The sequence below is a fragment of the Pongo abelii genome, chromosome 11 (assembly GCF_028885655.2).
Source record: "Pongo abelii isolate AG06213 chromosome 11, NHGRI_mPonAbe1-v2.0_pri, whole genome shotgun sequence".
Lineage (NCBI taxonomy): Eukaryota > Metazoa > Chordata > Mammalia > Primates > Hominidae > Pongo > Pongo abelii.
The window spans coordinates 30,138,544-30,259,394 of record NC_071996.2 but is presented as its reverse complement, the minus strand read 5'-3'; the positions used below and the strand labels follow the sequence as shown (position 1 = coordinate 30,259,394).

Sequence of the window (120,851 nt, the reverse complement as noted above, 5' to 3'; positions counted from 1 at the left end):
GGTCATTTGAGCCAGATCAATTGTGTTGTAAAATGAGTTACAAACACTTGTTTTCTCAACTCTTTGTATTTTTGCAATTGTGGATCGTGGACCAGTATAACCACAAGCCATATACAGTTCAGCCCTGATAGGTGCCAACCATGCTAAATGGAGGAATTCTGAAGAGAGTCTGGCAAGAATACATGGTCCAACCATTCCACTGCTGCTAGAGATTGGACATCATGAAGGTAATTAGTATGGTACCCTGGACAGCCTTCTTGGAGTTGCGTTTTGGAACTCTGTTCTTTTTCATTGGAAGACACAGGAAACATTCTTTTTTATATTTATATATATATATATATATATACTTTAAGTTCTAGGGTACATGTGTACAACGTGCAGGTTTGTTACATATGTATACATGTGCCATGTTGGTGTGCTGCACCCATTAACTGTCATTTACATTGGGCATATCTCCTAATGCTTTCCCTTCCCCCTCCCCCCACCCCACAAAAGGCCCCAGTGTGTGATGTTCCCCTTCCTGTGTCCAAGTGTTCTCATTGTTCAATTCCCACCTATGAGTGAGAACATGAGGTGTTTGGTTTTTTATCCTTGCGATAGTTTGCTGAGAATGATGGTTTCCACCTTCATCCATGCCCCTACAAAGGAAATGAACTCATCCTTTTTTATGGCTGCATAGTATTCCATGGTGTATATGTGTCACATTTTCTTAATCCAGTCTATCATTGTTGGACATTTGGCTTGGTTCCAAGTCTTTGCTATTGTGAATAGTGCTGCAATAAACATATGTGTGCATGTGTCGTTATAGCACCATGATTTATAATCCTTTGGGTATATACCCAGTAAAGGGATGGCTGGATCAAATGGTATTTCTAGTTCTAGATCCTTGAGGAATCGCCACACTGTCTTCCACAATGGTTGAACTAGTTTACAGTCCCACCAACAGTGTAAAAGTGTTCCTATTTCTCCACATCCTCTCCAGCACCTGCTGTTTCCTGACATTTTAATGATCACCATTCTAACTAGTGTGAGATGGGATCTCATTGTGGTTTTGCATTTCTCTGATGGCCAGTGATGATGAGCATTTTTTCATGTGTTTGTTGGCTGCATAAATGTCTTCTTTTGAGAAGTGTCTGTTCATATCCTTTGCTCACTTTTTGATGGGGTTGCTTTTTTCTTGTAAATTTGTTTGAGTTCTTTGTAGATTCTGGATATTAGCCCTTTGTCAGATGAGTAGATTGCAAAAATTTTCTCCTATTCTGTAGGTTGCCTGTTCACTCTGATGGTAGTTTCTTTTGCTGTGCAGAAGCTCTTTAGTTTAATGAGATCCCATTTGTCAATTCTGGCTTTTGTTGCCATTGTTTTTGGTGTTTTAGACATGAAGTCCTTGCCCATGCCTATGTCCTGAATGGTATTACCTAGGTTTTCTTCTAGGGATTTTATGGTTTTAGGTCTAACATTTAAGTCTTTAATCCACTTCAATTAATATATATATATTTTTTGAGATGGAGTCTCGCTCTGTCACCCAGGCTGGAGTGCAGTGACACAATATCGGCTCACTGCAAGCTCCACCTTCCGGGTTCAAACCATTCTCCTGCCTAAGCCTCCTGAGCAGCTGGGACTACAGGTACCCACCACCACATCCAGTTAATTTTTTGTATTTTTAGTAGAGACAGGTTTTCACTGTGTTAGCCAGGATGGTCTCGATTTCCTGACCTTGTGATCCGCTTGCCTCAGCCTCCCAAAGTGCTGGGATTACAGGCGTGAACCACTGAGCCTGGCCCTGAATTAATTTTTGTATAAGGTGTAAGGAAGGGATCCAGTTTCAGCTTTCTACATATGGCTAGCCAGTTTTCCCAGCGCCATTTATTAAATAGGGAATCATTTCCCCATTTCTTGTTTTTGTCAGGTTTGTCAAAGATCAGATGGTTGTAGATGTGTGGTATTATTTCTGAGGGCTTTGTTCTGTTCCGTTGGTCTATATCTCTGTTTTGGTACCAGTACCATGCTGTTTTGGTTACTGTAGCCTTGTAGTACAGTTTGAAGTCAGGTAGCATGATGCCTCCAGCTTCGTTCTTTTGGCTTAGGATTGTCTTGGCAATGTGAGCTCTTTTTTGGTTCCATATGAACTTTAAAGTAGTTTTATCCAATTCTGTGAAGAAAGGCATTGGTAGCTTGATGGGGATGGCATTGAATCTATAAATTACTTTGGGCAGTATGGCCATTTTCACGATATTGATTCTTTCTATCCATGAGCATGGAATGTTCTTCCATTTGTTTGTATCCTCTTTTATTTCATTGAGCAGTGGTTTGTAGTTCTTCTTGAAGAGGGCCTTCACATCCCTTGCAAGTTGGATTCCTAGATATTTTATTCTCTTTGAAGCAATTGTGAATGGGAGTTCACTCATGATTTGGCTCTCTGTTTGTCTGTTATTGGTGTATAAGAATGCTTGTGATTTTTGCACATTGATTTTGTATCCTGAGACTTTGCTGAAGTTGCTTATCAGCTTAAGGAGATTTTGGGCAGAGACAATGGGGTTTTCTAAATATACAATCATGTCATCTGCAAACAGGGACAATTTGACTTTCTCTTTTCCTAATTGAATACCCTTTATTTCTTTCTCCTGCCTGATTGCCCTGGCCAGAACTTCCAACACTATGTTGAATAGGAGTGGTGAGAGATGGCATCCCTGTCTTGTGCCAGTTTTCAAAGTGAATGCTTCCAGTTTTTGACCATTTAGTATGATATTGGCTGTGGGTTTGTCATAAATAGCTCTTATTATTTTATGATACGTCCCATCAATACCTAATTTATTGAGCGTTTTTAGCATGAAGGGCTGTTGAATTTTGTCAAAGGCCTTTTCTGCATCTATTGAAATAATCATGTGGTTTTTGTCATTGGTTCTGTTTATATGCTGGATTATATTGATTTGCGTATGTTGAACCAGCCTTGCATCCCAGGGATGAAGTGCACTTGATCATGCTGGATAAGCTTATTGATGTGCTGCTGGATTTGGTTTGCCAGCATTTTATTGAGGATTTTTTGCATCGATGTTCATCAGGGATATTGGTCTAAAATTCTCTTTTTTTGTTGTGTCTCTGCCAGGCTTTGGTATCAGGATGATGCTGGCCTCATAAAATGAGTTAGGGAGGATTCCCTCTTTTTCTATCTATTGGAATAGTTCTTATAAACCTCGTCAGTGCATTTCATATAAGGATGTAGTTAATCATCCTATTACATTCTTTGTGAAGACATGTTTTCTTTTCATGATAATGAGGATTATTAATTGACTGTGTTTACATTTTCATTTTGATGAAGAAGAAGCACAGAACCAAATCGTTGGCTTAACTCTGGAATTTATATAAAACCCAGTAGTTTGCTTATTTGTGTATAATGTTTCCAGGCAGTCTATAATTCCAATTTTAGATTTCCCTATCCTAGTGTTTTATGTTCAGTTTATAGTTTACTGTTATTCTGCTTGTGAATTAAGGCAGGGAAGAAAGTAATAAGCAGTTAAGTGACAACCTGGAGGAGGTGGAACAGGTAAGGTATGTAGTTACCAGTCAAATTATATATTCAGTCATCCATCATTATTGTCTTTTAAGGGTCAGAGCTCAATCTTGGGTCTACTGAGGATTTTCCCTCATTGACTGAAAGATAATAGGGGGTATTAATAATCTCCCCACCTCTCCCTTCATAAAATGCACATTCAGGAAGAAATTTTAAAAGTACTGTTTATTGAGCCCCCATCATGCACAGCTGTTGTACTGGGTTTTATATACAAATGATCACTTACTCCTGCATTCACTCTATAAGGTAAATATAGTCCTCACTTAACTATATTCTAAGAGGGTGAGTAGGTTACCCATGGTCACATAGTGAGTACACAGCAGACAGGTATTTGTACTCAAGTCTGCCTGTTTCCAAACATGAGAAAGATGAAAGGAACCTAATAGAAACCTGACTAGACTCCATGTTTCAACTTCGGCTTGCATTTTGCAGCATGAGATCTGCATGAACCTTTGCAGACTACACCTGATATAGTGAATTCTCTTGCGTTATTCTAGTTGGATTCCAGGAAGAAGGTTTCAAGAAGAGTCTGGGTATTGTTGGGTAGGCACCTATAGAAATTTTTGGTTTACTCTTGTGCTTTTAATGTTTATTTGGCAGGAGCTTTGACTTAACGTACTCTCATTATGGAAGCATCTCAGGCAGAGGGAATCACATTTATGTTTAGATTTCCTTAAAAGAAAACTATTTGCTTGCTAATTTGGTGGCAACTTCTGCTGGACATTTTAGGCTTCAAACTTTTCTTCAGTTAGTAAAGCCTTCTTCAACTGCTCACAATAATTATAAAATGTTGAATTCCTGAAACGGATCAGTTGATGATTGACTTTATGCAAGGATGCACTTATGATTCCTTTTAATTCAGAGTATTCGGAATGGAATTCTATTGACAAAAACACATATGATTTCCAATTAATATTCTAGGAACATCCTTGGTAAGTGTAATGTCTCTGTCCTGTCTCTATCTCCTTTGCCTATAGAACATGACTAAGATGGAGTTGGGAGGCTGTTAGAGGAATTCATCTCTTCCCTGTGTGGATTTATTTTCTAAGGTATCAATAGGTATCACAATTTAATTTCACAAAGTTCCAGGTCTGTAGGATGGATGTGGCTAATGGAAGAGTTTTATTAATTTGGTCATGTATAATGTATAAAGTATGCTACTTTTCTCCCTTTGAATATGGCCTCCATGTTTCTTTAGGCATGTCTGAGGGAATTTTTTAATTTTTAAAACATTTTTTGTATAGAGACAGGATCTTCCTATGTTGCCCAGGCTGGTCTTGAACTCCTGGCCTCAAGCAATCCTCCCACTTTAGCTTCCCAAAGTGCTAGGATTATAGGCATGAGCTACCATGCCTGGCCTTGTCTGAGGGAATTTGGATTCTTATCATGATGGCTGTGCTCTGTGAGTGTCTATTCCACATATAGGTCCCATCCCCAGAGGCTGCTCTTCTGGCCTCTCAGCTGAGTGGTGTTGAGAGGTATCTTTTCAACTCCAGGTCACAACCTATCATGAAACCAATTTGGTAGTTAGCTCAATCAGCGACATTCTCAATAGTCATGTGCAATTACTATGAAGTCTTGGTGATATATAGCAAGTCTATTTCTTGCTTATATGCCTGAGTTGGCTGGGATTTCACTGATCTAGGCAGGGCTCATCTAGGCTTGGCTTCAAGCTGCAGGTTGCGTCTAGGCCTGCTCTGTTTGTCCTTCATTCTGTCCTTGGGCCAACAGGGTACGTTCTTCTCAAGAGAGAAGGGCAAGAAGGTAAACCCAACCGTGCAAGCATACTTTCAAAACTTGTGTCAAGTAAGCTAACCCATAGGACAAGCAAAAGCCCAAAGTCAAGGGGAAGTACATTCCACCTGCCATGAAAAGGCATCTGCTATGATGGGATGATGGAAAGCCGCACTTCAATGCTCAGCATTTTCAAAACAGGAAAAAAAATCAGAGTGTAGTATTAAAAGGGTAAGTATTGTCTTATAAAACTTTCCTTTCAGTTATATTTAAATCTGGACTATTTCAGGGGTCTCTTAACTGGGCTCCCTGCTTCTGCCCTCCCTATAGTCAACACAGCCTCCAGAGGGATCCTTATTTTTTATTTATTTTTATTTTTTGAGACAGTCTCACTCTGTCACCCAGGCTGGAGTGTGGTGGTGTGAACATGGCTCCCTGCAGCCTTGACTTCCCAGGCTCAACCCATCCTCCCACCTCTGCCTCCCGAGTAGCTGGGACTACAGGTGTGCTCCACCATGCCTGGCTAACTTTTTGTATTTTTAGTAAAGACAGGGTTTCTCCATATTGTCCAGGCTGGTCTTGAACTCCTGGGCTCAAGTGATCTCCCCTCCTCAGCCTCCCAAAGTGCTGGGATTACAGGAATGAGCCACTGCACCAGTGTAGGGATGCCTATTAAAATGAAGCCAGATTGGCCGGGTATGGTGGCTCACGCATATAATCCCAGCACTTTGGGAGGCTGAGGCAGGTGGATCAGCTGAGCTCAGGAGTTTGAGACCAGCCTGACCAATGTGGAGAAACCCCATCTCTACTAAAAATATAAAATTAGCCAGGTGTGGTGGCACATGCCTGTAATCCCAGTTACTCGGGAGGCTGAGGCAGGAGAATCACTTGAACCCGGGAGATGGAGGTTGCAGTGAGCCGAGATTGTGCCACTGCACTCCAGCCTGGGCAACAAGAGCGAAACACCATCTCAAAACAAACAAACAAAATGAACCCAGATCACACTGCTTTCCTTCTAAAAAACCCTCCAGTGGCTCCCCACACATGTCCCCTTCATGTTCCTCAAACTCACCTGCTGGGTATGCTCCTACCTTAGGGCCTTTACACTTGCTATCCCCTGTGCCTGGAATGTTCTTTACATAGGTATCTATATACTCATTCCCTCACTAGTCAGTGAGTGAGGCCTTCCTTCACTTCTCAATATAAAATTGCAGCCGCCACCAAACCAGACACTCCTGATACCTTCCGTGCTTTAATCAGCATGTTGAAGCACCACATGACAATATTTACATATTTATCTTGTTTGTTTTTTCCCACTGGAGAGTAGCTCCAGGAAGGCAGGTTCTCTTGTCTGCTTTTTTTACTGCTATATTCTCAGGGCCTGACACATAGAAGAAACTCAAGTATTTGTTGGTTGAATGCACAAGCTAACAGAGGTTCATTTTTCTCATGGAACAAGAATATGGAAGCAGGTGGGCCTCAGTGTGGTTGAGAGGCTCATCATGCCTTCAGAGAGCCGGGCTCTTTCCACCTTTTCCCTCTGCCAACCTCAGTGTGTTGGGATGTCTCTTTTCATGGTCTCAAGATGGCTGAAGTTGCTCAAACCCTGTCCCTCCTCCACAACTTATCACAGGAAGAAAGGGTGAACCTCTCCTAGTGCATCTCTCACTGATCAGCAGGAAAGTCTTTCCCAGAAGTTCATAACTGGGTTAGACATCCATCCGCAAACCAGTAGTTGGCCAACAAAAGTGAGATTCCCCTGACTGAACAGCTGTCACGTTCCTCTCCTCGTGCTGACACACGGCCACCTCGGAGCTGGACAAAATCAGAGTTGTGTTGGTTTTTAAAAGAAGGCAGGGGTGGGGAAGGCTCACCCACAGCAGGTTTCCACACAAGATGGGCGTGGCTTCTGGAGGATGTTAACAGCCCCCCTTGAATCATGACTCAGAGGTATGCCTATCTTTTGTACCCCAAAAGTCAGAGGACCCAGGGTTACATTGTGATTTTTGTAAGATGGAGGGAACCCTGCAGCAGCCCATCTGTCCCAGTGATTAGTCACATCATCATCCATTTCCCCATCCCCATCCCTCCCTCTGCCAGCCCAACATGCTCCCAGAGTGTGAGCAGAGCCAGCCTCTGCTTCACTGCTGCATTCTGTTCCACCAGAAAAGGACACCTCCCTTTGCATGGCCCATTGCCTCAAGACCCAAGAAAGAGTCTCACTACTTTTGAATCAAAGGCTTTATCTATCTTTAAGAAAGCAAATTTAGTGAATCAGAATTTTCTTCCATTTTGGTTCTATTGTTTTAAGAAAAGTATACCAAATTAAAAATTAAGAACTATTTTTTAATAGATAATACATGTACATGGTACAAAATTCAAAAGGTACAAAAGGTGTACATTGAAAAGTCATTCCCACCCCTCCTCCCAGAGGCAATTCAGGCTGCCAGGCTGCTAGGTATCCTCCCAGAGACATCCTAGGCATATGCAGGTGGACATATGATATACAAGTGTATATGTCTGTGTGAAAACATATGCACACACATACATCTACACACTTTCTCCATCCCAAACATTAGGATACCATGGGCTTCTTTTTTCCTCACTTAATCATGCATCTTGGGGACCATTCTATGATAGTACACACACAGGATCCATTGTTTTAAATTTCTGCAAACTATTCCATTGTTTAAGCTGGCCATAATGTATTTAACCATTCCCCTATATTGGTGGCACTCTCCAACTTTTTGCTATTACAATGTTTCAACAAAAACTCTTGTACACAGGTACCTTGTACACAGGTACAATTCTTAGGAGTAGCACTGCTAGTTCAAAAAGCTTACGCATTCGCACTTTTGATAGACACCGTCCGGCTGTCCCCCATGGAGTGCCTACCTGTCACACTCCTGCCACCACCATATCTAGTGCTGCCACCCACAGCCTTGAACTGTGGTCCCACTTCTTGGTTCACATGGCTGAGACATTTCTACCCATCAAGTTACCTTTAGATTCATGACACATTTTGAGCCAAAACATACCTTATCTCTAACATTAGTGTAGTTCTTCCCTCTTTTTTCCCTTCTCAAGGAATAAAAAAAAAAAAAAAAAAAAATCTGTAAAAGGCAATTCCTTTGAAAGATTCAAAACCTCTGACACCTTGTTTCATTTCAAACTTCAAGGTTACAGTATAACACACTCTAAGAGAGACCCTCTAAAGTTGTGAAAACTGTTCTCAAACTAAGCATCAAGTAGAGGAAAGGCTCAATCTAAATTTTTCTAATAGAGATGCAAAGTTGCAATGTGGAAAAGCCATTTTATCCAACCGGAATTTCCCAGTCAGTCATCTACCTTGAGCTAGATGCTGGGGAGAGTGTGGTAAGACAGGCCCTTACTTTTGTTGCCCAGGGCCACTGGCCATGGGCAGGCATATTTTGGGGACGGATGTAAGGCTGGCATGGAACATCCACAGTATTCCCTGTATTGTCAAGTATGCTGCAGATCGGGCACCAAATCCTCCAGGAGTTTTGCACATTTATTGTGAGAAGAGAATACTATTATAGCATTACCTTTTACAATGCATCTTCAGCCTGTCATAGAAGGAATGCTCTGGACTCCATGAAAAGGATCAAGAGAGGGCGTGGGGGATTCTGAAGATGCACGGAACAAGGCACTTTCCTTGGCAATCCCAACCATGGGGACAGATGATGGCACCCATCCTATGGGGCTCTTTATTGTACTGTTCTGCATTAAGATGTTCTTTTACTTTGAGGCCAACACCAGCCATGAGTAAATCATAAAGTGCTTCCTTAAAGTGTTCTTCCTCAATGCATGTTTCAACCCAACATCTGCACTTCAGGACAAGGGGTCAGGCTCAAAGTAACTGTGCTACTGCTAGATGCCTACCTCCCTTTTAGGGTGATCATCAGTCACCTACAGAGTGGGCAAACAAGACCATCTGAGGCAGCAGAAATATGAGGGCACAGGTTATAGCCAGGGCTCACTGTCCGGAGTGCCCTTTAAGGCAGGTCTGCTTCGGTCACTAGAGATGTGACTGGCGCCTGACAACATCAACAACGTCACAACCCTGAGGTCTGAGGTCCCGGGCATGGCACTTTGTGAGGTAGTAAAAGGACTGTCTGAAGGTCTTCTCCAGCCTCTGCTCAAGGTTTCAGGAGGTCCCGAGGGCTCGGTGTTGTCAGAGAATGCTTCCCATGCATGGACCTTCTGGTTGTGCTGACGGACTCAGTGGACACTGGCAGGACCCAGCTATCCTGAAAATATGTAAGGGCTACGAGCTAGAACCATTAAAACCATGAACTTCAGACTCTAACAGAGATATGCTTGACAAACTGGGAATTTGCCCTCTGTTAAAACACCCCTCAGTGTGACTCTGACGACTGTTTAACATTCTGTACCTCCCTCTAGTGGTGTTAGCTAACCCGTCATCCAACAGAGACGGAGCACAGGTCAAAGACATCAACAAATGTCTTAGCATCTCCCCACGCACCTCGTGATCACCCAATCTTGTCCTGCTCACAACAGCTCTGATTGCAGCTTAAAGCAGAGCAGTCCCATGTACTCCATAAGAAGCAAGAAGTGGGAGGAAGCCCCCATCCCAGAGGCTGGCGGAGATTCCACAGCACTGGGCAGCCTGCCTGCTAGCAACTCCCTGTGCTGATTGAGCAGAGTCTGTCTCTCCTGGGGAAACCTGGTTCCTCCTGAAGCGCACATTTTGAAAAACTTAAGGATGTTCTTGCTTCCTTTTAACTCTGGAGAACCCTGTGGGCTTAGAGTACAATGCCACACTATATCTAGGCACACAGAGAGCCGTAGCCCTGGGAAGACGACCCCTTCTGATCAGGGGCCTTGGGGCATCTCCTTAGCCTATACGGCTTCACTATAAAGTCATATAACATCCTAATTACTCAGAAAGGCACTGTCCACACTGAGGGTTGTCTGCAGCAAGTGTGAAATTTGAGCTCAAACTGGCTTCTGTAGTCTAATTCAAAGTGTATTCAGGCAACAGAAACTGATTTATCCGTAGTAGGCCTTGTGGATTAAAAAAAAAAAAAAGGGAAGAGAGATCTATGGACACCTCTCTATACCAAAACCAAACCAAATGAAACTCCTGTGAAATACAGCTCAAAATAAATGCCTGCACTTTCAAAAAGAATTACTGGTTGCTTTGGATTCATCATGCCATACTTTCCCCATCAGCACAGAGGTGGACTCCAGTAACCCCAGAATGTCATCTGCCTCCCTACCACCTGTGAACAAATATTCAAATAACTGCCCCAACTGTTCACAAAGTTCAGTTAGCCAGGGGTGGACCTACAAGCTGCTTAACAAGACAACGCAGATGTTTCCCTGACTGAAATAATTTCAAACGCAGTCAAAACTTCTGTCTCCTTCCCCTGCCCTCAGAGTGCCACCTGTTCTTTTGCAATTACTTGCTTCAACTTCACCAAGCCCTTCAAAACCCCCACATGAGCGCAGCTCAGGGACCAGCTGAGGTGGAGCTGCACATGGCCCAAGAAGCGCCCACAGGTGGCAGTTTCTATTTGCAAGCTGCTGCTTCCGCCTGGCTCAGACAGGCCTTGCTGGCCCTGGCACTGAAACCAGGGGCAGTTTTTAATCCAGCACGTGTGTGTTTTTAAATCTGTACACATCAGCCTTGCTTAATCACATCCATTAGGGAACTAAAAATGAACACATTTCTGTGGCTGCTGAATGCCCCACTTGCTTGACATGTTTAAGCTTTTGTTACTGTCCAAACCTGCCACCTGGTATGTTTGCAAGATTCATGCAAAATGGAGCAGAAACCTACTGAACATGACTGAATTACCAGACTCCTGAAGACCTGGGCAGCAGGAGCTCCATGTTTGATTTGCACTGGTCACTTCCAAGGATTAAAATCAACCCTCAGCTGCCCTTCAAGGCCCTCCAAAGCCTAGTCTCAGCCCTACTTCCCAGACGGGTCTCTGAAGCCTCCTGCAGAGACTAGCTTATCCCCTGCTTTCCCAACATGCATGCCGTGTACTCCTCTGCACCCTCTTGGGTTTTTAATCATAGTGTATTTTCATTTACAACAGTCTTCCTATCAACATCCGATTCTCCCTTTAGATAGGGCTCAACTGCTGCCTCCTCCAGGAAGTTTCCCTGGATCTCTGCAAACCCCACTGCTCTTCCTCCTGGCACCCTACTTGCCTTGAGTGCAGGGAACAGTGTCTATCTCTCTCCTGGCTCAGATCATGACCCAGCTGCAGTGTAGCCTCATCAAATGTGCCTTCAATGAGGGATGCACAGCCCCTCTGCATGCTGTGGCTCACAGGAACATTGGGGCAGGGGAAGGTATAATTTTTATTGAAGTGTCCTCAGCACAAGGTCTGTTTTCAATTTTCTGAGAAATAAACTTGAGTAATGTATAAAAATTAAAGCGACACTAAACTTTCATTCCAGTTGCTGTCACCACCAAGCCTGCTGGCTGGCACCTGGAAGAGCTGGGAACAAAAGGTACCATGGCAGGTGAAAGGCCCAAGTGACCAACACTACCTGGGCTGATCATTTCAGCTAAATGCCTCCTGTTTACTGGAAAACATCTTGGATAGCCCAGTTCTGTGGGCAAGTGTGCTGTATCTGCCTCCCTGGGCCACCTGCTAGGTACCTGTGCAGTAGGAACTGTGTTTTACACGTCTCTGAATCTTCCTCAGTGGTTGCTGAATTAATACTTGCTAAACAAATGAATTCTTCTTTATTCAGAGTCCATACAAATACAGGTACCTTCGTAAGCGCAATGTTACTGGAGACATAAAAGTTGAATCAACAGAGAACAAGTACTCCCCACATTCTTCATAGGATGATGGGTGTTATCCAAGCCACGTGTTTACTGTCTGATTCCATCAACAGCAGCCAACAGAAATGAAGCAAAGAGGAGAAAGAAAACATCCAGGTTGTTGAAATCATTACACCTGCATCTCTCTACTGTTGCTTTCAGAACCATTTCATGATCTTGTAGTTGATATACGGTGCTTAAAAGTAAAATCAATGACATACAACCACAGCTAGGGATGTTCAGGAGGCCTTCGCTTTCACCTTGGACAGCAGCATCTCATTCTTGCGGCCCTCCTGGAGGGGAAGCAGAGAGTACAGAGAGAGTGGTGACTACATTAGCACCCATGTGAGGCCAAGTTGGTCTCAGAGCCCTTCCCATATGCCTATGGGAGACATCTCCTGGCCAACCCTGTCTCTTGGCATGCTGCCGCCAACATGGTGAAGCTTCCTGATGACCTACTGACATCAACACCAATATAACTATAATGATGCTCCATTTCTGGGCTGTCAGACTGAAAATAGGATGAGAGGATAGGCACTGTCATTCCAAAAGACTTCATGAAGTCTATGAAACCTCAAGGGGACGGAAGCAGAAAGCACACTTATCTGCCAGTCTTGGCCTACTATGGTAAGGGAGCGAGGAAAGGCTTTGGAGACAGCAGCCTAAAAAGAGATAAAAGGGAGCCCTAGTTTACATAGCAGGCAAAACACATAGAGTTCTAACAGTGAAGGTTAAGAATATTCTTGTCTTTAAGAAAGAAACTCAGAAAATAGGATAAGAGATATTCATCAAGAGATAACGGGGCCGGGCGCAGTGGCTCACGCCTGTAATCCCAGCACTTTGGGAGGCCGAGGCAGGCGGATCACGAGGTCAGGAGATCGAGACCATCCTGGCTACTACTAAACCCCATCTCTACTAAAAATATAAAATATTAGCCAGGCGTGGTGGCGGGCGCCTGTAGTCCTAGCTACTTGGGAGGCGGAGCTTGCAGTGAGCCGAGATTGTGCCACTGCACTCCAGCCTGGGTGACAGAGCAAGGCTCTGTCTTGAAAAAAAAATAAAATAAAATAACCTGCCCTTCCTTAAAACCAAGCTGTATGAAATCAATGGCACGTGCTACGGGTTATCACTGAGGGAGGTCACTGCCCCATCCTCTGCCTATAGAATCTGACATCCAGTGGCACAAGTCACCTCTGCATCATTTCATGTTCCCTCTGGGGTCATCTTCAAAAGCTTCTAACTGCGCCTCCTGCCCTTGTTCCACTGGCCTTAGTAGCTCAGGATATCTCCATCTGCTAGCAAACCTCCAATAACTCCAATCCCATTCTCTGGGCAGGGTCACAAGGAGTCCTGCTTTTAAATTGGGAGATAAAAGTGGTAGCAGAAAGGGCCTGGAGAGGTAGAGCTCACAGGCTTGGCAGTGGTCAGGCCTCCAGGGGCTGTGTTTTCCTGGGGGTGCATTTATTGCGGGAGAAAAACTTTTACCCTTGAACCTTCTGCACTCAAAACCCCCACGGTCAATTTTTCCACCTCCCTGGGCCAGGGTCAGGTGCTCCCAGCTCTCTGGAGGCCCTGATCTTTTGGCAGTGTGATGGCAGCATGACCATAACGACCTTGGTTTTGCTAAGACTAGTGCTGGCTCATCTACAGGATTCAGATGTGTCTTTCACTCAAGCAGCAAGGAAACAGGTGGGTGCTTGCCTTGGTGGTAAGGCTGAATACTTTGAGACTATCAGCAGCAAGGTGCTCTGACACTTTTGAACACCTTTTTGGGGAGAGAGGGGCAGTTCATGGGCAGGGCGGTGGGGGGACAGAAATAAGGTGATGCTGGGTTCCTTTCAAAAATGGCCTGAGATGTACTTGGGGGAAAAAAGACTCCAGCTTAAAACAAATGGAGGGGAAGAGATGGAACAAGAACAGAGAGCTACACTATTATATTGTTATACTACACTCTCTACTTGTGTATTTTTTAAGATTTCCATAACAAAAATATAAAACAGTAAATAAGTTTAAACTGTCACCCACCTCACCATTTAAATGAGGCAAAAACAGCATCAGAACTCTACCGTGGGGAACTGTGTGTCACAGCACCCTAGGCGATGCTTGTACTTTTCGGTAGAGACAGCCTGCAATGTCACCTAGTATGTGAGCCTACAGAATCATATTCTCCGTCTCTTCAAAGCAAATACAAAAGAGGCGCTTTGGGTGTTTGTTTCTAGAAGGAAAGGGAAAATGTCTCATCACCTCAGTCTCTTTCCTGCTGAAAACTCTATCCAGGCCCACTAGGTGCCAGACAGAGAGCTGAGTTCACTCAAGGTTATGTACCCAAAGCCAGCTTCACAAAAATGTAGGGTTTGAATTCATCAGTGCTATTGAATTTAAATCTTAGTATCATGACCTGATGGCGCCCACGGCGCATAACTGTTGCCCATTTAACGTGGGGTAAACCAAACCCAACAAAGGCAACCGCTAAGGTGGCAAAAAACCATATTGTAGACAACAATGTTGTGTTTTCATTAAGAATAATTATTGCACACTACAAGTGCTTGGGCCCAGGATGCAGTGAGAATTCAGAACGCAGAAGTAGAGGGCCAGTGAGGGGATGGGGAGAAGGCAAAATAGAGGGTGCTGGGAGAAGGCTCCACCCTGGAAAGTCCAAATTAAACTGTAATATATAAAACAGAAAAGCAACAGAACTAGTCTGGCTGAAGATATGGGGTAGAGGCTGTGGAGTAGCAAGCAAGTCCCTATCGTCACCTCCTCCTCAACACCTGTGGTGGCCCCAAATTACCTCGCAAGAGCTTGTGGGAGAAAGTTTAAGATGCTGGAACACTGACATGTGGGTGCCAGTTTTAAATTTTTGCCAAGTAAAATGTTCAAAAAAAAAAAAAAGGACTACCCACCATCACAATTATTTTCTAAGACAATTTTAACACCAAAAAATAAAAGGACATGCTAAATGTGAGGTGAAATATATTTAAATGAAATATGCAAGATTTTCAGGGAGTGGAGCCAAGATGGCCAAATAGGAACAGCTCCAGTCTACAGCTCCCAGTGTGAGCAACGCAGAAGACGGGTGATTTCTGCATTTCCAACTGAGGTACCGGGTTCATCTCATTGGGGAGTGTCAGAAAGTGGGTGCAGCACACCGAGTGTGAGCCGAAGCAGGGCGAGGCATCGCCTCACCCAGGAAGCACAAGGGGTCAGGGAATTCCCTTTCCTAGTCAAAGAAAGGGGTGACAGATGGCACCTGGAAAATCGGGTCATTCCCACCCTAATACTGTGCTTTTCCAACGGTCTTAGCAAACAGCACACCAGGAGATTATATCCCGCGCCTAGCTCAGAGCGTCCTACACCCACGGAGCCTCGCTCATTGCTACCACAGCAGTCTGAGATCAAACTACAAGGCAGTGAGGCTGAGGGAGGGGCACCTGCCATTGCTGAGGCTTGAGTAGGTAAACAAAGTGGCCAAGAAGCTCGAACTGGGTGGAGCCCACCACAGCTCAAGGAGGCCTGCCTGCCTCTGTAGACTCCACCTCTGGGGGCAGGGCATAACCAAACAAAAGGCAGCAGAATCCTCTGCAGACTTAAAAGTCCCTGTCTGACAGCTTTGAAGAGAACAGTGGTTCTCCCAGCAATGGAGATCTGAGAACAGACACACTGCTTCCTCAAGTGGGTCCCTGACCCCCGAGTAGCCTAACTGGGAGGCACCCCCCAGTAGGGGCACACTGACACCTCACACGGCTGGGTTCTCCTCTGAGACAAAACTTCCAGAGGAATGATCAGGCAACAACATTTGCTGCTCACCAATATCCGCTGTTCTGCAGCCTCCACTGCTGATACCCAGGCAAACAAGGTCTGGAGTGGACCTCCAGCAAACTCCAACAGACCTGCAGCTGAGGGTCCTGACTGTTACAAGGAAAACTAACAAACAGAAAGGACATCCATACCAAAACCCCATCTGTACGTCACCATCATCAAAGACCAAAGGTAGATAAAACCACAAAGATGGGGAAAAAACAGAGTAGAAAAACTGGAAACTCTAAAAATCAGAGTGCCTCTCCTCCTCCAAAGGAACGCAGCTCCTCACCAGCAGCGGAACAAAGCTGGATGGAGAATGATTTTGATGAGTTGAGAGAAGAAGGCTTCAGACAATCAAACTACTCCAAGCTAAAGGAGGAAGTTTGAACCCATGGCAAAGAAGTTAAAAACCTTAAAAAAAAATTAGACAAATGGCTAACTAGAATAACCAATGCAGAGAAGTCCTTAAAGGACCTGATAGAGCTGAAAACCACGGCACGAGAACTACGTGACGAATGCACAAGCCTCAGTAGCCGATTCAATCAACTGGAAGAAAGGGTATCAGTGATGGAAGAGCAAATTAATGAAATGAAGCGAGAAGAGAAGTTTAGAGAAAAAAGAATAAAAAGAAATGACCAAAGCCTCCAAGAAATATGGGACTATGTGAAAAGACCAAATCTACATCTGATTGGTGTACCTGAAAGTGACGAGGAGAATGGAACCAAGTTGGAAAACAGTCTGCAGGATACTATCCAGGAGAACTTCCTCAATCTAGCAAGGCAGGCCAACATTCAAATTTAGGAAATACAGAGAATGCCACAAAGATACTCCTCAAGAAGAGCAACTCCAAGACACATAATTGTCAGATTCACCAAAGTTGAAATGAAGGAAAAAATGTTAAGGGCAGCCAGAGAGAAAGGTCGGGTTACCCACAAAGGGAAGCCCATCAGACTAACAGCTGATCTCTCAGCAGAAACTCTACAAGCCAGAGGAGAGGGGGGGCCAATATTCAACATTCTTAAAGAAAAGAATTTTCAACCCAGAATTTCATATCCAGCCAAACTAAGCTTCATAAGTGAAGGAGAAATAAAATACAGACAAGCAAATGCTGAGAGATTTTGTCACCACCAGGCCTGCCCTAAAAGAGCTCCTGAAGGAAGCACTAAACATGGAAAGGAACAACCAGTACCAGCCACTGCTAAAACATGCCAAATTGTAAAGACCATCGAGGCTAGGAAGAAACTGCATCAACTAATGAGCAAAATCACCAGCTAACAACATAATGACAGGATCAAATTCACACATAACAATCTTAACCTTAAATGTAAATGGGCTAAATGCTCCAATTAAAAGACACAGACCGGCAAATTGGATAAAGAGTCAAGACCCACCAGTGTGCTGTATTCAGGAAACTCATCTCACATGCAGAGACACACATAGGCTCAAAATAAAGGGATGGAGGAAGATCTACCAAGCAAATGGAAAACAAAAAAAGGCAGGGGTTGCAATCCTAGTCTCTGATAAAACAGACTTTAAACCAATAAAGATCAAAAGAGACAAAGAAGGCTATTACATAATGGTAAATGGATCAATTCAACAAGAAGAGCTAACTATCCTGAATATATATGCACCCAATACAGGAGCACCCAGATTCATAAAGCAAGTCCTTAGAGACCTACAAAGAGACTTAGACTCCCACACAATAATAATGGGAGACTTTGGTACCCCACTGTCAACATTAGATCAACGAGACAGAAAGTAAACAAGGATATCCAGGAATTGAACTCAGCTCTGCACCAACCTGACCTAGTAGACATCTACAGACCTCTCCACCCCAAATCAACAGAATATACATTCTTTTCAGCACCACATGACACCTGTTCCAAAATTGACCACATAGTTGGAAGGAAAGCTCTCCTCAGCAAATGTAAAAGAACAGAAATTGTAACAAACTGTCTCTCACACCACAGTGCAATCAAACTAGAACTCAGGATTAAGAACCTCACTCAAAACCGCTCAACTACATGGAAACTGAACAACCTGCTCCTAAATGACTACTGGGTACATAACAACATGAAGGCAGAGATAAAAATGTTCTTTGAAACCAACGAGAACAAAGACACAACATACCAGAATCTCTGGGACACATCCAAGCAGTGTGTAGAGGGAAATTTATAGCACTAAATGCCCACAAGAGAAAGCAGGAAAGATCTAAAATTGACACCCTAACATCACAATTAAAAGAACTAGAGAAGCAAGAGCAAACACATTCAAAAGCTAGCAGAAGGCAAGAAATAACTAAGATCACAGCAGAACTGAAGGAAATAGAGACACAAAAAACCCTTCAAAAAATCAATGAATCCAGGAGCTGGTTTTTTGAAAAGATCAACAAAATTGATAGACCACTAGCAAGACTAATAAGAAAAGAGAGAAGAATCAAATAGATGCAATAAAAAATGATAAAGGGGATATCACCACTGATCCCACAGAAATACAAACTACCATCAGAGAATACTACAAACAACTCTATGCAAATAAACTAGAAAATCTAGAAGAAATGGATAAATTCCTTGACACATACACCCTCCCAAGACTAAACCAGGAAGAAGTTGAATTTCTGAATACACCAATAACAGGCTCTGAAATTGAGGCAATAATTAATAGCTTACCAACCAAAAAAAGTCCAGGACCAGACGGATTCCCAGGCAAATTCTACCAGAGGTACAAGGAGGAACTGGTACCATTCCTTCTGAAACTATTCCAATCAACAGAAAAAGAGGGAATCCTCCCTAACTCATTTTATGAGGCCAGCATCATCCTGATACCAAAGCCGGGCAGAGACACAACAAAAAAAAGAGAATTTTAGACCAATATCCCTGATGAACGTTGATGCAAAAATCCTCAATAAAATACCGGCAAACCAAATCCAGCAGCACATCAAAAAGCTTATCCACCATGATCAAGTGGGCTTCATCCCTGGGATGCAAGGCTGGTTCAACATATGCAAATCAATAAATGTAATCCAGCATATAAACAGAACCAAAGACAAAAACCATATGATTATCTCAATAGATGCAGAAAAGGCCTTTGACAAAATTCAACAACACTTCATGCTAAAACTCTCAATAAACTAGGTATTGATGGGACGTATCTCAAAATAATAAGAGCTATCTATGACAAACCCACAGTCAATATCATACTGAATGGGCAAAAACTGGAAGCATTCCCTTTGAAAACTGGCACAAGACGGGGATGCCCTCTCTCATCACTCCTATTCAACATAGTGTTGGAAGTTCTGGTCAGGGCAATCAGGCAGGAGAAGGAAATAAAGTGTATTCAATTAGGAAAAGAAGAAGTCAAATTGTCCCTGTTTGCAGATGACATGATTGTGTATTTAGAAAACCCCCTTGTCTCAGCCCAAAATCTCCTTAAGCTGATAGATTCAGCAAAGTCTCAGGATACAAAATCAATGTGCAAAAATCACAAGCATTCTTATACACTAATAACAGACAAACAGAGAGCCAAATCATGAGTGAACTCCCATTCACAATTGCTTCAAAGAGAATAAAATATCTAGGAATCCAACTTACAAGGGACATGAAGGACCTCTTCAAGGAGAACTACAAACCACTGCTCAAGGAAATAAAAGAGGATACAAAGAAATGGAAGAACATTCCATGCTTATGGGTAGGAAGAAGAATCAATATCATGAAAATTGCCATGCTGCCCAAGGTAATTTATAGATTCAATGCCATCCCCATCAAGCTACCAATGACTTTCTTCACAGAATTGGATAAAACTACTTTAAAGTTCATATGGAACCAAAAAAGAGCCCACATTGCCAAGTCAAACCTAAGCCAAAAGAACAAAGCTGGAGGCATCATGCTACCTGACTTCAAACTATACTACAAGGCTACAGTAACCAAAACAGCATGGTACTGGTACCAAAACAGAGATATAGATCAATGGAACAGAACAGAGCCCTCAGAAATAATGCCGCATATCTACAACCATCTGATCTTTGACAAACCTGAAAAAAACAAGAAATGGGGAAATGATTCCCTATTTAATAAATGGTGCTGGGAAAACTGGCTAGCCATATGTAGAAAGCTGAAACTGGATCCCTTCCTTATACCTTATACAAAAATTAATTTGAGATGGATTAAAGATGTAAATGTTAGACCTAAAACCATAAAATCCCTAGAAGAAAACCTAGGCAATATCATTCAGGACACAGGCATGGGCAAGGACTTCATGTCTAACACACCAAAAGCAATGGGAACAAAAGCCAAAATTGACAAATGGGATCTCATTAAACTAAAGAGCTTCTGCATAGCAAAAGAAACTACCATCAGAGTGAGCAGGCAACCTGCAGAATGGGAGAGAATTTTTGCAATCTACTCATCTGACAAAGGGCTAATATCTAGAATTTACAATGAACTCAAACAAATTCACAAGAAAAAAACAACCCCATCAAAAAGTGGGCAAAGGATATGAACAGACACTTCTCAAAAGAAGACATTTATGCAGCCAAAAGACATATGAAAAAATCCTCATCATCACTGGCCATCAGAGAAATGCAAATCAAAACCACAATGAGATCCCATCTCACACCAGTTAGAATGGCAATCATTCAAAAGTCAGGAAACAACAGGTGCTGGAGAGGATGTGGAGAAATAGGAACACTTTTACACTGTTGGTGGGACTGTAAACTAGTTCAACCATTGTGGAAGTCAGCGTGGCCATTCCTCAGGGATCTAGAACTAGAAATACCATTTGACCCAACCATCCCATTACTGGGTACATACCCCAAAGGATGATAAATCATGCTGCTATAAAGACACATGCACACGTATGTTTATTGCAGCACTATTCACAATAGCAAAAACTTGGAACCAAGCCAAATGTCCAACAATGATAGACTGGATTAAGAAAATGTGGCACATATACACCATGGAATACTATGCAGCCATAAAAAATGATGAGTTCATGTCCTTTGTAGGGACATGGATGAAGCTGGAAACCATCATTCTCAGTAAACTATCACAAGAACAGTAAACCAAACACTGCATGTTCTCACTCATAGGTGGGAACTGAACAATGAGAACACATGGACACAGGAAGGGGAACATCACACACTGGGACCTGTTGTGCGGTGGTGGGGAGGGGGGAGGAATAGCATTAGGAGATATACCTAATGGTAAATGACGAGTTAACGGGTGCAGCACACCAACATGGCACATGTATATATATTTAACTAACCTGCACGTTGTGCACATGTACCCTAAAACTTAAAATATAATTAAAAAAATATGCAAGAACGTATTTCATCCCCTCCCTCTTCTGACTTGCTTTGGACCGAAGGAAAGAGGCGTGGCAAAAATCTGGTCTAGGTGTCTTAGCTGGCTCTGAAGGAACCACCCTCTGTGTGTGGTGTGACAATGACTGCCAGCACTGGTGGGAACCCAGACCCAAGCCACTTAACACCTCTGAAGGAACTGGTGCCTTGGAGGTCATCCTAAGCTCTTGCCTGAGAGCCTGCAGGGCGAGAATGAGCTTTTCCATTTCATTTTCAATTGCTTTGACAGCTTATACTTATCCTCCTCAACTTACTTGCTTTTTGTTTCTACACTGTCAAAAGGGTGTCTCCAAGCAACATTTGAGATGCAGTTCTTCACCTTTTGTGAGTTTTGATTAAAGGGAAGGAGGAGCTCTTAGTAGGGCAGCAAATTCCTAATTGTTCCCTGCCAGTTCACTCACTGGCCCTTCTGGGACCTCAGCTTCAGCCTGTGCTAGCCTCAAAGGAGTCCCACACTGAGCCGCAGACCCTCCGCTCCCCATTCCTGCACTGCTGTGGCTGAAGAACTCTTTCTTCCCATGGCTAGGTCCTGCTCACCCTAGAGGGCCCTCCCGGACCACACTACCTAAACCAGTCTCCTCACATGGCAAAGTTTGGAATTGTTACTACTTATTTGTTGTGACTTGTTGCTAGCTTGCCATCCGTCTCTCCCACCACAGCGTATGCTCCTTAAGGAGGGGGAGGTCTGCGTTACAACCTGGCATCTGCCCAGGGGTACAGTAGGAGCTGGAACACTGGAAAAGATGAGATTTTGAAATGCCTATGGGTTGTGGCTTCTAGAAGTTAAATCACAAAAAAGGAAAGATGTAGAAGACAAGGGAAAGATGAGGAAGGAAGAAAGAAAAGTCTTAAAATAAGAACAAAATTATGAGCAATGAAAGACTACATTTTTTATTCTGCAGACCAAACACCAGGATACAACCTACCTTTAACTCTGCTGTATTTTCAGCAGTCTCTAAACTCACTGAAACCACATGGATTTAGGTTAGGGAGAAGGAATTCCTTAAAATAAAGCTGCTGAGACCCTAGCAAGGGACCAAATGAAGTCTTTTTGGAAAATCTCTTAAGGGCAGGCACTTTTCTTTCTGGAACAATGAAGAGTAACTGCCCAAATGCAGGAAGGAGAAACAGGGAAAACCGAAATTCAGTTGAGTGTTGGGTGTTAGGAGGTGCCAGACCTGGTGCTGGATGTTTCAAATTTCTCATCTGACGCAATGGAACCCACCAATGAGGAAACTGAGGCTGGGAGGGATTAGGTCATTGCCGAAGTACACAGCTGGTAAGTGGTAAATATAGGATTCGAATCCAAGCCTGTGACACTTCAAAGTTCTCTCTTCCCACACGGCTTCTTGAGGTCCCTCCCCACCCTAAGACTGGCAGGAGAGAAGATTCTATATCTGAATCCACAACAAATGCTGTTTCCAAGTGGCCCTTGATATGGACTGATGGAGTCATTTTGTGAGTTTAATGTGCTAAGTGTTAGGAAAACTAAAATGATATGATGTCTTAAAACATTTAATTAGACCTCAAGATGGGCCACAGAAAAACGCAATCTTCAGCTACCTAGACGCCACACTTCACTGCCAGATCACACTCTGTCTTGTTATTTCCCTTCACAGACCAGAGGAAAACCAAAAAACTGCTGTTTTTTGGTGGCTACTTTTGAGGTGAACATATATCTCACGTTAGCCTTAACATGCTGCCCAGCCTTCCTCTTACCTCCTTGAACTCTTTCACAGTCTTAAAGTATAGCCTCTGCTTTTCTAACAGCTCCAAGTACTGGTCGTTCAACTGGTCTCTTCTCATTTTGTTCTCTTGCTTTTTCTTTTCCATCTGTTGAAACATGGTGGGAAATGGTGATGAAAAGACATGTTCTGCCCAAGGGCTACTGGCAACGTCCAAAAGACAACAGTTGTTAACAGTTTCATGATTTCCTTCCAGTAAAGGAAGCTTCAATATATAATTTTTGAGGTTGGTTAATTTATTTGCATGATATTACATGGAGGCTCTACAATTTATTCAGCAATTTTTCTATCACTGAGTATTAACTGTTTCCATTTTTTTTTCTCACTACAATTTCACAAGGGACAGGTTGGTGATTCTCAACTGGGAGCTATTTTGCCCCCCCATTCCCCACTCGGCAGTGTCTGGAGACAGTTTTGATTGTCACAACTGTGAGAAGTGGGTGCTATTGGTATCACTGGGTAGAGGCCAGCAATGCTGCTAAACATCCTACATTGCACAGGACACCCCCACAGCAAAGAATTATCTGGCCCGAAATGTTAACTGTGCTGAGGTTGAGAAACCCTGATTTAAAAAACTGTGCTCATATAATAAAACTGTGTATCCTCTTTTGATTTAATGTAAGTATTTCCATGTCATTATAAATTTTCTACAAATTATCATTTTAAAAACAATACAATATTCCTGCTGATTGCTAACTTACCCATCTTTCTGCTGGTAGACAATTTAGGATATTTTCAGGATTTTGATCTCATAAATAGACGCTAGGCTTTGATTTAAAGAGACTTTTCTAAGGTATCCAAAAGCTTATTCATTCAAAAATATTGACTTAGAACCTACTGAGTAGCTACATGTAGTGGTGAACATGGCAAAGTCACTGCTCCCACAGAGCATACATTCTAGAGATTCACATTAAGCAAGCACCCTGACAAACAGACACACAAAATATTCGCAACACTGATCAGTCCTGTGAGGAAAATGACACGGGGGGAGGTGATGGAGAGGAGGGTGGGTGCATGGCCTCCTCAGCCTGGAAGCTCAGAGAGGCTCTCTGAGGACACTACAGCAGGGCTGGCAATGCTATGTGCTATATGTCTGGAAGGTAAACCCAGAGCATCAGCCAGGAAATGAGGGCAGAAAGAGTTACAGTACAGACCGGGTGCCTGACTCATGGCCGGTGCTCAAAAGCTTGTTGAATCAAATTCTGAGAGATGCTTTGCTGTGGCTTTGCTGATGCCTGCCCATGATTTCTGTGTTACACTTTGGAAGGGATCTGGTAAACAAGCTACAGGTAAATTGGCTGCATTTTATTCAGTAGTTCCCTCCACACTATAGGCCTCTGTTGACTACACAGGACAAATGCAACTTGGTGTCCCCAAGGCCTACCCCAATGCTGTTCAGAGAAAGACCCATCACATATGGGCACTGATTTGCCTAGTCAAATCCTGACCTTGCATTCAGTTCCTGAGTCCCAAGACCCTGTGCCCTGCTCTTTCCACAGGTCTGCATACGGATGCCTGGTGCACACCCATGCTAGGTCTCCAGTTTGGTGCCCTCCCTTGTGCCTAGGTCTCCCAGAGTGGGCAGTCCCCTCTGGAGTCCTTGGCTGGTGTCCTACCACACTTGGAGCCCTGGTTCAGCAGCAAGTCCTGATCCCTGTCGATGGAACCCCTAATGCTGCCTGCATGGGTCTCTGACACCCACTCATGATCCTGTCACAGTGACACACCAGCCCACCACAGCTCCCACTACTGTTCCTTCGTGGGCGCCAACTCTCAAAGCAGCAGACACCTTTTCTGCTGCACTGGCTAGGACCTCACAGCTAAGTCCCTCTCTCTTATTAGGACAGCCAGCAGCTCTATCTCAGGCCTTTCCTCTCTGCTCTGTACTTTAGCAAAACACTTCACCGTGACTGATTATGTCCTAGTAAGGTAGCAATGCACTTGAATTATGAATTTATCCAGGATCCACTGTGGGAGTTAGTGTGGCAACCTAGAAATAGTATGAGCTTGAGGCCAGAAAGGCTGGGTTCAAATCCTAGTTCTGCCACTCACTGTGTATCCTCGGACAGCTAATTTAACTTTTTTGAATGCTACGTCCTTTAGCTAAAATAAGAATATCACCTAGATCACCAGTTTTGTTACAAGAAGCTTGTGACATGAAATGTTAAGTGAATGATCCATCATCTGGTCCATAGTAACTGCTCAATAAAGACCATTTTTCTTCTCAACATTTCACATCCTAGAATGCCAACTCACTCTGAGAAGCAGGAGTTGACTCTTTGATCTAAGATTCATTTTCACACTCTTCTCAGTGTCCCCTTACCCAAACGTACCATTGTTATTCCCTACTTATCACCTCTTCACACCCTAGGTCTGTGAAGTGTTTGTGCCAAGCACTTGCTCACAGTATTCCCGAGATCCAGAGACCTTACCTCCTCTCAGTGAGGTCAAAATGCTGACTGATATGTGACCTCTTCTTTACTCAGAAACCCTTAGACAGGGCATAAACACCTATTCAGTCATTGTTACCTAATGCTGGTCTACTATGTAACACTCTGAACCTGCTGGTTCTGAGAAACCTGTGCTTGAGAGAATGCAGACTCCTCTGCCACATCTATGAGAGCAGGACCCATTAAGGCACTGTTACAGGGAAAGCTACTTTTTTTTTTTAAACAAACACAATAAAACACATCCATCCGAGTGACTGCTGTTCCATTCAGAGTGTCAATCAACATTCAACATTCAAAGCGTATCTGGAACCCTTTTTGAGAACTGCTCTTTGACTCCGTTGAAAGAATTCACTCATTCAACAAATAGTCCTTGAGGGCCTAACCATGGGTTAGCTGCTACATCAGCCACCGGGGATGCAGACCAGAGAAAGAGAGCCCACTCTGCCCTGGGTGCCATTGACCCATTTGGCACCCACCATGGAGGGGAGAGACAGATACAGCAGCGCCTCTCCACACTGGTCAGCACTGAGGGGCCAAGAGCATGAAGCCTTGGGGAGAGTGAAGAGAGTGGAGGGGTGAGGCCCATTTCTTCCCCTGCTCTGGCTCATAGTCAGCAACAGGAATTCATGGGGTTTTTTCCTTTGGCCTCCGCTTCCTGTTTACACTGCTCTCTGTAAACAGGAAGCAGAAGTCAAAGGAAAAAAACCCATGAATTCCTGTTGTTCTTGACTATGAACCAGAGCAGCTTCCTGCGGAGCAATGGCAGGGTGGAAGCATCTAACACACTGACACCTGGGTTGTCACAGGCTTTTGGTCAGCCAGGTTCTCTGCCCTCCACCTACTCACACCCCAGGTCACTAAGAGGGGACTGCATTCTCTCTGCAAGACAGCCTATCCTGGCTTGGGTGAGTGTGCATATATAGGCAAGCACTGACTTACGTCGTTCTCATTTTTATGGCTGAATAGTCTGAGAAATTGTGCTTGTTACTAGTGATACTTTTTTTCTCCTCCTTTGACATCGTTTTATTGAAGTCATTCACAGAGAGATTAATGATATTTTTCTACAGGGAAAGGGATATGGAGCACTTCTGCCCTTAGCTCATCTCTTGTGAGATGAGATTACAAACAACTTGAATGTTTGTCTTCTGTAACAGGGTTTTTTATGATGACAGGACCTATGGACAATTCTTTCTTTCTCATGTGTTTACATTCTGGCATCACTCACTGGGGCCCTTTGCCCCAAGATCATAAGAGGAGAAACCCAACGTCCCCAGAAGATTTGACTGCCATGTCGGAGAACCACTCTGGTGTGATATATTTTTGAAACAGGACCATAAGCAAGAGATATTTGGAAGTACTAGTTAGGATTCATCTGAGAATGGTGGTAGGAAACTACAGCTGTCTCTGTAGGAAAATCACATGCTGCACCCTGACTGAGTGGGGCCTCTCTGTTCTCTTCAGACTTCTGAGACTCAATTTCCTCTCAATTTGGCAGAACTCAGTTCAGCAATGATTTCTCTTTTTTAGAGGGGGTTCCTGAAAACTAAAATGCTCTCAAGATCCTAAGATTCCTAAGGAATGAATCTCTTGTGGCAGAATGTCAGGTACCACAGATCCACCAAGGAAGTGAATCTAGTCAAGAGTGGAAGCCTGCTGGTGAAAGGTGGTCTCCTCATCTGTAAAATGGGTGTGATACTGTTCACTTCAGAGGTCTTTTAGGAATGTCAGCACAATGCTTGGTACACAATAGGTGTTCAATACCTGGGAGCTACTGCTAACAGCAACTTTTGAACCCCTGGGTGTAGGCAGCTCATGAGACAGGCCCTGCCCACTACAGAATAAGAAGCATGGTGGGAATACCTCTGTAGAAGTGTGTCTTTTCAGGATTGAGGGTACACTCCTCAACTGCCAGAAGAGGCCTGTTCTTCCCAGGACCTTCCCTGTCACCACTATAAAACCTGCGCTGCATTACAGAAAAGAAGCCATCTGACCTTCATTCTACTTTGCTTAATTCCTTCCACGATCTGTTCCATCTGACGTAAAAACTGGTCCCGGGCAGCAGGGGAGGCCATGGCTCTGAAAGAAAAACCAGCAGAGTTATGACCGGCACACAGGACTCTGAGGCAGGGGGAAATGCCAAGCAGTCAGCTCTGTATCCAGATTATGCCTCTCGGGAGAGGCAATCAGGTCTTTGTAACGCACAGTGGAGCCACGGGGGCCCCTGGGATCCCAGGCAATTAAGGATGCTAAACCTCTGAGAAGGCATGGAAATTAGCCTGGTCTTATAATTGCATATTAAGCTTTTTTGTCATACTTTCCCTGTAACTTTCATAACTAATATGTATTTTCTTAAAGTAAAATGTGACTAAAATTAACAAAAACATTATTTATTTGAAATACGGCATGTACTGCTTAAGTAATGAATTTCATTTGGTTTACAAAATTTGAGGATTGGCAGATACTTGAAATTGGTAGACATATTCTGAGATTTCCTAAAACCAGGGGAAGCTGCGGGCTTTTTTTTTTTTTTTTTTTTTAAGAAAAGAAGCTTAAAATCTAGAACCTGTAACTCAATAAGATGTCAGTCTCAATGTGTCCCCTGTCACCTGCCAGAGGACAGCAGAGATTTGGGCCAGAGAGAAGGGAAGCATGCTCTCCAAGGAGCAAGTCCGGGGGCTGCTGGATGGTGGGTGGGCAAATGGACATGCTTGAGGGCTGCTTGATTTGGGAACAGGTGGGCCCTGACATCTAGTTTTTAGAGAACCATGTACACGTTAACCAAAAAAAACTACCATGAGATTTAAAAAAATCTAAAAAATTACATCAATTCCATTATGTAAATTTTAAAGCATCTCTATGTGTTCATTAACAAATATTAATTTGATAATATACAGAGAGATTTTAGTAGGTAGGCACAGTCAAATTATTTGAAAGTTAACTTTTTTCATCAGCTCTTCCTTCACTCTACTATCATTATAGTTTTGCAGGTACTCAAGGAGAGTGTAAACAAGATACTTAGCAGAAGGGCTAAAAGAGTAAGAATCACATACCCAGCGTTAAGTCTTGTATGTGCCTTTGTCAAGCATGTTATAGCAATATGAGGTGGGCTGAATTCAAAGTGCAGGCTAGCAGGGTATTAGTGGGAAGGAGGACTGACAGTACTTACTGTGAGAAGTTCTCATGAATTGAGTTCAGCAGACTAATCTGGGGAAGTAAAAAAACAAACGAAATTATAAGACAGGCAAAAAGATTTCCATACTACTGCAACTGCTGCAAGCTTACCTGTCTCCACATACTGCTTCTGCAAGGAACACATGCCTTGTTTATGAAGATTAAAGTAACATATGAAAAAAAAAAAATGAGCCACGTTCTGTCTCACAGTTTTCCTCAGGGAATCCACCTTTTCTCACAGAAAATTCCCTCTTCCTACAGGGCATTCCCACAGGAATGTAGGGAGAGGGTGCTTTGAAGGGAACTGGATCCCAGCTGAGAGGACACTAAGCTAACACTAGGGCTCTCTAGAGAAGCTGCCACCACAGCCCTTTCTATCTTGCCAAACACTGCACCTTATTTTCAAGGATAACAGCTTATGGGAGTCAGACAGTGTGGAGAGTGAGAGTCGTTTACACCCTATTCCTTCCCACAGAATCTTCTCGCCAATGCAGTAAGCTAAGCGCTGGGTGGCTGAGCGCCTCCAAGGGATGCACTGTTCAAGGCCCCGTGGACACTGCCTTAGCCCCGCAGCAAATCCTCTTATCTGCCCCAATGATACAGTCCTGGGAAGGGCTCTGAGACAGGAGTAAGGAAACCCGGGTCATCTTTCTGGCCATAAAACTACTCAACTTGGGGGCTCAGAACTAAGTAATTACCACATGTGAACTTTAGGTTCACAGTCTGCAATGTAGAATATTTCTTGTCCTTACTACTCCACAGGAAGGTTTTAAACTATCACAGGCATAAATCCATTTAAAATAAAATACCAAATTCATTCAAATGTAACATTCTAACTGGTAACATGGCTTGGAATTAGAAAGCCCAGCTCCCCTACTCTGCCTGGCAATATTCCTAGTTTTTAAACAGTGGAACAACTTTAAACACTGCTGATGAAGGAAGGTCAATCGGGTTTAAGGCCTTTGGGAAGGGGCTGGCCTATCCCTAAGTCAGGGTTGGCAAATCTTTCCTTTGCCAGGTAGGAGGGCCCCAAGGCCAGGATGTGGGACAGAGCTATTCCTCAGGTCTGATGCAAATCCCATGAAATGCATTAATCTATTCAAACATTTATCAAATGTCTGTTATATGCCTACCACTGTGTAAGGCCCCGGATACAGAAAAAAATAAAACAGCTTCCAAAGGAGCGCCCTCTAGGATGACAGAGATCTACCTGGTTTGTCTGACAGCAGGCAGTAAAGGTGACAGTAATTACAGATGCCTCAATTTGGGTTCAGGTAAAAGATACATTTGTAATATTATCCTTATTAAAGTGGTAATTAGTGTAGGCTACAAGGTGATAAAATGAAAACACATTCTATCAACCTCAAGGTGAGGGGGAGGTAGGAACAAGTATGTACTGAGAATCCACCATGTGTAACGAACTTTACATTTTCTCATTCTGTCCTCATTATAATCATCATCAGTGCAATTAGGTGTTATCCCCATTTTACAGGTGAGAAAAAAGAGGCCACACTAAAACCCAAATAAACCCAAATCTGACTGATGCCAAAGCCCGTGTTCTCTTCAGGACACTATGCTGCCATGGTGAAGACCAGGAATGTTCTCTTTTTTAAATTAAGACATATCTGCATACTGTGCTCCAACCATTTGTCATCAACTTGGGAAAGCCCTGAGCCATTAATTTAACCTGAGTTTTTAAGTGTTAGAAAGACGAAGGGAGTGACAGTGACCCTTTCACCCCTGCTTTGAATTTTACAAACCTTTTAGTTCACGTCTTTGTTGGCCACTGATGATTAAACAGGTATTTTCTCCCTGTAAACTATAACAAGCCCACCACCCCCATTTCATTCAGCTGGTTCCTCCCTTCCTTTAAAACTCAAACTAGTCTCACCAACTCCAGAGCTTCCATTGTGTTCCTTTTAACAATGGCATTTCCCCCACAGCACTCTAGAATGGCTGTCCACCAGTCTCACTTCACAGCAGACAGTCTGGGTTCCCAAGGAATCTTGCACTTTCTGACTGGGTATGCCAGCACTTAACATATAAAATAGGCACTCTTTCTGCTAATGCTGAACATACCTGTCCCAAACATCAAGTTCATTTGACTTCCGGGAGTCAACTGCACTGTTAGCTGCTTAGCCATTTTCTTTTTATAAATGTTCTTACCTCTTTTTCCAAATAAACCTTTTTATCATCCAGGGTATTATATAAAGTGAAGAACTGCTTGGTTTCTTTGTGCACTGCTGAAACTGTAAAGGTAAAGAAATCAGCACACGAATAAGAACAGGTATCAGAACACCCCACCCTACCTGCCCCTCTCCTCCATGAATGCACTGCCAGGACAGCTTTGTCAGGCCTGGGAGCTCACTCTGCAGAAACCCCACAGCATGCAAACTGAATCGCCTGGGAAGCTTTTAACAAGTCTCAGGACCAATGAAAGGAGAATGTTGAAGGTGGGACCCGGGTGGTGACAGTGAGTACCCAAAGTTGAGAATTACTCCCATAAATGAACCAGCCACCCTTACCTCATCCAGCCAAAGAACTGGGTGGGGGTTGTAGATATTTGATAATAATACATTGATACACGTATTTTGATGTAACTGCTTGAAAATGTCCTTAGTGTAAACATGTCTTTATCAGATGATTTTAACCTGTGTGAAATTTGTTCTGTGAAATAAATAGATGCAGGTATTATTATTGCTAGAAGCTTTGAAACAAGCAGGAATAGAAAAGTAAAGGGAAAGATTTAACTTAAAGCAGAAACTACTTTCTGCTGAAAACTGTCACTGCTGATCCCTGCCTCTGATCATTTGAGTCCAGTGTGAGGACTGGATGAAATCCCAGCCTAGTGGGGCCGGGCACGTGAAGGAAGCGTGATCTGAACTCCTCCAATAGAGCCAGTGCTCTACCAGGAAGGATGCTGGAGAGGCCAAGGCCTCAACGCAAAATCTTAGGTGGATTTTGAAATACCAAGTGGGAATTGTAGGATAATGGCACTCTGGACTCAGGTACCAGCTCACAGGCCAAGACGCAGATGTGCAAGAGGGGTGAAGCTGGGTGAAGTGGGCCAAGACAATGCAGGACTTAGTATAGTGTATTTAGGATTCTAAAGATTACCCAAGAAGTTGCAGGGAGCCTAAGTATTACAGCTTTTAGAGTAAAATGATCAAATATATATTGAAAAAGATCTGATTAGACTCTGGGCAGCAAAGGAAGGTGGCTACAGCAGCAGTCCAGAAGAAATAGACTTGAAAATTACTAAGACACAGAATTGGCGAGCAGCTTGAGTCAGAGAAGAAAGAGGGGTCCAGTTTGCCTAAGAGGAATATGGGGTAGGAGGGCTGAATTCAATTTTGTACCTGTTGAGTTTGAGGTATCATGGGGACATACAAGAGTAGGAGCCTGGAGAAGAGGTGATCAGTTCTTGCCTGGGGTGGGGTGCCTAGAATAGGTTTATAGGATCTGAGTTAGGTACTGAAGAATTTAGCCTGATAGAAGAAAAGGGATCCAGGCACCAGGAACAGGAGGAGTCAAGGCTAAGACGTCAAAGCCCATGGTTTGCTCAGAGGTAGTGTGTGGACTGGCAAGGCCAGAGTGGGGGTTCAGATCAGGAAAGCGGCCTCCAGGCAGGCCGCTCAGACTGAGGAGGAACCCAGGCATGGTAAAGAAAGAAGCTCTATTCAGTAAGGCCTGAGGAGTTCTTGAAGATTTGTTAGTAGAGAGAGAAGTGACAGAATCAGATGTGTGGCTAGGGGACTTGGAGGCACTGCAGCTAATGGTCATTTAGCTGAGATATGAAGCAAGAGCAGATGTGGCAGGAGTGTTAGGAAGAGAAAGGCAATGGCAGCCTTGAGGGCCATTCTGAGCCTCATGAGACATGATCTCTTATTCAGGCTGAGGGGGTCATGGTCCTGGGTTACTGGGTGAATATGATGCTGTTAAGGGTTAAGGACCACATCAGCAAGAAAGTCTGTAGAGAAGAACAATGAATGAGGACTGATCTCTAGACACCAGGGCCATGATGTTCCCTGTGAAATTGGAAAGTGGTGCGGGAGCTCAGGGGAAGGCTGTGTGGCTGCTTTGAAGCTTTAGTCTAAGAGCTCAACTGGTTCAACCATCTGTCCACGGAGAGGGCAGTGAGAGCACCACAGTGCTGCTCCCAGGACTGCCAAGTGGGCCTGCTGATGAAACGGAGCTTTCTGGTGGTGGCCTTTGTGGACTGCGCTCTGGTACATGCTCCCCCATGCTAAAGTGGAACAGACCCCTCGCCTTTCCCTTCCCAGCCTCGAGAGCTTGTCTGTGGTCAATGCACCTACTCTGGCGGTAGAGTTCAATAAATCTCTTCTGATACTGTATTAGCTCGGCACGGCTAGGGACTTCATCAATCTTGCGGTGCAAAATTGCTATTTCTCGATTTCTTCGAGCCTAAATGCAAAAAGGAGGCAGAGACAGTACTATTTGGTAAAAGGCCTTACATGTTCTCTAGGGAGTCAAAATATTGCCTGCACCCTGACCTGAGCCCAACCATGTGCCCTACAATGCAGGCACAAACTCCTGCCATCGGCTTAAAGGTCCCCATCTCAGATTTGGATTGACTTTCCCACTTTCCTAGGTGTGGGAGGAGGCGTGACTGTGAACTGAATCACAGAAGGCACCAAATGAATGGACCAGGAGGGAAGATACTGAATGGGAAGGGCTTCTATGGACAGAGCCTGCAGCTAGCCCACCAGGCCCCCAAGGAGTCTAGAGTAGCCAGCTCCACCCTGCCAGGCGGGGATAGGCAACAACAGGAATGCTTCAGATGATGGGAAGCTATGCCACCTTGCTGCCTCCACATACATCCCAAATTCCTCATCCTGGTTAAAAAGCTCCTACAACCTACTCCTCAAATACTTTCTAGCATTTTCTCCCTTCCACGGACTCAGGAAACTGCCCTACTGACCGGGTCTGGGAGGCATGGCACTGCTGTGTGGTGTGGCATGGTGCAGGGGCAGCTGCAGGGGAAGCAAGCCGCTCACTTGTGCATGGCTCTCACTGAACACGTGTAGACTCCACACCAAGCAGGCTCTGAGTGCTGTCTTTCTTCTGTGCCTGCACCCGTCTGTCCACCACATCCTCCCACTCTCCTGCCTGTTTCGCCTGCAGCAGCAGATGTGAATCTCTAATTCACTGGGGAAATAGCAGCCTCCTGGTGGGAAACCCACATTCAGCTCTGGTGACCTAATCCAAAACTGGGTCTCTGCAGCTCTAGGGAGAGGGAGGGATGTATTTCTCCCTTAGGCCAAGGCTATGCTACCCATGGGTGCTCAGGCTCTGACTCCTGGTTTTCTTTCAGGAGTCTTAAGATACAACTCTTCAGTCTTTTACTGCATCTGTAACTTTTCACTGGCTACTGACCCTTCTCATCAGCATTTAAATACATTCATGTCCTCACTCCTTAAAAAGCCCTTCTTTAATCGCCGTCACCTTTCAGCTACCAGCCTCTCTTTTCCCTTTTACAGGGAAGAGAAATGTACTGAGAGCCAAGCACATGGGAGCCTCTGTCCACACCAGTCCCTCTTCAACCCACTGCGACTGGGCTCTCCCCAGTGCCCCACTGAACTGCTTTTGCCAAAGTCACTGCACACCTTCTCAGGGACACACCTAATGGACAATTCTCAGCTCCTAGCCTTCTTGATTTCTAGTGGCACTTCCCCTCCTCTCAGCTGAGCTCTCTGCTCGGCTCCCACAAGCCTCATGCACTTGTTTTCCCTTCTGGCTGCTCAGGCGCATCCTCACTGGGAGATCCCTCCTTTGGCTCTGTCTATCCTCACACGTGCTCACCAGGGTGTAGTCTCAGGGCCTCTTCCACATTCCACAGCCCCAGTCCTCATCAACACTGCAGACACCCAAATCTCCAGCCCATACTATTCTGGAGTCAGGGCTGACAACCAAGCACTCCTTGGACATTTCAATGTGGTTGAGTATCCCAACTTTGAAAAGCCCCAAACAGATCTCATTAACACTCCTATTTATACTCCTCCTCTCGCCCTTAACCCTAGTCCATTCTTTCTCTTTTATGCTTCTTCTCTATGAATAACACAAATGTTATTCACCCTTGTGTCAGAAATTCCAGCATCATCCTTGACTCCTCTTTTTATCTCAATTGATACTAAGTTCCATCAGCTACAGCCTGCAATCTGTCCCATCAGTTCATTTCCATGCATTCTATAGCCACTGCCTAACTCAGGCCCTTGCCCTCAGAAAGCCACTGGCTTTACTGAAGCTTTCCCCTAGCCAGTCTGAAGCTGCCCTTAGAAAGCAATTTGCATATAATCTCCCTTGAACTTTGATGTATATATAGACATGTCTTGGTTCTCAAATAGCCAGCATGTCCAGGAGATGGGTCATCCTATTTATTAGTTCTGGGACCTGATCCAATGCTGAATACATATAAAGCACTCAGTCAAAACGTTTCCAAATATGCAGCTGTACTGTCCCGATTTTATTTAGTTCTGTGCCTCTTTAAAGATCAGTAGTCTGTAACACGGACAAATTTGACTCACTCTAATTTAACCCTCTCAGCTCAGCAAAGTAGGTGCCAGAGAGAGGGGAAAGGGGCTCTCACTGGCCTCTGCTGCCCTTTGGCCATTCCTACCAGAGCCCAGCCTTTCCCTCCCAGAGAACAGAAGGTTGGCTTGAACCAAAGTGCGACACAAGGAATTTTTGGCTTTTGAATTTCCATGAACCGGATCCCAGCAATGTAGTGGATTTTAAATGTAATTTTGACTCTGCATGAATTAAATTTTAGAGTTAATTTTGAAATCTATCTCCCCCATATTTGATGTCACTCTCACAAACCACCGGTTATCCAAACAAACAAAGAAACAACCAGCTGAAATGGCATTCAATTTCAGAGGAACAGTACTAGAGCACAATTCTTGTTTAGTACTTGATGAGTACTGGGGAACTGGAATCCAGACTCTGGCACCTACCAGCTGCTTGACTCTGGGGAAGTACTCACCTTATTTGAGCCAATTTCTTCATAAAGAAAATGGGATGTAATATCCACTCTCCACCTGGGTAAGGATTAACTCAAAGGAGTGGTTGTGAAAGTAATATACCAATGTGAGATGTTAATACCAACATCTTAAATCACTGAGTTACACTCCAGATAGAAAGAAGACTGGTGAACAGCAGCCTCATTACTTATTTTCTCTAGTTCTTAGATATTGAGACTTTCTAGTTATGTCATAGGACATTTATACCTAGTTAGAAGCATTTATGCATATTTTTGTCCTTCTTTTACTCACCTGTAGTAAACGTATCTTGTAAAGTTTCTCTTTCTCCGTATTATACCGTCTGTCTAGGTCTTCCTAAAAATTGGAAAAGGCTGTAATTATCTGGGAATAGAAAACTTTCACTCTTTAATGGAGTCTTTGAAAGTTGAATATGTTTTTATCATATCTCCCCCATCCTAAGGCCTTAAATTTCTCTTCTTAAATGCCCAAGTTTACTGTCTCGGTCCTGTCTCATATGAGACCCTTGATACCCTCTCATATCACGTTATAACAACTCTTCCTTCTGGGACCCAGGGCAAATCCAGTATTCTTAAGTGAAGTAACCTCCAAATGTATATGCCCTTCCCCTGCAAAAACCTACGATGATGTAGAGACAAATCATTAGTTAAAGAATGTGTTGTACTATGTCTGTGTTTGGAGATGATGCTAGTTTTCTGTTTCTACTTAGAGCTGTGTTATCCAATGTGATAGCCACTAGCCACAGTGGACAGTGCGAAACAGAACATTTCCATCACTGCAAAAATTTCTTTTGGACAGCGTTGATATAGAAAATAGAAACTAGTCCCTCATTGAACCCAGCAAGGTAAGAGACATGGCTGGATGGTTTGTCGCCTCAGAGAAAGTTACAAAAGGGGTCAAAGGAGCCCCTCCTTCCTCAGCATAGGGAATATAAACACACACCCCCACCCAACCCACCCAACGGGCTCAGCTGCAGGCAAAATTCAACAGACTTCACTGTAAGAGTGCTGAAGCTCATTCTCCTGGGAGATTATGAGGGTACAAAGGGAAGACGAACCCTTAAAGAAGGCAGATGCTTACAGTTTTCCTGCTTTTCCTTTCCTCCATTTCCTTTCCTATCTCTTTCTTCTGGAGGGTTTTGGAATGCGGGGAACATTGGTTTAACTCAGAAGAGGGTGGCAAACTACAGCCTGTGAGCTAAATCCTACAACCTTTGGGCCAAATATGCCTTGTGGCCCATTTTTGTAAATAAAGTTTTATTGGAACACAGCCATGTCCATTCATTTACAGATCAACTATGGTCACTACAGCAGAGATGGCTCACAAAGCCAAAAAGAGTTACTATGTGTCCCTTTACAGAAACAGTTTGCTGAGTCTGGTATATAATAGAACAGGGAGAGAAGGTTTTCCTCTCTGTACCACCCCACCCCACCCCTCAGAGCCCGAGTGGTGACCAGCATATGCGGCCAACGCAGGCCTCTCCCCTTCCCAGCTGAGATGCCAGCATGAAAACAACATGCTTGTACACAGGACTGGAAGAAAACCCATCAGAAGGGTGACCTTCAGGGCCATTCCTGGTGAGACCCTGCCTCCATCTGAGGCCCAGCTGTATCAAACAGGACAATGCCCTGGAAAGCCTAGATGCGGAGTTGGCTGTAGAGCACATTAAAGGAGGCATGAGAAGCCATCACAGGAGAGTGGAAAGCTGGCCGCCTGCCCTCAGGAGACAATGCCAATCCTGAGCAGGCAGGTACTTACGTCATGAGTCATTGCAGAGGTCAAGGTACCAGGCGGCTCTCCACTGGAGACGGTCTGAAACAATGAAAACATAATAAACACCTCTCCTGAGCATTTGGGAATAGGACAGAAGCCAAGGATCTAGATGTAGGAAGGGGCCAGGCAGGAGCATAAGGGTGCAGCTGAGAAATGTGTTGATGTCCCCAGAGCATGTCTGAAGAGAGCAGAAAGGGAACTGCCCTTAGATGAGCCCCAGATTTTAAATTCTTCTTAGGTGTCTGTCAGTTACACACTAACACAGTAAACCGTACAGCTCTTTTTGAATTTAAGAATTTCACTAACAAGATGTGCTGAAAAGAGAAATGAGATCTTGAGAGTCTAATTTGTGCAAACTCAGAGGCTCAAAACTCAAACTGATGATTTGAGCTTTAAGGGTTTAAAGTTTTAGAAACAACAGGAGAGGTGGACTGTGCGACGATGAGCCTGGGATACCACTACCTCCTAGGCTCTCCTATTCTCCCATGCCAGTCCCCTCACAGATGTGAAGAGTTGTATGGCTCGGGTGAAATAATGCAACCACTCAGGAGAGCGAAAACGGCCCTGCAAGATCTTCGTCTCCCCGCTGGGCATGGCAGTGTCCTGTACAGCCATGGGCACAGTCCAGTGCAGAGTTCTATGCCAGGCAGCAGGGCATGCGGTCTGGTGCTGGGTGGCTGGACACTCTTGTCCTCCCTAAGCCTCAAGTTCCCTGTTTCTTACAATTTAAGGTTTAATGAAAATTCATGCTAGCTCCTTGGAAGATCAAGTCCTCTGTTCAGAGAACCAGCTGTCCAGGTGTGTTCCCTAAACCCAGACTGCTCCTGCAAGCCTAGGGTTCTTCTGTTAAATCCAACACTGCTCTCTCCTTCTTCATGTTTGTGGCTGCCTTTTGGGAGTGGGGCATTATCCCTGAGCAGGAAAGGAGGAAGGTGAAATGAGTAAACTGGCAGAAAATTTAAGGAACGGGTGAGCAGGAAATAGAGCTCAGACTTTTCCCAGAAACATCTCCCTAAACAGACGGAGGCCAGAATTGTGTAATCTGGTAATTCGTGTCTGGGTTGCTGCCTTGCACACTCTCTGCTGCCTTCTACTCCCAGAGGAAAGAGAGAAGAGATGGATGCAAATCTAAGAAGGTCACAGAAGGAAAACAGTTGAGGAATGTCTATTTACAGGACAAGTTAGCACCAGCGGTCTGCTCTTTGGTCCTCTAGAACTATCTTTTTCCCGTAATAGCACCTGAGAGTCTCAAGGACTAATTCAGAGCCTTTACCTTTTCATCTCCACATGGTGCTCTCTCAGCTTTCAGGTTTTCAATTTCTTGCTGTAGCCGTGTCATCTCCTCCTTTAAAAGTGACATGAACGTTTACAAAATTCAGACAAGCTAGTAATTAGATGCAATTATTCAACTATTTGGTCCACAAGTCTTATTTTCACATTTCATGAGTTTATTCTGGGACGACAAGCTAATGAGGTAGCTGCCCTGATCTCCAATTATCAGCCTGGGAAAGTTCTTTTCAGGAGGCTACAGGCAGCTATTCCTCCATCAAAAGAGGTCTTTCTTTCTGAAGGGCTGGTGAGGTATACAGTAATCACTGGGCATTGAAATGAACAAGTGATCTAGAGCCTAGTTCCAACTAGTCTTGTCTGTTTCCTCTCTCCAGCAGGCCTCAACCTTATTCAGCTGTCCATCTTCCAGCCTGGAGCTCTGCCTCATCAAGTACCTCCTCCACTTGCTGTCCTCCCTGGCCCTTAAGTAAGATCTAGCTTTTTGGTGGCTCCTGTGCTGAAGTGCCTTTTCCTCCCCTGGAGCTCACACGGAATTTGCCAGGCCTCATTTCCTATCTCACACTAGAGTCGCCAGAACATGCATCACCCCCACGATTAGACTACAAGTTTCCAGAAGGTGGCAGCCAGGACTTATACATAGGACACAGACATCCCAGGTTTTCAGGACAGCCCTGGTTTTGTATGATGTTACTGTTTTCACAAAGGCCGTCTGTCAACAAAATATATTTTTGCAAAAACTTCATAAGACTTTTCTTTCAAATACCAAAGTTAGGTGACATTGTTTGTTTTGGGGTTTGGCACAAAGTTACTAACCATGGTGCTCTATTCGGCTTATACAACTGACAAATAACTGCTGGATGAATCTGCTTTTTTTTTTTTTTTTTGAGACGGAGTCTCGCTCTGTCACCCAGGCTGGAGTGCAGTGGCGCGATCTCGGCTCACTGCAAGCTCTGCCTCCCAGCTTCACACCATTCTCCTGCCTCAGCCTCCCAAGTAGCTGGGACTACAGGCGCCTGCTACCACGCCCGGCTACTTTTTCGTATTTTTAGTAGAGACAGGATTTCACAGTGTTAGCCAGGATGGTCTCGATCTCTTGACCTCGTGATCCGCCTGCCTTGGCTTCCCAAAGTGCTGGGATTACAGGCATGAGCCACCGCGCCCGGCCGAATCTGCTTTTTAAACTGCACTGGATAGGATGCCACAACAGGACAACGGAGTTAAACCAAAAGATTCGGTAAGAGTCCCGGTTTATTTGCTGACATCAAACAACACTTACTCGACAATGTGCTTTAAATTCCTGTTCTTGACTTTTCAGATTTTCATTCATGGCTACAAGTGCTCTCAGGTTCTGTAGGATACTGAAGAGAAAAGACCAAAAAATGACATACGAAAATGAAAAATGACATACGGCAGGCCATTATGATTTTATGAATCACAGCTAAAAGCAGGTCTGCAGCTAAAAAAGGACTCTCTTTTTAATTTCCTTTCTCAGCTCTAAGAGTGTCTCACGGATTCTGCACAAATGATAATGACTTCCATTTAACTGACATTATTATTCATTTATAAACCCAAGACCATCATGACGGATCCAAGAAAACATTACAGGTTCCACAATTAAAATGTCAACTATAGAAACATCAATGAGTTTCAATAGTACCAGGTATATTTAGTGATACCAATGATTCAACTGTATTCGGGGCATATACAGTATTGAAAACTACGTTTAAAATCCATTTTGAAAAGGAAACAAGTTGCTTAAGGTCATTAAAAGCACTAATTTGACAACAAAAATATCAAATATCTGACAGTGCTTTGCTCCATTTCATGAAACAAAGGTTTCTAATTATAGAGTCAAGTTACCTGTGGGTACTTTTTGCTAAAAATGTTCATCAAACAAGCTCTGCTCATTCTGTGCCTGCAACTTTTTGATTTCATAGTCTCATTCAAGTAAGCACCTCCCGGGAGACTTTACCACCCAAATAGTCTGAAGCTAAAAAGGTCAAATGTTAAGTGCTTTCTCTCCTCTAATGCTCTAATGACAATTTATTCTACATGAAAGAACAAACAACTACAGCAGTTGTGTCTTGACAGACAAGACTGCACGTTTTCTACCAAGGAGGCAAGAGCTGTTTAAAAACTTGTAACAACAGTGAACTCTAGGGAGGAGAATTGGGTGGCTGGGGACAGGAGTGGGAGGAAGATTTTTCACCATATGCCCTTTCTGTACTATGAAGGTATGACCATTTTGAAACATAGACAAACAAAAAACTATGCTGCTTTTGCACACAAGGGGTATTGGGAGAAAGGTGACTAACCCAGGGCAGCCCAAGCACATCTCAGCATGAGAGAGAGTCACCACTTTCTGGATGAACAGTAAAATGATCTGATCTGCAGGCGCCAGACCAATAGCCTTTGGCTGCTTTGTTCTGTGTTTAAACAAATTAAGCCAACAAGTATCAGCAAAGTCACTTTCATCACAGCAAAAATAAGCGCATGCTGAAACCTCTTACCTTGGATCAGCTTTGGATTCTATCTTCTCGAGGGCTGCTTGCTCTTTGTCCAGTTTCTCACTGTAAGTCTTCAGCTGCAAGAGAGAATGAAGACCTGGTTCCTGGGGCCTTGGTAGCAGAGGTGAACAACTTCACCTTCTTTTTGTGAGGCAGATAATGACATTTTTTAAAGAAGAAATTTAAACTCGGATTTTAATGCGTAAAGTAGGTAATTACATCATACAACAGAATACTAAGCCAATATTTTAAAAAAGAATAAAGTAGCTCTTTTACAATGATCTCTAGTATCTACTGTTCGGTGAAGAAAATACCGACTGTTTCTCCAAACCTACACCCTTTGTACTTTTTGAATTTTGTACCATGTGAATGTGTTACTTATTCAAAAATTTAAAAAAAAAAAAAGTTTTAAAAAAGTTCCAAGAGTTCTAGTTGAAAATAGTAGACTAAGCACAACTTGCAGCCACCCCTTCTTGCCCTAAGACCCCCAAACATCCAGACTATTACATTAGAACACAAGAGTTTAACCTCACAGGCCAAAAAAGATGGTTAACAGACAGGAATGGCCTCAGGAGGAAGCTGTGTGGAGTTAGCAGACGTAGGAAGGACTGGTATGCAGTGTTGGGGACCTGCATTAGGAATAGCCACACAGGCTAGGCAATGAAACCTGACTCTCTTAAACACAAGAGCTGGTGCTTAAGTCTCAGAGGCAGGGCAGGGTCCCACATAGTTGGTGATACCCAGCAGAAATGGGGAGTTCCCCGACCCAGAACATCAGTTACTACCGGCTGATCCCAGCAAACAGTAGGTAGATCCCTTCCAGAATAAACACAGGAAGTGGGCTGCATAAAATGGATGGATCCGCAGAGGTGGTAACCCGAAATTTTAAAATTAAAGATGAACACATAACCAAGGATCATCAAAGAGCTGAAGACAGACATAACCTTAAAAAAGATGTATAAATTCAACAAGTCAATTCTGATCTTAATAGTTATAGAGCAAGCAAAACTAGATACAATTAATGTGCTTAGACATAAAAGAATACTGCATAAAAACAATCAGCCTCACACACAGGAAATTAGAGTTGTGACTGCTGAAGTTACAAAGCGGAGGGGCCAGCCAATCTCCTGGCCTTTCTGAAGCAGTCATGCAGCCTCCCCCACAGGTGTCAGGCACCACTGCTGTCTGCGACCTTCCATGCCCAGCTCTACTTTTCCCAGATTTACTGGAAAGACACAAGTCCTCTCTGCTTTTCAGTGCCACTAGGTTATCCTGGAAGGGCAGGTTTTGAAGAAGAGGTAAAATCCGGGAAGCCTGGAGTGAAAGGGTTCAGAGGGCTCATTCTGCTCACTCCTAACCTTGATAGGTAAGGAGAACCAGGCCCAGAGGTGAAAAACATTAATTACGCACACGGTGACCAAATCAAGCTTCTTCAGAAGTTGTTCAGTACTAGGTTTTATACAGCTTCCCATTTTTCTAGATGGGAATTAGTCTGATTTTCTTATTAGACAGTAAGCTCCCAGAGAGGGCTCTGATGCCAGGCTGCCTGTATTTGAATCCTGACACCCCGCTGCATGGCCTTTGGCAAGTTATTTAGCCTCTCTGCCTTAGCTTTCCCATCTGCAAAAAGGAATGATGACTGCAGGAATGATATGCCCAGAACAATGTTGGCTGCTGTTTTCATTTGAGGATAGTCTTATTACTGACTTAAATCACACCTTCCACCTTTCTATAACATGAAAAGGGCTCAACAAATACTTGATTTAGTATTTAGTATAAAAAGCCCCTTTATAAGTCACTGATAGTTTATATCCTAAGGCATATAAATGTCTTAGAAAACTGATATCAAGATATTTTGCCTTTAATCTCTTCCAGATTGTTATACAAAGACAGATCCACGAATTGGCAAACTTCATGCCAGGGGCTCTGCAGCATTAAAAGTAACATCACAGAGGGCTCCCAACCCCCAGAGCTTGCCATCTAATCCATAAGGAACGCAGTCACAGAGCAATGTAAAGGAACCTAATCTGTCCAAAGGCAAAGCAGGCGTCTTTATGAACAATGAGAAAAAAATTATTCTCATTGCCATTCATGTGTCTGCCCTTTTGAAACATTCTGACAATAACTGAAGAGGTTAGTCCAGACCAGAACTGAAAAGATTTGTCAGTTTACATCAAGGTGGCAAATTAAGTGCTACATATTGCTACAGAATAAGAATTTTAAATTGGTAAATGTCATGTGAATTCTAGAAAAGTAGGGATACTGGGTTGGTTTCAGAGACGTCTTTGAAGATCTTAGCTTCCAAATCGTCCAGGAAGTATGAGGTAGGGACCTTGCAGCGAGGTCCTTCCATAGTACAGCTATAGTCCAAGCACCAAAATCACAAGGAAGACAGCTTTTCAAGTCTGGATGAGGATAGTTCTCTGCGGAAACCAAGGGACAGAAATATCTACACACTGCTCATGACAGAGGTGGCAGCAGAGGTGTCTGTTCAGCAATCACAAGTGGGAAGTGAGCAGTGACAATGCTGATGTGAAGTAGCACATTTGCAACCTGGACTACAGACTGAATCGCAGGGTTCAAATGCACTCCCCGCCCTCCTTCTCCTCCTGCAGCCCTTCCCTCATTCTGCCTAGGAAATAACTGGAAATTCTGAACAATTATATCACTCTGAGGTTCTCTCATCTTTCAAAAGACATCTCACTCTCAAGGAATTCAGGATCTTAGAGCTACTATATAAGCTGCTGTTTGAGGGGCAGGAGCTATTTACTGTGAGTAACATTGTGAGTTCTTCTCTGTGCCCCACCCAGCCTATCAGGCTCACCTTCCCAGGAAGCCTTTCTTGACCCTCACAGTCCACAGAGACCTCTCCCGCCAAGACTGCTAAGGGACTAGAATGTGGCAGTGTGGGCAAACTGATGACATGGGTCACACACTACCATGTAACTGTCCTATGTCCTCAAACTGACTGCAGCCTCTGAGAACAGGATCATGTCTCCCACACACGTCATTCCATTAATGGTTCAGGTCAAAAACAATTCTTGACAAGGGCCCATGGAAGAAGGAGAATCTATCTGCTCACCTCTGTCAGCGTTTTCTTGGCTTCATTATATCTGGCTTGTAGGCTGGTGTGACTTGCTCGCAGCTGTAAATGAAAGATAAAAGACATATGCTCTCATTTGATCCTTATGACAACACAGATATGAATTTCACAGATGAGAAAATGAAAGCTCAGAAAGATTTAAACTGAGCAAATGTGAATCAGAAAGATTTAAACTGAGCAAATTTTAAAAAGGTTGCCAACAACAAATGAAGAAAAAAACCTCATATTTAATTAGCACCAAGGACATGTCAGCTGATGTACTAGGAATTTTGCATAAATGATATCACTGAATCTTTATATTCAGTGAAAAAAGACACTTTTCTTATTTTACAGATGAGGAAATAAAGACTCAGAGCGGTCAAGTTATTTGACTAAAGTCCCACAGCTGATAACTGATGAGGCCCAGATCCAAATTCAAGTCCCTCTGACTTTTCAGTGGGGCTACAATCAATGCAGTTAACCCACTTGCCTGTTTGCAGAATACAAACAGCATTTCAGCACTTGAGATTCTAGCATAAGACTGGTTGGCAAATGATGACACATAGAAGATAGGATTCAGGACTTCAACACTAAGAGAATGAAAATAAATTATTTTTACTGTTCCAACTTACATAACTGTAAACTCACATCTTGAAAAAGTCAATTCCCTTTCTTTTGCTAAAACAGTATATCCTTGTGTCTATCAACTTTTAGAAATTCGAAAACATTCCTTTAAATGCTCAAAAGGATTGTGTATTTTCACTTTTAAGAAGGATACAAGGCAGAAAACCACCTTCAAACTTGTTATTAACTGGGTTCAAGTTAACCACGAGAAATTTTAACCTATATCTCAATGGTTATTTAAAAGTAACATGTCCCATCCTTGGGCCTGTAAGCAGCTTATTAAGAGTTATGTCACCTTCAGAAATCATTACTCCAATCTAGTTACTAGTCTTCATGACTGATAAATAGTTATAATTCCAACAAGGCCTATCAAGAAGCCAACTCAAGCCGAGAGCAATGTGATAAAGGAGAGAGAAGCAGACGGGTTCTGGTGCCTCCCTTTTCAAAGAGAGCCATCTGTGCAATGACAACTTTTATTAACCTGTTTGTGTAACTGGGAGATAAGGGTACTTTGGGAAAAAGTTTAGTTTTCTCTTTAAATCCCAGTGTTTTAACTGTTGATGTTTGCTATGGTCTGAATGTTAGTGTCTGCCCCAAATTTGTATCTTAGAACCTAATACCCAATATGACAGTTTCAAGAGGTGGGGTCTTTGGGAAGTGAGGGCTCCAGCCTTGTGAATGAGATGAGTGCCCTTATAAATGAGATGAGTGCCCTTATAAAAGAGGCTCAGTCTGGGCAACAAAGTGAGACTCTGCTGTCTCAAAAAAAAAAAAAAATTAGCCAGGCACAGTGGTGTTCCTGTGGTCCCGACTATGTGGGAGGCTGCGGCAGAAGGATTGCTTCATCCCAGGAGGTTGAGGCTGCAGTGAGTTATGATCATGCCACTGGACTCTAGCATGGATGATGCAGTGAGACCCTGTCTCAAAAAAATGAAAATAAAAGAGGCTTGAGTGGGCTCCCTCGCCTCCTTCCACCATGTGAGGAAGCAGCAACAAGGTATCATCTATGGACATCACACACCAGATCTGTTGGTGCCTCGATCTTGGACTTCCCAACCTTCAGAACTGTAAGCAACAAATTACCACGTCTAAGGTATTTTGATAGAGCAGCCCAAATGGACTAAGACAAGGTTCTAGGAAAGGTCCCCGGGATCTTCCCACCTGCTTCACCCACCTTCTTGTGTAGCCTCTCACCCCTGCACCCACCTACTCATCTGACATTTACCCAATGCTCTGCTCAAATGAGGTGTATGGGAGAAAGAAAAGAACATGACATTGTAACTGTGGGATTAAAATATGAGAAGAGATGGGGCAGAGCCAGGCCCAAGGAAAGAGAGTCAGCTCCCTCACCAGGGGGTTCAGGAAACCTTCACCAACAAAGACTTACCCCAGATGGATCTTGGCAGGGAAGTAAGAGCTTTCTAAGAAGAAAAGGCTCATCTCTTTTCTTTTCTTTAATTAACTAACAAGAGCTCTCTTTAATTCTTCATCTGACCATCTTTTCTTAAATAGGAAGTGTCCCAGTAGCTTAGCTTAGTTTTTATCTTGCTGGAGTCCTCCAGGATTCTCTTACCTCTATTTTCTTCTTCATCATTAACCCCTATGCTTACCCTAAAAATTCAGCTGCTGGTTAACACCACCTCTCTGGATTTCTCTTTCTTTCATCACTCTCAGGTTTCCTCTTAGCTACCTACCACCTGCACTCCATTCTATTCCTTTGCATATTCCCTCATTGGACCATGATATGATTTGGCTGAGTCCCCACCCAATCTCATCTTGAATTGTGGTTCCCACAATCCCCACGTGTCGTGGGAGGGATCAGGTGGAGGTCATTGGATGATGGGGGTGGTTTACCCCATGGTGTTCTCGTGATAGTGAGTTCTCATGAGAACTGATGGTTTTATAAGCATCTGGCATTTCCCCTGCTTGTACTTCTCCTTCCAGCCATCATGTGAAGAAGGACATGTTTGCTTCCCCTTCTGCCATGATTCTAAGTTTCCTGAGGCCTCCCTACCCATGCAGAACTGTGAGTCAATTAAACCTCTTTCCTTTATAAATCACCCAGTCTCAGGTATGTCTTTATTAGCAGGGTGAGAATGGACTAATATTTCCTTATTTGTATAATGAGGATAATAATAGTACCTCCCCTTCGTAAGGATGTTGTGCAAACTGAGTTAATTTTGCAAAGTGCTTAGTAATTAGTAAGCAATAACAAAGCACTTATTAGCCATTACTATTACTGACAGAGAGATGTCTGTGATAGAATACATGAAATAAAAACTCAATTTTGTAACCATACAACTACTCACTATCCCCAGGTGAGGGCATACGTGTTTGTAAAAGCCTAAAAAAGGATGCATCTCAGATGCCTTCCGCCTGTATGACCTTGTAAAAGAGGTTGTGGGATTTAAAGAGTTTGGAATCCCTCACATACTACAGATAGAAGCATAAATTGATAAAATAATTGATGAACAACTCAATAGTTTCTAGCAAAATCAAAAACACATTTTTTGAGAAGTTAGGGGACAAGTTAAATAAATTGTGTCACATATATACTATGTCACACTATCCAGTAACTAAAAAGAATGAGGTAGATTTATATGCTTAAATTTTGGTTCAACCACTAGACAAGCTATGTGACTACAGACAGACTGCTTAATTTCTGTGTCTCAGTATCCTTATTTGTAAAGTGAGGAAAATAACAGTACCTCCCATTCATAAGGATGCTGTGCAAACTGAATGAGTTAATTTTATAAAGCACATAGTAATTACTAAGCAGTAACAAAGCACTTATTAGCAATTACTGTTACTGACAGAGAGACGTCTGTGATAGAATAAGTGAAATAAAAACTCAATTTTGTAACCATACAAGTCACTCTCCCCAGGTGAAGGGGCATATATTTTTGCAAAGGCTTAAAAAAAGGTGTGCCAGGAAACACAGCAGACACAAATAGTAGCTTGCTCTATTTATTCTTATATTTATATACTTCTATACTATTTAATTTATATTCAGCTTATCCCTACAATTTAAAAAAAGCACTTGAAACATTTGAAAACTGACAGAAACAAAAGGAAAATGTGTTTAGTATATCTGCACACACACAGAAACATGGAACACAGACTCTGAGCAAGTCTCTCCCCTCCCTACCTCATTTTCCTCATCCAGTTGGCCTAGCTACATGGTCAGGGATTACTGCATGTGCTGGTCATCATCTTTAATTATATTAAACATCGCAATAATGATTGTTGTCTTTTAATAACAGCCTGCTATGTTGAGGAGTATGCTTGAAAAATAACAGACTCTGGGTAAAAGTGTTCTGAACCAACCACAAAACAGACTCAAGAGTCAGGGAGGATTGCCCTGTCAGCTGGACCAAGAATGAGTCAAGACCGCCATTTGTGTTGAGGCTTAGCATTGCTTCTCCCCAGGTTTAGACAGAAGGCAGAAGCAAATGTCCATTCCTGCTGGGATACTCTGGCTCCTGGAGTCCACAATAATCTCAAAACTATCTTCCCTCAGAGATACAGACACCATAATAAGGAAGCCTCATCCTTGTCTCCTGCTCCTTCTGATTCTGTGATGAGTTCTTTTTGAACCATTCTTATCACCAGCAGGGGTCAGGAGTAGGGATGATACTGTCTGAGTTGACAACTCATTAAAATGTCTAAACAAATAACTGAACAGAAACCAAATCATAGGCTATCTTTTCATCCTTCTTTGATCCAGAGCATTTAGCAAACCAACCTATTATTTGTTCAGCTATGGTAGATCAAATTCTAACAGAACAAATTCAAATAAAGAAATGATTGAGCAGGACCATTTGATAGGTTAATATCTTTTAAATATGTGGGACTAAAAACTAACAAGCTCAAAATGCCAACTGGTACCCTTTTTTTTTTTTTTTTTTTTTTTTTTTGAGATGGAGTTTCGCTCTTGTTGCCCAGGCTAGAGTTCAACGGCATGATCTTGGCTCACCACAACCTCCGCCTCCTGGTTTCAAGCGATTCTCCTGCCTCAGCCTCCTGAGTAGTTGGGATTACAAGCAGGCGCCACCATGCCCAGCTAATTTTGTATTTTTAGTAGAGACAGAGATTCTCCAAGTTGTTTAGGCTGCTCTTGAACTCCCGACCTCAAGTGATCTGCCCCTCCTCAGCCTCCCAAAGTGCTGGCATTACAGGCGTGAGCCACCACACCTGGCCCATATTCATTCTCTTAATCTTCTTCTACGTGTATTCTTCTAATCTAATCTATTGCTAATGCAACTGAAGCACATAACTTTTTATTGTCCAATGACTGTTGCTGAGTCAAACTTCCCAGCTTCCTCTTAGGTCTACTTTTCAGGGCAAATATATGAAGGTCTTTCCAAAACAGTCTCATATCACCAGGTATTACAGAACACCATCTCCTACAGCTCTTTTAAAAATGATCAAGTTTCCTCCATTTCCCTGCCATCAATAGTAGCAGTCCACGTCTAGACTACTGCATCAGCCTCCTACCTGTTGTCCCTGAATTCCTTCTCACCCAAGTCCAGTTAATTCATGCTCCTGCAGCAAACAGAATGGTCTTTGCAATATGCAATTCTGATCATGCCACTCCCCTATTTAAATACGTCAATGGCTTCGGTTGTCCTCAACATGGCTTGGATGGTCCTGTTGATCAGACACTGCCAACAAACTGTCTTCATTCATGACTCTCTGGCCACAAAACAGACTGGCTAAGACCCTTCCTCCTCTGGTCTTTGTTCATGCTGTTCTGTAAGTCCATATAGCCCATACAGACTTCCTGCCCGGAAATACCCACTCATCTTTCCAGTCTCAGAACTCTGTGACCTGAGGCTAGGTCAGGTCTCCCTATTAGTCACTCACTCTCCCAGCTTCCTAGACTTCTCCTTAAAGCATTTAACACACCTGTAATTAAATGACGGTAAGTGTGATGACTTCTTATTAGAACTTAAGATCCTTGACGGCAAGGATCATAACTTGTTCTTCATTCATCCCAGTAGCTAGTTCAGTGCCTAGCACACAGTAGTGCTTGGTAGATATTTGTGAACTAATGCTATTTATTCTTGCCCTGTGATCTTTTCCTATGATACAAGTTAGCAAATTTTTTTCTGCAAAGGGCTGGATAGTAAATATTTTAGGCTTTGTAGGTCTTATGGTCTTCTGCAACTACTCAACTCTGCCACTGCAGCCTGAAAGCAGCCACAGAAAATATGTAAACAAATGGATGTGTATATGTTGTAATAAAACTTTATTTACAAAAACAAGTGGCAACTGGACTGGCCCAAGCACCATAGTATGCCAGCCCCCGTTCTGGAATCTCCTTTAACCAGTCTACCATGAAGATCTTGAATAAACTTACGAAAAGAAAACACTGACCTCTTCAAGATGTTTGGTCTTTTGCGCAATCTGTTTGTTCAAGGAAATGGCTTTCCGGCGATGTAGCTGGGAGGTTCCTAATTTTTCTGGACTTTCTTCAGCTGATAGCTCAGACTGCTGTGGAAAAAAGGGATGGCAAATCCAAAGGATTTAATTAGTTGACCTTGGTTCACGTAATCAAGCCCTGTTCAATGTGGGCAAAGCAGTACTGGGCAGCCAGTCACACCAAGCCAGGGCATTTACAGGGGCCTGTTCAAAACCTGGCGTACAGAAGAGATTCTGACACAATGACCAAAATCCCTATCAACAGAACCTGCATTCTGGGCTGAGGGAACGGCATGTGTAAAAAAGTACAGGGACATAACTGTGGTTATGTCAATATCATATAGGCAATAGGTATCATCAAAAGGTCTTAAATAGGAGAATAACAAGGCCATAGTAACATCTTCATAGGCCATTCTGGAGTTATCAAGAATAATGAATTGATTCACTGTGATTGAAGTATTATAAGCAAATGGTTAAAAAGTCTAGCCATTCAGCAGCACTTATAATGAAGAGTCTCCCAACACATTTTCCATCACTTGGCCCACTCCAATTTAATCATTTCCTATTTCTGATGTTCTGGAGTTAACAGGGCATTGACTGGAAAGGGATTAAAGGTGCTGAGAGAGGTCACGTAGGAAAAGTTCTGCAACTGTATAAGGGAGGAGGGGGTGGAGAAGGATCCTCAGGACCAGGAGTGACTGTGAGAGAGATCTCTGAACAAGATGATGAGGTGAATGTGATAACATTTTCCAGGAGGGCAAATGGCCATTCCTGAAAAACCATACAAAGAAGTAAGCAGCTTAGTGTAGATACTGAATACAAACACCTGCCTCAAGATTCCTGTGAGATGCCCCAGGAAAAAGAAATTAAAAGGTAGACCTTTTTGCAATAACTGCAATTATAATACTTCTTGGATGACTACAGTTTTATTAAACAGTCAAACACCAACAATAAAACATCTCCTTTCTTATAGTAAGTACCCCAATTCCAAGCTAATCATTAATTCTAAACTCACATGCAACAAAAACCATTTGGATATTCAACTTTCCCCGAATGTTTCAATAGTGATCCTAGGCTTGAAAGTCTAAGATATTTACCCACAGGAAAAAGAAATGGGAAAGTGAGAAGGAGGAGAAATTGGATGGCCATAACCATTTATTCTGGTTAAGGATTTCTCTGAATAATTCAGCAGTATTATTAATGGATGATGAGTTCTTCTGCTACTTAACAACTTTGGAGTTACAAAACAACCAGCAGGATATAGCTGCATAAAATGGTAAGAAACATCATTTTCTACCTCATGGGCTGGTAGGCCATAAAGGAAACAGAAAAACTAAGCATTTAGTATTACAACACATTTAGCCTTGAAACCTGGGACTGTGTAAAATGTCAACATTATTTTAGCTTTTAGGATTTCTGGGAATTGGAATTAACTTTTTAAAATTAATTTTGGACACACCAAGATATTCACAACTTGTAGTATGGAGAAGGACAAACTATTTCTGAAAATTATTTGACAGTATTAAAAAAGGGTGGCGGAAGAGGAAAGACCAGCCCCACTCTAAATCACTTACAAAAACAGAATTACAATTAACTACATCTCCTCTACTTTGATTGGATTGACCTGAACTATGCCATTAATTTAGCCACTTTTGTATGTTATGTATTTAATAGCTTTTTTTATAGTTAATTTTAGCTTTGAGTCTTAATATCCAGCTTACATTCCTTGACTTTGACTTCCAAAGTGTCATAAACATATTCTCAGAGCATTGTGCTTTACTAGCCGAATTACATAAGCCTTCTATTCGTGCTTTTCTGATACCTGAAACAGAACTAATTTCCCATACAGTATGTCTCTATGTTTGGTGTCAGGATTATGCTTCAGTATCCTGACCTCCTCCAGATGCCTGTCAGGCTTCGAGACTGAGACGTGGGCAGGCAGGCTCCAGTGGATCCACGTATCACTCACCTTCCAGACTTCCTCCAGTGTGTGGGGGCTGAGTAAACTCATTCAATTCTGTTCTGCAGCTTTGGCATGGATTGGGTGATGTCTCTGACTGTTAGCAAGCTTTCTTGCTCATAAACTGCTTTTATGGCCAAAGTCCTAAGGAGATAAAAACTGCATTCCCCCACCCAGCTTCCATGCTCTCATATTAGTGTATGTGGCACACATACAGCTTTGTTTTAAAATTATGATCTTCAAACTTCACTTACAAGAATTCTTCTTGCAGGAAAACCAGCAGCTATCTTGATATGTGGAAAGATTATTTCCGTTGATAGCTATCTATTTAAGTCTGAATTTTGAGCCACATGCTCCCTCAAAACCTGTCAGAAGGTCTCAGAGGCCAAACACCTTTTCATAATAATACGTTATTTGCCTTTTCACTCTCATTCTCATGATTATAGTGACATCTTCCAGATGTTATATGACATGTGATATCATTGCTCTGATGTTAATATTAATGTGCTCATTATTATTTGTAAGTAAACACATAAGCTATTGGGTATGAATTAATTAATATATAAGTTATTGTAAATGAATACACAAGCTACTGTAAATGAATTAAAATACATAAGCTATTGAGTCCTCAGTTATTTTTAAGAGTCTTTAACTGGTTCCTGAAAGTATAAAATGCTGAGAACTGCTACTTTAATCTAAGGAGCCTGGTTCACTTGGTAATCCACCCATGGACTGGGACAGTCAATGGAGTGGGCTCACCAAGTGGCCAGCCATCATTTATATAACACTGAGAGGGAAAAGTTCTTTCTGATTCTACTCTTTTACTAGACCCGTGATTCAGACAACCACACAGAGAGAAAATGCTCGCAATGCACAGAAAAAAAGTCTTGAAATCTCTATAGATACCTCTATCATATCTGTTATAATAGTATATGTTCCAAGGAAACATGGGCTTTCAAAATGCTCTCTTTTATTGGTAGGTAATAATTCTTAGTGCTGTGTGGAGTCCTGTAAATGTACATTTACTGGTGCACAGTACATATAAACTTGTAAGTTCCTCTGTTTGCCTTTGAGTTTAGAGACAGTGCTAGGGGAAGCTGCTTTGTTTAATGGGAAGTTATTTTTAGTCAGACAAAACAGTTTATTATTGAGCTGAAATGAGAGTTCCTAGCCTAGTAAACAGAAAGCTGACTGCTCTATTTTTCAAACACACTTTTTATTAAGCAATCTAAATTTTTCGTTTCTCAAAGCCAAGAGAACTCAGACTGATGAAGACAGGAACGGGTCCATAAACCAGCAGGCCTCATCTAATGGTTTATTCACTGAGAGATACGATGAGAAAGAAAACTAGATGACCAAGGTGGATTTTGAATGAGACAAAGTCAGACAGAAGGAGAAGAGGAAAAAGGGCTTTATACTAAATCCTTGACAGAAAAAATTTAAATCCTAGAGCATCTTAACGGATTTCTGCTTCCAAAATGCAACATCTGTCAAAGAACATCAACCATCTACAAATATCCCATTTGTGTTTACATTGCAGTGAGGGCTAAAGTGCCAATCTAATTTGTTCAACATTTTCAGATTAAGAACGTGCTTTCAAAACCACATTGTGGATTAAGATGACTTCTAGTGTAAATTCAGTGTTTTCTAATAACTGACAGATATTCACAACTTCTATTTTTAGAGGAAACAGATTTAAATGTCACCGAATAATATTAGTCTAGTTCAAAATGGTAAATTCCCAAGAGAAGCAAAAAATGATTACTTTAGCTAAAACTATATACTTTTATAATTGAAAGAGACCCAAAAGGTTATTTACACATCAATCTTCTAATACAGGGTTCTCTCCTATATCATCTCCCTACCCCACCAAAATATGGTCACTAAGCTGACAATAATAAAGAATTCCTATCTTACAAGGTACCAGGAGTTCTCTACACTAAATAGATGGACTTCAATTTTTGGCACCCTGACTGACCAATTAAGGACAAGTAGGCTGGGCGCAGTGGCTCACGCCTGTAATCCCAGCACCTCCAGAGGCCAAGGTGAGTGGATCACTTGAGGTCAGGAGTTCAAGACCAGCCTAGCCAACATGGTGAAACCCTATCTCTACTAAAAATACAAAAATTAGCCAGGCATAGTGGCATACGCCTGTAATCCCAGCTACTTGGGAGGCTGAGGCATGAGAACTGCTTGAACCCAGGAGGTGGATGTTGCAGTGAGCCGAGGTCACACCACTACACTCCAGCCTGGGCGGCAAAGTGGGACTCTGTCTCAAATAAATAAATAAAGACAAGTAAACAGACCATGTGAAATATTTCTTTAAAAATGTTTTTAAATCTAAGAACTAGCAAGAATGCTAAATTTCAGAAGGCCAAAAAGTAACTGAAAGTGGGAATCCAAGAACGTATGTGTACCCACTGAACGTACGCATACCCACTCTCAGGCTTTTTTTCCTGAAAGTATTTGCCAAAACCCGATGATCACAAGCTTTGATTTTTACAATTCAGTAACAACTTTTTACCACATAAATCTTGATACAGCTGTATGAGGGAAACAAATCCACAATGAGATTTTGTAACAACAGACTGGACCTCATGCAGTTCTGCAATCCTAATTCACACACTACTTTGGTCCAAAAAACCCATGAGTAAGGACTAGGTATAAAATGCACTTGGGCTGAAGTATCCCCAGGTGTGTGGCAGAAGCAAAAGCAGATCTTCCCTGAAAGAACAGAGCTTCAATCCTAGGCCTCAAATAGTTCCTACAGATAAATTTCCAAGGAATATGGGGCTCACAGTCAAAAATCAAAAGCAGACAAGTCAAACTACCATGAACAAAAGCCAGTGAAAACAGACAGCAGAACTGTATCTGTAAAGACTTATTCAAATACACCCCCTCCCAACGCACACACCATATACACACAAGCATGCCCATTCCCCCCTAAAGCAGCAGATTAAATCTAATCACTCTTTCAGATAACAGTTCAACTAAGTGTCCACAGCTCTTCCACCTGTCCTTTCTATAACAAGATGCTGACACCTTTCACCACCTTGGCTGTTATCCTAGTTTGTAAGTGAACTTCTAAAGCACTCCTGATGATGTGTGACCACTGTAGATAGGAGGGAATCATCCACTTTCCCTGATCTATATTCTGCTTCCAAAAATGAAACTCAATAAATAAATGCTCTTTTCAATATTTTTAAAACCCACTAATGAAATTCCATGAATTTCAAAAACCCATAGTTACGTAACCTTGTTGAGTCTAAGGCTTTGCTTTGGGTCCCACAGTGAGTAATGCGGTGTGCCTGCTCAGAATGCACTTAACATTTAGGAGGTGTGAACAAAATCCAAAACCTCTCCTTTAATCCCTGTACACTACTGTCAGGTCAGATGGCATCCTCACCAAATCATGAATTGGTACAACTCACTTTTCTGAAATTCAACAGTATTTACATTTTTCTTAAGTGATGTTCCAATTATCTTTGCAAGTGATGCTTTAAGTGATGCTCAAATCTGACAAGGCTAAAGTCCAAGTCTTTATGCAAATTGATAAGGACTCTGAAATGTATAAGTTGTGCTGTGTGGCTTGAGACCATTTTACCAGGCTGACAATTCATTAGTTGATATCATTATCCTTGCAGTTAGGTATTGTATACTAACTACGTAAGAGTCGCTCCAAATTCAGGAAATCTTAGAGCTGTTTGTAAACAGAAACATATTTAGCATTGTTCTCTCCAGATATACAGGGTTCCTTACTCTCTTAACTCTGATTAAAATTTTAAATTTCTCTCCCCACCTTCCTTGGCTATTTCAGATAATCTTTACTCAGATCTTATTGTGTGGGGGCATGGTGGTATGCACTGGGGAAGTGGGAAAAGACAAAGACCACACCTCTGGCCCTTCATAATCTAGCCAGACAAAACTAGCTAATTCATAAGTAAAGGTGTTGCATCCTCTGCATTCTCCTCAATGCCTAAATTGTGTCACAGAAGAAAAGTTTTGAAAGCTGCTGTTGTTCCTTCCTCTCCCTCTCTTCCTTTCTTCTTTCCTTCAGCAAATATCTGTGAAAACCCAATTGTGTTGGGCACTGAGAGTGTACTATAATCCTAGCCCTCTTGGAAAGCAAACATTCTAGTCCTGGGAGACAGGCAAAGAGACAAAACAGTGCTTGAGGGAAGTGCTATAAAGGAGATAAAGAGCTGATCTCTACAACATCACTGAAGAGCCTCTTTTAAGAAGTAGAATTTTTTTTTCTTTTTTTTTATTATTATTATACTTTAGGTTTTATGGTACATGTGTGCAATGTGCAGGTTAGTTACATATGTATACATGTGCCATGCTGGTGCGCTGCACCCCCTAACTCGTCATCTAGCATTAGGTATATCTCCCAATGCTATCCCTCCCCCCTCCCCCCACCCCACAACAGTCCCCAAAGTGTGATGTTCCCCTTCCTGTGTCCATGTGTTCTCATTGTTCAATTCCCACCTATGAGTGAGAATATGCGGTGTTTGGTTTTTTGTTCTTGCGATAGTTTACTGAGACAGGGTCTCACTCTGTTGCCCAGGCTGGAATGCAGTGGCATGATCATAGCTCACTGCAACCTCAAACTCCTGAGCTCAAGCAATCCTCCTGCCTCTGCCTCCCAAGGAGCTGGGACTGGAGGTACATGTCACTACACCCAGGTAATTTTTAAAAAATATTTTGTAGAGATGGATCGGGGGGGGGGGGGGGTCTCACCATGTTGCCCAGGCGGGTCTCAAACTCCTGGCCTCAAGCGATCCTCTTGCCTCAGGCTCCCAAAATGCTTGGATTACAGGCGTAAGCCTCTGTACCTGGCCCAGAATCATTGCTAATGGCTATCAGGTGAGTCTCCACAAAGTCTTCAAGTGATCCATTATCTTCTACTGAGTATTTATTATGAATGAAGCAACAGGAATACAAAAATAAAAAATGAAATATTGGCCCTCTAAAACTTTAGAGGTTAGGAATATGATTTATGCAACACCTATTATGTTATGTGAGGAAATAGTATCTAGAATGAAGGGGTTTAAAAATCTACCTAGGCCCCCACCCCTCCTGATTCCAACCTGGGTTTTTCTATCTGTGGCCACAATAGGAGGTTTCCAAGAGACGAACACCCCCACCCCTTTCCTGCCCCATACTACACTTCTCCCCAACTCCACAAACCGATGCTGCTAGCAAGTGGTAACATTTTTTGAGTTGGGGCAGGATGATAGGATTGGAAACACTCACATCTAAGCTTATTAGAAATCACGCAGGCTGATTTTCTAACAAAGCAGTCAGAGTCCCCGGGCTGCTAAGCTTCCTGTTACTTTCTGGCCCAGCCAATGTCCCTGGGGTGTGGTATCTTCACTCAGTCCTAAGCCCTTCCCTTTTCCATTTCTCACCCCATGGTATGATTTTAAAAGTCACCCATTCCGCCTGGTTATTATCAGGCAAAAATATTTTAACATCAATTATGCCAACAACTTTTCTTTGGGCAGATACTATCACTTCAAATGATAACACAAACCTAGTAGCACCTGGCAGCCACTTTATAGGCATACAAATTGTATTATTCTGTAATTTATGTTTTCACAGGTTGACTGACTCCTTACTGGAAGCCCCTCAGGGCCGCAACCCTGACTCACGCGTAACGCAATCCCTGCCCCCTACACTTGACACTGCCTGGATGCAGGATCTACTAAATAGGTGTTTGCTGAAAGAAGAAATATATCTAATCAGTCTTTCACATAACAGTGATTATGAGGTCAATTCCATCAGTTCTCTGGCAGAAAAAAAAACAAGCTGAAGACTTAAAATATAAAAAGATTGTATTAATTTAAAAATATATTTTCAGAAGACTTCATACATTTGGAAAAAGTGTAAGAGTTACAAACCAAGGGTGGAGAAATAATGTGAAGGCAACTACTAAGAGGACAAAGGATATATTAACAACTGATTCTTTTGGGTCAATTCCCTCCAACTTTGTTAAATAAATTTCCTGAGGGCCTAGTGGAAACGAAGGCCTTATGGGGGTCCTAGCCACCGTGTGTGCCCCATATCTGTTGGTAGAAAAGCAATCCCTGTCTCCTACTCTTTCTAGTTCAGAGGGGCTGCCAATCAACTCCTGGCAACAATGGGCCTGGGGAGAAATCTGTGACCTAAGCCGTGACAGACAGAGGACAGTCCTTCCTTAGGATTTTATATACTGATGGAGGAAGGGGGCAGTAAGACAGAAACTGTCTACAGTCAGGCCTCCAAGGTGATGAGGCCGAGACAGAGACAAAGTGAAGCGAGGGTAAAGGGATATGGCAGGGCCATTTGAGTCCCCCCTAAGGACTTCCAGTTCTGAGAGCTGATAAAGGCTCCCTTTTGCTTATAGCAACATGCTGGGTAGAATTCCTATGACTTGCACCCAAAAGGCTTAAAAGGCAAAGGGTCCAGGCAGTCTTCTCTGCTGATTGCATCATAAAGCGGAATAAAAATCATCATGATAGATGGGGACAAGATCTGCTCTAATCAAATGTGGCTGTCTGCTTTTTCTAGAAGAGACCCTTTCCTTTGTGCTTTTTCATAAGCACATCCTTGACCATACCCAAGCTCTAAGTATCTGGCGAGATTCCCCAGGTGCTCTGGAAAGATATGACTTCAAGATAGAGCAAAGGCTTCTAACTGCCAGAGAATGATTCTCAGAATCAAAAGGTCAGAGGCAATGGTGCCAGAATTTAATTGCTGGACAGGAAAATTTCCAAAACCCATTAAGGAAAAATTCCTTCCACAAATAAGTCCCTTGATGATCTAAAATACACCTTGCTATGGAAATGAGATCAAGATGTTGATATTCTTCGGGCTAGGATATTACCTCCCACTGCCTTTTTTTTCTGAAACAAAGTCTCTCTCTGTCGCCCAGGCTGCAGTGCAGTGGTGCGATCTCAGCTCACTGCAACCTCCGCCTCCCAGGTTCAAGCTACCAATCCCACCTCAGCCTCCCAAGAAGCTGGGATTACAAGCACGTGCCACCACACCCAGCTAATTTTTGTATTTTAGTAGAGACAGGGTTTCACCATGTTGGCCAGGCTGGTCTCAAACTCCTGACCTCAAGTGATCTGCCTGCCTCAGCCTTCCAAAGTGCTGGGATTACAGGCGTAAGCCACCATGCCTAGCCAGATATTACCCTTTAAAGAACTGCATGAGAACACATTAATGTGGTATTCTCCAGAAACATGAAGAGTCACTTAGATACTCCAAATAGAAACTTCCACGGCTTTCAGCAGCTTAGGTTTATGGTGTGTGAGTGCCTGGGCTGAGCTGCACCATTTTCACTTTTTCTTGTTTCCGTGGTTAGTTCCCAGTATGCCCTAGCTACCAATAGCCCAAGGTAGGCAGTTGAATAGTGGGACAGTCTAAGGAGGCACAGCCACAGCCAAGCCTGGAAGGCAGACACTAATGACGGTAAAGGAGGCTGTCCCCACTTCTCCCTAAGGAAGCTCCACCTAGCCAAGGAGAAAGGTTGCAAAGTCAAACAGTCCTGTACTCAAACCTGGAACTTATTAGCTGTATGGCACTGGACAAGTCACATAATCTCGTTTCTTTGCCTGCAAAATGGATATAATATCATGTACTCATTTATAGAGCACCAACACTGGTGGGCCCTTGGCGAGACTCTCAGATTACAGACCAGAGTAAAAGTGGTCCACAGCCACATAAACAGATAGTTTCAACTGCATATAAGTATAATGATAGAGGAAGGCAGGGGATTATAAGCAGGAAGGCAGCCTATACGAATTAAATGAGATAATTTTTTAGAATTAAAAAATAAGAACTAAATGAGATAATGGTACACAAACAATCTGCATGGAGAGGCACTCAGTGTAGATTCAGATTCACCAAGACAGATCTGTGCCTCTAGAGCTATAAAATATTCAGATCCTTTAGAGCTACAAAATGTTCCAATATCCTGTCTTAGGGAGAAGTCGACCAATGAATGATTTAGTTGGCAGACTAAGTATTAAAGTGGTCAAAATGGTGTACGGTTAGTTAGTATGCAGCATTAGGGAAAGTCCCTTCCTGCCCTCCCAGGGACCTTGCAACTTCTCTGGCCCAGCTTCCTTTTCTTTCTTCTGGCTCCTATCAGGCTTAGGGGGTTGTAGGGCGGCAGTATTTTTTGGACAGTCAGGCATTTCAGTTTTCTGTAAGTCAGAGTAATAGATTCTTCTTCCCTGTAAAAATAAATGCTATGATGCAGTGAGAATATTAGACATGAACACCAAAAGCACAGTGGTACTTCTAGCACATTCAGGGAAGGGTGTTACCCTTTGGAAACAATGGCAGATGGAGCTACTCAGCCTAGAGTCTATGGACACTCATGAATTATGTATCTGGAAGCTTCTTCACATTCCTCTTTCTGCTGCTCTACAAGAACCATATTGAGTTACATGTCTCAGGAACTTTGAGATACATGTTATGTTACACTCTTATAAGAAACTTGTGAACTTTACCAGTAAAAGAGAATTCTGCACTTGTTTTTTACCTTGTTTTTATATCCCAGTGCCTGTCAAGTTTCCAAACACTCACATCAGGCAGGCTATTCAATTTATTCCTTGGTCACAAAATCATTTTTACACTTGATCCTCCCCGCAAATTATCCTTTCCCCTCTCTTCATAAAGAAAAAGAAAAAAAAAAAAATCCTGATCTCAGCCTAAGTGAGTTTTTCTCAGATACTACCAACAGCTTCCCTCCTGGGCATTCCTCAATCCCATCTCTATTTCCAAGGTATATTACTGAGACCCTGAAGATGACAGCATTGCCAGTGTCCAGTTTCAGTCCAATCTGTGGCAGTACGATTAAAAGACCAATAAGCAAACCACGGTAGACAACTCTACAATGGCCCCATGATTCCCACCTGCTGATATTCACATCTGCCTTTGTGTAACCCCTTTCCTTTGGGTGTGGATGGAAGCTGTGCCTTGCTTCTAACCAACAGAATACACCACAGAGAAGAGGCAGTCTTTTGATTACATATATGTAATTACGTTATGTAAGTCTATAATGCCTGCCCTGCAGGGAGAAGCCCTCCCTTACTAGCTTTGATGAAATAAATGGCAATGTAGGGGAGGCTCATGTGACAAGGAACTGAGGGTAGCCTCCAGCTAATGGCCAGCAAAAACTGGTGACCTCAGTGAGCAGGTTGCAAGGAACAGAATGCTGCCAACAATCATGTAAGCTTGGAAGCAAATCCTTCCTCAGTAGAGCCTCAGATGAGACTGCAGCCTTGGAGTCACAGAGGGTGCTGCTAAGCTGTGCCCAACTGCTGCCCCACAGAAACAGTGAGACAATAAATGTGTGTTATTTTAAGTGACTACATTTGTGGCAGTACTGCCACACAATAGCAGATAACCACACAAACAACGTGAGAATGAGAAAAGCAGCCCCTGACATCTGAAAGCTAGCCTAGTACTATTAGCAAGGCATTGATGTTGGTGGGAGGCTGACTTGCACTCATAACCAGGTCTTGTTGCAAAACATAAACAATTTCAAAGAACACCAATATCAGACAAGGCCACCCTATGACTGTATGTCCGAACATGGACGAAAACATAAACATTGTCTGAATCACAAAAGTGACCAAATATCCCCTATACTGGCTATTACGCATGCATAGCTTTAACCTTGATTCATTTTCCCCATGTCTTAGAGATAAGATTTATTAAGATACTCATTGACAGACTCACCCCTCCTTACAGCATCGAACCCAAAGCAAAGCCCCACTTCCTTGAACCCTCCTTCAAGTCACCTTACATAAGTCCAAATCCTATACTAAGTCCTTTCTGACACACTCTTATTGAAAGGCCCCATGATTCCCATTGGTATGTGTTCTCCCTCACTACAAGCAGCAATACACCCAACTTGTTCAACCACAGATACGTTCCTAGTTGAACAAAACTAGGTCTTTGACTGGAGAGCACTGACAAAACAAAAACAAATCAAGCAAATAACAAAAACACCACGCATGACTTCACCAAAGAACTTGCATAAAATAGAAGTATAAACCAATAAAACAAGAAAGAGGCCATACTCAGTTTAGCTTTAAGACATAAAAATAGAATCAAGTATCTCCAAATGAGTAGAAAGAAATTATCTGACAAATAGTAGTAGGATAAGTGGATATGAATAGGAAAACTAGGACAGGTCCCCACTTTAGGCTAAAGAAGAATAAATTCTACATAGGTTAAAGAATTAAACATAATTAATAAAAGACCAGCTGACATGCATTAACTATTTTACCAGATCCACGGAAAAACAATGAACCTCTCATTTGGAAACAAGAACAAAAAAAAAGACTGACCAACTTGGGTACAAATTCCTTGTATATAATGAAAAACAATACAAAAGTAAAATAAAGTGCCTGAGAAATACTTGCATCACAGTGACAATATATTTAAATCTGAAGTATAGACTTTATTCAAATTCACAAGGAAAACATTACTTGAGTATAGTCTATAACAGACAATTCAGAGAAGAAAACACAGTAAACAGTCCTGTATTCAAACCTGGAACTTATTAGATATATGGTACTGGATGAGTTCTCTGTAACCTGTACTTACACAGAACCATCTTCAATCCTCTCAGTGGTCTACAGAGCTGCCATTTTATAGTTGCCACAGTAACAAGTTAGACAAACAAAAAAATCAAAGCTGGAAATACTGGGGGCATATGCTGGGAAGTCCCTTCACAACTGATAGTATTTTATGTAGTTGTAACACACAGAGCGAGTCATAACCAATCATCCAACACCTAGAAAACCTCTCAGCAGAAACTATCTGATCACATTTCACAATATTATCCACAATGGCAAACAGAAACAACTTAAAATTGTGTCTAACAAAAAAAAGTTCAATGAATTGTGCTGTATTAACACATAAATTATGTAGTTATTAAAATAAATGGGAACGGCCAGCCACAGTGGCTGAGACTTGTAATACCAGCACTTTGGGAGGCTGAGGTGGGAGGATGGCTTGAGCTCAGGAGTTCTACACCAGCCTGGGCAACATGACAAAACCCCATCTCTACAAAAAATACAAAACTTAGCCCGGCATGGTGGTATGCGCCTGTAGTCCCAGCTACTTGGGAGGCTGAGATGGGAGGATCACCTGAGCCTGGGAGGCCAAGGCTAAAGTGAGCTGAGATTGTACTACTGCACTCTTTGCCTGGGCAACAGAGTGAGATCCTATCTCAGGAAACACACACACACACCCATACACAGAAACACACACTTAGAAAAATAAAAATAAATAAACAGGAAGGCTAGAAAATATTTAGGATGTGATGTGACAAAACAAAAACGAATGAAGACTACAGAAATGAAAATAAAGCTATAGACAGCTGAAGAGTTATAATGTGCCAGGCACCGTTTGAGGCATTTTGGTCACATTTCATTTAATCTTCCCAACACCTGTCAGAAAAGTAATATTATTCTCATTTTATAAAGCAGATACTAGGGCAAAGAGAGGTTAAATATATGGCTGAGGTCACACAGCTGGGAAATGGATAAGGAAGAAATGAGCCAAGATATGGCTTCAAATGGTGTGTTTTTAATCACTGCACTCACTCACTGTCCTACCTCTTTTAGACATATATGATGATTACAACTACACACAACTATGAAGATCTGGGAACAAACACTGTAAAATAATATGCAAATGTGAAATAACTGCAATATGGGAATAGGATTAAAGGCAATTTAATTTTGAAAAACCATCAGTTTTAATGCTATATTACCTACCCAATGAAAACAACACAATTAAGTAATGAATGTTTGACACCTCCACTTCTCCACCGGAAGTTTAACTACAGTCATCTCTTAGTGTATGTGGGGGATTGGTTCAAAAACCACCTGCTTATGCCAAAATCTGTGCACACTCCGCAGTCGGCTGTACACAACCCACATATATGAAAAGTTGGCCCTCCATATACACTAGTTTTTCATCCCATGAATACTGTAGTTTCCATACACATCTGGTTGGGAAAAAATCCACATGTAAGTGGACCCACACAGTCCAAACCTGTGTTGATCAAGAATCAACAGCATATATGCCCTTAGAAAAAATCTTGGTACTGCTTCCTGTCCAAATTACTCCTAATTTCACTCTTTTCTAGAAGAATGGAATGGAGGTAGAGCGTGGTCCAAGACAGATAAACCAGAATGTATCCATCAGAGTTGGATAGAGATCACTGGTCAAGGGTGAGGAAGAAAAAGCTTATTAGGAGATAAAGACACAGAGAGATCCAGAAGGAGACGTGCAAAATACAGAATAACTGGGGAAGTCAGGTGAGCTTCAGGAGTCCTAGGCAGAGGAAAGTGCGGAAAGAGAGATGCACTGCCAACCACAGGGGGCTCTGCCTGCCTGCTTTTCCTCTTACAATCATCAGAGCTCCTACGTGCTCCCTGTAGAAACAGCAGTGGGTGCTCTATCCAGTTGTCTTTTTTTTTTCCTGAAAAACTGGGTTCAGCAATGCTATGTGGCAACATAAGGGCGGGTATAAACTCACACTTGCCATTCAGATGTGTGTGCTGATAGGAAACAAAGACACTTTCTTCTCAGTGAATTAATACTCTTTCCACAATTACATCTTCATTTGTACTTTTAGGATAACAAACATGCTTTTCTGGTCAAATTTCAGATGACACTTTGAGCAGTGTCATCTTTCCTAGGTGGTAATGGAAAGACACGACACTCTGGATTCTAAGAGATTGGACTAGAAAGCCCATGTTAAGAAACAGTTACTTGGGGGAGTGGGGAAAACAAAGGAATCTCACCCCGAGACATTCCAAGCTGTTTTACTCATTCATATTCACTTGCACAAGGGTCCTTCAAGTCTCCCTCCCAGAGGTTCCCACGGATGGCAGCACTAGGCATTTAAAACAGTCTTCCAAAAGTCTTGGGGGTGTTATAGCTGATAACGCCTCCAGATTACTGGGGACAATTTTTCCCTAACTGTATCACCTGTGCAATCACTTCAGAAGAATATGTCACAGAGAGTCAGGGCAGAGCTAATTTGTAGTAAAAGATTCTGAGAAAAGGAAAGCAAAGCTGGATGCTTCAACAGACATCAACATTTTAGGGGGACAGGGCTGGGGAAGGAGGGATGTGCAACAATGTCCTGTAAATCTGATTTTACTGATACTACATCTCAGCCAGACCAGAATCAGTTATGTGCAAAATGATTAATCACCGTCTCCCTGAAATATTCAAGGTCCTCCTGCCTTTTCTTAGAATGGGGAAAAAAAAAAAAAAAAAAAAAAAACTCTGAAATATGATTTCAGGCTTTTCTTCATTCTATACTCTTTTAATAAAGTAGAACAAAAAATTTTGCCTTGGGTTTGGCTGAGTTATGGGGTTTACCTCCTAAGTGGCAAAGCTTCATTCCTTAGCCCAATCATCAAACTGAGCCCAAGTTATAAGAGGCCTGATAGAGAAGAAAAAATGCTCATCCCATACCCTCAGGTATGAATTTATCAAATGAGATAACTGCTCTGTGAGACAGGTTTTCTCTTTATATTTACAGAAAAGAAAAGTGGGCACTGCAGGACAAAATTAATTTAACTGACGGGCAAGTGCTGATAGCCGGTTGTGCATAGTAAAGCCCAGTGTGTTTCTGACAAACGTGGCTGGTGAGTTACAAGAGAACACAGGGCACTGCTGGGGTAGTGGGGTAGGGAAGTGGGAGAACAAAGCCATGGAGCATTATCTGGGGCACAGACTCCAGCTGGGCCCCCACCTACCTTCTCCGCATACTCAGACACAATCTGCTTGATCTCGGCAGAGCAGAGTCCCACAATCTGGCCCACGGAGCTTGCGGTGAGACGGCTCTGCAAGCATATGGAGGGAATGTTCTCAAGGCCAAGCCTTGTCTTCCATAGCACTGGAAAATCTGAACACTTTATTATGGTAAAACATAATATTCCCAGGGGAAATAATAATTTGGCTTTGCCACATATTACCAACAGAAAGGGAGAAAAGCCGCCTCAGGACAAACACGCAGCTACCTCCCGAGTCATTGAGCGGACGGTGCTAGATCCTCCTCGGACCCTGGGCACCCCTGGAAAATGGTCCTTCCCTTCTATGTACCACCCCAAGGTCTCACCTCCTGACAGTCACCAAACAGAGCCTGCAGGGGATTTGGCAGGCCTAGGACACAGGGAATAGAGAAGAGCATGGGAAGGGACAAAGAATCTCAGAACTCTAAAATATCTCTTTACTACCACAGGTATTCCCAGGCCTCAAAAAGAATGATCCTTTCACACTTGGCTATACCTTCTGGACAGGCTTTGAGCTCTGGAAAGACCAACTATAATCTCAAAATCCCGCTTCCTACCTAGATAGTGTAGGAAGAAAGCAGAAGACAAAGAGCTGCCTCAGCATGAGGCATAACTCGCGGGCCAGCTCCAGCTCTTCTGCAGAGGCCCGGTGAACCTCCCAGCAGGAATATTCTGCTTTCATAAGGGTCCTTCAAGTCTCCCTCCTAGAGGTTCCCATGGGTGGCAGCACTAGGCATTAAAAACAGATTACCAAAAGGAACTCCCTGGGGAAAAGGAGGTACTGTGTGCTGGTGAGAGGCGGCTCTGGAGAAGGTGGGCTCTCTGGGAGAAGACCCCAGCAGAGCGGGGTGGTGCCAAGTCCCCATCCCCACACCTCCCCGACTCCCACTCACCTCCTCATTTGCCATAGCGGTCATCTTGGTCATTAGCGACTGAATACGCTGCTGAAAGAGGAATGGATAGGAGCAGCAGTGAGTGGTTCTGAACATGTAAGACAGAAGCAATATTCCTACATGGATCTTTGCGGTGATATCCAAGGGTGTCTTCCTTGATCTCATCTTATGTGAGCCTCAAAGGCAGGTGATAAAACGAAACTGGAAGGTGTGAAAGACCTGCTCACAGCAGCTGGCTGTGGGAGGTGGTGGCCATTTGGGAACGCTAGGGATAAGAGTACAATTTCTCCCAAAATGACTTACACAGAAACCTCAGAGGGCCTATATGGACCACACACCTCTTCAGCTGCTCGAAGCTCATCTTCCTCGTGGCCATCAGCTTTTTCTGTAGCTGACAGCCCTGCTGGAAGTGCCATTTTCTTGTCCTCAGCCTGAAAGGGAAGATGTGAAAACAGCTGAGCACGGGAGATGGAGACTCAGTAGAGAAAGGACAATACTGCCAAGAGGCATGAGTCTGTAAAAAAAACACAGACCTGCAGAGCAGCAGCACCCTTAGACAGTGGATACTCCAAAGTCCTGAACCTCCACTCGAGTACAGGGTGGGCAGGTTAAGCTTCAGGAACTGGCAAATGCCTGTTTCCACGTCCCAGCTGCTCACCGATTAAATTCAGGCCACACACATTTGCCTGACTTATCCTTGCACTTTGACTGGGCCTTCCCCCTACTTTAACACTTTCAAGAACAGATCACTACTAAAGGAGTGTTTCTTCAAACTGCCCATTAAGATCAATTAGTGGGACATAAAAGTAATTTGGCAGGTACAACTAGCATCTGTATAAATTAACACAACAGAACATGCCAGAGTGCTTTGTACCGAGGGGTTAAGCACTGCTTAGTGAAACTTTTGTTTTGGGGGTATTAGTGTGTGTGTACTGAATCACGATGAAAAATTACACGTTTACTGCTCAGAGTAATCAAAACAGTTTGAATACCACTGGTCTGAAGGATGAAAACTGCCTTATCTAATGATCAAGCAGCATGCTCTGGACTCAGCCCCAGGCTCTAAATGAACCACGTCAAACTCAAGGCACCCTGGATTAACTGCTACCTCCTCAATCATGGGCTATAGGTTTTAATTCTATCTCTGCCATCCACCAGCTGGGTGATCTCAGGCTTACCTCTGATCCCTGCATGTTAAGGACTTCTAGGGTCAAAAGAGAGGTTTGGTCTCAAATGCCCTTCTTGGACCATCCCAACTCTAGGATGCTTTTCTATAACGAGTCTATCACTGCCCATGGCAACACTCCGAGCTCCTAACTGCTTGGACACATCTACAAGGGATGAGACTGCTAATTCAAATGTGCCGTCTGACATAAAAATGACAGGACAAGCACAATTTGAATACTATTTCAGGGACATCTCATGATTTTTCCAAACATAACCAAATTGCCCAATCATACATAAAGACAATCTTTTCAGACTTAAATTACATATCAAATTAAATATACACATCAAACCCTTATTATATACCAGATAAAACATGATATACTCAAATCCAGAAAACACCCTGCTCTGTAGGAAATCATTATTCAGTTGACTAAAAAAACACAAATGGGGAAAAAATAATGAGAAAACTAAAACAGAAGATATCATAATCAGTACATGACTAAGTACTAATAACTAATACTGATATTAATAATGTTTATTAAATGTTTACTATGTGTTGGATCATTCTAAGTCCTTTACATGTCAATCTTCACAATAATGCTGTGAGATAGGTACAATGACTGCCCCCATTTTACAGATGCTGTCAACTAATATACAAAGATTCAGTAAATTATCCAGAGTCACTCAGTGAATAGAGGAGCTGTAATCCTAAACCAGCCAGTCTGGCTTTAGAACGGTGCTCCTAGTCACTGCTGGTGCCTGCAGTGACTGAGACAACAGTCACCACAGGAAGCAGAGGGGGAGCCTGGGGAGTGGGTACAATGGAGTGGGTGGCAGGGGAACAGCAGGGGGAGTGTGTCCTGTTCAAGAAATCTGGGGATCAGGTGGAGAATGAAAAGAGGTAAATAACCAATCTTTTTTTTTTTGAGATGGAGTCTCACACTGTCACCCAGGCTGGAGTGGCAGTGGCACGATCTTGGCTCACTGCAAGCTCCGCCTCCCGGGTTCACGCCATTCTCCTGCCTCAGGCTCCTGAGTAGCTGGGACTACAGGCGCCCACCACCACGCCCAGAGAATTTTTTTTGTATTTTTAGTAGAGACGGGGTTTCACCGTGTTAGCCAGGATGGTCTCGATCTCCTGACAATAACTGATCTTTTTAAGAGGCCACTGACCCCTTTAGCTGACACTTTATTATTTAGAAGGCAGTGGCTATGAGCACAGGTTTGATGTCAGACCTCTAGGTTCAGACTCTTATTAAAAGTTCACTTTAGAGCTATGTGACCTTGGACAAATCACTGAGCCTCTCTGAGCATTAGCTTTCTGACCTAAAAAGCAGAAATAAATATCCTCCTCATAGAGTTGTTCAAGGCAGTAAGTGAAAACATACAGAGCCCTTAACATAGAGCCTGGAACACAGAAAGAGTTTAGCACCATAACATTTATGTACCTGTCCTGCTGCTGACAATGAAGCATCATTAATAAACACATAAATTAACAGAAATCTTTGGGCATCCTTTGTGAAGTTAGAGAAGCCATCCTGATTTACCTGGCTCTTCCATGACTGGCTGTTTCAGCAGAGGGTAGGCCTGTAATTCACAGCTGTGCTCTACCTAACATCCTGTTCACATCTGTCTAGAGTCTCTCACCTCAGATGAGGAGTGCTCTGGGAGCCCTGGCAGTGGACTTCATCTTCATACTGTAGAGCTACTAGACCCCAAGTGACTGACCCTGGGCCACAACTTTCAATCACCCCTCATTTCCAGCCCCAGGAGGAAACTGCTGCTTTGCTCCCCAATCTGTAGAGGTGGCTAGCTAGAAAAGCCAGGACGTAGACGCAGGGGCCAAAGGCAGCTCACACATCCCTGGGTCTCCCAGGAAGCTGCTGCCCAGCCTGTGAGTGTTAGTCAGAGGTGAAGGGAGTCACTTCCATCTCTCAAGTATTCTCTCTTATTATCAATGTTTTTCTTACCTTCTCCATTTTGCTCTGGCGGCTAAATCCATATCTCCTGCAGGCCACAAAAATGGAGTTTAATTACTACTTAAAAAATTACAATAAATTCAGTGAAATGCATTTTGGTTGACTTTTTACATGAAAAACATCAAGAGAATTTATGCCATTTGGTGACTTGAGAAAATGTTACAAGTGCCTAAATTACAAACATATTCCACTGTCTTTTTAATAAAGGGCCAGCCACCCTACTTGCTATGCAAATACTATAATGTAAACTGGCACTCTCAGACAGTATAGAGTGCAACATTTCCTGAAGTGCAATTATGACTTTTTGAATCAGCAACTGCACTTCAGAGCTACAGTTTAAGCTAAAAGCCTTAAAAATATCTATATAAACAAATGTAAATGTGTTTCCTTAAGCCAAACATGGGCTTTAATGGCTACTTCCATAACTTAAGAGTCTAGCACGCTTTTTATTCCCAAACATAATCCAAGCATGATGCCAATAATGTGTACTCACTTCACACAACCTTAAATTAAAAAAAAACACAAAAACACAATTCAGTTTCAAGTAGTTTATGTTCTGGCTCTAATTAATCTATGTTTTTTTAAAAAGCAAGTATAACAATGCAAAATCCATTCAACCCCCAACAAAAAGCAAAATGCAAACCACCCAGCCTCATACACCTTTAAGTGATTTGTAAGAAAATAAAGTTAATGCAAACATTTAAGAAGAACAAATTGAGCCGGGCGCAGTGGCTTATGCCGGCAAAGTGCTGTAATCCCAGCACTTTGGGAGGCTGAGGCGGGCCTATCACCTGACGTCAGGAATTTGAGACTAGCCTGGCCAACGTGGTGAAACCTTGTCTCTACTAAAAATACAAAAAGTAGCTGGGCATAGCGGCACATGCCTGTAGTCCCAGCTACTTGGGAGGCTGAAGCACCAGAATCACTTGAACCCAGGAGGCAGAGGTTGCAATGAGCCGAGATCATAGCACTGGACTCCAGCCTGGGTGACAGAGCAAGACTCTGTCTCAAAAATAAATAAATAAAAATAAAGAACAAGTTTAAGGCTACTCTCTGCCTCACTTCTGGGTTGTGTGCTCACCTGGTCTTGGTCCTCCAGCTTCACTCCCCACACTCCTCTTGCCCATTCCTTGTCCAACTTCTGCAATGGCCTGATGCACATTTATAAATGGCAGGCCTCTTCCCTCAGGAGAAAACAGAACCTCCTCAGGAGCCTCATAAAGCCTCTCTTCCATGGCTCAGCCTAACAAGTGTTTCACCTCACCACCAGCAGCACCTTCTGTGTTCCTATTACACTTACTACCTGAACAGAGAGCTCTGCACAAACCAAGCTGTTCCCTTCTCTCCCCTGCTTCCCTACTCACCCTCCACTCCTCAGCTCTAAAGCTCCTCCCCTGTGAAGCATCCCCCATGCACATGTGCTCAGCCTGGCCTATCCATCCCTGCATCTGTTCATGCTCCTCTCACTTCCCAGATGGTGAATACATGCAACTGTTACTTATCTGTATCATTCTCCTGAGGGCAAAGATTCTACCTTTATATCTGGTTTTTCCAATATTCACTGAACAAACAAACTAAACATAAGTGGAAAAAATGCAAAAATCAAGAAGCCAAAAGTATCATCTGACCTTGCAACAGACTGTCATATAACTGGGAAGACCAAAAAGTCACTGCTGGGCAGTGTGCCCACCCTTTAGAAATAAACCTATAGGTCCAAAGTGTAGCAGACCAAGGTTAAATTTTGGCTATCCACACGAATTCTGTAAAGGACCTTATGGCAGATTCCGTGGACTGGCTTAATATCTATTGCATCTTCTAGTACTGCAGAGGCTGGAAAACAGACTATTTTCCATACTCCCTTGCACCTAGGCTTCTGAATACTATTAAGGTTCCACCAATCAGATGCATTTGCTAGAGTTTTCAATATGGAACAGTTAAAAGAGGAAAGAGGGAAGCATAAAGGATCCATTGTGTTGGTGTGGATCACAGTAGAAACAGCCAGGTTCTGGGGCTAGCAGCTATCACAGTGGCTTCTTGGTTTTTCAGAGCTCCCTAATTTGACAGAAGCAGCGTGGTTTACTTCCTTGTCAATTCGCTATAGCACCAGCTTCCCAATCCTACAGGCGGCTAGCTAGCTTCCTGATTTTGGAGGCAGAAGCAGCATCCTGGAGCTCCAGTTCTAATGTGAAGCTTGAGAGCTGACCCTGGCTCAGCCTAGTTCTCATCCAGCCCTGTAACCAATCCCTTCTGCTGAAACTAGTGGGAGAGTACTGTTTTTTCAACCAGGGAACCCTGAACAATACAAGGTCTTGCCCAAGTTTCCCACTCCTATAGAAGTGTCCTTGCATCTTAAGTATTCATCTTTCCTTTTTTATGCCTTTAGTCTGTGGAGACTTTTAGGGCAGAAGACATAAGGCCCTTACCTAAGACCCAGGGACTTCACGGATTTTCCAAATAAGAAAGTAAACAATCAAATCTGAGTGACTTGATTCCTAGGACGAATCTACTCCTCCTTAAAGACAGAGGCTCTGGGAAGACTCTTTTAAGTAAGCCCTCCAGATGTGAGCTTCTGTGAGAGCCAACGCACTCATTGTATGGTGAACATAATTATCCCTCATGAGTAATCCTCTAAGCCTTTCTGTTGAGCCTCTGGAGAGGAAGAAATTTGCTTCATTCACTTTTAAAAAAATATTTTAAAAACTGACATAATTCATATAATGTAAAATTCACCATTTTAAAGTGTATTGCTCACTGGATTTTAGTGTATTCACTATGTTGTGCAACCATTGCTATTATCGAAATCAAGAAAAGTTCCATCACCTCAAAAAGAAACTCCGTTACTATTAGCAGTTAATCCCAATTCTTCCCTCTTCCCAGCCCTTGGCTACCACTGATCTACCTTCTGTCTCTATGGATTTGCTAATTCTGGAGATTTCATAGAAATGAAATCACTCAATATGTGGCCTTTTGTGTCTGCCTTCTTTGACTCATGAGAATATTTTCAAAGTTCATCCAGGTTGAAGCATGAATCACTACTTAATTCCATTTTATGGCTGAATAATATCCCATTATATGAGTAAGCCACATTTTGTTTCATCAGCTGATAGACATCTGGGTTGTTTCTACTTTTTAGCAATTATGAATTGCTAAATTCATAATTGTGCAATATATTATGCAATATATTTACAGTGCTACTATAAATATTCATGTACAGCTTCATTCACTTCAATATCCCCATTGCCTGGCAGTTCAGTGCCTGGCACATAGTAGGGCTCAATTAATGGTTGCTGCATGAATGAAGAGTCCACATGATTTTTCTAAAGGCCTCATCCATGTCACAAAGTAGTGAGGTTTCTATGACAAAGCTCTGCCCTCAACTGCCTATTAACTACTGCCTCCCTTTCCTCTTTTCCTGTCGGCCCTGCCCGTTTCCCCAAGTGCCAGCTCTGATCTGTAGTGCCGCATGCTTCCATTTGCTCCTGCATTCCTCTTCTTTAGCTCTGATTCTTGCTACCTACACTGTTAGCACCAAAGAGCTCCTCTCATCATCCAGTTCACTTCTTCATACCTTAGTCATAGGACCCAGTCTTTAAATCAAGGATGTACATTTAGAACAGCACAGTACAAAAGAAATATAAAGAAGGACACACATACAATTTTTTAATTAGTAGGTTAGTAGGTTCATATGCCCAAGTTATTCCAAAGATAAACATTTTCCATTAACTAAATCAAGCATGAATCTTCAAATTTAAATTTAACTTAATTAAAATCAAAATTCTGTTCCTGAGCCACACTAGTCACATTTCAATTGCTCAATAGCCACATATGGATAGTGGCTACCATACTGGACCCCACAATTCTAGAAAACAAACTAACTTTCAAGAACAATTACCTCAGGCCAAACTAAGATGGTTATCTATTTGGAATACAAAACAAAATAGGGACATAAAAAGCCCTAAATACCAAGGGCTGTGAACTTTGTTCTTTATTCATTTGACAAGAACTTACAAAATACCTTTTATGAGCATGTCATAGGCCTTATCATCATAGGAGACACAAACAGGTTGGGAGAGATACGTCGTATTTTATTTACAACTACAGAATGCTGGAGTTAGCCTATTCCTTAGTATTCAAGGCCTAACTTTGAGTTGCCTAGAATGACTTCAAGAACTCAAAATTAGGCTTTGAATACTGAGGAACAGGCTAACTCCAGCATTCTGGTGGCTGTGCTCCAAACCTCCTCTTGCAAGTCAAATATGTGGCACATAAAATGCATTTCCCCAGAGTAGCAGTTTCATAGCACGGTTAGGTGCTTAAGTTAGCCTCTCAAAATTGACTGAACCCATAATAAAACTGAAATATTATAGGTGTGCAATTTTGTCCAAAATCAAAACTATGAGTCTTGTTTTCCTAACACCATTAACACTTCGAAAAATATACCCAAACCACGTTTTTAACAGATAAACAGTCCTTAAGGCCTTCAGCATAGTTGACAAGGTTCATAATTCACCTTTATTTAAGCAACTGAGAGTCAAAATAGGGGGAAGGAGATGGAATGCGGACCTAAAAGCCAAAGGGCACTGTGGGTGTAACGCTGATGAGTGACCTTCAACCCCAAGGAAGAAACACTGATTTCAGACCTTCTTGCTCTAGAAGTCAAAATACTTTCCCCCTGACAAGAGGTAAGATAAGGTAGAAAATAGAAACACTGGCAGAGAGATCTGGACTCCTAAAGCTGTGATGCCATACTGTAGTGGGGGGGTGGGTGAGGAAGTCAGGAATGCCGCAATGTTAAAGGGAAAGGGAAGACGGAGCAAAGTGAGTCCCAGGGCCAGCAGGCAGCCAGCCTTGTTTGACAGGGGCAGGGGAGAAAAGGCCAGAGGGTGAGACTTCCCATATGCATACTAGAGGGAGGGCTAGTGTGAGGGGTAACAAGTGAAGGAGTCCATAGGCTGTTGCCCCCAGATATGGCACCCTAATATGCTGAATAACTTGAATTAAAGGCACTTGAAGGTCACATGTTAGAACAGGGTTTTTTCTCTTATCTATATAAAGACTGGACCCGTTAAAGAAAACACAAGTGTCTTCCATCCACTCCCTGAAATCTCACTATCTACCACAGAGCAAGAGACTGAAAATTAAATACCATACCTAGAACCCAAACCATGGTCTGTTTCCCATCTCATTCAATTTCCAGAAAGTCATTTATTAACCATGGTCTGATTCATTTCCCTTAAACATCATTTACTACCCCTCCAATTGGCGTATTTCCCCATCTGCCTTCCCCTGTGAAGAAGGACATATACGCATCTGGACATCACTGGGTTACTGGGTAGTCACACTTCTGTGGTTTTCCCCCCACACAACAATAAATTATGTATGCCATTTTCTCCTGTTAATCTGCCTTTTGTCAGTTCATTTTCAGTGAACCTTCAGAGGGCCAAGGGGAAGCTTCCCCTCTTCACTCATACATAAACACACAAGGACAAGGAGAACTGTAAGGGGAAAAGGTCATATCTGAGGGCATTTAAAAACTGAACTGTTGCTGCTAATAATGATGATTATAATAAGGAGAATGATGACAGCAGCCAGTGGTTAACATTTACTGTTTTCTACATTGAACAAACTGCTGAAAATTATATATATATATACATGTATTGTCATATAATCCTCATTTAATGGGAAAGATCTCCATGCAGTGGAGAGTGCTGAACAGAACCTAGAGGAAACAGACCGCCAGAAAGGAAGGAAAAAGCCTTCCCAAGGAGGTGGAATAGAACACACACTTGTTGGGGCTGTATATTTTATCTGATTTGCTCTCTCAGTTTTAATAACCATTCTCTTCTTATTTAGTTTCAGACCAAAGAATAGACATGGCCAGTCTTCCTAAAACTCAGAGCCTAAAAATATACTCTCACTGAAGGCTCAAACACTATTTGCAGACAATGATAATGACATGCTTTTGAAGTTCAAGTTACCTTAGTTGAAGTGCCAATCTGAGCCTCTTAATAGTTTATGACCTTAAGAAAGTCATTTTTTTTTTTTTTTTTTCTTTTTTTATTTTTTTTCTTTATTTTTTATTATTATTATTATTATTATTATTATTATACTTTAGGCTCTATGGTACATGTGCGCAACGTGCAGGTAAGTTACATATGTATACATGTGCCATGCTGGTGTGCTGCACCCACCAACTCGTCATCTAGCATTAGGTATATCTCCCAATGCTATCCCTCCCCCCTCCCCCCACCCCACAACAGTCCCCGAAGTGTGATGTTCCCCTTCCTGTCATTTTTTAACCTTTCTAAATGTTGTCATTATTAGTCTCAAAGAGAAGAATGAGCTAAACATACTATCAGAATGTCCTAAGTGCCCACTACTCCACCTGCCACAAACTTACCCTCTCCTTGCCAAAAAAGCTAAAAAACCAAAATAACATCTCTCTCCCACCCAAGAAAACCCCAAAAACCTAAAACCTTCAGGAAATGCCCACCCTAGCCTTAGAAATTGGCAGAAGTCAGCATGACCATACCAACAGGAACTAGGATTGGTATCAAGACACTGCTCTTTCTCACTCTCAGAGTTTGAGAAGAGTCAAGCAAAATCTGTCTTGCTTTCTTTCCTAAAGAGGCCAAGACAGATTCTCACCTCACACTGCATCAATCACTCCTGATGACAGGCAGGGAGGTTCTGAACTTTCTCAGCCTTCAGATGGTGATACTAGCTACTATCTACAACATATATGCAAAAGATCCCATTTGAACCTGAGAATTTCAGAACAAGAATATTGTTCTAGAATTGTGTCAACATGGTCTCAGCGAGGTGGACAATTTACTGAATTTCTAACTCCTTTTCACCCTCAGGAAAATCCTATTTTCCATGATGATGGAAAAATGGATGCCTAAATAATACAAACTCACAAAATCCTCTACATTCTCCCAAGAACTTCTTCATTCTGGGACATGTGACACCCACAGAGATTGTCTCTCCAGCTTTGGCTCTCCCAGAGCTGTGCAGCCTCACCTGCTCACTTACAGCTGGGCATGGCTAGACAGACTCTTTCATGATTCCCAGGGCTGGCTTCCTGAGCACACAACCCGTCCACTAGCACAGGGCCCCATGCTTAGAAGAGTCCTCACTTGGCTGTTGTTGCTGTCTTTAAATTCTTAATAATTAATCATCACTAATAATTGCTAACAAGTTACTTGGCATTTTCACTACATAGCTAGTCCTGGTGATGCCTGACTTGGAGGAGGCATTCAATTCACAGTAGCAACTAGCGAACTGTGGGGGCAGCCATCACACGCAGCCTAGGGCCAGAACTACTTCAATTTCCTTTGAAACAGACTAGTTTTGATTCTTAGGAAGAAAAAACAAAACAAAACAAAAAAAAAACACAAGCAATTGCATGCACTTCCATTTGGAAACTAGAATAATTAAACCTAATTTCCTGCTGGTTCTCTCTGGTACCCTAGAGGGCAGGCAAAGCTATCAGATGCTCACTTAGGGAAACGCCAGTGGCAGTGCAGTTAGTTCCAGCCACCCCACAAGGGTTGGGCTGTGAGGCAGAGCAGCACACAGGAGCCTCTCCCAACACAAAGGAAGCACAAGGAGACTTACTCACATCAAGGAATCAGTTACCCTAAGAAGAGAATGAGTGACATAAAAGAAGGTTAATATCCAGTGACAACCAAAAAATTCAATGGGGAGAAGCATGTCCTTGAACTTTTAAGAAAAAACTAAGGATATAAAATAAGATTTTTTTTTTTTTTTTTAACTAGAGATGTTTTTAAGAAGTTACAAAACTACTTCTAAGTTCTTCATTTTCCTAGTTAGGACAATATTCACAGGAATTTGAAATTATTATTCTAACACTTAAAGTGAAATCACTGAAACTGCTTTCATTTACCTGAAGATTTTAACAAACAGGGGCATGCAGGACAGAGTACCTCAGCCTCTGTAAATGTCTGGAACACCCCAACTCCCAAAGGAAGGCAGAGCGAGGTGCACATTTCCAGAGAGGAATTACAAAGGATGCCCACAGAAACAGGTAATTCATTACCAGAGAAAAGTCCCTGATGTTGGAAATCTCATGGCTGAAGGCAGTAACTCAATCAGGTAGAAGCTAGTCAAGTTAATCCAAATGAAGCAACTTAAATTAGCTTTTCTTTTAAAAGAGACACCTAGACTGTGTCCCACTCATTACCTGCCATATTCCAAAAGCGTAGCATGGATTCGAGATTCTTCATCAAGTAGCTCCTCTGCTCCCTGGTGGCGTTTGTATTTCCGACGGGGCTTGTACACTTCCTAAGTGGATGAGACAGCCAAGTTACTGAGTGTGAGAAGGCTCTCCTCCTGAATTGGCTGCTGGATGCCTCCAGCCATGGAGTATATTCTCTTTTTTTTTTTTTGAGACAGAGTCTTGCTCTGTCGCTCAGGCTGGAGTGCAGCGACGTGATCTCGGCTCACTGCAACAGCTCTGCCTCTACCATGGAGTATATTCTAAAATTATATACACGCACACATATATATCCTAAACGAAATACGTGGCATGTAGTAAGTGATCAATAAATGCAGGTCTTCAGCCCCAGTGAAGTAGTTTGCCATGCTACCCCAAATGAATGTCCTTGACTGCTAAGCTGGCTGTCAAATAATACCCCAGTAATATCTGCTCAGGGCTCTGGGTGCAGGTAGGCAGCTGCTATGCCTGCAAGGTATTCGGGCTGCTCGTCCCCACATCTCTCTTCTTCCCTACTACCCGGGTTTACTGCATCTAATCATTACCTGGGTATCACCACAAAAAGCATTACTATCAGGTTTTATCGGATACTGGCATTTTATTTTAATTGGAATTGTTCCCCATGGATAATTCTGGTTAACTTTATTATTTTACTTTAGTATACAGTTTCGAGCATACAGAAAAACATTCTTTCTGTAACACATACGATATAATCTCAATTTTGTGGAAAAGGAAATGGATCAGGGCCTGAGATGATGCTAAAGGTTGTTCTTAAAAATTCCTGCCACAAATATTCCCCAGTTTACTGCTGATGTCTACACGAATAGGAAGCTATAAAAAACATAAAACAGACTTACAGGGAGATGCAAAATATAATTAACCTACATGGTGTCAGTTACTGTGCCTGGTTTAGCTTCCACTGAGCTCTACTATTACAGCTTGAGCTTAACTGCTATTGCACTTAGTTACAACTGAAAGAGTCAGTAACCCAAGGCAAGAAATTGGATTCTTCTAAAAAAAAAAAAAAAAAAAAAAAGGATTGACTCCAAAACAAGAGCATACTGACACCAACAGCTAAAAGGACCTTTTATTCTGCCAAACAATGACAACGTTGGCTTTCGTGAATTATTCCTTACATGTTAAAGTATAAAACTTAATATATATCTCACCTTTCTTTTACACTTTATAAACCACACTGTGAAGCAGAGACAGGGCACATACCATTAACCTCACTTTACTGTTGAGGAAGCAGACATTGAATAATTTGTCCAAGATCCCTGGGACACTATGCAGCTTGGCCCTAGGTAACCTGGTTTCTCATTTCAAGGCTTGTCCCCGACACTAACTTGCCCCAGACTGCCACTCTAGCCACCCACCAGCCATTTCAGCTAGCCTTCTCACAAGACTCATTCTACAATCTGAAGCTAAGTAATGCAACCTAAATATCAGGGGTTTACAGGCCAACTATAAAGAGCTATTGCTAAGTCACCCTTTAAAGCAACAGAGTCAGGAATGCTGATGTCTAGTCCTATCTCTGCCACTAATCAGCTGCATGACCTTGAGAAAGGCAGTTCCCCTCAATGGGCCTCAGTTTCTGTATCTGTAAAATGAAGTTGTACTAACAGATCTTGAAAGATGCTCCCAGGGTCTCTTCCTTTGTATTATTTTAATCCTGTAAAGATACTGACTTGGTAACATAATTCCTTGAAAATGTAGTCTGAGATTAATAAAAAAGCTACCATGCTTTACATGATGTGCTCTTAAAAAGGAATATAAAATCAATTTATCCTTCTGTCATTAATAGTGGTAGCAATTGTAACAGTTATCACTTATTGAATAGTAGGTATGTGCCAGGCACATTCTGCTATATCTGTGCTGTCCATTTGATCCCCACATCTGAGTGTAGTTATCCTTGTTATCTTTCTATAGATGAACTTAGGCACACAGAGGTTAAAAAACTTGCTGATGGTGAAAAAGGCAGTAAGTGATAAAAACAGGATGACTCCAGAACTGAGACATTTAAGCACTTTGCAAAATGTCTCATACCTCTACTTTCATCACCCTTTATCTAGGTTCTGATATATATATATCAGATATATATATATATGATATATGTTTTATTTTATTTTATTTTATTTTTTTGCAGATGCTAAAAGGCACACACACAGGGTTAAATATTAAGGTGACCCTTTTGTAAAGCAGAGAACTCTTACACTGTGAGAGTCAGAGCTCTACTTTGCATGTCTGGGTACAAGTCAGGTTCACCTGTCAGAGTAATTACTCTAAGTTCATCACATTCCTCAATGCAGGGAAGGGAGGTAGAACAGCACAGCACCATGGCAGTGTCTGCAGCAAATCCCTGATCGCTTCCCTCACAATTACCACAGACAACTTTTTTATTGAAATAATGGAACAGGCAGTGAAACAGCCACCGCCAATCTGGCATTCTACACTCAAAAGCTCCAGTGGGCCAGCCCACGCCCAACTCAACAGGAAGCGATACTTTCCATTGACCTTAACAGTTCATCTTTGCAGCCCAAACCCAACTCCAACAGATCCATCTTACTTAGCCTATATGTCCCATCAGTAATTCTGCCTTTCACCTAAAGGGACCCCATAGATGTTTTCACCACCAAGTGCAATGTCCTGAAAGATCTCATAAGAAAAAGTTACTATAAATGGGACAAATAAGTGCTTCTTAAAAATTCTCACAATAAAATAACAAAAATGAAGTGCCTGGGTATTGACTGAAAGAAATGACGAAAGATGGATGGATGGCAATCATTTCTGTAGAATTTCCTCCAGTGACACCCCTCACCCCTGTTCTTCCATTTTCTTTTACATGAGCTCTGCTATGTAAGTATATATCTTCTGCTCTTTGAGGTACGGCACAAGCCCCACCTCAGGTCTCCTTGAGTCTGCACTAAACAGTATGACTTGGTGGGTAAGAATAAGATCACTGGGTTATATAAATGAGCTAAAGATGGCTCCTGGGTTGTTTACTTCTTCACAGAAGACTGACACCCATTGGTTCAAAAGTTGACCAGCACAAACTCAAATTTTTACATATCAAAATGTTTTATACATAGCCTAAATAATCAGACTTTTTGTCATTTAGAGCCTGCCTACTTTGCAAACCCTTCAAAACTGTTGGCATTTTCTAACCATAGATAGGATAAACCCTGTGGCCAGGCAGACCTCAAGCCACTGGGACTCTTCATAGGTCTCTGACCACAGACTCCCCCTGTGTGATGCTGAGCAACATCGCCAAGACACATGAGCCTCCTCTATGATCTTGGGGAGTTCCTTTCCTCTCCTCCTACTCTGGATGTGGCCCTTGAATCCAAGCTTCTGGATGGTCTCATGGTGTAAGGGACTCCTCTACCCTGCAAGCAAACCTGTCAAAGCATCACCCAAAGAAAGCTTATATATGCTACTGCCACCTTGAGGTCAGGTCGTTCTTGATCAGCCCTCAAACTCCTCACTAGCTGGAATGTCACTAGTTGCCTCAGCTCCTAGAACATGGTCTGGCATATAGTAAGTGTTCAATTAATATTACTGAATGAATACATGGAGTCAAACAAGCTAGAGTTTTAATGCTTGCTCCATTGCTTACTATAATTCTCTGACTTGAGGCAAGTTACTTTAACCTCTGTGGTTTTCCATCTGTATATTAGGTATAAGTAGAGTTGTTATGAAAATAAACTAATCAGTATATTTAATAGTACCTGATATACAGTAAGGGCTAAGATATATACATATTTACGTGCTTATGGATGTGTATTATTATTAACATTGTTTTACTTAGTTCACTACATTTATATTTTACAAGCTGAATGAAAAGGACTTCCTCACAGCATTCCCTATGGAAGAACACACTGGACTGGTAACTTTAAATAGCAGTCTCTTAGATGATCCAGTAAGTTCACAGTGCACTTCTTTCCAACTAGTCTGGAAGCTCTAAGAAGTCTTTTCTCTGTCCCCTCTATTCTCATACAAAAGTCTAAACTACCAAAAAAATGCTCACAAGTAGTAAATGAATGTATCTTTTGGGTCTGGGTAAAACTGTGTGGGCACCTGTTATTCAAGGTTAAGAGGGAGTAAAAGACCTCACTGCACAGGACAGACACTTCATGGCTATGGAGGGCTGACAGCTCAGAGGAGGAAGCTGTGTCACAGCACACTACATGAGACAGAGGAGCTGATTATGATTATGATGCGAAAGTGGAAGGTGGTAGTTTCCATTCCTTATGTCCTTTGAAAATACCACCTCCTATTGGGCAGGCCTTCTACAAAGCAGCCAGCTATTCTGTGCAAAGGAGATAGGGAGAAGAAAGTAATGCACTTCAAAGAAGAAAGCAGGTACTGGGAATAATCTCCCGAAGGAAGAAAAATGAAGCCAAGACAAAAAGAGAACATGCCCATCATAAGCTCGGATGATAAAGTTCACAGCAGCCTTTCTCCCTGGCAATCTGGCAAGAAGTATTAAAAGCCTTAGGTATAATCTTCACCAATTCCACTTCATGGAATAAATCCTAAGTAAATAATTAGAAATAAAAGAATAAATTTAGCTATGAGGATGTCCTACATAATGGCCAAGTTAAAAAGAAAAAAAAACAGATACAAACTATAGTTGAACTAGTTCCACATAATTAATAATCTACAGCCACTAAAAATGCTATGGAGGTATCTTTATTGGCATGGAAAGATATCCTCAATATACTACTGAGCAAAATGAGCAAGCAACAAATGAGCAAGCAACAAAACAGAATATATAGTACAACGCCATTTTTTTTTTTTTTGCAATCTCTAATTCTCCATACTGATATTCACAACTCTATTTCCTGCTTGCAGTATCAGTCGTTATCCCTGGCTCGTGGTATCATGGGTGATTTAGTTTTTGTTTTTCTCCATTTCCTAATTTTTCATTCTTATTACAACAGTGTTAGTACAAAAGAAAAAAAAAAACTTTGAAAACAAAAAATCATGCACCAAAAAAATGAATGGGCTACATAACCAAGGATGAATGCAAGAAATTCAGTCTTCTAAGGATGGCTAAAGACAATAAGCTAAAGATTTAATATTTAAATACTTTTATGTTATGTCTAAACAAGAATAAGTAAAAGCCTGTTGGTTGAGACACAAAGGCATCATGCTGATCAAAAAGATAACAACAGGACAGCTCCCACCTGGCATCCATTCTTTGGCTGGGCAATGGGTCTTCAGATGAGAAGTCAGTCAATGTTCTCGTAAGGAACTGAAGAGGTGGTGGGAGAGGACCCAACCACTCTGTAGGCATTTGAGTCTCTGGGACCCAGAGAAGCAATAACCCAGAGCCCTGAAGTAGGTCAGTAACAGTACTGCAAAACTGGTGCTAGGATTATGTGGGAAAGCAGAGACCAGGTGAAAAGCCAGAAAAGAGGAGGAGTGCTGACACCTGTTGTGTTAGAGTCAGGTGTAATATCAAAATCTGGCTCCCTCTTCCTGGCTCTGCAGCTACACAGGGAATTTATTAACCTTTCTAAGCTTCAATTTCCTGATTTGTAAAATGGAAATAATAATATATAACTCCTTGAGTGTTAACAAGGGATAAAGGAGCTAATGCTTGTTAAATGCCTATTGAGATGCCAAGCACGTGGTAAGCACTTAATAAATATACAGGAGCTCCACAACTATTTTATAAAACGCTGGCTCTAGAAACTAGGCATCTATATGTCTGACCTTATTTTATTCCTTAATTTTCCATTCACAACTTAAAATTAAGGATTTCCTTTCCTTTATTAAAGGAGGGATTTTCCTTGAGGAGCATGACAATAAATAAAGTTTTGAGCAAACAGCTCAAAAAAATTAAACAAATTTTTTGTACTGACTCACAAGAATACGTCAGGGATATGCACCACAGCCCTAGAGTTTCTGAGAGCTTTTGGGACTCTCATTTCAAGTCAGCTAAAGAAGGGCTTGCAGAAGTGGCAGAAGGGAGGGAGGAAAGTTAATGGTGATAGAGCTCAGCTAAGAAACCTACGTAGACAGCTCCTGGAAGTGAGGGGTGTTTCAGTAGATGAAAAGAAAAACCCAAAGGCAACCTTTAGCCATCCATGAAGATTCTTTATCATTCCTGCTGAAAATGTATTGCTGATCAACTGAGGATTAAGTTCACTCATAAAAAAGGAAATAAACTAAACAATACAAATTATAACCAGGGACTCACAATTTTTTTCCATTTCCCTTTTTATTTATTTTTTTGAGACAGGGTCTCACTCTGCCACCCAGGGTGGAGTATAGTAGCACAATCACAGCTCACTGCAGCCTCAACCTCCCCAGGCTCAAGTGATCCACCTCAGCCTCCTGAGGAGCTGAGACTACAGGTACATGCCACCATGCCTAGCTAATTTTAGTATTTTTTGTAGAGATAGGGTTTCACCATATTGGCCAGGCTAGTCTCGAACTCCTGGGCTCAAGCGATCTGTCCACCTCGGCCTCCCAAAGTGCTAGGATTACGGGCATGAGCCACCAGACTGGACACATTTTCCTTTATTCTGATACTATTTTCTCATCAGCTGCAAACAGCATTTTATCTAGAGGCTCACAGCAGCACAGTTACAAGACTGGGTTTGAGTCCTGCCTCTACCATCACCATTGTGACATTGGGCAACTTATATATAACCTACCTGTGTTTCAGTTTCCTGATTTATTAAAAAACAACAACAACAACGAACTACTACTTCATGGGATTGTTGTGAGGACTAGATGAGTTAGAGATGAACACCCAGAACAATGTTTGGGCACTACGTAAATATTTGTCATTATCACATATTCCTTAATTCTCTGCAATCACATTACCAAGCAGAAGTGGATTTAAAAAAAAAAAAAAAACCTCCATTAAAAATGAGAAGAAAAAATAATGTGCCTCTAGGGGCTTTAACTTATCCATAGGCATAGAGATGCCAGGCTCAGTTTCATTACCAGGATGACTGACAGCTATGCTGGCTTTTGCTCTATGGCCGAAAACTGTACCATTTTCTCATTCTCTACCCAGGGCTCAGTGTGAGATTTACACATGAAGATATTCGATTAAGCATTAAAAATTTTTAATGTTTGGGCCGGGCACGGTGGCTCACGCTTGTAATCCCAGCACTTTGGGAGGTCAAGGTGGGTGGGCCACGAGGTCAGGAGATCGAGACCATCCTGGCTAACACGGTGAAACCCCGTCTCTACTAAAAAAACAAAAAGTTAGCCGGGTCTGGTGGCGGGCGCCTGTAGTCCCAGCTACTCGGGAGGCTGAGGCAGGAGAATGGCGTGAACCCAGGAGGCAGAGGTTGCAGTGAGCCGAGACAGCGCCACTGCACTTCAGCCTGGGAGACAGCGAGACTCTGTCTCAAAAAAAAAAAAAAAAAATTTTAATGTTTGAATGTGGCTTTTGTTAGCCAAAAAAAAAAAAAAACATCTTAATGTGTACTTACTGTTTTGAATAGGTAATGCACAGACTTAGAATAAAATTCAAATAGTACAGAGATTATAGGAAAAAGACAATTTCCCCATCTCTCCTGCTGCTGGCCTAGCAATTTCCTGCCTCAGAGGTAACATGATTATCACCTGGTTTTCATATCATTCCAGAGATGAAGTAACATTCAAAACAGGGGAAAGCAATTATCATATCCAACTAGGCTTCATTCCCTTCAGCTCAGGTAGGAAGGCTGGGGGTGGAGGGTACAGCTAACAAGGTTCCACAGCTCTGACCCAGAGTGTTTTGTAAAGGGTCAAAGGTTCCACTAACCCTCGTGCTGGGGAAGTGGGGACACATGTGCAGACTCACTGTGATTAAGACGTACTGTGAATGGGGACAAAGGCCATCCCAGAGCTTCCTGCACACAGCTCAGAGGCTACTCTGTCTATGCAAAGCCATCAAGGGCGTGGGGGACAGAAACCTCAAGTTATCATCCGCATTCATCATCTGCTCTTCAGAGCTATTCAACGTTTATACCTGCCATTGGGATAAACTAGGAAGGGCTCCGTGTTTGGCTATTTCTCCCCTAAAACTGGAAGCGAGGAGACAGAGCAGTAGTGTGGCAGGTTCTCCCTGTGCATACTGGTGTCCTGGCCCCGAGCAGTAAAGCAGGCAGGGCTTCCCTCACACAGCCATCTGAGTCTAGCTCCTAAGCAATCCCTGTAGACGGAAGCCTCAGGAGCAGCGCTTTTTTGATTTAACAAAGGGCTATCTGAGGCTACGCAGGGCTCTGACAGAAGAACATGGCCAGGGGACTTACTGAGAGGTCCACAACTGTCTTGATGGCCTTTTCTTTTCTCTTTATGAAGTCATCATCCTACAAGACAAAACACAGCGATTAAACAAATCCCAAGGGAAAATTAAAACTCAAGTGGACCACACAGATATCTGTCTTATAAATTGACTTCTCATCTCATCACTACTTTGCCTGAAGAAGTCTCAATTTTCAAACAAATTGGAATATATTCTCCATGGGAAAAGGCTACAAACTCTGCAGATTGCTCCAACATAGATCCCTGTACAGCCAGTAAGAAAAAGGGGGTCATAAGGAGTAGTGCTTAAGACAAGAGTTCTCATTTCAAATCCTCTTAAGCACTGAAATCTCAGGTAAGTTACTTAACCTCTAAGCCTCAGTTTCTCTGTCTATAAAACAGGGATAAAAACGCCTATCTCAGGGGGCAGTAAGGATTAAAGAATAAAAGCCATAAGATGTGCTGAGACTAGCATGCAGTAAATACATGATGGCTATTAGCTATTATTGTTGTAATTATTATTATTATTATTAAATTGTTACTATAGGATGTTCTGGGCAAGTGGCCTCTCAAAAAACTTAATACAAAAATCAACTATTATTCTTGTAAGTTAATAAAAGCCCTAGATCAAACACTAAAATTCAGAGAAAATGACAAAATTATAGAGCTTTGCGCTCAGTGGCTATGTAAAGAAGCACTAATGATGCCAAGTGGGGGTGAGAAGGTAGGGGAGCCTGAACTCACTCTGCTCCTTGCTAGGGAGTCTCTAAGTGTGCACTCTGTTTCTCAGTGGGACAAGCAAATAAAATCACAATTCTGACCTCAGGGAGACTGTAAGTCTTCTGGAACTGGGATACAGAGTAGGAGCGGATATAGTCACCCATCTCTTCTTTTGTTTCTATAGCTCGTTTCACCAGCCACTGGGGAAGAAAGTGAAAAGACATGAGTTGCTAAGGACAACATCCCACTGCAGTGAAGGCCAGTTCAGACACGGCACAACTCATGAACTCAAATCAGCATAGTTGAACTGACCAGGTGATAAGAAGCTATCAACACATGCTGTCCTATAGGAAAAGCAACCAGCTGGGCATCCAAGATGTTAAGATCCAATGGGACCTAGTGCTGAGTAGCTGTGCAGGAGCTTTAAAGCCTTACTTCATATCCTTGAGCCTCAGTTTTCCTTTCTGTAAAAGTATATCAGTTCCCTTCACCTCACAGAGCTAACATGGGAGTAAATGAAATCACAAGTAGTAGAGTGATTTGTAAACACCTGAAGCACAAAACAGAGCTATCTTCCAACTTCCCGGTCCTACTAGCAGATCTTCATGTAAATCTTTTTCTTGTGCTCCTTATACCACAGACCAGGGAAAAGGGAGAGAACCACAGAGAATGCTAGTGTAACTCCCCATTTGACAAGTGAAAAAATGTCCAAAATACTCAGATTTGACAATGGTGCATACTGAGTACGCAGTTGAAGGCATTGGTTTATCCTGACATTCACAACATTCTCTCTTAATCCTCACAACGTCGGATGGTACCGGCTGAGTTTTACCGAACCTGAAGTGCCGGGAGACTACATAACTTACTCATGGATCCATAGCTAGCAAGCTGCAAAGCTGGGAGTCACAACTCAAGAGACTATTCCACACCAAAGACTGGACAAATGGTTTCATGAAATGTTTCCCAGCTTTGTTAGGCTGATACCGAGAAACAGCTGCTCTTCACTTCTCCCAACTGAAAACTCCAGTTATTATCATTAAAACACCACCCCACTAAAACCTGCAGAAGATCCACCCGCTCTGAGGGTAAGGGTGTAAAGTGTAAAAAGGACCTTTGCTTCTCCTCCCCGGCTCTTCATTCATTCCCTTTATTACTGAAGAACATCACAGAAGGGGTGCCACTCCCTCTCCACAGAAAGCTACTACATCTCAAAAGCAGTTTTGGGATAGTAGCTGTGTTTCACCAACAGCATATCACACTTGGTGAGGGTTAGCTACCTAGGAAAGCAGGTACATGGCACATAACACGGTGCTGCACGGTGTTCCCGCAGATGTTTGTTCACAAAGCACAGCCAGCTCAAGTAAAGCACATGTTTAGGAAATAGCTGCTCAGAATAGAGCAAATAACTCTATGAGGAATATTCCTTGCTGTTAGTATCTTCTATATATTTCTACCACTTCACCCCCAAACAGTGACCTCAGGCAAAGACTAAAATCCAGAAGCAGAGACAGAAGATCAGAGAGTATTGAGAACGATTGTAGCCCCTCACCTGTACTTCATCCCAGTACAACTAAGTGGTCCAAGACAACTAAGGGCCAACTAAGGCAGTTGGCTCATTGCTCAACTCAATTCAGCCCTGCTTTCTTTTGAATCGGGAGACCCAGTTTCTGGCTTTTCACATCTGCTTCCCTTTCAGAGCTGCTTCCATTAATCCCAGATCTACCCTGAGTTACCGCATGGCTGGATCCTGGAGAGCATGATCCCATTACAAAGGGAAAACTTGTTGAGTCCTAACAGATGTTTTGGAGTTTCCAGCATGAAAGGCTATAGAGGGAAACTCTTGGACAGCCTAGCTCTGCCACAGGTTCCCTAGCACTCAAGAAAAATATTGACTTTCACAGGAGTCACATGTCCAACCCAGGAGAAAAAGATATGATCTAGAACCACCAGGGGCCAGAAATTAGATCTGCTTTTTTCTTGGCTGCATCCAGAGAAAGTTACTACAGCTTTGCTAAAATGGTGTGAACACGGATGACGGGCTTCTAGAATCACATAAGAGAAGTAGGTCAATGGCTTACAACTGCTGGCCAGTGATTATTCTTTCACGAGTGCCCGGGGGGGAAACAAAACAAACAAACAAAAACAGGCAAAAGCTACAGGCACATGATGCGTTTCATCATAGTTAAATGTATTTAATTTCAAGGACTGCTTTTTTTCTGAGTTTGAGAATTAAATGGCCATTATTTTATGAAATGATAAAGCAAGATTGTAGTTATTTTTTAAAGTGTCCTTGCCTGGCAAACTACAGGTGGCAACCCTAGGCCAGCCTCCATTTTTGCTTTAAAATTTTACAGGTCCATGAAATTAAGAAATTGTAACCACTAGCCTGGGCCCTTCCATCCACACAGACCCTCTAGCATTCCACTCACAATGGAGAACATTCAGACCTTCAAAACACCCAACTGACTGCAGAAGATCACTTCCAATTCTTCTCACAACCTGACTAGATTTTTTTGCCTCCAAAGTCCTAGTGTAGGGTTAAAAAAGGTCTAATCTCTAGAGATCCATGTTTTGGGGGAAAGATAACAACTTCACAGTTTGATGATATTGGAGGTTTCAATAATAATCAACACAGGGCCCCAACTTCCTATTTTCATAAAAACGATCAGGTAGTGTCCTCTTGCATAAGAAAGACAGAAAGGCTAACAAACATACAAATAAATTTTAAGGTAAAATCTTGGCCTCAAATTTACAAATTTCATGGAATTCGGCTTGAAGTTTAGCCGAGGGGAAGATTCAACACATAACAGTAACAAATTATGTAACACTTAGAGAGCACTTACTAAAATGGTCAGTCTTTCAACTAAGTGCTTTAGACACACAACTAATTTAATTCTCATCCTATCAGGTAGGTGCTATTATTTATTTCCATTTAACAGACAGAAAGTTATTTACCCAAGGTCACACAGCTAGAAAGTGACCGACTTGAACCCAGGAGGTCTCCAGGGTCCATACTCTTGACCCCCATATTTCATAATCTTAACACAGAACTAGAAAACTTCTAGCTTCTAGGGCTGTGTAGCTTCCTTCTCAGCAGCTGCATGAATGGTGCAGTGGAAAAAGCACAAGCTTGGAGACAGAGTTTAGACTGGAACCTTTGCTTGTCCACTCTCTGCCCTTAAGCAAATCAATTACCTTCTCTCAGTCTCATTTTTCCCAAATGTAAGGAAATTACATTTCTCACTTTCCTCAAATGTAAGGGATTATAATAAATGCTTCAAAGAATTCTATTAGAGTCAGATGGGAAGTAGTGTTCACACAGCGGGCAACACATCTGAGTCCCTTTGCTCCTCCTCTTTCTAAGATGCCTAGAGGGGAAGAGAATGCAGTTGTCCCAAGGAATCCATGGTGGATGGGTTCCAGGACCCTCTAGATATTAATCCACAGATGCTCAAGTCCCTGATATAAAATGGCACAGTATTTGCATACAACCTAAACACATCCTCCCCTATATTTTAAATCATCTCTAAGGTTATAATACCTAATACAATGTAAATGCTACGTAAATAGTTATGTTATACTGTATTTTTACATTTGTATTACTTTCTTTTTCCAGCTTGCTAAATTTATATTACTTTTTATTGTTGTATTATTTTTTATTGTGTTTCCCCCCGCCCACCCCCAAACATTTTTGATGCATGGTTTGTTGAATTTATGGATGTGGAGCCGCAAATATGGAGGGCCAGCTGTTTGGGAGCTGTACAGCATGAGCCACTGAATCATAGGGGTTTGGGAAACAGCTGGAGGCAAAGAGAAGTCTCTCCCTTAGGCATTTAGCCATACGGACTGAATAACTACAAATTGTAAGACATTCTGGTAGGTACTGGAAACAAAACAATAAGCAAGACAGCCATGCAGACTTGCTCTCATGCAGCTTAGAGTCTAACGAGAGAAGCAGATAAACAATCACACACACATAGATACACATGATTACGAACTGCTGTAAGATTCTGGTGAAGGAAGGGAATGTGGCCACAGGAGTGCATACCATAAAGGAACATGCTGTGGATTAGGGGATGAGGGAAGGCTTTCTTGAAGAGGTTTGGTGGAACTGAGATCTGAAGGGTTGAAGTAAGCCATATGAATTAAATAGGTAAGGAGAGAATGGAAGAGCATTCCAACCCAAGGAACCAGCAACACAAAAGCACTGTGACAGGTGGAAGAATAAACCTGGGGAAATCTGAATGAATGCCAGACAGTGCTAGAACAAAAAGAAAAAAGAAAAGCAAGGAATGAAATCAAGCTGGATAGGTCAAAAGGGAACAGAGCATACCAGGCTACAGAGTTCTGTCTTTACCAAAAAGGCAATGAAAAGTCAGATGAGAACATTCAAAGATCTTATCAGGTGACAGCATGAAACTAGGGTATATGCAGGACCGGCAATCTTCTGAAGATGACGACAATGAACACCACCATGTTCTGCTGTACCAAATCTAAACCACACCCATTACATTCAGGATCCAGGACAGACAGACCCATTACAGAACAAGCCAGGCCCATCACAGGAATTCTGAGGTTAAGAGGACAAGAAACCACACAGAGGCTCTCACCTGAACAACAGGAAATATGTGAATAAAATCCATCCCTTGGATCTGGTGGGGCTCCAACTGGTGTGGGCATTTCATCCTTGGCAGGACCGAGACAATTTTTTCTGACAGAGCTCTGTTCAGAAAAAGTAACAAGCAAAGAGTGAGGCATACTAAGTAGCCTTTATGGCATCTCTAAAGTCTGGGCAGCATCACAGACGGATCTGGGACTTTTCCATGCCAGGCTAGTCCAGACCATGACAAGTTTCTCCTAGATGACTGCAAAATGAGAAAAATAAGCACAATTTAGTGGTGTGTGGGTGTGTGGTCACAAAACTGCCTTCATCCTTTATTCTATAATGTTTTTCTTCCTACTTTTTTTGACGCAAAATATTTTATGAATTGACGGTGACATCAGAGGTAGTAGTTACTATTTTTTAACATCCTTACATAGTAAGATAAAAAGTTATTAGTGCCCCGTATTCTTTTTACATTTCGTTTTAGTGATCTACTCTTTCTAAAAGTTTGAAAAAAGTATTCTAAATATCATTCAGGCAACAAATAATTACCAGACCTTACACCAGGTACCCAGAATATTAACATGAAACATGGAGCCCCATTTCCAAGAGATTTGGAGTTCTCTATCCTGGTACAAGAATATTTTTAAAATAAATAGTAGCCTTTAAATTTTTTGATACTCTAAAATAAATTCTAGAGTTGAGGGAACTGTATATCCTCACTCTTATTTCCATACAGAAGAGATATTTTCTGCTTCTCATAAGGGACACCGACCTTTCTCTAACACCTCGCCTCAGTCTTCCTCCTATAGAAGACCACAAAGTGGGACTGAGAAGGGAGGAACCAGGCTTCCTGGGGCCTCAGAGTTTTCTTCTCTGTTGGTCAGGAGGAAAGCATCCTCTCCTGCTAGGGAGGTTTCTCAGCTCAGCCTGAGCTGGGGCAGGACAGTTTATGGCAGCAGTGGTGGAGGGATTTGTATGCAAGTCTGTTTTATTGCAGCCTGAAACCTCCTTCTCGAATCAGTTGGCATTTCATCTCTAGCTATGTGATTCCTGTTTCTTATACTATCTTCATTGGATCAGACTCAAGGGGAGAGAAAAGATACTATTCAGTGGTGTGCCTGACCCCAAAGCCATGGTATGTAGCCTGGAAACATTGAGAAACAGTCACCAGGCACGGCCTTGTGGACATTTGGAGAAATAGGAGCTTCTGGCTCAGCCTACATGAATAGGTTACATTGCCACACAAGACCTTTTAAAAAAATCTTAGCCAGTCACAGCAGCTACTGTGGCCTTATAAACAAGTATAGTATTATGTTCTAATAGACAAAGGTCCAGGTAAACAAGGGTCACTTAGAACTTACTAGGTGCTTCAAATTCAACAAGTTTTGGGTCTCCCAAAAGTGTTTCTTGTTCAAAGAAGTCTTGTCTACCTTTATCTTTCTGCAGTTCAATAATTCTTCCAAGGAGACAGATACCCTCAAGATGAACATCTGACTCAGGGCTGGGTGAGAGTTATTACTGTCTTATCTATGATTCACTTAGTAGGTTTCACCCCTCAGTCTTAGTATTAACAGTAACTAGGTGACCTAGGAGCTAAAGTTAAGCAGCCCCCCAGGGAATGGTCACTAGAGAACACATTAAGAAACAGTGTCTGGTATCTGGAAGATAGCTTCACAAGTTGGGATCAAGGTTAAAACTGCTGAGGACAACAGTAACACCCCACTGATCATAAGATCAAATGTCAGATCCAACGTGTTAATCGAAAAAAATATGGAAGGGGGGAGATTAATCCCTCACTTCACACATTCATAGAAGAGAGGGAGTATCTTCCTCCTAGTAGGGAAGCATATAGGAGAATATTTGCTGCCTCTTCCCCCTCACCCTTCCTCCCCAACAGAAGAAGGGGTGAAGAGTGATTTATCCACAAGTCCTGAGAGGGGCCAGGCATGGTAGCTCATGCATGTAATCCTAGCGCTTTGGAAGGCCAAGGAGGGAGGTCACTTGAGGCCAGGAGTTTGAGATCAGCCTGGGCAACATAGTAAGACCTTGTCTGCATAAAAAAATTTATAAATTAGCCAGGCATAATGGTGTATTCCTACAGTCCCAGCTACTCAAAAGGCTGAGGCAGGAAGATCACTTAAGCCTAGGAGTTTGAGGCTGCAGAGAGCTAAGATCATGCCACAGCACCCTAGACTGGGCAACAGAGTGAAACTCTGTCTCTTAAAACAAAACAAAAGTCCTGAGAAGAAGAAAACTGTCATGTAGCTCTCAGCCACTCCTGGTGCCCTTCCTTTCTGGGCAGCCTGTCTTTGGGACACATGCATCTCTTCTGTCATAAGATGTGTTGCCTGCCCTACAGGGGAAGCCTGTGGTTGTCCAGGTCTGCTTGGGACTCACATGGGATAGCTTGGTAGTGAAGCACTAACAAACCCATTTGGCAACATACCTAAGGTTCTCTGTCTGTTAAGCTTTTTTTTAAATTTTGATCTCCATCAGACTCTCATAGCTTATTTAATCTCCTTGAAACTTGTAAGAAGAGATAAGTGTTCAACTGGTACTGCTGCCTAAACTCCAAGCTTAGCAAATGAAAATACATATCAGTCCTGGTTTTGCTCAATGCAGGTCCTAACTCACTATGCAGGGGCACGAGATCAATACAGCCTTTCCTTAGTTACATTTTGGTTCAGCAGGAGGAGAGCTCCCTCTTATGGTTACAGATATATTGGTTTGCATAGAGTTACCAACTGCCTAGAACCATACATAGTAGCTTAAAAACAAGAGGCTGGGACCCACACCACCACCCAGCCTAATCCCCTGCCTTCAGACACGGCATTTCCTGGCCACTCTTCAGAGCCAGCCTACTCACCCAGTTCATAAAGGCCCAGAGAGGAGGCTATCACGGGTCATCCTAGGATTTACAACCCTCTTAAACTCGCCTCTCAGAAATTACTGCCAAGTCTGGACAGTCTTGGCAGCCAAGGTGAGGACATGGAGGAAAATGCAGGCAGGCTGGGGGTAGGGAAAGAAAGTGAGAAAGACTTCTTCCAGAAATCTAACAATCCCCTTTCAGCTTCTCCCTGCGGCTCAAGGTGGATCCTTCAGATTTCCTAAAAATCACAGAAATTAACAATTGCAGAGGTCACCAGGCAGGTTTCCTAGACTAAGATTTTTAACATGCCCAGCTGTGATTAGTTTGACTCCTTTAGTTTTTAAGAGTGTTCAGTGCACTGTTTTCTTCTCCACTGCAAACAGTTTGAAAGACAGTGAATTAAACCTGGGTTTAAATTCAAGTTCCACCACCAGCTCTGAAACTTTTAGCAAGTAACTTGGTCCAGGTCCAATATTCCTATCATAAAACTAGGGATAATCCCTACTCAAAGGTGGTAGTGAAGGTAAAATAATAAAATACACATGCAAGTGCTTGGAACACAGATGCCCAATAAAATGTTTGTTGTTGAAATGAACTCAGTTATAAATGTAAAATCTCATTAATGGGCCTCTGGCCATAGGACCCTCTGTTAATGGGGCTTCAGAAGAGGATAGAAGTAGAGGACAGAAGCTTATGGAACTCTCAGCAAAGAAAGATAACAGGAACAAGGCCTCAATTGGGCACATAAAGAAGACAGCTTGAGAGACAACCATGCCCTCAACAGGCAAGTGTGCTCCTTGGACATACATCCAGCCCACCCATTAAATTGACTAGATATACTGGAAAACTGCAAACGTAAGGCAGTTTTAGTCTAAACTGCACCTAACCAGAAACTCTATAGTGGGGGGGAACACCAAACAGAACACATTCCAAAACCAAACAGAAAAGATTTTTAGATGACTCAGTACCCTGTGGCTATAACATGTCTTCTACAGATAATAAAGAATGAGCTACCTGATGCACTGCTGAGTCTGGTGGGTCCTTAGTCACGTAAACCCGTCTCCAGCTTTGCCCACAGTTACAGTTCATGGCTCTGCACTTAAGAGACACACATCAAGCACTTACCAGAGAATATAACACATCCTCAATCCCTTATCCAAACCCTTTGGGTCAGATGTGTTTCAGAATTCTGAATTTTTTAGATTTAGTTCCTTAGAATACCTAAGGGGTACATATTATATATTATGTAAGAACCCAGGAAAATCTAGAGTCACACTCTATAATAAAAAAAAATTTATTCAGCAAAACTTATGAATAGTCACATAAGTGGGATCAATAAAGCTATAAATTCAGTCAATTCAGGTTATGTTTTGCTCCTAAATAAGCTTTGTATGTAAACCTAAAAGAAGAAAAAACAGTTTTCAGTGTCTTTTAGATGTCAGAAATATAGACAAGGAATTGAGAAGACATAGAAAAATACTGTGTTCCCATATCTATTAAAAGTATAATGGAATGCTGCCACTGATGGGAGTCTACCATATTCTCTAAGGATATCGAAATGAAAACGGGTCCTAACCACCACTGGAAAACTCAAGGGGAATTTGGGAAGAAAGCACACGTGGAATCCAGGAAATGGTACAACTAGCACAGAAAAAATGCAATGAAAAGAAATACAGCACATCAAGGGTGACACAGGTATAGGAAGCAATCAGCTCAAAGACAGAAGCTTCCAAGAAAAGCATCCTCAAGAAAACAAAGAATTCATGCTAATGAACAGCCTGATTAAGAAGCATAGGCCAGGTGCGGTGGCTCACACCTCTAATCCCAGGAGGCCAAGGCGAGAGGATCGCCTGAGCCCAGGAGTTTTAAGACCAGCCTGGACAAGATGGTGAGACCTCATCCCTACAAAAAATTTAAAAATTAGCTGGGCGTGGTGGTGTATGCCTGTGGCTTTAGCTACACAGGAGGCTGAGGTAAGAGGATCACTTAAGGAAGTCGAGGCTGCCGTGAGTGCTGTTGGCACCACTGCACTCCAACATGGGTGGTAAGAGTGAGACTGTCTCAAAAAAAAAAAAAAAAAAAAGCTGGCTGATCTGAGCTACAGCTAAAGGCATATGCTTCTTTTGTCAACAAGAAAAAAACAAAGGCAATTAGAAACTTACGGGAAAAATGCTGTATAAATATAAAGTAAATTGCAACATTCCTGATGCTCAGTTACTCACAGATACCACCTCCACTTGGCTGCCAGAAACACAGGGGCAAATTTTTGGCCAATAGTAGGAAAACAAAGCATTTTGTGATCCATCACTGTGGTAGTCTTAATCCCAACTCTGCCTCTTGTCCCCACTTTTTTTTTCCCCCTTTGCTTCATTTTCCCACCATTATTGCTTCCTGTTATTTATAAGACACCTTTGTTCCTTTTGGAAATGTTTTCTCTTGGGAGAAGGTAATACTTCAGAAAAATGAATAAACAGACTGTCACAGAATCACACATATCTGAGGTCAGGAATCTCTCTTCTGACAGATAAAAGAACTGAGGCCCACAGAAGGAGTGGCTGTTCCAAGGCCACACAGAGACCCACTGGAAGGCTGGGAGAAGAACCAGGTATCCCAAATGCTCTAAAGAAATGGCCAAGCCCCTGGTGAGCTGCTGTGCTACAAAAGACTGGGCAGGGTATGCTCAGGTGAGATCTCTAGCAAGGAGACCATGCTGCTTTCTCTCCAAGACAGGCAAAGTGAGGCTCTGCCTTACACAGAGGCAATGGGGAAGGAAAGCATCTCCTTTCCTCTTTCTAATCAACTTCCACTGATATTAGCTGTCTTTGGAAAGAGAAACTAAGTAGTCACTACAAACTTTGATCTAGCTGTGTGACCTTGGCTTCTTTCAGTCTCAGTTTCATTTGTAAGGCAGGGATAATACCTCTTGTAATAAAAGTTAAAATAAACTATGTAAAGCGTCCAACCAACTTCTGGCACACAGTAGACACTCAAAAGTTAGTTCCCTTCTCCCCACCTTTAGGTTTTCCATAGAAAAACTTACATTTTTTGACCTATCGTAGAGTTTTCTTGAAAGAGCAAATCAACATCTACATCAAAGTTGCAAGTGGTGATACACCAAGTCATTCCTCCTACTACCTGCAAGACATAAAGAAAATATTTGTTTTCTCTTTTTAGTTTGGAGACAATGGAAGAAGTGGAAGGTAGGTGGATTATAAATAGCTCTAATAGACTCAGTAAACATATAAAATTATATATCTTGAGAGAAAGAGAGTGTGTCCTCCTTACCCCATCAAGTACAATTAATCTAAAATGGTATCGTTACAGAAAACTTTCTGCAGTGACAGAAATATTCCGTTATCTGCAAGGACAAGTACAGTAGCTACTAGCCACATGTGGCTGCTGAGCAGTTGAAATGTGGCTGGCATGACTGAGGAGGTGACTTTTATTATTAAATGAACATACTGTACATAGATCCTTTTTATAGTCAAAAGGACAGACATTAATTCTCTGTTTTATAGACCAGACACATGGGCAGCAAGGCTGACATTTTGTTTCCATACATCTTATTTTTCTTATCTACCTGAGAATCCCTGGCTCTACTTTTCCCTCAGGAATTCTCTGAGATCCAAATGAGAGTAAGACTAAAAGCCCATTTTGAAACAAAATCCTTTTCAGACACAGCTTGATATTAGAAAAAAATAACAGTAAGGCTGGGCACGGTGGCTCACACCTGTAATCCCAGCACTTTGGGAGGCCGAGGCGGGTGGATCATGAGGTCAGGAGTTTGAGACCAGCCTGGCCAATGCAGTGAAACCCCTCTCTACTAAAAATACAAAAATTAGCCGGGTGTGGTGGCGGGTGCCTGTAATCCCAGCTACTCGGGAGGCTGAGGCAGGAGAATCACTTGCATCCGGGAGGCAGAGGTTGCAGTGAACCAAGATTGCACCATTGCACTCCAGCCTGGGTGGCAGAAACACTCCATCTCAAACAAACAAACAAACAAACAAACAACAACAACAAAAAAAAACAGTAAATCTTACCCCTGGCTGTTTTAGACTCTTATGAGTTGCCCAATAAAAATGCAGATTCCAGGGCCCAAGCCCAGACCTAGCTAACCAAAATTTCAATGAGTGAATCCTTGGTTCTGTATTATAAAATAACCCAGAGTGATTCTATTAGGCACAGCCAGGACTGTGACCCCGTGGAGCACTCAGCACTGTCTTCCACAGCTTGCCCTGTCTGATTTGAATGCGTCCTTTCTGTGCACAGTCCATGGTGGCACTTTCTGCATCATGCCATTTATTCTGTGCATGTTGATTCGCTTGTCTCTCATCCCCACTCTACAGAAACTGGACTCTTTGAGAACTGTGCCTCTGTTTTTCCTCTGTGTCCTCAACACCTATTCCTATGATTTGTGCATCATCATTCAAGGTTCTGCTGAATTAAAAGATTTCATTGCATAGCAATCTCTCTCTCATCCTAAATCAGAGCATTTACTATCCACAGAATATCTGGCAACCGTCTGTGAGCACGCTGACTTGGGATAGCTCATTATTAACTCTAATTATTTTATTTTCCATAAGTTTTATAATCTCCCACCCAAACTGTAAATTCCTTGAAAGAAGGAACAATTTGCTTCTTTGCATGTCCTAAAGCTTTGTGCACAGAAAAGGAACTGACGTATTCACTGATACATCATTTCTGTCTTTGAAAAGAAGTTTGAACACTTCCATAATGAATCTGAATTAGGAAGAAATGGAAACACAGACATGGAGGAAGTTAAAACATCATCTCTTCCTCCTTTCTTTGCCATGATTAACCATGTCATTCTGACAAAAGAAAGTGTAATGGTTAGAAAGATTTCCCCTTACCTTGTCAAAAGGTGACAAGCCTTTAATTCTTGCCCTGAAATACCCAGCTGCAACCAAGAGCTCCAGAATTTCAGTCAACTTGACATTTTGTTCTTCATCTTCTCTTGTTTCCACCTAAAACAAAAGGTAAAAGTTTGGCTGGTAAAAGATATGCTGAATAAAGGAACACCAGGTATATCCCCTGATGCCACAATCTCATTGCCAAGGAGCAGATAACATTGGCTACATCACCACAATAGATTCTCTGAAAATTCAGCAAGTGTCACACAGAAGCATGTGGACAGTGTTGCTGGAGTCACAAATGGGTCCGCGGTCCTCAACGGGCTGTTAATCTTCATAGCTGAGGGAGACACATGCCCAAGTAGTATACACTACTCATCACATGCCGAAGGAATCCAGGGAAAAGGAAGGTTAGAGCACAATACTTCCCTTTTTTTCTAACCCATGGTCTACTTTGACAGTCTTCTCAAATGGATTATGACTCCTTACAAACAGGAGCAAGGTTTTATGGTGTTTTCTAAAAAAAAACTTTACACTTAGGACTTAGGGCCGGTGTGGGGGCTCACACCTGTAATCCCAGCATTTTGGGAGGCTGAGGCGGGCGGATCACTTGAGGTCAGGAGTTCGAGGCCAGCCTGGCCAACATGGTGAAATGCTATCTCTACTACAAATACAAAACTTAGACAGGTTTGGTGGCCCATGCCTGCAGTCCCAGATACTCAGGAGACTGAGGCACAAGAATCGCTTGAACCCAGGAGACAGAAGTTGCAGTGAGCCAAGATCATACCACCGTACTCCAGCCTGGACAATAGAGCAAGACTCTGTCTCAAAAACTTTATACTTGGCTGGACACAGTGGCTCAGGCTTCTAATCCCACCAATTTAGGAGGCCAAGAGGGGGTGCCGATCACTTGAGGTCAGGAGTTTGAGAGCAGCCTGGCCAACATGGCAAAACCCCACCTCTACTAAAAATACAAAAAATTAGCTGAGCATGGTGGTGCACATCTGTAACTCCAGCTACTCAGGAGGCTGAGGCACAAGAATCACTTGAACCCAGGAGGCGGGGGTTGCAGTGAGGCAAGACTGTGCCATTGCACTCCAGCCTTGGTAACAGAGCAAGACTGTATCTCCAAAAAACAAACAAACAAAAAAAGTTATACTCATCCAGAAGTTACTGACAACAGGCATAGAAATGAAGAAGGGAATTCAAACATGTATCCCTCACTGTACTTCCTTTTTTGATCTCGAAAACAAATATATGAAAGGCTTCCAATCCAGATACATTAAAGGGTGATTATTGCCACATAATAGGATTGCATTAAAAATAATAAATTCATCTAATATATGTATATCAGTATTTTGCTTTTTTTTGTTTTTTTGTTGTTTTTGTTTTTGAGACAGCGTCTCGCTCTGTCACCCTGGCTGGAGCGCGGTGGCGCAATCTTGGCTTACTGCACTCGGATCCCAGAGAGAACCTCCGCCTCCTGGGTTCAAGCGATTCTCCTGCCTCAGCCTCCCGAGTAGCTGGGACCACAGGCACGTGCCACCACGCTCGGCTTTTTTTTTTTTTTTTTTTGTATTTTTAGTAGAGACGGGGTTTCACCGTGTTAGCCAGGATGGTCTCGATCTCCTGACCTCATGATCTACCCGCCTCAGCCTCCCAAAGTGCTGGGATTATAGGCATAAGCTATCGCGCCCGGCCGTATCTCAGCATTTTGATTTAAAATTTTTAATTTATATCCTCCTTTTACCCCAATCTTTATCTAATACTTAAATCCATCTAAATATTCTAATACTCCTTCATCTATTTACTATCATGAACTACCTTTCCTCTCTTCCTTTGCTACTGAAAATAAAAAACCATCTCTCTATATAAAACACCAATAAAATACCCTGGTTCACATGCTCATACTCATCTCTGAGTCCTCCCTTATCCAACAATGCCTGTTAAGTCTTCCTTTACTATGCATCTCACATTTATCTTCCCTTCCCTTTTATTCATACTTCATTCCAGGACTCTTGCAAATGCTTCTTCATCTTTCTTCCTTTAATTTGTTTTGCTCATCCCTTCCTAAATCACAGCTTTCATGTTATCCCTCTTTAACTCACCCTCCCAGCCCTTATCAACAATGCACCACACACACTGCCTGTAAGATAAACTCCAGATGTCCGGTTTCACATTCAGATCTTTGGCCACCATACTATCTTTTCAGGTTCATCCTTTAACTATCCCGAAAACAATCAAGACATGGCCATGGCTATATTCTCTAACCATTGAGAAATCACTTTCAAATTCCAGCTCCTTCGACACCATCCCTCACAAGTCTATCCTGAAATGGCCACTCTCCTCTGCATTTCTATACATATAACTAAGTATCAACTATATACTGTACATATAACTAAGTATCAACCTCTTCTAAGTGAGATATCTAGTGTTATGTACATGCTTGTCTTTCCAACTGGACTACTGGTTGATTAAGGAGAGGACTATATATTATATACTTGGGTTTACTCCTCTGAATCCAAACAGCATTAAGCTCCAAGGACACACTTATTAAATAAAGAATGATCTACTAATGCTTACATAAAGTAAATGAACCTAAACCAGTCATGTATTAATAAAATGTTTCGGTGGTTACATCCCTGACAATGGAAAGAAGTTTATTTTGATGTATAAACTGCCAGGAAAGGGAGTATACATATTAAAATATAGTTAATACAGAATTATTAAAGTGACTGATAATCCCCTGCAATAGAGTAGGAGTGGCGTGGGGGAATGGACAGCACTGAGCTACATCCGTCTCTGAAATGACCCTGGTCCAGTCCATTAAGGATCCTGAAGATCAGCATTCACTAGTTCCTAGTGGACATAAACATTTTCTTAGGTAATATAAATAATTCACACCTTCTCTCCCTTCTGCAAAAAACCTGGGATGGTTGAGAAACATCTACAAGTGAAAACACTCTATGAAAGGAGAAGCTAAAGAGTAGTTGTAGTTGAAGTCAGCAGAAAAAGAAAATGAGATAATATAAGTACTTTCTTAAAACTTCTGGGGTGTAAAACACGAACACTTCATTTTGTTCAATCATTTATTGCGAAAACACAAGAAGAAGACAAAAAAACAAAAAACAACAACAAAAAAATAGGATCATCACTGCCTCAACACCTATCTAATGGGCACCCACTGGCCACCCCACCACAGATGAAGGGCCCAGGCTTCCATCCACTCACCCCTAGAATGGAGAAGTTTAATTTTGCAATATAATTTGTGAAGTAATTTTGGCACAAGACACTAAATGGGAATGTATGACTCCAAATTCACTTAGTAGATTAACACTGAAATCAAATGGAAAAGAGCCACTGCCTGATCTGTCGGGAATGAAAGACCCTCTCTTGAAGTGATAAAAATCCACCAGGCTGGTTAATACATCCAGTTGTTAAAGCTAAATTTCTGACAAAGACGAACAACAATGAGCTCTTACACAAAGCCCAATAAACTTTCAATTTCCGTCCACTATAGTTGTTGTAAGCTGGAAGGCAGGCCAAGTCTAGCTATGTTTGTAAAGGGTTAAAAAGAATGAATTCGGGCAGGGCAGTGGCTCACATCTGCAATCCCAGCTACTGGGGAGGCTGAGGCACAAGAATTGCTTGAACCTGGGAGGCAGAGGTTGCAATGAACCGAGCTCACGCCATTGCACTCCAGCCTCGGTGACAGAGTGAGACTCTGTCTCAAAAAAAAAAAAAAAACAAGAATGAATTTAATGAATTCACTGGTCTAGTGACAGCCTAATAACACAGACTATCCATATTTACATTTACTGGCTTCTGAACTAAATGATGATAATTTAGTTATTGCTTGACCTGGTGAGTGTGGCCTCTTAGCAGTCAGTGAAAGTTTAAACGAAGGACACACAGCAGCAGGTTGCTTTTCATTAATTAATTAATTTATTTTCCCCCTAGAAAGACCTCCACTGATAGTACTGTGGAATATTGGGTTGGAGGGATTTAAAGTAGAACGTGGGAGACCAGACAGAAGTCTACAGCAAAAGGCCAGGCAAAAACTTGATGAGAGCCTAGAATACAGAAGTGGCAAAAAAGAAAACTTCAAATGTCACAGTACAAATCCTATTGTTCACTATCCTGGGTCCCATCTCAAGCAACGTGCATGTAAGGTTTTACCTAATACAGGGGTTCTGACAACATTATGCTTGTTAGGTTTTCTTAAGACAACAAAATGGACTTGCATTCTGGGAGCACACACTGACAGACAAATCTGTCCTTTCATGACTATATATATTCCCAGCTTCTGGACACAGAACACAGTGATCTCTCAATTAGTGGATACTTGTGATATGAAAGAACTGAGGATTTGGGAGGAGTGCAGAGGAGTAACATTGGTCACTGGCAGGTAAGTATGAAGGGACGACTCACCACGTCAAGCAAGCAGTCACCCTGCCTAACGCCTGCTCCAGAACCTTAGGAAAAAGGCAGCGGTGCGGCGTGGATTCCATTTCTCTCCAGAAACCAGTAAACTAGACTAGCCTTTGAGTAAAATCAACTGAAAGGGACGACAGATGCAAACTACCTATGAGATGCTAAGTGGTATTTGCAGCCAAAAGAAAATGAATACACTTTCCCTATATTCTCAGCAAACGTGGAAATCCGGAAACCACTCATGACCCTCTCCCTAGCACTAAGTGAGTACTTAACAAACACCTTTGGAAAAGAACCCCGCCCTCTTCTGGAGAAGCTGCAACCTTTCCGCCCAGACCTGGGTCCCCCGCCACACAGCACCCCTGGAGTGCGTCCCACCCCGAACGCCCCGGCGCGCTGACCCAGCGGGACACCTCCCTGGTGCGCGAAAGTCTCCCAAACTTCCTCCCGCCGCCCCGGCCCGGGTCAATGGAAGGAGGGTGGCATTCCCTCCGGACAGCAAGGCGGGTGGGGCGGGCCACCGGGACCCTGCGGGGTGGCGGTAGACGTCCCAAGGTCACCGCCCTTCGCACCACCCCAGCCCGAACCGCCTCGGAGAGCGGTCTCGTGACTCCAGCGCCCAGCAGCCTCGGCCCTCGGGGTAGCCCTGCGGCGCGGGGTGGGGGAGCCCGTCCCGGACAGGGAGAAAGGTGGGAGCCCAGGACCCCGCGGCGCGTGGGGCTGCGTCAGGGCAGGTGTCGGGCTAGGAAGGCCACCTCCGCCCCACGAGACCCGGGAGCGGCTTAAGTTTGTCCTCACCCGCCCGCTGCCCCCTGCCCATGCAGGCGTACCTGCTCCCCGCCTCCAAGAAGAGGGTCGGCGCTTCCCTGAGGTGGATACACCTGAGGAAGGGGGCGGGGCGCCCCAAACGCACCCAAGGCCCGCTCAGCCCGCCGCCCCGCGGCTCGGCCCTCTCTTCATGAACCCCGACGTGTCAGGGAAGGAGGAGGCGTTCTTACCTCCGGGAGACCCTGGCTCTCCGGCCCCTTGGGTAACCCCATTATACGACTGGGCTGTCGTAAGGCGAGAGCGAAGCCCGCCAAGCGTCCGGAGGAAGCTGTCCCTGCCGCGGAGCTGCTACCGGGGTGGAGTGCAAAGCGGAAACTTCCTCTGCCGCTGCCGCTGCTGCCGCTGCCGCCGGCCCGAAGCGCCGCAGCCGGGCAGAGCATGCGCGCTGGGGCTGGAGCGCGGCGCCACTGCGCCTGCGCCACAGCAGCCCGGGGAGAGGTGGGCTGGGCTGCAGGTCCTGGCGTTGTGCTGGATCATCGCGCCGGTACTCTGAAGTTTTCTCCGTGGCGCTCCTTGAGAGGGGTTCCTCCTGCATCTTGAGAATATTTTGCATTTCGGCTCCCTTCTCTTCTCGCTGCCATCGGATGCCCCAAATGGGTCCTGTCCCTTCGGTGAATCAGACTTCGGAAACCCCCTCGCTTCAGGGTCAGAGTCCAAGTACAGATGAGCTTGAGGATTCTGAATGCACGCCCGGCTCTAGACCTTACAGACACACGCTTGGACAGACTTCTCCATATACGGCCCAGGAACGGACCCCTTGAGAAGGGATTCTTCACGACCGCTGCCCTTTCCAGCGTCCTGGCCAGTGGCATCGCGTTCCCAGGAAACCTCGCTTTAGATATTGCCCACCACCCCGCCCTATTCACGGTTTCTGGGTCTTCCTGGAGGAATGACATCTCAGAGAATGCGGACTCCTATGTTCACGTCATTTTAGCCGCCGCGTCCCTTATTTGGTGTACCGCTTGTGGGTTCCGGAGGATGGCAACTAGACAAAAGGTCACAGGCCCCCACACCCGCTCCGTAACGGCTTCTTGGCTTTTTGTTTCTTTTAAGCGATGAGGAAAGAGATGACTTCCGTGAAAACTTTTGCTGGAGAAGAGATCCTTCCCTCTGTATATGTGTGTGGGATGGGAAGTGTCAGACTCAGACCCTTAGCTCCTTGAGATCAAAAAGGTTTTGTGTTTGCTTTCCTCTCTTCTTTGCATCCCTAGCATCTTTAAAAGAGTAGGCAGGCGCAGTGGCACATGCCTGTAATCCCAGCACTTTGGGGGTCGAGGCGGGAGGATCACTTGAACCCAGAAGTTGGAGACCAACCTGGGCAACATAGTGAGACCTCCATCTCTACAAAAAATAAGAAAATTAGCCCGGTGCCAGTGGTCCCAGCTAGCCGGTAGGCTGAGGTGGGAGAACTGCTTGAGCCAGGAAGGTTGAGGTTGCAGTGAGCTATGATAACACCACTGCACTCCTGCTTGGGTGACAGAGCAAGACTCTATCTAAAAACTATATATATATATATATATATATATATATATGATGTTTTCTATTTTATTTTATTTTATTTTATTTTATTTTTGCACCTTTTGTACTCCTCCTGGAGTTCATCCTGACAGACAGAGGTTTGTCTGGAGCCAGAGCCCACAAATAGTTGGAACTGCCCTAAGGACGCCATTTTGTTCTTAAATATAACTAGCAAATATTACTCAAAGCTGTGCACGATCCCCAAACCCTGGTCCCCAATAATTTGAATAATCTGAATATGCAAGTTAAGGTATTGAGATGGGAACCCTCCTGTGTGGTATATCTTGCTCTTATCCTTTGTGAAGCCAATAAACTTCAATTTCTACTCTCATAACTTCCGAAATTTGTTGTTTTTGTAGTTTTAAAACTGTCATTCACTGAAATGGTATAGGTTGATGGGGAATGGAGAGTGATAATAATTTGTGGCCACTGTTGAGTGACCAGACAGGTACTGATGCCTAGGAACAGGTAGTAAGATCTCACATAGCAGGCAAGCCTAAACAGCTGTATATAATAGCAGCCTGGAGACTAGGGCCTGGAGAATATCAGGACTCAGGCCACACCCTGAGTTCCCTGTTATAATACTTTTGCAATGTTTTAAATAAGCATGAGTAGCTAACTTCCTCAGTAAGAAACTGTCCTTCCCGAGCGCGGTGGCTCATGCCTGTAATCCCAGCACTTTGAGAGGCCGAGGCGGGCGGATCACCTGAGATTGGGAGTTTGAGACCAGCCTGACCAACATGGAGAAATGCTGTCTCTACTAAAAATACAAAATTAGCCGGGCATGGTGGCGCATGCCTGTAATCCCAGCTACTTGGTAGGCTGAGGCAGGAGAATCACTTGAACTGGGGAGGCGGAGGTTGCGGTGAGCTGAGATTGTGCCACTGCACTCCAGCCTGGGCAACAAGAGTGAAACTCCGTCTAAAAAAAAAAAAGAAAAGAAAAGGAAAGAAAAGAAACTGTCCTATGTTACAACAGGTGTAGGGTGACAGTAACAGAGTTGAGGGGCATGGGGCATGCTTAAAAAAAAAAGATCTCAGCAAAACAGCTATGATATCAGTCAAGAAAGTTTGAACAGGGCTAGGTGGCACCTGCTTATAGTCCCAGCAACTCGGGAGGCTGAGGCAGGAAAATCGCTTGAGCCCAGGAGTTCTGGGCTTTAGTAAGCTATGCCAATCAGAGATCTGCACTAAGTTTGGCATCAATACAGTGACCTCCAGAGAGCAAGGTTGCCTAAGGAGTGGTGAACTGGCCCAGGTCAGAAACAGAGCAGGTTAAAACTTCTGTGCCCATCAGTAGTGGGATCACGACCATGAATAGCCACTGCACTTCAGCCTGGGCAATATAGCAAGACACTGTCTCTTAAAAAAGAAAAAGTTTGAGTAGCCCATATTTGAGAGCAGAAACCCTTCACAGTCTTGAAGAAGACCTTTAACAGCCAATGCAGAGAAGGAGGCTTTTGAGGAATCTCTCAGATCAATCCATCTCTCTCTCTTTCCCTTCACTCCAGGTACCCTCACAAATTGTGTCTCCCAAGTGTGATATCCGAGGACTAGAAATCAGTCATTCTGTCTCTCTTCTGTACACTGAGTACAGAGTTGTGTGATGTTCTTCTAATTGCAAGATTCTTTGGAGCCTCACAAATACTTTCCAGTTCGTGGGTAAAGAGGTACCATAGTGATATAGTTTGGATATTTGTCCCACCCAGATCTCATGTCAAAATGTAATCGCCAGTGTTGGAGGTGGGGCCTGGTAGGAGGTGATTGGATCATTGGGGTGGATTTCTCACGAATGGTTTAGCACCATCCCCTTGGTGCTGTCTTCGTGATACTGAGTCACTCATCAAGAGATCTGGCTGTTGAAAAGTGTGGCACTTATACTCTCTAGCTCCTGCTTTCACCATGTGACATGCCTGCTCTCCTTTCACCTTCCACCATGATTGTAAGCTTCCTAAAGCCTCCCCAGAAGCCAAGCAGATGCTGACGCCATGCTTTCTGTAAAGCCTGTAGAACTGTGAGTTAATTAAACCTCTTCTTTATAAATTACCCAGTCTCAGGTAGTTCTTTATAGCAATGTGAGAATGGCCTAATACACGTAGTAAAGAGCTTCCTGTTAGGCTTAGCTTTGTTCTGGAGGAAGTTTTCTTTCTTTTTTTTGAGATGGAGTCTCGCTCTGTTGCCCAGGCTGGAGTGCAGTGGCGCGATCTCGGCTCACTGCAAGCTCCGCCTCCTGGGTTCACGCCATTCTCCTGCCTCAGCCTCCCGAGTAGCTGGGACTACAGGCACCCGCCACCACGCCCGGCTAATTTTTTGTATTTTTACTAGAGGCGGGGTTTCACCGTGTTAGCCAGGATGGTCCCAATCTCCTGACCTGGTGATCCGCCCACCTCGGCCTTCCAAAGTGCTAGGATTACAGGCGTGAGCCACCGCGCCCGGCCGGAAGTTCTATAAAGCTTCAATTATTCTGTCTCCAGGCATCTCTCATTCCTTCTACATGTAGTGCAACAATGGGTGTTCAGTAAAGTAGAGTGACACAGCGAGGTCACAGCACATTAGAGGGAGTGCTAGAACCAGAGCCCCAAATTTCTCATTCCCCATGTTCTTTTGCTCACCCATCCAACCATCCATCCATCCATCCATCCATCCAACAAATATTGCTGAATTTCTTCTATGTCAGTAGCTCTCAAACTTGGCTGCACATTGGAATCACCTGGATTCCACCCTTCGCAATTCTGATTTAATTGGGGTAGGGAGAGGCATGAATATTGAATTTTTTGCCTTGGAACATATTGTTTTATATACAACACAGTAGTGAATAGTGACTTCATTATGGATTTGTTTCTTTATAGATCACAGTGGCATACAAAATTCAAAATCCATAAACAAAGAGCTCTTAGGTTAAATGAGTTCTTCCTAAAAATTCTTAATGGCAGGCTGGTCTATTCTCAAGCGGTACAATTTTATAATGCACCATCCTATATTTAGCATGTCACATTTCTACAGTAACATAATGGAGGCACAGGCAGTGCAAGCAGATTTAAACCCCTTCTACTTCTGGATTGAAGGTTAGAAAAATACAGCGTGTACACACACACACTTGGATGAGTTCTTCCAATACATTTTTCCCCCAAAAATGATAGTTTTATCAAAGAATTTCAATAACTTTCACAGTTTGTACAACCACACTCTATTAGCTACATTAAAAAGGATTCAACAAGGGCCCAACTACACAGTAGTAAATAAACATGCTTGAGAATATCTGCTACATTCTCTATCTCCTGGAGAAAATAATATTTACATTTTTTGGTAAAGTGATTTAATAACTAAACAATTCTTTCTTTTGGTCGGGGGGTAGGTAATGGGATTTTCAAACCCTCACAGGTGATTCCAATGAGCAGTCAATTTGAGAAGAGTTTCTCTGTGCCAGAAACTGTTCCTGATGCTGCGGATACTGCAGTCAACACACCAAACAAGATAATTACTGACAGAAATTAAACATGTAATTAATAAGATAATATCAGTTAGAAATAGGTGCTATTAAAGGGAGGAAAAAACAGTGTAGTTTGGGTGTGGTGGCTCACACCTGTAATCCCAGCACTTTGGGAGGCTGAGGCAGGCAGATTGCTTGAGCCCAGGAGTTCAAGACCAGCCTGGGAAACATGGCAAAAACCTGTCTCTACAATTAACAAAAAAAAAACAAAACAAAACAAAAAAAAACAAGCAATGACAACTACAACAACAACAATAAAAAAAACCCAGTGTAATGCAATAAAGAATAGCTAGAGTCAGAGTCACTTTTAGATGAAGGGGCCAGGATTAGGCTTTGCAGTGCCATTTGAGAGAGACCTAAATCCCAAAAGGGCACCATAGAAGGGCCTCAGGGGAAAGCATTGCTGGCAGAAGGAGCATCTGAGGTGTTCTGGACAGTTTCCCATTACCCTTCCAGTCCTGCTCTCAGTCCTCTCCTTGCTTGTTTCAGCACAAGGCTGACCAGTAAGGACTTTAGCAGCAGGGCCTGGGGTATGAAGATCTGGGATGTGGGTCTTGGGATGAAGGGGTGTCTGGGATGTGAGTCCTGGGGTTTGGGGGAACTGAGTTATAGGGCCTAGGAAGTAAGATTTCAATAGCAATTTGACAAAATGTATTAAGAACTTAAAAATTTTCTTTGATATGATACTTCCACTTTTAGGGCTTATATCAGATCTTCATCACAATGTTACTGATGAGAAAAAAAAACCTATAAACCATGTAAATAGCCCATAATAAGGGACTGGTTAAGTACATTATAGTCTGTCCATTTGATGCAGTGAAAATGTGTGATTCAGCAGGACATGAACAAAAACAGTGAGAGATGAGGCTATATAAATGTTAACAATGTCTGCCTGTCAAAAAACTATTACAACATTTAAAAGGCAAACTGGAAAAATATTTGTTACCTGTGACAAGAATTCTTCCAAATGAGGAAGAAAAATTTAATAGAAAAATGAGCATAAGACTTGAATAGAGAATTTCTAAAAGAAATTGTCACTAAATGTCTGAAAAAAAACTCAGCCTTATTCTAAAAGGTTAAAATGTGTTATCTTTTTGCATGGAAAAAATAATTAATGCTTAAAAGACATTAAACAAATGCCAGTAGCATTCCCTAGTCAGTAAGGTTTTACAACAGTTCTTGGAGGGCAGTTTGGCAAAGTTAATTTTTCACCAAATATTCATTCTGTGCCTCTTCTGTGCCAGGTACCGAGAAGGGCTCTCAATGTGGGTGAGGGTAGAGATTCAGGACCAAAGAGCAGTTTGGAGTTTTCACAGAGCATGGGAGATTGTCTTAGTCTCTTCAGGCTGCTATAACAAAATACTATAGAGTGGCTTATAAACTACAAAAAATTTATTTTCCTCACTTCTGGAGGCTGGGAAGTCCAGGGTCAAGGCACTGCCAAATATAATGTCTGGCGAGGTCCCATTTCTTATGGATGTACAGCTTCTCATTGTCACCTCACATGGTAGAAAGGTGAGGAGCCTCTGTAAGGCCTCTTTTATAAGGGCACAATCCCATTCATTGTGGTAGAGCCCTAATCACCTCCTATCTTCTAATACTATCACCTTGTGGGAGTCAGGATTTCAACATGTAGATTTTGGGATAACCCAAACATTCCCACCACAGCAGAGGCATTACCAACATTTAGCACCCAGTTGTTAAAGACACCAAACTTCCTGCATTGATTTTAGGTCATAAAAATTTCTTTGACCAGAGAAATGTAAGCAGATAGGAGATTGTGCCAGTTCTGGGTGAGGTGTTAAGAACCATTCTGTGTTCCCTCACTCTCCTATGCTCATGCCATGCACCAGGAGAACGCATACTCAGGCAACCATACCTCACTCCACCTGGGCCCTCAAGCAAGAAACACCAGTGAGAGAGCAGAGCAGACCTGAGCCCCAAGCCCAGCCGAGCACCAAGCCCACGAGTGAGATATCAGTGTTTGTTGTGACCAATGAGGTTTGGGGGTTATTTGTTAAGCATCATTATCATGCATAACCTCATAAACTGTACAAAGAATTGTTCCCCCAGATGCCATAAGCACGCCCAACCCTCTGTCTGAAAAACGCTGGATACAGAAAAGAAAGAAAACAGAGCTCTGGGATGAGCATGCACAGTCAACCAATCATCACAGCACACATGACACTACGCATGTTGAAATAAGTGCCTTTAATAATGAGTTGAAAAGTGGGATGAAAAAGAGGAACAGGAGGAACAGTTTTGAGTGGGAAGTTAATGAAGTTTCTCCAGGGATACTTCATGTAAGACTTGAGATGAAAGAGGGTTAGACCCGGAGTGGGATAAAGGTTTCCAACAGAGAGGGGGCCATGAATAGGGAAGAGCTTGCACCTGAGGGGTTGGAGCAGGAGCACTAGGTGCCAACTGGATGGCCTGGCCCCATCAGGACCTTGGGGACCACCAGGAGGGGACTGGATTTTACCTAAGTGCAATGAGAGCCATCAAAGGGAATTTTGTTGGTTTGTTTAAATCAAAATTTGTTTTGTAAACATATTAGTTTTACCACTAGCGTGATTTAGCCTTTGATCTATAGAAATGGAATTTGAGTTTCAAATGTCTCCAGTGGCAGGACTGCCCACAAAGAATCCCTATTACCATTCATATTTTGGGGAGGGGGTTAATAGCACCAACTCAAGTACTATCCTTACACTGTCTAGAAATGAAAGGAAACAATTGACTCAGGAATTTCACTTCTAAATAGACTGCATTTACATAACATTATCCTTGGAATTATAGTTCTATCAAGCTTTCATGTGAAAACTAAATGAGAGAAAATGAAAATTACTTTAGAAGAGAGACCAAAAAATACTGTCTTCTGGATTAATCAGAGACTTCCTGTTAATAAATAGCAATAAGAATACAACTTTCATTATCTTGAAATCAAATAAGATGAAAAGAATTATACTAAGATTCACACATATACTTGTGTGGATATATATATGGGAAAAACCTAAGTATGTTTCCCTACTCTCTACTCACAATCACAGAGTACTTCTGACACCAGATGTGTGGGGGGTTTTCTCCACATGCCATTCAAGCAACTCTGCAGCAAACACCAGCTAGGTGTCCTGCTATTCTGAGCCTACTTACTTGGAGACAGCCAGGTTAAGTTGGGTTGAGAGCTCAGGATAGGTGAGGGCTCAGTCCTAGAAGCCTGACCCCATTTCACATGCCAATTACAAACTCAGATTTTGACCTCAGCTTCTGGCCCACTGACTATAAACCAGGGTTCCCATGATTCCCTCCTTGGGTTGTGGCACTGGGCATTCTGGTAAGCTCTCCATGTGATCTACACATCAGGCATGAGACTTTATCCCTGAAACTTATGTCAAATTGTCCAGCTTAGCAGTTTTTGTTCTTGGTCGGAGAGTTGTAACCAGATATTGAAGTAAACTAGAGGAATTTAAGATCCAATCCTAAATAAATAATAAAAACTTGAAAACAATGAACAGGGCTATGATCTAACAACAAGTGTACTATGGATTTCTTCTGAAACCTAATTTTTCTCTCTATTGTCATCCCCACTTCCACTAAAAATAATCACAGTAACACCAATTTGTTTCTAAAATAAGTTTAGTCTCAAACTCGGCCTAATTATTTGTATAAGTACAGCAAGAATAACCATATAGGCTCCTTTTAAATTTGCTTTGCTGATAATTTTGACAAGAAACCTTAGACTGGCCTTTTTTTGTTTTGTTTTTTTGAGACGAAGTCTCGCTCTGTACCCCGGGATGGAGGGCAGTGGCGCGATCTCGGCTCACTGCAAGCTCCACCTCCCGGGTTCACGCCATTCTCTTGCCTCAGCCTCCCGAGTAGCCGGGACTACAGGCGCCCGCCACCATGCCTGGCTAATTTTTTTTTCGCATTTTTAGTAGAGACGGGGTTTCACCGTGTTAGCCAGGATGGTCTCGATCTCCTGACCTCTTGATCCGCCCGCCTCGGCCACCCAAAGTGCTGGGATTACAGGCGTGAGCAACCGCACCCGGCCTAGACTGGACTTTTTAAAACCTCTCGATGCTAGGAAGTCAAACCAATGCAGACAGCAGACTTTGTCCTTAAAGCCAGACTCTCTGTGCATGTTTTCAAATATGACATTCCAGTCGAAGCTTTGATAATATAGTCAGTGTTTTCAGTTGTATCATGTTAAAGAGAACAGATTCTTGTTGAATTTATGCAAATAACCATATCACCATAAACAAAAATAAGGATACCCATGAATTATTTCCTGAGTTTTGGAGGGATCAGGTAGGGAACAAAAGCAAATGTTTCAATTTTTGTTTACAAAAGTATGCATTAGCAAATTGCTATAAGTTATAGTTAGCTTAAAAGAAAAAATTTCCCTTGCTGGACGCGGTGGCGCACGCCTGTAATCCCAGCACTTTGGGAGGCCGAGGCAGGTGGATCACGAGGTCAGGAGATCGACACCATCTTGGCTAACACGGTGAAACCCCATCTCTACTAAAAGTACAAAAAATTAGCCAGGCGTGGTTGTGGGCGCCTGTAGTCCCAGCTACTCGGGAGGCTGAGGCAGGAGAATGGTGTGAACCCAGGAGGCGGAGCTTACAGTCAGCCGAGACAGCGCCACTGCACTCCAGCCTGGGCGACAGAGCGAGACTCCATCTCAAAAAAAAAAGAAAGAAAAAAAGTTCCCTTAAATCGGGATAATGAAACATTAAAAGAATCAGAAATACTTCCTTTTTAAAACGCCATTAAGCCCCATTATTCTTTCTTGTCAGTTCATTCAGTCTCATGTAATAAATTTGTGTTCTGTTTTATCTTGGTTAGCAGTTTCACAAACCCATCAGTTTCTTCATTAGAGTTCTAGAAATTCTTACCTAGTCCAATGGTATCAAAAAAAAAAAAAAAAAAACCTTAAAGTTATCAGAAACCTGTACTTGCCAGGGTTCTTTCTATCCTTATTATGAACCTCCCTGAAGACATACAAATATAACTCGAAGAAGGTTAAATTCCATTTCTTATTTGACAAAGTTTCTCATGTAATTTAATGAATCAAATAAGCTGTTTAATCTGTTTAATATCTCTCTTTTGCATTTCCAGGGGCCCTCTGGGCTGTCCAACAGCTGGTTCAAGGTCAAAAAGACTTAATTTTATAATTTGGTTTTAGGAAGCTTGTCGAAAATAAACTTTCAAAACACTTGATCAAAAGTATGATCACAGGCCACTATGAAACAATAATTATTCTTTTAACCAGAGTTTTAATTAAAAGAAGTTGCAAGGCTGGGGGAAGTGGCTCACACCTCTAATCCCAGCAATTTCAGAGGCCTAGGCAGGATGATCGCTCAAGTCTAGGAGTTTGAGATCAGTCTGGGCAACATGGCAAAACCTCGTGATATGGTTTGGCTGTGTCCTCACCCAAATCGCATCTTGAATTCCCATGCGTTTATGAGAGGGACACGGTGGGAGGTAATTGAATCATGGGATAGGTCTTTCCTGTGCTGTTCTCATGATAGTGAATAAGTCTCACGAGATCTGATGGTTTTAAAAAGGGGACTTTCACTGCACAAGCTCTCTTCTCTTGTCTCCTGCCATGTGAGATGTGCCTTTCACCGTCAGACATGATTGTGAGGCCTTCCCAGCCACGTGGAATTGTAAGTCCAATAAACCTCTTTCTTTTGCAAATTGCCCAGTCTCGGGTATGTCTTTATTAGCAGCGTGGAAATCAACTAATACGCCCTGTCTCTACGAAAAATACAACAACAACAAAAAATTAGCCAGGCATGGTGGCATGCTCCTGCAGACCCAGCTACTTGGAAGGCTGAGGTAGGAGGATGACTTGAGCCCGGGAAGCAGAAGTTGCAGTGAGCTGAGATCATGCCACCACACTCCAGCCTGGTCAACAGAACCAGACCCTGTCTGGGGGGAAAAAAAAAAAAATTGCATATTTGTAGGAAAAAACCCTTTAACTCAATTTTCTTAAGTAATCAGAGACCTAATAATGACAGTATGAAGCATAGGAAATTATCTTGATAAAACACAAAATCTCTCTTTCTCCTGCTTACAGGTTCCCTCTTTCCTTGCTTCTTTTTAGTTCCTAAATCCATATTTTGAAAGAACCTTTAAATAATATCAAAATTAGACAAAATTACTTTTTTCCCAAAGAGAAAAAAGCATGCCTTTATGCCTTCCTTATAATTTTTCTCAACAAAAACACTCTCGCTTTCCTGCTTAGCATATTGAATTGTTCCCTTTATTTCTAGTAGTTTTAATTATATATATTAATTACACTTTTTAATTCTTAGCAGTTGCAAACCAATTCTGTAGACTAGCACCATTTCATAATTCCTAGAAATATGTGCTTCCTGAAGGTACAAATTTTCTTTTTTTCTTTTTCTTTTAGAGATTGGGTCTCTGTTACACAAGCTGGGCTCAAGTGATCCTCCTGCCTCAACCTGAGTAGCTGGAACTACATGCATGTGCCATCTGTTTTATCTGGCTAAAGTACAATTTTTCAATGTGGAATAGAACACATTTACTAACAGACCTAAATGCATTTTGTCTTTTTGTACAATTCAAGAAGCCAAAAACAAACTTAAACTTATGTGCAGCAATTAATGTTTCAGCATTTTATCATACTTAGAAATGATTCAGACATTTCATGAGAATCTATTACTTAATTGTAACACAACTTTAAGTTACCTACAAAGATTTTTGAAACCATGAAAATTTTATTTATAAATTTTTATCCTGTCTATATTCACCTAGTCTACTCATTCTTAACAATAATTCTTGAATTGCCCATTAAACAAGGCTAGCCATCATTTAAGTTATTTCTGTGTTAACCTTTTATTTTTGTTTGTTTGTTTTTTGAGATGGAGTCTTGCTCTGTCGCCCAGGCTGGAGTGCAGTGGTGCTGTCTCGGCTCACTGCAAGCTCCGCCTCCTGGGTTCACGCCATTCTCCTGCCTCAGCCTCCTGAGTAGCTGGGACTACAGGCGCCCGCCACCACGCCCGGCTAATTTTTTGTACTTTTAGTACAGACAGGGTTTCACCGTGTTAGCCAGGATGGTGTCGATCTCCTGACCTCGTGATCCACCCGCCTCGGCCTCCCAAAGTGCTGGGATTAGAGGCATGAGCCACCACGCCCGGCCCGTGTTTACCATTTTTATAGCATGCAAATGCTAAGCACGAACTCTAAAGTTAAATGCATGGGTATTTTCCTGATCACAAGACACAGTTGTTTTTATTTAAACAACAATAGTAATAAACTAGTTCTATGTACCAAAGATTTACGCAAATCACATGAACTAAAAGGCATTAAAATATTTGATCTAACTGCTTAGGTTTTCTTCAAGCAAATTAGAGCTTTTTTTCATATATTTTAGTAGAGAAATATCACATACACGTAATACATATAGACATACAGACACACAGAGAGAAGCAGATCTTACAGCTTTTTAAAGATTCTTCTAGCCAGTCACGGTGGCTCATGCCTGTGTAAACCGGAGTATCTAAGACAAGTCTCAATCAATTTAGGAAGTTTATTTTGCCAGAGTTAAGGATGCACCCATGATATAGCCTCAGAAGGTCCTAACAACAGGTGTCCCAGGTGGTCAGGGCGCAGCTTGGTTTTATAAATTTTAGGGCGACATGAGACATCAATCAATATATGTAAGATGTACATTGGTTCGGTCTGGAAAGGTGGGACAACTCAAAGTGGGGAGGGGGCTTCCAGGTCACAGGTAGATAAAGAACAAATGGTTGCATTATTTTGGGTTTCTGATTAGCCTTCCACTGAATCAAAGGAAGCAATCAGCTGTGCATTTGTCTCCTGGGAGCAGAGGCATGACTTTGAGTTCTGTCTGTCCTTTGTCCACAAGGAATTATTTTGTGGACAAATTGTGAGGGAGGTATGTAGCTTTTTTATCTTTGTAGCCATCTTATTTAGGAAAAGAATGGGAGGCAGGTTTGCCCTTCGCAGTTCCCAGCCTGACTTTTCTCTTTGGCTTAGTGATTTTGGGGTCCTGAGATTTATTTATTTTTTTGTACCTGTAATCTCAGCACTTTTGGAGGCTCAGGTGGGAGGATCACTTGAGGCCAGGAGTTCAAAGCCAGCCTGGGCAACAAAGCGAGGCCCCATCTCTACAAAAAATAAAATTAGCTGCGCATGGTGGTGTGCTCCTGTAGTCCCAGCTACTCCAGAGGCTGAAGTGAGAGAATTGCTTGAGCCTGGAAGTTCAAGGTTACAGTGAGCTATGATTGTGCCACTGTACTCCAGCCTGGGTAACAGAGTGAGACCCTGTTTCAAAAATAAATAAATATTCTGCATTTTCTAGTTTTCAAAATCTCTCTCCACTTTAGACTATCAATCTTATGATTGCTTATTCCTTGCTCTAAACAATTGTTAGGTAGGTGACCTTAAATCTGCATTTCCAAAGGCATGACATTTGTGTGAAACAAGGTGGAAAATTTATAGAACTTAGGTCTAAATGCCATTATTTGCTAAGATAAAGAAGGGCATAGGTAAAAGACTCAGTTAAGACAAGATGGCGAGGAAAATTACCTTAAACAAGAGTAAAATTTGTTATGTAAGCTTTAAGCCAATGTCTTTCTCATTGTGGTTTAGGTACAGAAAGGAAGATACCTTTAGAAATGGAGATTTAGTTTATAGATGTAAATTTATTTTTACAAGGAATTTCAAAATAGCGAGCTAAATGCAGAAAGTTATATTTTGGAGACCAAGTTAGTTCAATGGGCAGTCTTTTCAATTTAGCTTGTTTCTTAATTAGATTACTGACTTTAGGATGGAGTTCTTCAATGAACAGGGCTAAACAAAAAGGTCAGTAGATATAATTTTCTTATCAATCACTTAAGCTTTTTATTTGGTATTTTGTAAAAAGCCATTCAAAAGATGCAATAAATTTTTTTTTGAAATACTTTTAGAAGCTTCTGCACTATTGAAGGCACTATTAGAAGCTTATGCCTATTGAAGGCATCCCTGGGTGGGCCTAATTTGGGAGCCCTGTAGATCAGCTCTTCATGAGCCACTCCCAAAAAACAGCCAAAAACCCCAGAGACTTAAATAATGCCTTGAGCGCTGCAACAATTGAAGTGGCCTCATTGTCTGGGGTGACACCTGAGGTCTATTGTCTCTTGGCCATGGAGAGCAAGGATGCAGACACACAAAGAGTAAGGTTAAGAGTGGAAATTTAACAGGCAAAAGAAAGAGAATAGCTCTCTGCTACAGAGAGGTGTCTGGGAAAAATGAGTTGCGGATTTGTGGTGAAATGCAGTGGTTTTTATAGATGACTTAAGAGGGAGGCGATGTCTGATCTACATAGGACACAAAAAATCAGTTAGGACCAGGTGTGCCATCTGCACTGGGTGTGAATCTCTGGCAGCCCCCACCCCAATCTTTTATTATGCAGGTGGATTCTCTGCCTGAGCTTCTCCATGTTGCCCATTTCTTTCTTACTGTACATGTGCTAACAAAAAAGGGAAGATGGAGCTTCCATGGTGGACATGCCTGTCTCCCAGGTAGCCTTTTTCTGTTGGTGCAGTTGCTGGCATTCCCCCATGCAAGCTTCCAGCTTCCTTTTCTATGTTTTGCATCCCTATTTCCCAGGCTGCTCTTTGTTAGAAAAGACATGATTTCTAGGGCTGCTTTTTATTAGAAGAGAAGTTCTGCCGAGGACTCTTTGCCATCACTATCTGCTTAAATAATTTATTTATCTCTCCTGTATCACAATCAGTCTAGCCGCAAATAGGGTTCAACCCACATTTCTGTCTGGCCATATTTTGCTAGCTGGAAATGAGATGCAGCTCCATTTCTATCTAGCCATATTCTTGAGGCTCCTAGCCTTTTGATTGGCCACCTGTATACACAGGCCCAACAACCCATGTACCTCTGACAGATGGAAAGTCAAGCCAAGTTCTCAGGACAAGAAATGAGATAATCAGGAAAGTGATTGCTGCTCATGGAAGGGAAAGGATCAATCTTAAAGTATAATTGTTAGAGTAGGTAGTTGGGCAGATATGAGCAGAGCAGAAGAGGCCCCCCTCCACCAGGAATGTCAGGCGACTATCAAGTGATGGTCAGGCAGTTGTTAAACTGTCTCTCTAAAGTTATAATTGGTCACAGCTGTTGCCAGGGAACATGCCAACTCGCAGTAGATAGAAAACACCTGAAGCTGATGAGCAGCCACTTCCCAATAAAATCTCAGGAGCTGGGTGAGTGGGCCCAAGCATGCACGCTAAGAGACAAGATGGCAGTTTAATTGGTATTTGACCCTCTTCTAGGAATACGTGACTGGTAAGGGAAAAATGCCTCAAATGAGCATGTGCACAATTTCAGTAAACACACTGTACATGTGGCCCCACCCAAGTCCTGGCAGGCCACTGCGCATGCAGGCAGCCCACCCCAAGGGAAGAACCAGGGGAGAAGAAACGCAAACCCTGGAATCATACCGACATATAAACCCCAAGTCAAGGGAAGGCACTTGAATCTCCCAAGTTGCATGCTTGGTCCTTTTCCAAATATACTTTACTTCCTTTCATTTTTGCTCTAAAACTTTTAAAATATACTTTCACACTGTGCGTTATGCTCAGATGAATTCTTTCTTTTAAGGAGGCAAGAATCAAGTTGCTGCTGACTTGTACAGATTCACTGCTGCTAACTCAATGTTGAGCCAGGTGCAGTGGCTCTTGCCTGTAGTCCCAGGTACTCGGGAGGCCAAGGTGGGAGGACGGCTTCAGCCCTGGAGTTTGAGCTCAACCTGGGCAACATAGCAAGACTTT

General features: G+C 42.7%; 1 protein-coding gene and 1 long non-coding RNA gene across 4 annotated transcripts; both read right to left on the bottom strand.

The window, feature by feature from the left end:
- Nucleotides 1–12,026: 12,026 nt before the first annotated feature.
- Nucleotides 12,027–106,874, bottom strand: CCDC93 (coiled-coil domain containing 93). 3 transcript variants are annotated; one of them, XM_024243506.3, is made up of 24 exons: nt 105,201–106,874; nt 99,769–99,882; nt 97,938–98,032; nt 92,033–92,144; nt 87,524–87,622; nt 86,711–86,767; nt 78,414–78,514; nt 70,199–70,235; nt 67,400–67,492; nt 67,062–67,112; nt 66,133–66,219; nt 50,338–50,454; nt 44,335–44,397; nt 41,256–41,329; nt 40,022–40,103; nt 38,729–38,800; nt 37,441–37,494; nt 35,956–36,018; nt 32,980–33,088; nt 30,830–30,912; nt 28,659–28,696; nt 27,484–27,568; nt 23,017–23,130; nt 12,027–12,430 (listed from the first exon to the last, which is right to left on the bottom strand). In XM_024243506.3, the coding sequence occupies exons 1-24, from the start codon at nt 105,408–105,410 to the stop codon at nt 12,377–12,379; spliced, it is 2,064 nt and encodes a 687-aa protein (XP_024099274.3). In that variant the 5' UTR covers nt 105,411–106,874; the 3' UTR covers nt 12,027–12,376. The 3 variants fall into 3 exon arrangements, with proteins under 3 accessions (XP_024099274.3, XP_024099276.3, XP_054405242.1); XM_024243508.3 differs by having other exon boundaries at nt 50,338–50,451; XM_054549267.2 differs by lacking the exons at nt 97,938–98,032; nt 99,769–99,882; nt 105,201–106,874 and adding an exon at nt 95,912–95,998.
- LOC129057963 (uncharacterized) lies at nt 41,637–44,328 on the bottom strand. The gene is made up of 2 exons (XR_008522737.1): nt 43,516–44,328; nt 41,637–42,196 (listed from the first exon to the last, which is right to left on the bottom strand). It is a non-coding gene; the product is annotated as an uncharacterized LOC129057963 (long non-coding RNA).
- Nucleotides 106,875–120,851: the final 13,977 nt, after the last annotated feature.

Bases quoted from the DNA above. Each gene is read 5' to 3' on its own strand.
- CCDC93 (XM_024243506.3), bottom strand. From the start codon at position 105,410: ATGCTCTGCCCGGCTGCGGCGCTTCGGGCCGGCGGCAGCGGCAGCAGC. The intron at 50,455-66,132 runs GTAGGTGGGGGC...TTTTTTCCACAG, and splicing joins TGTCTGAGTATGCGGAGAAG to CAGTCTGAGCTATCAGCTGA. The intron at 44,398-50,337 runs GTCAGTGTTTTC...TTTCATTTACAG, and splicing joins AGACCAAACATCTTGAAGAG to CTGCGAGCAAGTCACACCAG.